The 119,645-nt window shown below is 39.1% G+C and overlaps 2 protein-coding genes across 5 annotated transcripts; both read left to right on the top strand.

The window, feature by feature from the left end:
* Window positions 1-6,552: 6,552 nt before the first annotated feature.
* On the top strand, window positions 6,553-27,908 carry ttk (ttk protein kinase). 2 transcript variants are annotated; one of them, XM_088326483.1, is made up of 25 exons: window positions 6,553-6,669; window positions 7,139-7,226; window positions 7,302-7,524; window positions 7,708-7,814; window positions 7,886-8,026; window positions 8,632-8,746; window positions 8,818-8,884; window positions 8,966-9,081; window positions 9,676-9,763; window positions 9,857-9,953; window positions 11,560-11,782; window positions 13,051-13,157; window positions 17,013-17,156; window positions 23,609-23,730; window positions 23,908-24,041; window positions 24,205-24,325; window positions 24,520-24,606; window positions 24,712-24,869; window positions 25,143-25,294; window positions 25,376-25,500; window positions 25,605-25,679; window positions 25,776-25,952; window positions 27,097-27,193; window positions 27,503-27,588; window positions 27,661-27,908. In XM_088326483.1, exons 2-25 carry the CDS (start codon window positions 7,139-7,141, stop codon window positions 27,724-27,726), a joined length of 2,916 nt encoding a protein of 971 aa, XP_088182609.1. In that variant the 5' UTR covers window positions 6,553-6,669; the 3' UTR covers window positions 27,727-27,908. The 2 variants fall into 2 exon arrangements, with proteins under 2 accessions (XP_088182609.1, XP_088182608.1); XM_088326482.1 differs by having other exon boundaries at window positions 24,517-24,606.
* A 2,906-nt stretch (window positions 27,909-30,814) lies between these two features.
* Window positions 30,815-115,682, top strand: bckdhb (branched chain keto acid dehydrogenase E1 subunit beta). Of its 3 annotated transcripts, none has more exons than XM_088326481.1 (11): window positions 30,815-31,202; window positions 36,531-36,608; window positions 37,684-37,752; window positions 44,316-44,449; window positions 51,371-51,526; window positions 56,457-56,565; window positions 58,930-59,027; window positions 62,397-62,507; window positions 75,761-75,847; window positions 80,642-80,793; window positions 115,243-115,682. In XM_088326481.1, exons 1-10 carry the CDS (start codon window positions 31,007-31,009, stop codon window positions 80,780-80,782), a joined length of 1,179 nt encoding a protein of 392 aa, XP_088182607.1. In that variant the 5' UTR covers window positions 30,815-31,006; the 3' UTR covers window positions 80,783-80,793; window positions 115,243-115,682. The 3 variants fall into 3 exon arrangements, with proteins under 3 accessions (XP_088182607.1, XP_088182606.1, XP_088182605.1); XM_088326480.1 differs by lacking the exon at window positions 115,243-115,682 and adding an exon at window positions 86,058-86,383; XM_088326479.1 differs by lacking the exon at window positions 115,243-115,682 and adding an exon at window positions 86,175-86,383 and having other exon boundaries at window positions 30,824-31,202.
* Window positions 115,683-119,645: the final 3,963 nt, after the last annotated feature.

Here is a 119,645-nt window from a genome sequence, read left to right as displayed (position 1 = left end):
AGTCCAGCTCATGGATGGATGCAAATTCGAGATTTTTTTTTCAAGAGATTCAAAGTGTATGTCATTTCCACAGTCAAGAACCAAGATCCCTGCACAATGAAAATCTTACTTTGCTGTCCAAACGGTTGCCAGCGTAATAAAACTAAGAAACTAATAAAACTAAGTAACTAATCAAACTGAGAAACTATATAAGTATATATACATATATATAAGTATAGCTTGTTTTCTGAATGTTTTCCATCCTGCCATTTCCAAACAAATACTTCACCAACAAAACTTTTTTAAAATATTTTGTTCATAAACACATACATCTATACCTTGGGTCGGCAACCTATGACACACATGCCATCAGTGGCAGGCGAGGGTTTAACCATTGGCACGCGAGTGCACGGCAAAATAATGATGTTTTTTTAAGTGCATTTACCTGAAATTTAGACATTTTCAGTTGTGCGCCGTGTTGTTTGGAGGCTTTACGGTCGCGCCCCTCCTCCTCTACTCGGTTTGTCAGCGTGTGTCCGCGCGGCACCGAGGAGAGGAGGAGAGCTCCGTGTTTTAACCCAGCCATCGAAACACACGTGCGTGATAAACGAATTAATCATGACGGTTCCTCCAGCGAAAAAACATTGTTCTTTTCAGCCAGCGTGGGCAAATGACTGGGGCTTTGTGCAAAAAAAAAAAATGACCGTGCTGTTTGTGCGTTATGCCTCGAGAGCATTGCACCTAGCATATCAAGGGTTAAACGTCAATACACAAAGAATCATGAACATGAATTCAAGGACGAGTCCGACAAGGCAGAGACAATAAAACGTGCTGTGTCCAGGTACGGCAAACAAACACAGACCCTGAAAACCATTGTCACTGCTAAAAACGCCATTGCTCACTGCAAAGCACGAAAAATCTTTTACTTAATGCGAATATATTTAAGAAGCGTTCTTTTCGAGCTCTGAGGTTTTCTTTGGTGGCTTGCCTAACAAATAGACAATCAAAAACAAGAATAAAACACATCCCCATGTCAGCCAGAAGTGTTGAACGTCAAGAAAAGGGGCTGGCAGAAAGTGTGTGTGTGTGCGTGTGTGTTTCAATTTGATATTTTCTGCAATAAGATTTCATTGGTGAATAGTATGGTAGCTGCCCATATCACTTGTTTTTTGATTGTAGTTCATTGTTGATGAAGAATGGTTGATTCTTGTGGTCAAAAGTTGAAGTCATGGATGTCTACAGACCTTTCCACGTGTTGCTCACATATATTTTTTAGGTTATTGATGAACAAGAATAGTGCTAGATAAATAGGTCAGTTATACGGTTTCAATTTCTATCCATGTTGTATATTTGGACTAGTGTAAATCGACAACTCAGTTGGATATAAAAAAAAATGCTGTGCGAGTCATTAATCTTGGTGTGGCACACTGATTTACAAAGAAATTTGAAAGTGGCACTCTTCACTGAAAAGGTTGCTGACCCTGTTCTATAATATATGAAGTTATTATTATTAATATTATTTTTTAATTATGGGCGGCATTGTGGGCGGCACAGTTCTAAGGTCATGGGTTCAAATCCAGCTACCAGCCTTCCTATGTGGAGTTTGCATGTTTTCCCTGTGCTTGCGTGGGTTTCCTCCGGGCACTCCGGTTTCCTCCCACATTCCAAAAACATGCATGTCAGGTGAATTGGCCGGTCCAAATTGTCCCTAGGTGTGAATGAGCGAGTGAGTTGTCTTTCTCTGTGATCCCTGCAACTGGCTGGCAACCGGTTCAGGGTGTCCCCTGCCCACTGCCCGAACAGAGCTGGGATAGGCTCCAGCACCCCCGCGACCCTACTGAGAATAACAGTGTAGATAATGGATGGATGTCTGGATATTATCATTATTTGGTCCCCACTACAACCAATTAGGTTCATAGCCCTAACGGGTGGAACATGTTTTTAAAGCTTATCTAGCTGTAGCTCTTCGGTTTATTAGCATTTAGCTAGCTAACTTTCAACATATTAACAAAACATTAATAACAAGATGTTTTTTTAAATGCACTAGATAAACATTTTCCATAATTTTCCATAAAGGGTGGAACCTAAAGAGTGACTCATACAAGTATAACACATTTAAAATAAAATAAAAAGTAAGTAGAATAAAAGTTGAAGCGTATTTGCAGCCTTTTCGGGGCCGAGGGGAAATTGAGCACATTGTAACAGGGTGGATAATTACTATTGGGGCATGTAGAATTTGAACACAACAGCAGCAATATCGATTCATAACATTTAGTTGCAAAATTATGTTAGGTTAGTGCAGATTATCAAATTATTAAGGAAAAAAAAGATTTTATCATTTTATGGCCTACACCACTTGAGATAGTTTATTACATTGCAATGCAGACACAATGGAATTAAAAATGTCTGTCACCAAAAAGTTATCTAAAATAAAAAATAATATTTGAAGTGCATTTTATTTAGGGTTAAATGATTGCAAGTAAATTCATTAAAGTACTTTTTATAAAAATTTTGCAGATTTTAGAGAAAAATCAGGGTAAGAATATGAAGACGTGAAATGTTGGTACAAATAGAGAATCACCCCTTTACCAAATGCAAAATCCTATATAACACTCTTTGACCGTTCAAAACAATATCTAATAAATGTAATCAATAGAACATCAACATTTTAAAATAAATCAAAACTTCCTGGGTACCATTTGATACAATTAAAAAAAATCCCTTTTCTATCGAGGTGCTAAATGAATTATTTCTGTTGTTTATTTGGTAAATAAATTACACTTGTTTTACACAAATGATCTTGGTTTTTAATCTACATAGTCCGTCTGGCTGTGAGTATATAGGTGCCACGTGGCGTAATACAGTTTATTATCACTTAATACGGGGACTTTTAAATGGAAATACAGGATGGTAGTCTTCCTGCTGGGCATTTCTGCCTGACGCGCCTCCTCCGGCGCCTTTGGAATGCTCGTGTGCCCTGAACACTCCTGACTGGGTCATCAGCTGGGGACCAGCGGTCATTGATGTTTCGCTCCTTTAACCCCAAGACATCTCCCGGTGGCGCAGCGATGGCTGGGAAATCTCCCTGCCAACCCCACTGATGCCCTAGGTGTTGCTTGAAGGCCTCCAGTTCCTGTCATTCCTCCGCAGCCACAGCCAGAAGCTGCCCTTTTCTGCCTCTTCTGACAGCTCTTTAGTTGCTCTCCGGTTGCCAGCTCCTGTACATCCAAGGTCTCTGAGCAGGCGGGAAGTTGAGGAGCCCTCAAAACCCCTGCACCACACCTCCACTGGGCATGCTGTTGTTTTCCAACCCGCGTCCCTGCACTTGGCTGCCAGGTCTTTGTACTTCGTCCGTTTCCTCTCGTATGCTGCCTCTATTCCCTCCTCCCAAGGGACAGGGAGCTCCACCAGGAGGACCGCCTTGCTGGCTACAGACCACAGCACAATGTCTGGCTGCAATGATATTTCGGCGATCTCCCTGGGGAACTGCAACTGCCTTTTGAGGTCTGCAACTGCCTTTTGAGGTCAACTTTCATTCTCCAGAATATAACGGGTGAGGAGCCTTGGTGGTGTTGCGAACGTTGTCGCCAGCCCTTGCAAACTGGATGAGGTGATTTGATGGAGGAGCTGCCTGACTGTTTGCCTTGCGTCTGCAACCTTTGACTACCTCTGCCAGCTTCTTTAGGACGGCATTGTGCCGCCACCTGTAGCGGCCTTGGGAAAGTGCCATCTTGCAGCTAGAGAGGATATGTTGAAGGCTCGCATTGATGGTATTACAGAGGGGGCAGATCTCATCAGTGCCGAACCACAGATGTAGATTTTGGGGCCAGGGTAGTGTGTTGTAGGTTGGCCAGATCAGAAAGCTGAGCCTGGCTTGAGGGATCTTCCACAGGTTGCGCCATGACAAAGGCCTGTCCATGACCTCTTCCCATGTTGTCAAGATGCCATGTCTGCTCTGGGAAACCGCTTTGATGGTATGGCGTTCCTGTTCAGTCCTTATCACTTCCGTCACCACCATCTCTTTCCTCTCCCGCCTGGAAGCCTTTGACCAGAAGAGGGGCACGTCGCTCCAACCAAGACCTGCTTGCCCTACTTGGACCCTGTCGACCATTTCGCGATGTTTTAACCTGCCGATTGCCTGGTCGACCTCTTTTTCTGCCTTCCACTTTCTTCCTGTTCGAACTTTAGTGCCCGCTGATCTAACAAGATGATCGGAGGACTTTCTCAAATCCATAACCACCCGGGCCTTCTCCTTCTTGTATCCTAGGCTGATGGAATGCAGCGGCAGTTGGAGTATGTTCCGACCAAAGTGCCCCACCTCTTCAGCAGTCTTGATGTTCATGCCGCTGTCCGGAAAATGGTGGTGACATCATCAATGAAGCCTCGCAACGGTGGTAGCCCTTGGCCAGATGGCAGTTTCACTCCGCCAACCATCTCCCTAGCCCCGATGTGGATGATTTCGAAGGCCTTGATGAACAGTATAGGAGAGATTGAACATCCCATTGCTATCCCCACTTCAAGCTGCTGCCATCCTGTAGTGAAGTCCTGATGAGCACAGCACATCTGCAAGTCTGCAAAGTACTTGACCACCATGCCTTTAATGCAGTCTGGCGTGTGGAAGAAGTCCAAGGCGAAACTGATCAGCTGGTGTGGGTCGGACCCGTACGCATTGGCAAGATCCAGCCACACAACATGGAGGTCGTACTTCTCTCTCATTGCCCTTTGTGTTTGCTCCTAAATTATGGCCGAGTGCTCCACACACCCTGAGAATCCTGGGACACCAGCCTTCTGGCAGCTGGTGTCTATATAGCTGTTACTTGTGAGGTAGCTGGTCAACCCCCCGGGCAGTGCTTGTACAGCTTGTATGACATGCCATTTGGGCCGGCAGCTAAGGCTGCTCTTGATTTCAGAACCACCTTCCGAACCGCGCTCAGTTTGGGGGGAGCAGTGTTGAAGGGGATGACTGGGGGAGCTGGCTGGGGAACATACCCCGGGGATCCCAGCAGGATGGCATTTTGCTGGGTCGCTGAATTGTTCTCTTATATGCTCCTCAAGCTTTGCCTTTGAGATCTCCAGCTTTCCACTCCTTTTGTCTGCCAGCAGTTGTTTTGCATGCTTAAAGGGGTTCTTGAAAAAGTTGATTCTCTCCTTCTCCTTCCTCTTTCTGCGGCAGCAAATCCGTTCTGCTCTTATCAAGTTGGTAAGGCTGCCCCTCACCTCCTCCCACAGTGACTTCAAGCCCTCTTTCTCTTCTTGTCTTGCCTTCCTCCATTGCTTTCGGAGTTGGCGCCGCCTCCCTTTCTGCTTGGGCGCTTCTTTTCCACCACCCCAAAATGACTACTGCATTCCTCGTACAGGATGATGTCTCCTAAGGTGTAAAGCTTTGTCTCTACCTGGCCATGGAGAGAATGCTTCAAAAGTACAGTTATGTCAGTGTCTCCCTGACTATAGACTCATTGGCTCTTGGCCACTTGGTGGCTTGCCTTTGTCTCGGTTCTTTTTTCTCCTTGCTTTTGACTGCTTGCTGGTTGTTGCTTGTTGATGTTCCGGGTGTGTTCCTGGTTCCAATCTGCCCGGGGCCACCCTCGACCACCTGCCCTTTCCCCTTCTGCCTTTCTTCATCAGCACTGGATCCTTTTGCTCTGTGGTTTGAGACCTGGCTTTTGGTTCCTAGTGTCTGACCTGCAGATGCAGTGCACTGTTTCTGCTGATTCCCTGATGGGCACCTCATCTTTCCTTGGTGGAATCGCAGACCCCTGAAATACGTTACCTTTTCCCACCCACACCTCCATTTCCTCAGTAAAAAAAACTGGAAATTGAGGTGTGGGTGGGAAAATGTAAATCTTTATTAAGGGGAGCAATTGGCTGAGGCTGACATGTATGATGTTTGTATATACATGAATTACATTTGAAAATTAGTCATCAACATTTTCCAAACTGTAGAAATTCGAACCCCAACACAATTCCACAGTTACCACTCTTCAACAGTACAAAAAAGTGAAGTTTACCACCAAATCTGACTTAAAATTGTATAGCATTAAAGAAAACAATTGTGTAAACTGTTTGCTCCACTTTTCAGGTTTTGAAGCATCAAAGGGACAGTGTGTAATATTTAGTGACTCCAAATGGTACAAAAAAAACTTTCATTCATTAAAAAAAACAATATTGTTTTAAATATTAGGCAAAACACACGAACCAACATATTGATGTTATTATTTTATGTAAAAATAAACATAAGTCGAGAATATTGCGTTTCGTTTACACTGTGAAATCCTCATTTCGGTCCCCGCCATGTTTGACCGTCAGACTACGCTGTGTGAACTAGTGGATTTAAGCCCCAAATTCGAAAAATTAAAAGTTGGGTTTTTTATTTTAATAATGATTAGCATTTTGTGTTAACACTTTCATTGGGTTTATTTTATTCCTACTGTAACTATTTATTTTACGGTTACAGCCAAATATATTTACCGATTCTATATCCCCCTGTATGAAATAATGACCACGTTCCATTGCCTACCAGTTAGTGGCGGTAGTGAGTTACAAAGTATTTTGGCAATTTGCGAAGGAAGACGAGGGAGCCAATCAAAACGCGACTCAATGAAGTACAATATTTGAAAACTGTCAGTTGAAGGGAAAATATATCGCTCGCTTTTTGTGAAAAGTAGGACTAACGCTACCTCCATCGGAACGGTGAGATATTCATTATACTTAATTTAAGTAATAATAAGAACTCATATAGTGTGTTTATTAAAACAAACTAGTGCAATCAGTAGCAGTTTAAAGTTTACCAAGCATGCAGCGCTAGCCCGCAACGGCTTCTGTTGAGACTGGTCACATTTGGAAGATAACTCTTTATCACTCTTTGCGGGTACTGTTTAATCTATCTGAAAACCCACCAAAGTGCATTTTGTATGAAAATGTTAGTGCATCGCAAAAGTGATCGTGTCCAATGAGTCATGAATCGTCAGTCTTCTCTTGTTTTGCCAGCGAAAATGGGCGGTTAGCATCTCTTTATAACAACAGTGAAGAGAAAAAGCTTAAATGAAAATAAAGAATCAACTGAAATCGATTTGCGGCAAAATCCCCACTTCAATGTCAATTTATTCATCCATTGAAAGTAGTGTATTGTCAAACAGACATGTTGTGTTTGTCAATTTAGATGGAAGAAGAAGAGCATACTGACAGAATGCAGAGACTTGCCATGGTCTGTCAAAAACTGAACAAGATTAAAAAACATCTCAATGAAGGTACTAGAGTTCCTTGTTGATATACTGTATCACTTGCCCGAAACAGGTTCTCAGTTGTTTTCCTTTTTTTTTCAGATGACACAGATACTATTATCCAGATCAGCTGTTCAAAGTCATGCGAAGCATGCCTCTCGTATGTGATGAACCTTGAGAACAAAGGGGACCCACACTCAGATTCTAACCATCTCACACGACTCATCAGCGTTTATACCAAAATGTTCTCAAACATGCCAATTACACAATACTTCCAAAATGAGAGCTATGCCAAGATGTTGATCAGATTTGCAGAGTTGAAAGCGTGAGTGAAATTCGGATATCTAATATACAACAAGTGTTTTCTCTTTTTTTACCATTACACAAACACTATTTTAGTAGGTTAGTTTTAAGATATCACTTACCAAATACGATCCTTTTTGTTTTCATGTGATTCAAAAGTTGCACTGTTATTGTCACATGACATGGTTTCATTTTCATTTAATAGAATTCAAGACGTTAGTGAAGCTGAGGCCAACTTCAATGTGGCAATATCTCATTGCCAGAGATTTGCTTTTGTCCACATTGCATACGCGGAGTTTGCAAAATCTCAAGGTACAAAAATTTCATATGTGTCTTAACATTGTATCCTCTGACACACCGAACTGTTTTTCTTTTTTCCCCAGGCAACACAAATAGATGTGTGTCCATACTTCATAATGCAATTGAACTCGGTGCTGGGCCAAGAGAGCTGCTTGAAGCTGCCTTGGAAAGATTGCAGGAGAAAAATAAAACGTTTTCTCCAGATGAGAAAGAAAATGACCCACGTAAGAGTTTCCTCCGTATTAACAATTGGTATAGCGGGCGCCTGCATCTGCCCAAATTAATTATGCATATTTTTTTAAAGTTAGAATTCATACGTAACATTTCATGTGACGTCATGGGCAGCACGGCGTAGCAGTGGTTAGCGCGTGTGCGACACAGTTCTGAGGTCATGAGATTGAACCTCCTGTGTGGAGTTTGCATGTTCTCCCCGTGCTTGCGTGGTTTTCTCCCGGTACCCAGGTTTCCTCCCACATTCCAAAAACATGCATGTCAGGTTATTGGCCGGTCCAAATCGTCCCTAGGTGTGAATGAGCAAGTGAGTTGTCTCTCTCTGTGTGCCCTGAGACCGGCTGGCAACCAGTTCAGGGTGTCCCCTGCCCACTGCCCATAGATAGCTGGGATGGGCTCCAGCACCCCCGCGACCCGACTGAGGATAAGCGGTGCAGATAATGGATGTGACTTCATTGACAGTGACACCAGGGCTGTTTGCATTTGTTCAGGTTATGGTGAGAGGCTATTGTATCCACATGAAGATGTGCTACTATTTCTTACAAACTCATCATTTCCGCAGATATTAATGTTTCTTATTGTTGTTCTTTTTTGACAGTATTTTTAAACAGCAATACACATACTCAAGGCAAAAAATTCTCTGAGGTCAAGAAACCTAACCGGATGTCTGATGGAACGGGTGAATTTCATCTGTCGAGCATTTTCAGCTCAGGGTAAGCCAAATTATTGCTTCCTATTTTAAAGCTGAAAAAATATCTAACATTTTTTCTCTTGTTTCTTTTAGTAGTGCTGTTAGCGTGTCTTCAGACCATCCTCAGAATGGGAGATCTACCTCTCAATGCAAGAGTTTGGTGAGGTGTTCATTTTGTTGTTGGTGTTATCTCATGTTCCTGTTGATATTTAGATTTGTTTTTCTTTTGGGTGGATTCTAGCCTGGCAAATTCCCCAAAATTCCTTTCTCCATCCCGGAAAAGGATAATGATAGCGACCACACCAATGGGAGCCTAACAAACTACAGCAATACGTTAGTCGTAAAGAATTTGTCCAGGTAATTTAAAAAAAATCTACATTTAAAGGCCCAGTGTGTATTCCATAGTAAAACAGATACTATCACATAAACATGCATTTTAGAAAATAATTTTGAATGTATAAAATTCTAATTATATTCCATGTCTTTTAACTTGTTGTGTATTTGGCATGTTTCACATCATGTTCCTGTTATGGATGCTGGAAATTGTGGCCTTAGCATGTGCAGGTGGGGGGTTTCGCTCTGGTTTCAACCATTATTTACATTCCATAGCTGGGTCCTGCGTGTGATTTTTAGCTAAGTCCTGTGACTCAGGCGTCCCTCGCCTGTTATCTTCTACTTTATTCTCACAAGATTTTACCATCCTTTTCTTAAACCCTTTTCTGTCAAGGACCAGTTTTATCCCCTGCACTATTGTGCGAACACAGGTTTTTTTTGCAGTGATATCCAATTAGTTTTTCTTATAAATAAAGTGTGTTCAGAGAAAGAACTTTTAAAACCCTAAAGGACTTTGTCTTTTGAAGACTGGAATTGTCAACCCAAAATACTTAAATCATGGTATCTTAAAGAAAAAAAACCCTGAAGTATTTAAACCACTCTGTCCTTCTATTTTAGGCAAACATCTGGTTTAAGTGTGGGACAAAAAACAGAGGTATTTTATTCAAAGAAAAACATCGTCGATTCCTACATTACCAGCTTTCCGGTCAGCCAATTGTATTCTTGTTTCAGCAATTTTTTTTGTTTGGGGAATAATGCCTTGGGAGTCTAAAAAGACCAAACATGTCCATCTTTGCAGACTCCGGAAAGTGATGGTTCAGAAGACCAGGACTCTGGGGAGGCTGTAATCACTCCTCTGTATACACATGATGCAAAAAACACAGTTAAATTGGAAGGTAATTATACCTTAAAACAATGACCGTATTTTCCGCACTATAAGGCGCACTTAAAAGCCTTTATTTTTTTCAAAAACTGACCATGCGCCTTATAATACAGTGCGCCTTATATATGGATCAATATTAAGTCGCAAGGTCTCGCAACAAAGGCAAGCAGCCGCCGACTAGATTTTTCCTCGTAGGCGATGTGGTCCGCGGTGTATGCTGGGATACATATGCTGGCGTTTCATTTCCCAGCCAATGTGTCAATCATCGTTTGAATCGATCACTATTGGCTAAAGTTATTCGGAGGTAAAGGGGGCGGATCCTTTTTATCATTTACAGGCTCGCATAGGCTAAAGGGGCAAAACAAAGCCTGCAATTGGCCGAAAAAGATGAATGCGAATAGCACGTTTGGTTGTCTACGGCATAGAGCAAACATGTTTTACCATTCTGTATTTGTAAATATTTTACTCTCCTGGATTTACTACACTCACGGATATAAGAGGACCATGGTTGCACATTATTATTGAACGCAACGACTTTGGTGAGCTACTCCAGCTATATATTTTCCCAGTATCTTGTTTCAGAGTGATCTCGATGTTTCTGTGATGGGTCTTTTTTGAAATTAAACTCAATTCCAAGTGTTAATTGTCATATGCACAGTAAAGTTGTGAGCGAAAAAGAAAATAGAAACTAAGGAATGGTTGGCATTTCTTGAATCCCAAGACTTTACCCTTCCGAATGATATTTGGAACAATGCATTTGAGTGACATCGTACGGACACCGCATCCGCACGTGTCTACGACACGTATTTGCTTCTTTGCAAGCTTTCGGAATGTTAAGGGGGTAATAAGTTTGACTGAACTATCTGACTGTTTTGTCGACGTTCCCATTGTAGCGCCTTATAATCCGGTGCGCCTTATGTATGGAAGTTATAGGACCAAAAACTATTTTTTGGGGGCGCGCCCTATAACCCGGTGCGCCCTATAGTGCAGAAAATACGGTAATTTCAAGTAAGTTAATTAAATAGAGGTTAAGTTAATTGAGCCTCAAACTGAAAATGAAAAAAATGTCTCCATCGAAAACACCAAAACTAATATAAAACGGGTATGGACATATTTGGGCTATTAATGTGAGTAATAATTGTGAAACTAATACTTTGTAAAAGCCCCCTTACCTTTTTTCTAACTAGCAAAAAAAGAAAATCTGCAACACATTACATAGATCATGTCTTTGTGTCTCATGATTCTGGGGCTAGATAGTAAATCAAAATGTTAACAAGATTTCTTTCGATCTGTAAAACAAAATGGAAAAATATCTGAAAATGTGTTGACCACCGTAGTGCGTTAGCAAATTCCATGCATTTCTAAAGTGCCCTGAATATACCAGCATGCTTAAAGGGAAATCAAAGAGATGCTGCCCAATTCCTTAGCGCACGCTTACCTGTTTAGTGACATACCTACAGTAGTTAACTATTTATTGAAGCACACAAGAAGAATTTTATCTACTGTGTATATATACAATATCTGTATATAAACAGTTTTAAAGCATGTAAAACACTGTCTTTGCCAAGACATTTTATGACTTGTGACCCACTTGTCTCATTTGAGCTTTATCTTTGCAGATGTAACTTACAATTTTGAACAGGTCCTCATTTCAAAATCCCCTGAGTCCTGTTGGACATACCTGTCCAACCTCGAAAAAAGAGGCAACCCTTTCACGGACGTCAACCTTCTTAATAAACTCAAGGATTGTTATTCTAAAGTATTTTCACGTCTGCCGATACGACATTACAGCAAGAACTGCAGCTTTGCAAAAATACTCATCAGATATGCTGAACTCAAGGGGTAAGTTTGTATTTTTCCTGTTCATGTATTAATCATAGTGTTTTCCAACATACATTTTGTCCATTTTCTTCCCAACACACTACCAAGCAGGTCACCAAAAATATTTTTAGCCTAAAAAATTTGTAACGTGCTTAAAATAGGTTTGGCATTGACTTTATGCTTTCCAAATTTAACACAAAGCTGATATAATACAGGGTTCATACGGGGTGCTCGAAATCCATAAACTCTTGAATTTTAACGTTGTGCTTTCAAGGTTGAAGGATGCTTTAATTTTGGATGAAATACTTGTAAATGCCTGAGATTGTTGCCATGTGTCTCGGCAGTCTGACTACATCAAATCTGCTCAAAAATGACACCAACACTGCTCTGTGGTAGCCGTTACATAACTGCGTTATTTTCTCTGTACCTGGGTAATTTAACTATCTACTTTTTCTGCTGCTACAATGCTGTTACTGTCACTGACGCTTAAAATTGGTGCGTCTCTTGGAAGTGGGAGCCGGCTTTCCACCAATTGTATATTTTGATCTTGTGATTGGTCAAAATGAGTTGTTTTCAGGGATTTCGTGCTGTTGACTTAAAAATGTTAAAATTGTTTTGTATTAAATTTTTGTAGATTTATAACTATTTTAATTTATATTTCCTTTGTTTTTCAGTGTTTACGTTTAAGTGTTAGTTTTGCTTTATTTTTTCAAATTTTTAAGTAATTTATGATAATAATAAAACATAATAAAGGGTGATATATGGGTCAATCAACAAAAACAACATAAAGAGCCATTTGGGAGCCGAAAGAGCCGACTTTTTCTAATGAGCCAAGCTAAAAAAACCTGTTCTCTAAAAAGAATCAGATTTCTCATCTCTTCAACGGACCATTCAAATTTGGTGTAATCTATTAAACTCACTTAATATGGTTTACGGGTGAGGGCTATTTTATTATATTTTTACTGTTTGTTTTTGTTGCAATTCAAGTGTAGAAGAAATCTGTTGCTAGTGACATGCAACGCATTACTGCAATTGCTTTACACCTTCACGTGGAAATATTTGTCTAAAACATATGAACAAGTATTGTTCAGCTCGAGAAATGTATTCGATATTTACTCAATACCTAATATCATATGCCTTGATAAATGCACACGCAAGATTAAAAATTGCATCTGTAAATTGCAGATATATTTGTCAATCTGCAAAATACATAATTCACAGCAGATTTCTTCTTTTAATGGTACATTATGTTATATTGAAAATGTTGACCATTTTGTATGCCTTTTAAGAATTGATGACCCTGATGACGCAGAAGACCATTTCATACTTGCAAGGTCCCACTGCAAAGCCTTCGCGTTTGTCCATGTAGCACATGCTCAGCATTTGGTATCTCAAGGTACTGTAAAATAATCTTTGTACTGTTATTAACTCTTATGTTACCCGGGGTATTTGTGAAATGCTTTTCTTATGTCTCAATGCCGACAGCCAGAGGAAGAGTACTTTTATATTTGTGGCGCAATGTTGATCTGTAGGCAGAGCGACACAAATAGTGTTTAATCGCAAATGTTCAGCTGATTCCCTCCAAGTTGGGCAGTTACACTAGATTGGCATTGAATGGAATGCCTCAAGTGTGGTTGCATTTCATCCTTTGGCCAAATACGAAAGTTATTAGATTTGTTTTCAGTAACCAGGGATCAGAATTTTCCGCGGATCCGCGGATTTCCGCTGTTTTTGAACCCCAAAGGCATTCCGACTTTTTCACTTTTTCTCTTGCGTAGCAAACAAATTCAAAATCCGACTGTCTCACTCTTTCCTTTATTGCTCTGGCGCACCCTGGCGGCCCTGCTTTATTCCTGGACCCTGGCTATTTCAGCTGAAAATGAAAATCTCCATTCTGATCCCTGAGTAACACATAATCAAGTAAAAAAGTGACTTTTGAACTCTGTTTGAGAACACAACTCCACCCAGATGGCCAGATAACTTTTATTGTGTTAAAGCATAAAACCATTAAGGCACTGAGCTTGGTCAGTTGAGACGTACATCCATAAATAAACCTTTGTTCATTTTTGGGGGGGACAGCCATATGAATAATAAATACAAGTAAACATTGTTTATCCGCTCCAGGCAGATGTTATTGCACAGTTGCAACTCTCAGAAGAGATCATATTCATGTAAAGATACCTCAGTCTGTGTGGAAAAGCGTGTCAAGAGATGATAGTCGAAAATGAAGTTTACGTTTGACTATTTCTATTATCAATTTTTGCCCTAATTCTAAGTGCAGGAGTAGCTCCTAGCAGCACTACCTAAGTTTTACCATCTTCAATATATAGATTTTTGCTGTCTTAAATGTTTTCGAGGCCTTTTCAGCTATATATGTACAACTGCTTAAAATTCTAGTTTCTCTGTTTTTTTTTTCTGTAGTCTCCATTTTGGGGAATAGGGAATGAAACCATCAAATGCATGCACAGCAGTTTAATTTCTGGTGACTAATTCGACCATTCAAACAACTTTCTCCAGGCATATGATAGCTTTTTTCGAGACAACAATAATAAAAAAAGAGTACTTCTGTACATAAAGTATTCTGGTGCAGATCTGTATTTTCTTGGTAAGGTGGAAATTGTATGTACTGTACTAGCGTATTAACAGTTTATGTGGTTATTGTGTATTTTGTTGCTGACAGCTGTTAAGTGCATGCAAATTTATAACACAGTGATCCTTTGATTTTCACGGGGTTCTGTAATGAACCCGTGATCGGCGAAATTCGTTCAGTAGAAAACTTTATTTTTGTACAATTATTATACAATTGAATACTGTATTATACACTGAAAACACAAAGCAAACCCATATTACTGCTTAATCAGTTGCGTAACAAGGTACTTTATTAAATTGTATTTTTTACAAACACAGAACATAGTGAAACGATGCAAGTTCCTGAAGTAGCGAAACGGTGGAAAGAAATCATGTTATAGATATGGATTACTGTACTCACAGGCTGCCTTGATGTTTTGCTTCATGATACTCTCTTAGCCACAGTGTGTTTGAGCAAATAATTATAGATAGATAGATAGATACTTTATTCATCCCCTAAGGGAAATTCACATTTCCAGCAGCATCCCTGAGCTGAGAACAGTACAATAATAAAGCCAAAAGAATACAATATACAAATACCCAGTGTGACGTGCAAATGCCCACTGTAGCGTGTTATATAGAGTAACTAAATAGTGCTACACAGAATACATATTGCAGTAAGATTCGGTAATATCCAATGTAGGTGGTGTGGTTTAATGTGGGCCTTTACTCTGCCGGGTGGAGTTAAAGAGCCTCATGGCATGAGGAAGAAAAGATCTCTTCAGTCTGTCCGTAGTACAAGACAGTGACAGCAGTCTGTCGCTGAAACTGCTCTTCTGTCTGGAGATAATGCTGTGTAGTGGATGCGATGGATTATCCATGATTGACCTCAGCTTTTTCAGTGCTCGTCTCTCAGCTACTGTTGTTAGGCTGTCCAGCTCTTTGCCCACAACAGAGCTCGCTTTCCTAGCCAGTTTATTGAGACGAGAGGCATCCTTCTTCTTGACGCTGCCTCCCCAACACGCTGCCGCATAGAAGAGGGCGCTTGCCACTACTGTCTCATAGAATATTTTCAGGAGCTTTTTGCAGATGTTGAAGGAGGCCAGCCTTCTGAGGAAGTAAAGTCGGCTTTGACCTTTCCTACATAGAGCTTCTGTGTTGGCAGTCCAGTCCAGTTTGTTGTCCAGCTGCACACCCAGGTATTTGTAGGTCTGGACAAATTCTACACATTCTCCCTTGATGGTTACAGGAACCGGGTGAGTTCTGGTTCTCCTGAAGTCCACCACCATCTCTCTGGTCTTGGTGGTGTTTAGGTGCAGGTGGTTTGCGTCGCTCCATCGGACAAAGTCCTGAATCAATGTCCTGTACTCCTCCTCCTGCCCGTTTCTGATACATCCCACGATCGCAGTGTCGTCGGCAAACTTTTGCACATGGCAGGACTCAGAGTTGTACTTAAAGTCCGAAGTATATAGAGTGAATAGGAACGGTGAGAGAACGGTCCCCTGCGGAGATCCTGTGCTGCTAACCACAGTGTCCGATGTACAGCCCCCCTGTTTCACATACTGGGGTCTGCCTGTCAGGTAGTCAGTAATCCATTCTACAAGGTGTGAGCTAACTCCCATCTCTGTCAGTTTCCTCCTCAGTAACAGAGGCTGTATGGTATTGAAGGCACTGGAGAAGTCCAAAAATGTAATCCTCACAGCCCCCTTCGCCCTATCCAGGTGAGAGAGGGATCGGTGTAACATGTATACTATAGCATCCTCCACTCCCACCTTCTCCTGGTAAGCAAATTGCAGTGGGTCGATGGCGTGACGGACCTGTAGCCTCAGGTGGTGCAGCAGCAGCCGCTCCATGGTCTTCATCACATGTGACGTCAGGGCGACCGGCCTGAAGTCGTCTAGTTCCTCAGGTCTTGATTTCTTTGGGACTGGGATGATGCAGGATGTTTTCCACAGCTGAGGGACCCTCCCCTGTTCAAGGCTCAGGTTGAAGATGCGCTGTAGAGGGTCTCCCAGCTCAGACGCACAGGCTTTCAGCAGTCTGGGGGATACTCCATCCGGACCAGCTGCCTTGCTGGTTCGTAGCCTTCTCAGCTCTCCACACACCTGGGCTGAAGTTATTTTTAGTGGGGGGATGTCTTCCATGCTAGTGTCCAGAGGGGGAGGGGGAAGGACAGCTGCATTACTCAGGGGTGAGGATGAGGCGGAGTGGTCAAACCTGTTGAAAAAGTTGTTCAACTGGTTGACTCGCCCCACATCTATATCCACATCCACACCCTGCTTGGTGCTGCAGCCAGTAATTGTTTTCATCCCTTCCTACACCTCTTTCATGTTGTTGTTCTGCAGCTTTTTCTCCAACTTCCTCCTGTACTGCTCCTTTCCTTTCCGGAGCTGGACTTTGAGCTCCTTCTGTACTCGTTTTAGCTCCTGATGATCACCATTTTCAAAGGCCCTCTTCTTTTGGTTCAGAAGGCACTTGATGTCACTCGTGATCATGTTGCTTTGCCTCTAATTTTTACAGTCTCTAATTGGCTATTTTAAGTTAATACAATGAGATGAGAGGCTATTAAAGAATATTTTAAAGATTTAGTCATTTAAATTAATTTAATGTTTATTTAAATAACTCAAGTTGTAACGAGTAGGGTAAATCAGATTTTGACTGCTATGTTGTTATTTTTATTAAGGAAATGTGAACAAGGCAACTTCAATACTGCTTAAAGCACAATCATCGAGTGCTAAGCCAGCTGAGCTTCTGGACATGGCGCTGCAGAACCTCAACGCTGGCAAAAAACGACTGCTTCCCACTGAGAAGGAACAACTCTCCACAGGTATTGCTTTGGCCACAGGAACCAAATATTATCCTTAATTTGACTGAACATAGGCAAGACTGGTTGTCATGACGTCACATCACAGTGAGGCAAGGCTTTCACCCAGGAGGGAATTTGTCAGTTGGACTTTTCTACCTGTCCTCTGAAAATGACATCAAAAGTACATATGGCTCAAGTAACTATTAATCCTGGTTCTTTTTAAAGGGACACTGAATAATATTTAACAACTATATGTCGCTGTATTGTGTAGTGCAACTATAAAGATTGCTACAAAGTACAAGAAAGAATGCAAAACGCAGACAGAGTGACTAACCCGCACCATTTTTTTCTCCTCAATGTTTTGCCAAGTCTTAAGGTTTTTGTATTTGGGGGTCACCACTAGTAGTAAGATGGCGGACAATCATGTCAGCTCCCTGTAGCCGAGTCTCTTGGAAAATAAATAAAAATTCCTTAACATTCGAGCATTTAAAAATAAGTTGCATGTTAGTATGAAAGTCCTTGAATGTTTTTCTGCTTTCAAAAAGCAGTGTGTGTGTGTGTGTGTGTGTGTGTGTGTGTGTGTGTGTGTGTGTGTGTGTGTGTGTGTGTGTGTGTGTGTGTGTGTGTGTGTGTGTGTGTGTGTGTGTGTGTGTGTGTGTGTGTGTGTGTGTGTGTGTGTGTGTGTGTGTGTGTGTGTGTGTGTGTGTGTGTGTGTGTGTGTGTGTTGCAGATTATTGAATTCACTTTTCTAAAAATAAGGCCTTAATTGGCATTAAAATTCCAGATCCAATTTTAGAAGTCTAAAATATTAGAACACATTTATAATATTTACGTTTGTTTGAACTAAAAAGATCTAGTTACATTTATCAATTGTCATTTTTAGTAATTCACAGATTTACTTTTGTGGCAACATGGCGAGTCTACAATAACGGAACTATCAAAACGGAGATGTGGATTCAGTCCGTTCTTTCCTACTCACAAAACATAGAGACATTTACCGTAGATTCCGGACTATAGCCCGCTACTTTTTTCCCAAATTTTCAACCCCGCGACAAGCGGCCGAGTATGAGAGGTAAGATTTAGACCAGGAAAATATATGTGATGAAGAAGATCATAACATACCGTCGTCGTGCAAATTGCACAATATGGGCTCATGACGTAGCCACTATGTCAAAGGCAAACGGGCATATTACTCGTATGCATCGACGTAAGGGAGCGTGGAAAGATGTCATCATGGTAAAATTGCTTTCCGATATTGAGAAAGACAACTTAAATGTCTTTATCAATAAGGAAGAATCGGGTGGTCTGCCGTGATTCTTTAGATTACGGCTTCTATTTCCTATACAGACAGATTAACAGGTATGCGAGCGTCTTTTTAGTAGCGTGAGGCTACCTCCCAAAGGCACGGTTTAGGATGAAAGTTATATTATTATTAAAGCTTTGAAAACTCTCGATGTACGTCTTTCTTTGTAAACATGTGTATACACGTGTACTAGAATGACAATAAAGTAGATCTGAATCTGAAATCTGAATATGTATTTGCAACTGTATATTTTTGTAATGTATTTATTTGTATTTATTTGAGACTCTTATTCTGCACGAGCAAATTAAAAAAGAGGGGCGGAGCAAACGCCAACGCTGATGGGAAAGTGGGGACCGGTAAAAGTGAGTTTTTGTGGACACGGCAGACAATAATGGATATATAGCTCGATCACCTCCAGGGGGAGAAATTTATTTTTTGGGGTGGAGAAAGTTGTGTCCCCAGTGCACGCGAAAATGCGGCGGGTCCGAAATGCCGTATTTTGAAGTCGAGTCGAAGTTTTTGTTTTGTTTTACTCAATAATTGAACTGAGTTTTTGATTTATTTGATATGGCGCCTAGAAAGGCAGTTTCTAAACCATGTTTTTGCGGTGCCGTGGACCATGTGCAGTCACAAACAAACACTATATTCACTATGAGTGCTCTGGACTGTCAGTTCAGGACCTAAGCCTCGCGATACAGGATAAGCAAGCTACTTACATCTGCAAGTCCTGCGTCCCCGGCTTATCCGCTGATGATAAGGATTCTTACGCCTCTCCGAGTAGCTCTGGAACGGTGTTCACCTACGTGGATAGCACTCCGGTGCCTCTATCCGGGTCGTCTGGGCCGTGCGGTGCCCTGAACTCTGCTGATTTGGTCTCCACTGTCCGTGAAACCGTGAAGGCCATGGTACCAACTTTGGTCCGAGAGATCATGACGCAGATGATGCCAGAAGTTGCCAGAATGTCGACTAGTCTAATGGAGGAAATGCTAGCAAAGGAGGCTCGGAAGCATAATCTCGTGGTGGTTGGAGCAAAGACACATCGAGAAAATGGGGAAGCTGTCCAGGATACCCAGCTCTTTCAGGAAGTCGCCGAAGCAGTCCCGGGAGTAGAGAAACAGGACATTCTGGAAGTTTTTCGTGTTTCTATATTTTTCCCACGCTTACCTTTGGAAATATACACTTTTTTTCCTTGGATTACTATCAACGGGCACCCAGAATCTGCAGGTCTGCAACAAATTTTAAGTACCTATATCATTTTACGTTCAATTTGGCGGCTGTGATTTTTGGACTGTGTGCTTCAAGGAAGGACATTTAGTTTCAATCGTGGGACTTGAAGTTTTGCTTGGACTAAATTCGTGTTTGTTTGATGTGGGTGCATGCGGGTTATATACAGGTGCGGCTTGTGTGTGGACAAAATCGGTTTTCCCCTTACAATGTGATGGGTGCGGCTTATAATCAGGTGCGCTCTGTAGTCCGGAATTTACGGTAAATATTTGGGTAGTTTTTTTTGTGCTATTTATTGTTTTAAAACGTAATTCATTAACAGTTCCCATTATGACCCATTTTGAACTACCTGTATGTTTTACAGTTCAAAGGGACAGTATGTATTCTTTAGCCCTTCCTAGCGGTAAAACATTCCATTTAATAAAAAAACAAAACATACATGAACTATCGTATAAACATGCATATTTTGAAATATCCATAGATTGAAAAATTACAATTTATTGTAGACAACATGAGCCTCACATAAAGAGAGCTGAGATAATTGTCCGCAATCCTGCTACTACAGGCACCCAAGAAACTAAAAAAAGCTCAGCATAAATTCAAAAAAGTTGCACTTTAAGTCTCTGTAGTTAGTTTTTGCCCTTGGGCTTTTGAGTAATCGTTTTCGATTGCACTACGACATCAAATGGTCAAACAATACACACTATCCCTTTACTGTTAGTGCCCAGCCTTGCAAATTATGTATTCATTTATAACTGATTGATAGATTTTCATATAGTTCTTGATGCGTTTATTTGGCGAAGCAATTCCGTCTTAAATATATTTTAGAGCGGTGGAAAATATCAGTTTTTCTTGTAAAAAAAACCTGATTTAGCCCAACTTTACCCAAACCCCAGCTTTGGCGCCCCCAAGTAATTTAAGTGTGAGACCCCTGGACTAGACGTACAGTAGTGTTATTTGAAAAAAAAAAAGATTTTAGCAATCAAAGACTGACTTATTAAAGAAAGTGTTAACTCTGTGAAGTTACGACTGACAAAAAGTCACAGTTTAACAAGGGCTGAGAATGTTTTTTCTCGCTACTGGAGAATAACTCCAGGTAATGTTTGCTTCTTTCATACTTGAAGAATGTCCACACTCTGACAAAATTTGACTACAAGCCGAGGGCCGGACTGATGGAATGTTGACAATTTTTCTAATGCCACATATTGTCTAGGAAAGCTAATTGAAGCTACTGAAAACCCTAGAAATCTATTGCAATTAATCAGAAAATTAAAGCAATTTTATGGATCTGTTAGTAATCTTGCATTTTCAACGTGCATAAAATGCCTAAGAACAAAATCACCATAACATAACATTAAACAACAGAAGCTGCCAATGCTAGTTGCCAATATTTTGCTAGAAGCAGCTAACAAACCCTAAAGCTAGTGAGAACGTCTGCTGCTAAAGCAATGCTAATTTCTAATTTTTAAAATATATCAAATCAAATGTATTAATAAAGCACTTTGCAGGCAATACGTTGAAAATCAAAGTGCTGCATAAAGAAATTCAGTGTAAAATAAGACAATGAGTTTCCCTCCTCAGACACACACAATTAAATTAAAAACAAAATAAATAGTAACTGAAATAAAGTATGATTATGGCAAAGCATAGACTAACCATGTGAGGAAAGGGACTGAGGTAGGCTTTTCCACACTGATAGGGATGGCAACAAAGGGGCTCAAATTTTTCAGCCGTTGAACAGCAACTTACTAGTGATCCCAAGAACCATGAAGAAATCCGCAGGTACAAGAGCGTTCTCCATTCAGACCCCAGTGCTGTGAAATGCTCTTCCCCCTGAGATTCGATTCGCAACCTCAGTGGAACTGTTTAGATCTAGACTTAAAACACACTTATTTTCTATAGCTTATGAATGACCTATGTTTCATGATAATGGTGTCCTTGTATTGTGTTGTATGCCCTTGCAACATCTATTGCAGCCTGGTTTTAAATCAAGGAGTGGTATAATAATAGCATGTAGTCTGTAAAGCACTTTGAGACCTCTTGTACTTACGGCTGTACAAAAAAAACAAAAAAAAACAACAACAACAAAAAAAACAACATGACTTGACTTGATTAGAAGTTAAACAAATCAAACTAAAAAAAATGATCAATTCAGAGCAAGTGCTAGTTGACCCCTAAAGCAATGCTAGAGGATACAAATACTTAAGCTAACAGTTAAACTTTAAAACTAAATACGTGCTCTCTTCTTAAAATATGAACAATAGAATTATTTCTGCGGTATATTATGTGCTCTCATTTTCAATATACACTTTTTTTCCTTGGATTACTATCAACAGGCACCCAGAATCTGCAGGTCTGCAACAAATTTTAAGTACCTATATAACTTTACGTTCATTTAGGCGGCTGTGATTTTTGGAATGTGTGCTTCAATGAAGGACATTTAGTTTCAATCGCGGGACTTGAGGTTTGGCTTAGATTAATCTCATGTTTGTTTGGTGTGGGTTCATGCGGCTTATATACAGGTGCGGCTTGTGTGTGGACAAACTCTGTTTTCCCCTTAAAATGTGATGGGTGCGGCTTATAATCAGGTGTGCTCTATAGTCCGGAATTTATGGTACTTTGGACCATGGAAAAGTGTACATTTGATAAGAAAATTCTGTCCGACAAAAATATTTCGCTATGGCTAAAAGCTGTGCCAGGTAATGTGTATGAAGCACCATGCGTTGTGTGCAAATAATGTGTGTGTTTATGTGTTTTGTTTGTTTCAATTGTGTGTTATTTTTTTTGTCGACTTGGTCTTAAATTTGATTTCGAAAGCCATTTAAAAATGTCTTTAAAAGTCTTGAATTTAACTTGCCTTAAGCTGTAGGAACCCTGTTTTTGGCTCTGGGGCCAGATCGAGACCTTCTTTTCTTAGGTTGGCTGGATCTGTAAATGAAAATGTTTAGCTTTGTTTTACAGTTCTATGCATTCAGCTTACATTTGTTGCCCGCCCTACGTATTGTTTTCTTTTAATTTTATTTTATAAGCACAACACATTTAATCACAAACAATGCGAAAGAATGATTTTGATGTGTGGCATTAAATGTGTTAACAGATCGTTTTTTAACAGTTGAATAAATGCAGCTTTCCATACTGAACCAATTCACCAAACTAAACAAACTTGAGCGGAAGCTATTCATAAAAATAAGCTTGACTCAATTGTCATACTGCTTTGAGATTAAAAATACAAAATAAGACTTATCAGTGAAAGGTAAATGACATCAGATAAAACTACAAGGCTGGGCCGCCGAAGCAGAAAAAATATTGCACTGTTTTGTCCTTAACATGAAACCAGATAAATACTATTTTTGATTGTCTGTGCAAACAAATCACTTTTCCCCACTCTTTGTCACTGCACTTGTGCGTGCTACTTGCTGGTGCTGGTTCCTGAAACTTGGCATATTTTTTCCTTTCCAAGTGCATCAATACCAGTCCCGAGTAGCAGCACATTTAATCGCCATTCAAATATTTGCTCTTTAAACTTGAGCGCTTATTTGTTTTATTTGTCATCATGGAGAACATCTGTTAACATAGATAAGTAGTTGCAATCATGGATATTACCTTTGCTGTTCAACAGCTCTTTTACACATTTACTGCCTTCTAATGGCGAGAAGGACCATTTCATTTGTATGTTTAACAACAACTTGATTGAAATTAGCTAGAGACATGCTTCCTTTTTGACATATTCTGATATTGCCGGCAAGCCAGATGAAATCATTCCACAGGCCGTATTCGAGCCCCCATGTCGTATGTATGACATGCCACGTCTAGAGCGTAGTTACCCATATACTTTCAACACCTTTATTTTCCAAACAAAATGGGGTGATAACATTGCCCATTCCATGTATGGTTCTTTTTTAGTTTTTTTTTTAATTAACATGTAACAATGTTTTCATACATAAAGAACCTCAGCTGCCTGAGCAGGTTGCACTCAGCCAAACAGTGGGACATGCAAGACCTGCAAACAAGGAAAGTGCATCATTTGGAGAGCGGAGGACTTCAACTCAGAAAGATGGATCCACTGAGGTGTGACAGTTAAAAAACTTTGCGAAAGTCTTATGACTAAGCTATGTTTGTTACTTTATATCTGTAAAAGTTGTTTTTTTAATACATATAAAATATTAATCCCTGCACACAAACACGGTAAGGTATTTAACCTTTTGCCGAATTTAACCTTTTTGTATGCACTTACCGACTTTTTAGGCAAAACGTATCTCGCCACCTGATTCCAAACCGCTTCCTGGTGCGTTTAACTCCATTGTGACTCCATCTTTACCTCAGCCATCAAGATTAGATCCACAAACGCCAAATAACTACAAAAGTGCAGGTCTTAATAGGTAAAACCACACACGGCAGTTAGATAGAATCTGTTTTACTCCTGCTTTCCAAGCAAAGAACCTTTAATTGTACTGCGCATATGAGAACATTAATACATCTTGTGTAAAGCCATCTCTAAATGAAAATTATCTTGTGGTAAAAATATTTTTTTCTTTGCCTTAGCTTGATTACTCCTATTGTCAAAAGAGAACCTGCAGTGTTGTATTCATCCAGAAAAGCCGCACAAGATGTTCAGCAACCATGCACTCCTCTGAATCATTCAGCAGGGTTCCACGTAACGAAGGTACAAACAACCCTTGACTTGAGGTGATACTGCAGACACTGTAAAGTATACTGTACTTTCAGTTTGTATCACATGGAAAGAAATTTGTCTATACAAAATACAAACGTTTTGTTGGTTTAACAAAAAGACTACTCTGAGCTGATTTTTTTTTTCTCTCTCTTTTGAAATTAACAAGATGCTTTTTCTAATAGCAGGCTTCCTTCACGTCACATGATTCCATTACCATTAAAGGCAAAGAGTTCTTTATACTTAAAATGATTGGACAAGGTGGATCAAGCAAGGTAAATGATAAATGACAGATTATAATGGAAGTCTGATGAGCTCAAAGAAATGGATGGCGATGATAGTTTGTGTTGATCATTGTTGTTTGTTTTTGTTTTATTTAGGTGTATCAGGTCCTGGATCCCCAAAACCAGTTATATGCTGTAAAATATGTAAACCTTGAGGAAGCGGATGATCACACAGTGGAAAGTTACAAGAATGAGATTGAACATTTGAACCACCTGCAGCAATACAGTGATAAAATCATAAAGCTCTATGACTAGTAAGTAAACGATGTTTTTTTTGTGATGTGTTGTGAAATAGTTTGCATGGGGTGGATCAGTGGTTCTCAAATGGGTCTGTACCAGTCTCTTCTGGGTGATTGAAAGGCACTTCAATTGGTACTTGAGGTTTACCATATCTTAAAAAAGTAGCAAGCACGTGCTTCCCTTTCCCAGCACTGCAAGAACAAAACAAATAAAACTCATGTCATCAGGTAGTAAAATGGAGTTTGGTCTTGAAGAAAGTCAAATTTAACTATTATCTTTGTTTTCAGTGAAATAACCAGTACCTACATTTACATGCTGATGGAGTGTGGTAACTTGGATCTAAACACTTGGTTACGCAACCGGAACACTGTCAATCCACTTGAGAGAAAGTTCTATTGGAAGAACATGCTAGAAGCTGTCTATACTATCCACAAACATGGTACTTTTGTCATCTAAAGGAAGTCTCTGACATATGTTCTTTTCAAACTAATGTTATTTGGACCTTGTCTTTTTTATGTAGGCATCGTCCACAGTGACTTGAAGCCAGCAAATTTTGTCATTGTGAACACCTCACTAAAGCTCATTGACTTTGGCATTGCAAACCGTATCCAACCTGATGTTACAAGCATTTTGAAAGATACCCACGTAAGGGCAAGACATTCTGAGTTGTTAAAACGGCAATGAATGTTTGACAGACCAGTGCAGATGGTCTAGGTTGGGTAGTTATGCATTTATTTTTTCAATCACAGGCTGGAACCCTGAACTATATGCCACCCGAGGCAATTAAAGACACTTCGTCCCAGCATGGACACGCACGCTCCAAGGTACTCTTCAAATGGTCTACTAAAAATTCAATGAATATGTTTCTGATTGCAAATGTTTGCATGCTAACATTTGTGTTTTCTTTGTGTGCCTCCAAGATCAGTCCCAAAGGTGATGTCTGGTCCCTTGGATGTATCCTGTACTGTATGACATACAGAAAGACTCCATTCCAAAGCATCACAAATCAAATCACCAAGCTGCACGCCATCATCGATCCATCCCATGAAATACACTTCCCTGACCTCCCAGAGAAGGATTTGCTGGATGTGTTAAAAGTAAGAGGCCAAAATCACACAGCTGTTTGTACTGGTGCTTGAAATTTAATAGGTTTTTTTTTCGAGGTTTGGAAAGCGGTTTAATTTTGGGTGACGTACTTTTAAATGCTTGAAACTTTTGCTATGTTTCTCGGCAGTCTGATTGTTAACCATGCATGAAATAAAGAAAAATAAAACAAGTTTTCTAAAAATAAATAACACCAATATGCCTGCTACAGTCCTTCGTGTTGCAATTGCATTTCTTCTTCCCTTGTGATGAACAGCAGCTGGCTTTAGTTTGTATGGCATTGTCATTTGACACAGCATCGCCACCTACGCGTCATGCCCAAGAGAATAGATGCAGCAGACCTGTGTTTTTCAATGGCTAGAAAATTAAAAACAATAACTAACATGGAACAAATCCATGCACAGCAATGCTGCAAAGTATGCGGAAAAAGAGATTCAACCCTTTGCAATGGGAAAGTCAGCTTTTTCCAGTTATATGAAAGATAATTCACAGAAAAACTGACTTGACTATGATTTATTTGGCTGTTTGCTTCATGATACACCTTAACATGGCACTATGTTATAATTAAATGTTTATTTGTGCAAGGATTACATTTACATATTAATTATGGCCATTTATTATGGGCAATGTAAAAAATTAAGATTTTCCAGTGGTAAATATATTTCACAGTACTGGAGACACTGGAAAATTGACATTGAAAATGTTTAGTGCTTGAATTTGCCCACGAAAAAGGTTTACCAACCCTCATAGTCATTAATACAGAAGGTATTTCATTTTACTACAGTTGTTTAGTGGTCGTTTTCTCAAAGACAAGACTCCTTTTCTTTTAAACAAAGTAACACCTTCCCAAGTTGGATTATTATGATTCCAAATTGTCATTACAATAAATTCAGAAATACTATGCACATATGGAAAGTACAGGTGCGATATTAATATGACTCCTAAACAATGAATCAGCACTTTCCAAGGCAATATGTTTTTGTTTAAATGGTTCAGGATGCAGTTAATTATCATTCTTATCAAAAACAGGAATGACAAAGAAATACTTGTTGCCATACTTAAGCAAAGCGCTCGCGTCTTGTGCCATGACACCATTGGTGAAAATTGTGACCGCTAAGATCATCTCTATTTCGACAGAGGTGCTTGGTCCGAAATCCCAAAGAGAGAATATCCATTGTAGAACTTCTGGATCATCCGTACCTGCAACTTAAGCCACAAGGGTCCATGGAACCAGGTACACACCTTTTACACCAAATGCTCAAATTATGCTCTCATAAGTCATGCAAAGTTTTATTATTACACCCCCCCAGCTAAAACCAGATGAATATATTGCCTTTTTCTATGTCATCTAGATCCCAACTGATCTAGTGATAACTCGGGGTATTTAGGCTCATTATCATTATATTTTTATCATTATTATTACTGATGTTATTATTGGGCCGTGAGAATATTGTCCAACATCAGACCGGTTCGTGGTACAGAAAAGATTGCGGACAACTCCCTAATGTGAGACATTTCTCTCTTTATTTTCTTATTTTCCAAGAACGTCACAGCAACAGTGATCTCAAGAAAATACTTACGGACCTTGCTGCTCTGCAGTCTCCCAACACCATCATCCGAGCTGCTAACGTAAGATTTTTTTCAGGAATTGACTGCTGTTACCCCCAGCTATTCCGTCTTCTTACTCTTTTTTCTTAACAGAATCTGGTCAGAATGTGCAACAGTGGCAGGAAACTGGATGTAGCAGAATGTGCGAAATCAACTTAACAAGGCATAGTGTTTGCTATGTTTCCCTTTTTATACTCTTGTACAGTAATGTTGTATAATGTGCAAAATTTTGAACTGGTACACACTTCCTTTTGTAGAAAATGTTTTCAACCCCAACTACCTGCGTGTCTTCCCCTTTTTGCTTAGCTCTTTTCTGTATGAATAAACTTGTTTCTGTCCCAGGAGGGTAATTTATCATTTTTACTTATGGAGCGTAGTCTTCTGGAATTGAGTTTGTTCCGCATCACATCATTGCCTTTATATTTATAATGTGTGTGCACTAATGCTTTCCAGTTTACCTCTTAATGCTGTAGAGCAGGAGTGGCTAACTCGGTCCTGAAGAGCTGCATGTCCTGCATGTTTTGGAGGTTTCTCTGCTCCAATACAGGTTATTCCAATCACCTGGATCGTTAATAAGATCTCACAAAGCCTGCTAGCAAGCTAAAAATTGGCATTACCTGTGTTGCCGCAGAGAAACCTCCAAAACATGCATGACGTGCAGCTCTCCAGGACCGGGTTAGCCACCTCTGCTGTAGAGCTATTGACATTGCTGTGTATTTTTCACTCCCAGAATATTAATGTAGTTATCAAAAGACCAGAAGAGTTGTAGCTGTTTAACACTCCAAGACATCCTTCCTGATGAGAGATGAGTGAGTTTAAATTTATTGCGGTGCACCAAATCTGCACAAAAATTAATGAAAGTGTTGCTGTTTACTGTATTAAAATTAGCCTAGCAGTGCTGACTGAATTAAATTGTCTTGATAACAACGTAGTGAAAATTATTTGCACAGAGATTAGGCATTGAACTCCGGGATAAACGCTTAAAAGGGAAGATAGGAAGTCAAATGTCAGGATAGTCTTGTCTATATTCTGATTCATATCAACATGGTGAACTATTGTGTGGAACAAGACTCGACATCAAAGGATGCATCTGGTAAATAATAAGTTTGATCACATTACCCTGATTTCAGTTGACCTGCTCTGGCTCCTGGTCAGTTTAAGATGTGATTTTAAGGTTATGTTCGTATAAGACAAACTGTTAGATGAACTTAACCTTTTATATCTCTAGAATTTAATTCCCCTCTATGTTCTTGCTTGGAAAAAACTCTAAAGTACTAGTTATTTACAAGAGTCAAAGAGAAATCCACAGATTCTAGAGCGTTCTCTATTTGGTCCCTGATCCTTTGAAATGATCTGCCCTCTGAGATTTGCTCTGCAACCCTAGTAGAAGTGTTTACATTTTGGCTGAAGACACACATATTTTTAATAGCTTATGAGTGATGTTGACCCTAAACTCTTGTATTCATGTCTTTGAGGGAGCATGATACGTCTGGTTGTTCTGTGCATCCATTTCATGCCCTCATCACTTGGACCGGATTAATCCCATCATCTAGAATTTTAGGTAATAGTCTAGATTTTGAGACAGGAAACTTTCAACTGGACATTCTGTTATTACTACATTTCATGTTGGTGATGTCAGTATTGTCTGTTGATGCCTTTTGTGACATCCATAGCAATCTGGTCATCCTGGAAAGGGGATTACCTCATGTATGGCCCTTTTTTTTTAATGGTTAGGGTTACATATACAAGCTCACCAAAATGGCTAATCTCATCTCATTTTAACCCTAACCCTGGCAACCATGTAGGTTTCAGATCAGGGAATGGTGTAATGCTGGTCTTTGCAGCCCTTTGAAACGTCTTATGATTAAGGACTTGAAACTGTACTCCAGGGTAAACATGTATAAATATAATAAATCTAATATTTCAGACCAAAACTCGACACTAAAGGGTAATTACAAAACCTGACTTCTAAACCATGGGTGTAACCATGGGGTTTTTGGTGGTGCACAAGCAACCAGAAATTCAACCTAAGCACCCTCAAAAATTATAGCATTTTAAGGACACGATGCGCTTAAACGTGGTTAAAAAAACACTAGATACTTTTTGAAAATAATTTTAAGACCAAAAAAAAAATGTGAACAACACAACTGCATTGAAACGGTTTAGTCCACTTGATTCCTAGCGCCGCGCTCTCCCATCACCACGCTCCTCTTTAGCTCGGCTTGTGTTCTGCGGAGGCTCTGGTGTATTACGATGAATGTATGTTATACAGTGGCTGTGTTTGAATAATTTACCACCCAGTAGGCTACCACACATTTGTTATGATCAACAGATATTTGTCCTCATTTTAGCTGCATTGAATCTAGTCCAAGAAGGATCAGCTTAATATAAATGTTGCGTATGTGTGAGCTATGTAGTGATCATCCTCCCAGGACCAACATGGACATTTGCAGTTTTTTTCTGTAAAAAACACCATGTTCAGGTGAGTCCCTTACCCACAGTGCCTGCCTGCCTGCCTGCCTGCCTGCGTCATATCCCTCTAGAAGGGTGACTGACGGCAAGTCAAACACATATCCAAAAAAAAAAAGGGAAAAAGTAGCAAAAAAACACAAAAATTGACCATGGCCAAACCAAATGCCCAAACACCCAAACAAGTTAAGCACCTCTGCACCCAAGTTGGTCATGCTTTCGTCCCTCCAGATGAAACGGGACACAAAAAGGGTGACACACTTCTGTTCAACAGCAGGGCCTGACAGCTTTCACTGATTTACCCCTGCCACATCATACAGATGTTCTGCCCATCCCTTAGAACACGTCCAAACAGCTCACTATCCTTTCACAACACCTCTCCACTCAGTCCTATTACCAACAAGAGGACACAAACACAACGCCAGGGGAACCCGTGTATTTTTACCTTCATGCATTGTAACTTTGACTTAAGTCGCTTCTTAAGTAGTAATTTTGAGCCCTCATTTTTGTGCGCTGGCTAGATTTTCTTGTGCGCTAAGAATGTGCGAGCAGCGCGCTATTGCGCACGTGCGCAGTTTAGAGGGAACACTGGTGACACTCCTGAACAGTGTTAAGTGAAAAAACAAAACAGCAGGACACCGGGCGGTCAGCGGCCTCAAAGCTCTGAATCCGCCCCTTCTCTAAACAGCTCAGACACGCCTCCCCCCTATCCAATCACGGCGTTTTATAAGACTGAGATGCGAGACCGGTGCTCGATGAGGGTTCACTCTGTTTGAATTTCAGAGTAAAAATTCATAAAATACTGTTAATCAGTCTAAAGTTAAAATTTTGCATCAAAGGTATACAATACGGATAATGAAGTGTATTGCATGGATGGCCAACCATCAAGCTTTTTGTTCATAATTCACGAGTGTATTCAATAGACGATCTTTAAAGCTTGGTTCTGTCCCCCCACTGGGTCGCAACAGTTATGGCGGCTGCAGCACGGATTCTCTTACGAGGTGCACACTCGAAACTTTGCATATCTGGTGTATCTACTGTACCACAGAGCCCATTTGGACCAACGTTACTAAAACTGTCATTCAACTGTGACTCATACGCCAAAGCACAGCGGAGACATGCGGCACATTTTACTTTCCAGCCCGACCTCGTCCCTACACAATATGGTAAGGAGCTAGCTTAGCCGTTCGGATAGATTCCATTTCCTGTCGAGCTGGTTGCACAAAAAGTCGCAGTCGTAAACATACAAGATTCCAGCACTATTTAACAATGTTCCAATATGATAAAATGGTTTAAAATAACCCCTTGTCTGGTGAATGTATCCTACCCGTCAACAGCGTACAACCCCCTTATTAATTTTCGCAATTCCTCTTATTAATCGATAACAAACAACGCGGCACCTATTTACTCACAACAAAACTTATAAAATTTTGTTTATTTCCTTTACCAAAAACATGATGAACAATTCTATCGTCATTTTTCTTATTTCATTCCCAACTTTCGGTAAATTTAGTGTTGTTTATTTTACACAGCAGTACAGTATTTCATGTTTTTTTTTTGGTTTGAACAAATTTATTGACACTAATATTAAAATAAAACAATCATGACAATCACAACAGTTTTGATTATTTTAAAAAAACGTATAAAATACGGGGAAAACTTATTAGTTGACTGGTATGACACACCCCCTTGCACGCACGCACATACACAAACAAAAACGCCTTTTTACGTTACTTTGATTGGTTTCAAATATACAAGTATGCTCCTTGAACCACTCTGTCCCATACTTCTGACTTACATTTTAGGGTGACGTAGAGGATTTTTGTCTAAATGTAATTCTTTATTACATTAAAGAGCCAGGAAAATCAGGGAAAATGATAAGTCTTGTATGTAATAATCAATTCAAAACTGTTTTTTAGCCTACTCTTAAGTATGCAATACGTCATGTAAGTAATTCTCTGCCACAACTGGTGTACTCACCTGCTAAACCTAGTGGTGTGCTAAACCTAAACTGCACTGAGTATTTTCTGCAGAATGCCATCTTCGATTACAAATCACAAAGGCCCTCAAGTTTTTTTTTTTCCTGTTGAGATTTGTAGACCTCGTGCGAGGTTTTTAGATTTCATTTAAAACTAAATGCCCTTAAAACTAAAAGTTTACAATCACAAATTAATGTATTTATCCTGATGAACTTTGAAGACACGTTTTTGAATCCAGTAATACTGGCCACAAGGGCGTAGTTTTTGCATGGACAGAGGGGACCAATATCAAGCAATCATATCCCCCCTCACTAATGTAATGGGATCACTGAAAAGAAACTCCTCTGAGGAAGCAGAGCCAGGGGAGTCTGAGGTGGAATCTCATATCTCTGGGGTTGAAGTCACTGAGATGGTCAAAAAGTTATTCGGTGGCAAGGCCCCAGGGGTCGATGTGATCCGCCCGGAGTTCATTAAGGCTCTGGATGTTGTGGGCATGTCATGATTGAAACGCCTCTTCACCATCGCGTGGACATCGGAGACAGTGCCTCTGGACTGGCAGAGTGGGGTGGTGGTTCCCCTCTTTAAGAAGGGGGACTGGAGAGTGTGTTCCAACTACAGGGGAATCACACTTCTCAGCCTCCCTGGTAAGGTCTATTTAGGGGTACTGGAGAGGAGCGTCTGCCAGGAGGTCGAATCTCTGATTCAAGAGGAGCAGTGTGGTTTTCGTCCCAGCCGTGGAAACCTGAACCAGTTCTACGGCCCTCCGCAAGGTCTTTGAGGGTGCATGAAAGTTTGCCTATCTGTTCTACATGTGTTTTGTGGACTTGGAGAAGGCATTTTGATCATGTTCCTTGGGAGACCATATGGGGGGTGCTTCGGGAGTATGGGGTACCGCAGAGTCTTATCCGGGCTGCGCGGTCCTTGTATGCCCGATGCCAGAGTCTAGTCCGCATTGCCTGTAGTGAGTCAGATTCGTTTCCGGTTAGAGTTGGACTCCGCTAGGGCTGCCCTTTGTCACCAATTCTGTTCATAACTATTATGGATAGAATTTCTAGGTGCAGCGTTTGTGAGGAAGGAGTCCGGTTTGGGGGCCCCAGCATTGCATCACTGCTTTTTGTAGATGATGTGGTGCTGTCGGATCTTTAGCTCTCACTGGAGCGATTCACAGCCAAGTGTAAAGCGGCCGGGATGAGGATCAGCACCTCTAATTCCGAGACAATGGTACTTAGCCGGAAAAGGGTGCCATGCTCCCTTTGGGTTGGGGATGAAATCTTGCTCCAAGTAGAGGAGTTCAAGTATCTTGGGGTCTTGTTCACGAGTGAGGGTAGGATGAAACGAGAGATCGACAGACGGGTCGGCGCAGTTTTTGCCGTCATTCGGAACTTTTATCGATCTGTCGTGGTGAAGAGGGAGCTGAGCCGAAAGGCAAAGCTCTCGATCTACCGGTCGATCTACGTCCAGGCATGTCCCACCAGCAGGAGGCCCCGGGGGCGACACAGGACACGCTGGAGAGACTGTCCCTATGCTGGCCTGGGAACGCCTCAGGATCCTGTCGGATGAGCTGAAGGAAGTAGTTGGGATAGGGACGTCTGGGCTTCCCTGTTAAGGCTGCTGCCCCCGCGACCCAACCCCGGATAAGCGGAAAACAATGGATGGAAAAGAAACGCGATATGTCAGCCCCCCATTTTGAACTGCTTATCCTTACTAGGGCCGCAGGGGTGCTGGTCCCCACTGCAGTTGATTTTAGGCAGTGGGCAGGGGACACCCTGGACTTGTTGCCGGGCAAATGCAGGGCACACAGAGACCGTCATCCACAGATTAATTCTTAAGGACAGTCAATGTTTGCTAATTGAGTGCCATGCATGTTTTTTGGTTGTGGGAGAAAACCGTAGTGCCTGGAAAAAAAATGCAGGCACAAGTAGAACATGCAATCTTCTCACGGGGAGGCTGTAATTGAACCTGGGATGCCTTCCACCATCCTGGCCAGAGTTTATATACTGAATGCAGAAATGAAATGGCTTTTCTCAAGTCCCAGGCCCCGAATGAAATGAAATGATCTGCATTTATAGCGCTTTTCAAGTCATGACTTCCCAAAGCGCTTTACAGTGTGCTTCACATTTCCCAATAGCGGCCGTGCAGCCATGTAAGGCGCTAACCTGCTTATTGGGGGAATTTGGGGTTCAGTGTCTTACCCAAGGACACTTCGACATGTAACACGGAGGAGCCGGGAATCGAACCTGCGATCTCTTGATCCCAAGACGAGCTGTCTACCTCCTGAGCCACTGCCGCCCCAGAATAAAGACCACCATTCTCTGAATCTGTGATTTGATTTTCCAATCGGGCACAAATCCTAGACCCACAATATATTGTTATTAAGGGGAGGCTGAAGTTAAGTCATATTGATATAAAACATTCAGAAGGTGGGCAGCACACATAAAAAGATTGACTTTGTTAAAAGCCATTGGATAAATACTCACTGCATAATCTATAGGAATTGTCAACATAATAATAATAATAATAATATTTAATTATTGATCAGCTCAGGAGGTAGAGCGCTCGACTTGGGATCAAGAGATCGCAGGTTCGATTCCCAGCTCCTCTGTGTTATACTGGACTGTCTCAGAAAATTAGAATATTGTGATAAAGTTCTTTATTTTCTGTACTGCAATTAAAAAAACAAAAATGTCATACATTCTGGATTCATTACACATCAACTGAACTATTTCAAGCCTTTTATTATTTGAATATTGCTGATTTTGGCTTACAGCTGAAAAAAACTCAAAAATCCTATCTCAAAATATTAGAATACTTCCTCAGACCAAGTAAAAAAATAATTTTATAACAGCAAAACTAAATCAAACATTTGAAAATGTCCATTGATGCACTCAGTACTTGGTTGAGAATCCTTTTGCACGGATTACTGCATCAATCCGGCGTGGCATGGAGGCAATCAGCCTGTGGCATTGCTGAGGTGTTATTGATGCCCAGGATGCTTCGATAGCGGCCTTCAGCTCATTTGCATTTGTAGGTCTGGTGTCTTTCATCTTCTTCTTAACTATACCCCACAAATTCTCGATGGGGTTCAGGTCAGGGGAATTAGCAGGCCAATCAAGGACAGTGATGCCATGGTCAGTGCACCAGTTACTGGTGGTTTTGGCACTGTGGGCAGGTGCCAGATCATGCTGGAAAATGAAATCCTCATCTCCATAGAGCTTTTTAGCAGATGGAAGCATGTAGTGCTCTAAAATCTCTTGGTACACAGTTGCATTTACTCTGGACTTGATGAAACACAGTGGACCAACACCAGCAGCTGACATGGCTCCCCAAACCATTGCTGACTGTGGGAACTTCACACTGGATTTCAAGCAACTTGGATTTTGCTCCTCTCCAGCCTTTCTCCAGACTCTGGCGCCTTGACTTCCAAATGAAATGCAAAACTTGCTTTCGTCTGAAAAGAGGACTTTGGACCACTCTGTAACTGTCCAGTGCTTCTTCTCCATAGCCCAAGTCAGACGCTTCTTCCGTTGTCTTGAGTTCAGAAGTGGCTTGACCATGGGAATACGGCTATTGTAGCCCATTTCCCGGACACGTCTGTGAACTGTGGCTTTTGATACCTGGACTCCAGCTTCAGCCCACTGTCTTTGAAGCTCCCCCAAATTCTGGAAGCGGCTCTTCTTCACAATTTTGTTAAGGCTGCGGTCATCTCTCTTGGTTGTGCAGCGTTTCCGGCCACATTTTTCCCTTCCAACAGACTTTTTGTGGATATGCTTTGAAACTGCACTCTGTGAACAGCCTGCTCTTTGAGAAATTTCTTTTTGTGTCTTACCCTCCTGATGTAGGGTATCAATGATGGTCCTCTGGACAGCAGACAGATCAGCAGTCTTCCCCATACTTGTGATTTAGTTTACTGAACCAAGCTGAGTGTTTTTAAGGCTCAGGAAACCCTCGCAAGGTGTTTCGAGTTAATTAGATGATTCAGGTGATTAGTTGAATAGCCTACTTGTATACTTTTTCATGATATTCTAATATTTTGAGATAGGATTTTTGAGTTTTCTTAAGCTGTAAGCCAAATTCAGCAATATTAAAATAATAAAAGGCTTGAAATAGTTCAGTTGATGTGTAATGAATCCAGAATGTATGACATTTTTGTTTTTTTAATTGTATTACAGAAAATAAAGAACTTTATCACAATATTCTAATTTTCTGAGACAGTCCAGTATGTCGAAGTGTACTTGGGCAAGACACTGAATCTGTAATTGCCCCAATAAGCAAGTAGGCGCCTTGCATGGCTGCATGGCCTGTGGGTGTGAAGCACATTGTAAAGCGCTTTGGGAGGTCTTCATTGAGTTGAAACGCACTACATAAATGCAGACCATTTACCATTACTGGTATTTGACATTTGCTATTCAAGTGTACATATTCCATAGTACTCAAGTTCGGACATTATTATTCATTTATTGTTTTTGAAAGTAATTGTTATCAAATTGTGTCTTTTCTTTATGTACCTCATTATAGGGCCAACCCAAAAGATGAATTTGTTCCAGTCAATTACAAGTGCCTTGGACAATACTCTTTCTAACGACCCCACAGCAGGTAAAAAGAAAAATGTTTGTTTTCCATCATTGTTTTTATTATGTAAAATATATGAAACCAATTGTGTACCATACAAATGTATATATATATATATATATATATATATATATATATATATATATATATATATATATATAATTTTTTTTATTTTTTTTATTCAAAGCTGTACCTATACAGACATTTGAATTACTCTGCTTTTGCTTCTGTGCACTTGTTATTATCACTTTTTTTATTTTCAAAGACACAACAGAGAGGCAAATATGTCACAACAGACATTTTTTATTGGGTGTTTACGATTAAATGGAGCCCATAGGCTTAACATTGAAGGCAGTCTCTAAGTACTTGGTGTTCGCATGCAAAGTTAGCATAGTTCGTCGAGGTAGGAGTGCCGAGAGCCTATGACATAGGCCCCATGTTCATTGAACTCAATAAGTGTAAATTAAATTTATTCTTACATAAATTAATTAATTAATTAATTAATTTCCTTTGTATTGTCATTCTTTGTAACAATGTACACAGAACGAAATGTCGATACACCTGACCCGTTGTAGCGAGCCGATGCAGCCGCAGCCAACAGAGGGCGCCGCCATTTTACCAATTTTATAAGTCTTAGGTATGACTCGGCCGAGGCGCGAACCAGCATAAGTGGCATCAGTCAATTATTACATTTTGTTTAACTATTATCGCAATTTTAAATCTAGCCATTTGGAAAAAAACATTTATTTTAAACTTGAAAAGAATAATTAAAGTTTTTCTTTCAAACTTTCAAACTCAACTCTCTCCACCCATCGCTGTAAAATTATCTAGCCTTTTTAGCATAGTAACAGTGGGGAGTTTTGACAATTAGTTAAGCACAAGCAAGTACAAGCTTTTATTTCTGTGTATTTCACAAACCTCTAGACATAAATTGATATTATTTGTTACATTGAAAAAAGCCAATGTAATGGGATACTAACTACTTACACATAAAATGCAGCCCCTTTTCCATTTGCTGCAATATTCAAATTTTGTTCCATTTTTGTATATTATTTTCACTGGTTTTCACTAATGTGTTAACTCTGTTGTTTATTTGCAGTCATATTTGGGGAAGATGTGGCCTTCGGTGGAGTCTTCCGATGCACAGTGGGTCTGAGGGACAAATATGGTACGTTCAAACCGGTAGTTTGCCCTTCACTTCTAAATGAGGTATTTTCTTCTACCACAAGATGGCAGCAGAGTATTTACTCCCCTAACAATCTTATTTTTTTTGGTGCGCCAGTAAGAGTTCACTGTTCACCTAAAGGACCAAAAGGACCCCTTTGCACACATTTCTTGCGTGTGTCTCACATATTAATACCGGCGCACATATTGGTAGAATGTATAGCCTATTGTAAATGCTGGATCTTGCATTCAAATATGTATGGTATTATTGCACAATCAATGTTTCTTCATTGCAAATATATTTAAACTCAATTTTATTTGCTGCGCTGCTTACAACTGCCATGTCAAAAAGTATTGCATTTATAAAAGTTGTGCGCATCTGTCTACTATTTGAAACTGCCAAACTCAAATTGAAGTCATTGTGACTCAGGGGCATGACAGGTGTGAAAAGATCTGATCCAGTTCTGGTCTGGTATAAACCATTTTTCTATTTGTGAATTTGAATGTGTTTAAGAGACATACTGCATAAGTAGGGAAAAGGAAGCAATTGCAAAGTCATGACTACAGTTGTCACAATACAATGCATTGCATACATCATCAACTGTGGAAAGTGACATGAGGGCTGGCTCTCATAATTTGCTCAACTGTCATGAACATGACAAGATTAATTAAAAACTTGTGTGTGTTTTGTTTTGCAAGGGTTTGGCTAAAGTTTAATTTTGGCGTTTGAATCCTGTGTCAACCTATAAAACAGATGCTTTGTAGTGAGCTTTCATTTCTTATCTACAGTCCCCATTATTTTCTTTTCTACGCACCGGTTTCATGTGGGACGACATTTTTACGGCCTGGCCAAATGTGGCTTTAAACGTGTGTCTTTGATATTAACAACAATGATAATAGCAATAACAATATAAATAATAATCAACTCAAAGCACCAATGTGTAATGCTTGACCACTAGATGACACTGAGTTGTCTGGTACGAGGGTGCTGGACAAACATGGTGCCACCTTAGTGGGGACTGATCCCACGGTGTAAAAAAAGTACAAATTTCTCTTTCATTTCTTTTTTTAAATAAAAATAACATTGGTATGATAGTTTTATATTTTAGTTTTTTGTATTTTTATTTTTTTATTTTTTTTTACTGGATGAAATTTCGTGTACCACTAGGAGGCACTAAATATTAAATATTATTAAATCCACTTTGTAATCATCTGCAACTTTATTTGGGGGGTGTCATAGCACAGCACCAAGTATACATGTTAGATAGATAGATAGATAGATAGATAGATAGATAGATACTTTATTCATCCCCGAAGGGAAATTCACTTTTCCAGCAGCATCCCTAAGCTGAGAACAATCGAAAATAACTGAGAACAATCGAAAATAACACGGGAGCTGCTGGAGTGGCTGCCATTCGTGACGGCGCCGGAGAAACGATTCAATTTGAATCATGTACAAACAAACAAACAATTGAATCATGTACAAGAAACGATTCAATCTGAATCATGTACAAACAAACAAACAATTGAATCATGTACAACAAACAAACAAAATATTTATGTTTCAATAAGTGGAGTGTTAATAAAATGGGGGGAAAATAATTTCTGATACTGATATAACCAGGTAAAACTAATTTTAAGTTACCTGTCCAAATGAATGTTGTGGGCAACAACCTTTTTGCACAAACACGGTCTTGTCTCTATGGTTATGTTAAACACTAGATGTCAGTTATCAAGTATACAGACTCACCAAACAAACTTATCTTCACCAAAATTGTGTGGCTGTTGTCTCTGTGGATTGTTGGTCGTGTTGTCAACTTAGGGTTTCTATGTAAAGCTGAGAGTCACGTTTTGTTACATTTTGGCACAAAGGGCTACCACTTTGATATTCACTGTCCAAAAAGGCAACTAATCAGTGGTGGACCATCAGGCCCTATAAGGCTTTTTCTGCTGGCCTTAAAAACATCTGAATCAAGTGATAATAATTCATATTTTCCCCATGAATACTTCTTAAACAATCCCTAATCGTCTCTCAGCTTCCTTTCATTGCCATTCCTCTAGTTATGCTGCTTCCAGTTGTTTGTTTTCATATTTAAGCATTTAACCAATCACATTTCAGAAATAACTTGTTGCTAGGCTCAGAAATCTACCCGGGGGCCTTCACAATCAATTCCTCAGGCACTGAGGCATAGCATAAGTGTGGATAGAGCTGTTTGTTTAGACAGATTTTGAGTTGGAGACACCATTGGCTTCTAGAAGGCGTAACAAAACGTCGCCGGTTTCACGAACCACCAATATATGCTAGAGGTTACCGTTAATAATTGAAGTATCAACACGAACAGGTGAATAAAAATATGGTTCAAAACTGTGGTTTAAGTTCAGTTTGAAATAGCCGTTTCCGTAAAAACAATAAATAGCATAAAAAAGTAACTTTATTTTTTCCTGCAGCTCGGTACCAAACGATCCGCAGCCCCGTCCCGGTCCACAGCCCGGTGTTTTGGTAAATCTGACTTAAAGTACACCTTTTGTTTGACTGACTCTTTCCTCCAAGTATCACCTGTCACAATAGATAATACCGTATTTTCCGCACTACAAGGCGCACCGGGTTATAGGGCGCACCCCCCAAAAAATAGTTTTTGGTCCTATATTTTCCATACATAAGGCGCACTGGATTATAAGGCGCTAAAATGGGAACGTCGACAAAACAGTCAGATAGTTCAGTCAAACTTATTACCCCCTTAACATTCTGAAAGCTTGCAAAGAAGCAAATACGTGTCTCAGACATGTACGGAAACAGTGTCTGTACAATGTCACCAATCACTCAAATGCATCGTTCCAAATATCATTCGGGAAGTTAAAGTCTTGGGATTCAAGAAAAGCCAAACATTTCTTAGTTTCCATTTTATTTTTTGCTGGCAACTGTGTGGACAGCAAAGTAAGAATTTTATTGTGCAGGGAAACGTTTTTTTTTTACTGTGCATATGACAATAAACACTTTGAATTGAAGTTAGTTTAAAAATAGACTCATCACAGAAACATCAAGATCGTTCTAAAAGAAGATACTGGGAAAATATAAAGCCGCGTAGCTCACCTAAGTTCTCTTGCAGCCATCACGTTCAATAATGATACGTAACCATGGTCTTCTTTCAACCGTGAGTGTAGTAAATCCAGGAGAGTAAAATATTTACAAATACAGAATAATAAAAAATGTTTTCTCTATGCCATAGTGCAACCCAACGTGTGATTCACATTCATCTTTTTCGGCCAATTGCAGGCTTTTTTTCGCCCCTTTAGCCTATGCGAGCCTGTAAATGATGAAAAGGATCCGCCCCCTTTACCTCCGAATAACTTAAGCCAATAGTGACTGATTCAAATGATGATTGACACATTGGTTAAGAAATGAAACGCCGGTATATAAATCCCAGCATACACCGCGGACTACTTCGCCTTCGGGGGAAAATCTAGTCGGCGGCTGCTTGCCTTAGTTGCAAGTCTTTGCGACTTAATATTGATCCATATATAAGGCGCACTGTATTATGAGGCGCATGGTCAGCTTTTGAAAAAAATAAAGGCTTTTAGGTGCGCCTTATAGTTATAGAAATTACGGTAATAATAATAATCACATATATATCTACATAAGTAATCATGTTTATTATATTCTGTTCTCATGAATGATTTATACAGTAATAAGAATTTTTTATAACATGCAGAACTCTGGCTTCTGAGGTTGTATACTGACTCATGAGCTCTATTCTGTGATATTTTGCATTAAAGAGTTGTTCAAAACCATACCATACTGTCACATCTTTTAGGTTGTTTTTGGTGTTCTGGCTTTTTATTCCCCTTGTTGTTGGAGAGTCTCAAATCAATCACACAGTAGCTAGCGTCGCTTTTGATTTCATTGACGTCAGAAATGTTGACCTTTTGTAGAGGGATCATTATTTTCCATCCCGTCCTTGTATGCAGTGATGAGCGGAAAGCTGTTTTTATCCCTCTCACTACTGAAAGGGAAGGCGTTCACCGCGACCACCTGCAGCAAGTATACAGAAAAGGTTAATGCAGGGCTAGCAATGAATGAATGGTTTTGTGATGTTATCTTGGCTCTCTTTGGACCCATAGGGGATTGTCCTCAACCCCCCTCAAACATTGTACAGTACTATGGTAATTTGTAAATTGTTAATATTCTACATTCCGATATTAGACATAGTCTGTTTCATCAATGCAGTGTTGAGCAAAGTGGTTTATCATATTTTGTCAAATCAATTAAACTATTTTCAATTATTTTGTTATTAATTGTCACTCAAAGTGCTCTCAACTATTGATTTGTTTCCGAACAAACTCCATTAGGTTTCAAGTATAATGACTACAGCTGAGCAAATTGATAAAGCTGTGTTAATGTTTTCTTTGTAAGAGGACACAAATGAAAAAAATATATTCATAATACCTATTTATGATTTCTCTCTAAATTTGAAGAGACTCTCAAACTGTTGCAAGTTTTTGTCAATTTTGGCCTAAAACTATTTAGATGTTTGCTAGAAATCTAAAAATACGGAACTTCACCTTTCAGCATGCCAATGACCCTTACCTTAAAGGTACATACAAATCTACACATTTCTTCATCAAAAAAATGTTAAACGTTGGCCAAAATCAACAAACGTGGAGAGACTGATAAGATTCTCTGTAAACTTATGACTGGTTTGGCACAAAGCTGGCACAAATTCACACAAAGTAGTTACAATTATCCAGGGATATTGTTTTTGGCCAGAGCACCTGGTGAGAACTTGGCTGACCACTGAGACGGCATGCTTTTACTTCACATTTGGCCTTGAACTAGTGATCCTGTTGCTTCCGGGCATCAGGGCTAAGCATGCATTCTCGCCCGAATTGAAAACACGTGTTGCACACTTTGGGACTTGTTAGCCTTAAAAAATAAGGCTTGTTAGACTTAGTTCACTTAAAAACTTTTAAGCGGCAGTTCCCCAGAAGTATTCCCTATCAATATGTACCGATAATACAGGCGCCTACTAGTCTAAATATGGAATTCTGATTGATGTTGTATTTCTAGACTATGAGTTAAGAAGCAACCGGTTTTATCTCAGGCCTTTTGCCACTTATTGTCCAGGGTTATCAAACAACAATTAACGATCTACCTACTCTAGTTGGGATTTATTTGAATCCATAGGAACTGTGATGTCCATATCAGTGGACAGCAGGTACATGGCCTAAATTGCCCCTGTATTACACTTTGGACACCCCTGATGTATTATTTTCCTCCGACATGCCATTTTCTCAGAAGGCAGGGTACAGATTCGTCTTTGAGTCATGTGAATGAGTGAGAGCCGAATGTCAACCAATAATTTGTTCATAACCCTATCACGGTAAAAAAGGTTTAGGCCAAAAAGCAAAAGCTCACGTTTTACCAGTCAATCTATATTCTTTTCCACACCTTGATTTCAGGCTGTGTGTGGTGAATGCAAAAGAATGACAATAGACCCTGGATACAGGTTCCTGAAAGCACTAAACCTACATGTTTTAAAGAATTTGCTGAGGTGTTTTGGGCATCTGGATATCCCCTAAAGGAAGACTGTCTCTCGGCTGGTCTGGGAAAGCATGGTATTCCCTTTGTGCTGTTGATGAAGTGGCTGAGTATAGGGAAACCTGCACTTCCCAGAAAAATCTGGCACTTGACCTGATTCAGCCCTGTATAATGAAATGGTTGACTGCAGAAATATTTTCTCATTTTTTCTTTATTTATAGATATTTTTGTTTGGTACATGATTAGAAGAGACAGAAAGATAGAAAGTAAAAAATATGCAATACTCACATTCTTTATTAAAATTCAGAGTGTATTTTTTATTCATTTTAGATTGCAAGATGGGAAAAGGAAAATGTTAATCTCTGGCTAAATTAAGATCATTTTTATTATTATTTACACTGGATAAGAGAATGTTTGCTACAACTAAAAATGCTTCATAGTATTTTGAAAGTCTATTACTGACATCAGAAAAGTGCATTGATTCAAATCTTTTGATTCAACATCCCCAATCGACTTTTTGAAAAGTTTATCCTATTCAAATTAAATCTAGGGCTGCACGGCGGAGCAGTGGTTAGCGTGTGTGCGGCACAGTTCTGAGGTCATGAGATCGAACCTCCTGTGTGGAGTTTGCATGTTCTCCCCGTGCTTGCGTGGGTTTCCTCTGGGCACTCCGGTTTCCTCCCACATTCCAAAAACATGCATGTCAGGTTAATTGGGCGGTCCAAATTGTCCCTAGGTGTGAATGAGCGATTGAATTGTCTTTCCCCTTTGACTGGCTGCCAACCAGTTCAGGGTGTTCCCTGCCCTCTGCCCGAAGAAAGCTGGGATGGGCTCCAGCACCCCCGCGACCTTACTGAGAATAAGCTGTGCAGATAATGGATGGAAATTAAATCTAATCTCAGGTTACGAATAGTTCACTTTCATTCATTTATTAATTACTTCCATGGCACAAATGTAAAAACGCTCCGGCAATTTTACGGACATTCCCTTTTTTCTAAATAACTAACATTTTTTTCTCTATGTCGTCCCAGGTAAGGATAGAGTCTTCAACACTCCACTCTGCGAGCAGGGCATTGTGGGATTTGGTATCGGTGTAGCTGTTGCAGGAGCCACCGCTATTGCCGAGATCCAGTTTGCAGACTACATCTATCCTGCGTTTGACCAGGTAATGATAATGTGAATAAATAAAGATTATAATTACTGTGGACGTTGCAGTGAAAAGGGTGTTGGGTTTATTTTAACAGTTGGTGACAGATGTGTGAGGTCAATCATTTGTCCAGTGTGACAGCTTACAATTTAGCTGATTTCAAAGGCTAAATAGAGAAAAATCACAAGTGAAGTTTTATGGAATGTGGAAAGATACAGAAAAGGCAGGACTCCCGCTGACGGTGTTAAAGACAGACCAGAAAATCCTAGGGATAAAATTCAATGCGGATGGAGGAGGCGAGACCAACTGGGATGACGTGACAAGGAAAGTTAAGCAAAGACTTGTTTTTTGGTCACTAAGAAAACTGACAATAGAGGGGAAGGTCCTAATCATCAAAGCGATCATCCTCCCAATGCTTTTGTCAATCAGTTTAGTTTTTATGCCCAAAAGAAACGTGCTGTTACAACTGGACCGAGCCATCTTTCGCTTTGTCTGGGGCTCAAAGTGGGAAAGGATAAAAAGAGATACAATGAAAAAGAAAATGGAAAAAGGGGGGAAAGGAGTGCCTGACCTCCAGCTTTTCCTGGGAAGCAAATATGTCTCTCTCCACTTCCAAAACGCTGTGGGCCCACCCAACAACCCGAAAAGTCAAGCGATGACCCGGTTTTGGATGGGCTCATATTTGCGGAAGTTAAAGCTTGTACCAAACAATCGTTTGATTCCAGTTTCATTTAACTTGCCACCAACACATCTCTTTATTCTGGATTTTTTAAAGAAGTTTGATTTGGAAACACAAGAATGTCACACTTAACAAAACCACAGGGCCCTTATTGCTATTGTGCAAGAGCGAGCAACAGTAAGCCCTGTGCGGGGGCTTGCGTTTGGCGAACCTACAACGGTTTGGAGCAACGTGAATCATCCTGCCCTCCCAAACAGACTACAAGACTTGTCATGGATGGTGGCTCATGAAGTTCTCCCAGTCAGAGCCGTAATGCACCACCGAGGAATGTCAGCGACTTCGAGGTGCCCTCGACCTGGCTGTGGCGCCCAGGAGTCGGTGAGGCACCTTTTTTGTGAGTGCAGCGCTGCCGAGGTCTTGTGGACAATGGCCGACCAACTAGGAAAGTTCCCGGACTTGCCAGCAGGGGAGGTCCCTGATGCACAGTACGTGCTTTACGGGGTGAGTCGGTCAAGGAGGTCTCGGAACGACTTTGCTAGGGACTGGCTCACTCTCGCCGCCATCAAGGACGCCATCTGGACCTCCAGAAACCTGCTGGTATGGAGGTGCAGGCAGATCCCCCCGTGGCTGTGCTCCAAATGGCTGCAGATACCATACAATCTGCGAGTGGCGGGCCTAGGATGCAGCCATAAAGAAGACTTGTCTGCACCCACCCGGAGGGGGGAACCGAAGCTACACTGTGGGAGTCCCGGCAGCAACGGCCTGGGTTGTGGAACCCAGAAGGGAGAGGACCCACACAGAAGGGAGAGGACCCACACAGAGGACTGGAAGAATGCTGCTTGGGAGGGTGGGATGTCAGAGCTATGCCCTTGCACAATAGTATTGCCTTTTACACGCTGGTTAACTACTGTTAAAAGAAAATAACTCTGAAATTGTTTAATTGATGTTGAAAATGTCAGGAAAAAATGTTAAAACGTCATATCGTCACGTCATATTGTCAGATATAAAAAAATTGTGAATATGCTTGATGGCTGTTGAGATTGTCGTGTTTGTTTTGCTGCTGTTGGTGTCGGTGGATTTGTTCAGACCGAGGACAATCGACTCTGGCCTGGACGGATCTATTGAAACTAACAAAGATGTTATATAATGAAATTGTGAATATGCTTGATTGCTAATAAGATTTTCGAGAAGGGTTGTTCAAACCTCACATTGTGTTTGCTGTTAAAAACGTCATATTGGAATATAATATTGTAAATGTGCTTAATTGCTGTTGAGATTGTCATGATTGTTTTCTGTTATTAGTGTCAATAAATTTGTTCAAACCAAAAAAATTTCAAAGCAATCCATAAACTGGCCTTTCATTGTCATGTCAATGATGCAGGGTATATTTTATTTTTCATGAACTTATTAGATCTGCAATTTAATCTAATTTGGAAGTCTGGCAGCGTTGTAACTATGTAACATGAGAAATGTCAAATATGGTTTTCCCTTTCTATAGCTCTGAGGTACCAATATATTTTAATTTCCTCTTCATCCTTCATTAAACCTCAGATTAATTTAACAATAATTACATATGGAAGTAAACGGATATTAACCAGAACCTTAGAATACAAACACTTGCTGCGCTGTTGCTCCATTCATATATCGTCCTTTTGTTAAATTTATTGGGCATAGTCGAGTCACATTTATTTATTTTTTAGCGCTCAATCACAGAGTCTCAGAAGGCTCCACAGGTCCACAGTTATGGAGGTAACAACATATCCTGATTACAAACCTACACGAGGGAAAGAACAATCTCAAACTCAGCATGAGTAAAAAGACGAAACCTTGAAAGGAACATTAACGTGGTAATCCCTCTTCCAGAATGGGCTGCTATAGATTTTGAGTGGGCACCAGTAGACAAAACACAGTCAAGTCAAATCATGTTTATTTGTATAGCCCTTCATCACAAGGAGTCTCAAAGTGCTGCACAGACCACAGATTATTGCAAACCACTGTTAACACTAAAGGGATACCCAAATTCTAAACAAAAAAACTGTGAGAAAATAGTGCATGCGTTTTGCATAATCTAGCTCTAGCTTTCTTTCTCTTGCTCTCTCTCTGTTTCTCGCTCTCATTTCATTGGTACATTCCTATTATTTTCTAAGCTAAATCACTTTAAAGAGTGTTTTTCTTGTCTTTGACTTACTAAGCTCTTATGTGAAAAACACCTGCATCCAATCAAGCCAGTCACCATATTAGTCTACATGTTAGTTAGTCTAAAAAGGTTTGAGTGTTTTGAGCAAAGTTTTGGGAGTGTTTGTGGAAAATGCCAAGGGGTTCTGTAGAAGGTGGGTGCAGCAATGGTACAACAAATGGCAAGCAGCCAAAATGGGTGAAACTTGCAAAAAATACAACACACAGAGCTAACAAAGGCTAAAAAGGCCGGGACACTGCAGCCTAGCCACTAAAATGGCTAACTGGGACCGATCGCAGAAAAACGGAAGGCTGGCCGACCAAAAACATGCAGTAAGCAACCACAATGAGCTAGAGCCAAACAAAAAAAAACAATTACGGCAACAAACACAAACCCACTAGGGGGGAAACCCTTAGCACGGCAGCCTTGCCGGCTAGTCGACCGCTTACAGGGCTAACCTTGGAAGCCTTTTGGAGCCTGCACGCTAACTTGTCATTCTCCTTTGCTCAGTCACCTGTCAGGCAGCAATAAAAGACAAGAAAACAATAGTAAGAGGTCAACATCAATCATAAGCTATAGAATATAAATATGTCCCAAGTGTAGATTTAACCACTTCCAGTGAAGTTGCAGATCTTATTCCCAATCAGGATTGTTCTGCTACATTTCTTTAATAATGAATTGGCGAAAATCCCCTAAAAGATACATAGCATTTCTTCAGAGGATTGTCAATGATGGGCTCCAGTACACTAGCAGTTCGGCAAATGGATTGCTACTAGGTATTCAGAAATGCCCCAAAATATTTATATGATGCATCATGCGACACAATAATAACTATAGTATCTCATACACAGTGTGTATGAAAACAAGTTTTAAGAAGATTGTTCTTCTCAATCACAATAAACGTAATTTTATACGTTTGCTATGTTAAAGGGATATATGAAATGAAATGTTTATTGAAGGAATTGTTGGATACATTAATCAAAACATGACACAAAAAAAAAACTAATTCTGAGAGTGAGCATGGCCAAATATGGTCACCTTACGCCCCCTCCCCTAAGAAAATTTGACAAATCTATTTCTGCCAACCTTGGCTTAAAGGTTTGCACCGTATTTGCACTAATAACCTGGTCAGGCAAAAAATTCCAAATTTTTGGTATCCTGAAAGAAATAAAGTTTCCATGCAAGTTGCTGGTAGGTCTAGGCACCCGTAACTTATATCTGTGACCACGTAAACCATCAACACGACAGAACTCAAAAAATTGATCAAAAGCACATCGATCATTCCATGCAGTACTTTGAACACAAAAATTAAATCAAATCGAATTCTGCGGAGCTCCAAAAAGTCCAAGTTCAGTCTTTGTAGTCTTTCCGGATATGACAAGTTGTGCATCCCAGGTATCCGCTTCGTATACCGACGTTGAACTCCTTCCAGTAGGTTAATGTCCTTGAGTAAGTAACGGTTCCACACAACGCTATTATATTCTAACCCGGGTCTAACATAAACGCAAAACATTCGAACTAAGAATGCTGGGTTCTTGTTGTAAAAGTGTCTGTAAATGTTTGATGCTATGTTATTGGCTTTGTTGGTAATTTTGGCGATATGAGTGATAAACTTTAGGTTTGAACTAAGAGTGACACCCAGATCCTTATGATCAGTAACAACATGCAAATCATGATCATTAGATAGATAGATAGATAGATAGATAGATACTTTATTCATCCCCTTGAAGCATCTCTCAGTAGCCTAGATGGTAGTGTGCCCGCTTTGAGACTGGGAGGTCGCTGGTTCGCGCCTCGACCCAGACATACCTAATTGGTATAATGGCGGCGCCCTCTGGCTGCGGCTGCATCGACTCGCTACAACGGGTCAGGTGTATCGACATTTCGTTCTGTGTACATTGTTACAAAGAATGACAATACAAAGGAAATTATTATTATTATTATTATTGATAACTTTCCATGTATGCCAACTGATCACATTTATAAAGCTTGTGAATAAACTGCTTTCGCCTATGCAATTCAGCTATATCCCGGTTGACGTGAGGTGTAACAGCAACTGAGGGTACGTATACAGATATCAAAGTGTAAACAACAGATTTAAATATTGCCCACATTTCTTCAATATTCCCACAATTATCAAATAAGAGATACCAGTTGACACTGGACAGAAAGTATCTCATGCCATGTAGATCACAGTCTTTAAAATTTATGTAATTCTGAGCAGTGGTGTCTTTTTTAAGAGCCAGGTTAAGTTGAAAAGTAACAGAATCGTGATCACTGGTAGAGAAACTCGGCTCAACGTCAATGTTTTTAATCAGATATCTGTCAGTAGAAAACACAAGGTCTAATACGTTGGACCCCCTGGTTGGTTTATCGACATGCTGAAGGAAACCTGCATTTGAAACCAAGTTTTTGAACATTGAAGTTAGATTAGTATCAGAATTTTGAAGAAAACTGTGGTGAAGGTCAGGAAAGTTAAAATCACCCATAAGTAGAATTTGCAATTTAGTATCAAAAATAGAATTCAGATGTTCGAACATAGCGACGTTGGCCTGAAAAGAGCTCAGACCAGAGCGATATACAAGCACTATTCTCAGCTTCACCCCAGAAATAAGAATATCACAACTCAATAACTCAATTCTATCAAATTGATAATTAGCAACAGAAAACACTGATATACCATGAGAAATCATGAGCAAAACTCCTGTTGAGCATTTTTTTCGATCAGTTCTAATGGTATGATATTTTGCTATAGTTGGCCCTGTGTCACCAGCGGAGTACCAAGTTTCTGTAATTGCCAAAATATCAGGGGTGTAGAAATTGATGTACGAGACCAAGTCATCTGCCTTAGAAGTCAAACATTGAGCATTAATGAGATGAATCAAGGGGCTGTTCAATAAAGGCAAAGGCGACCTTAGGCATTTCCCGGCTTGACAATAATTTTCCCGTCCGGTATAATAATGTTTACTTCACCTTCATCCCGACGGCGCTTAAGTTCGTCCTGTAGTTCCCTGTCGCGTTCCCTTTCTTTTGGTGTCATATCTGGACGAACAAATCTAGAAGACAACGTCGGAAAGGTACTTTTCACCCGATTGAATCCACGGAGAAACGCCAGCCTTGTCCTTGTATTCCGGAATCGGATCTTCATCAATCCTGGGTTTACCATCATTCCTCGGCCTTCCATCACGAAACACTTCGAGAATGTCTTGTTTCTCTACTCCTGGAACTGCTTCAGCGACTTCCTGAAAGAGCTGGGTATCCTGAACAGCTTCACCATTTTCTCGATGTGTCTTTGCTCCAACCACCACGAGATTATGCTTCCGAGCCTCCTTTGCTAGCATTTCCTCTATTAGGCTAGCCGACATTTTGGCAACTTCTGGCATCATCTGCGTCATAATCTCTCGGACCAGAGTTGGTACCATGGCCTTCACGGTTTCACGGACAGTGGAGACCAAATCAGCCGAGTTCAGGGCACCGCACGGCCCAGACGACCCGTATAAAGGTACTGGAGTGCTATCCACGTAGGTGAACACTGTTCCAGAGCTACTCAGAGAGGCGTAAGAATCCTTATCATCAGCGGATAAGCCGGGGACGCAGGACTTGCAGATGTAAGTAGCTTGTTTATCTTGAATCGCGAGGCTTAGGTCCTGAACTGACAACCCAGAGCACTCGTAATGAATGTAGTGCTTGCAGTGGCTACATTGAATCATCGCTCCATGGTCCACGGCACCGCAAAATCATGGCTTGGAGACTGCCTTTCGAGGCGCCATATCGAATAAATCAAAAACTCAGTTCAATTATTGAGCAAAACAAAACAAAAACTTCGACTCAACTTCAAAATACCGCATTAAGGACCCGCCGCATTTAGCGTGCGCTTGCGTGCCACTTCCGCGTCCCCCTGCATATACTATACTATATACCAGGGTGTATCTAGATATATAGAGCTCTTTGTAATGTTTTATTGTGACTTTATTTCAATATTACCTAACCTTTAAAGTCCAACATATGTTTGTCTTGCCATTCATTGAATCTAATTTGTCATCTTAAAAGTTTGGTGAAAATGAACTCATTTTTGTTTTTGTAGATTGTAAATGAAGCTGCCAAGTACCGCTACCGCTCTGGCAACTTATTCGACTGTGGCAATCTCACCATTCGGGCTCCTTGGGGATGTGTTGGCCATGGATCTCTCTACCATTCTCAAAGCCCAGAAGCTTTCTTTGCCCACTGCCCCGGCATTAAGGTTTGCCACACAACACACTACTGTTTTTTTATTTGGAACAATTTCACTATTGTTGTGTATTTAATGGGATTTGAGGAATTCCCACTCCATCAAGGAACCACATTCATATGAATTAAGCTCAAACATGCTGCTAATGGTATACAGTACACTCTTATTAACTATACAAGAAAAAAAAATGTGAGCTCATAGACAAAATCACTTTCTGTTCAATAAGACAAAGTGGTCTAAAAAAAATAAATAAATAGGTGTACCTATTTTTTTTATAGGAGTCAACATGAGAAACACAATCGTGAAGGGAAACCAAATTTACTAAACATATGATATCGTGCTAACAAATATAAAAAAAAAAAAAGTAGGCATTGCCAAAATATTGCCCCCCCCCCCCCTTGAGTTTATTCTTTGTACAACCTCGTTTTGCTGCTATCATAGCTGCAAGTCTTTTTGGGTAAGTATAAGTATTTGAACATCGTGAAACAGAACTGTTTGCGTATTTGTCCTTAAAAGTTCAAGTTCCCTAAGGTTTGATGGTGATCGTTTGTGCACAGCATTTTTCAGATCTTTCCACAAATGCGAGTATTGAGGTCCGGACTTTGGCTTGGCCATACTAACACCTTAGTATTGTTGGCTTTAAACCATCCGATTGTAGATTTTTCTCTGTTTAGGGTCAATGTCGTCTGGAAAGGTGAACCTGTTCTATGGTCTCCTTTAGATTCCAACCGGTTTTCTGCCATAATTGCCCTGTATTTGGCTTTCCTTATTTTCTCTTCCACTGAAACGATCCTCCTGGTCCCTGCTGAAGAAAAGCCACCTAGGAGCGTGATGCTGCCACCACCATGTTTGACAGTGGGTTTTTTTTCCTGGGTGATGTGCAGTGTTACCCTCACGCCAATTGTAACGGCTTGCATTCATCCCAAAAAGTTACATTTTGGTCTTATCTGACCAAAGCACCTCATTCCACATGTTTGGTGTTTGCAAGAAGACACAAAGGGTTATTTTTTATGTTATTCTTTTAGAGGGGGCTCTCTTCTTTCCACTCGTCCACATAGGTCAGATTTTTGCAGAGTACAACAGATAGTTGTTTATGCACATAGTCCCACCTCAACTGCGTATGCCTGCAGGTCATCTAATGTGATCATGGGTCTTTTGGTTGGTTCTTTGATCAGTTTTCTTCTATTTTGCCAAACGTTTAGAAGGACGGCCAGGTCTTGGTAGGTTTGAAGTGGTTTTTATGCTCTCTCTCCGTGTATTAATATTATGCTCGCACAGAGCTCCGAGAGATGTGTAAATGTTGCGAAATCTTCTTGTGTTCCATTTCTGCTTTGAAGTTTTCCACAACTTTATCCTGGACCTGCCTGGTATGATCTTTGGTCTTCATAGCGGCACATAATTATTCATGTTGCTGTCTGTTCAGGTGCATTTAAACTGAGACTTAGTGACACACAAGTTGCACTCTGTTTCTCATTGTTAGTCATTTAAGTCGACATAAAATCATTCAGAAGTCATTGGGGAACTTCTAGAATCAGTTGGCTTAGCTAAGAGAACAGGGGGCCAATATTTTCAACACCAACTTTTCAGGTTTTTTTTTTTTTTTGTAAATATAATAAAGAAAATCAAAATAATTTTGTTTCACTTCACTTTTGTGTCTCACGTACTGTGGATTTTTTTGAAAATATTTTCTGTTTTTTAGCTTTAAGTTTGAAACCCATAATGTGGCAATATGACAAAGTTCGTATGGAGCCAATACTTTTTCTAAGCACTGTGGTAAACGCTTTAGTTTTCTTTACAGTTGCACCTCTCCTTCCGAATTTAACTTGAAGCAGCATCGTAACTTGAGAACTTCTTAATTAGAAACCCATTTTTTATGTAAATGTGTCAATAGGCTTCAAGCTCCGCAAAAGCACATTTTATTATTTTAACAATTGATAAAAGAGAATCAGAACATGAAACAAATTTTAAAATTAAATGCTAAAATTAGACTACCGCACAATGAACATACGTCGAGTGGCACAACATGTAAAACAACAAATATTTAAGGAAATAACCAAAATATTAATTTGCCCTTTTGCCTTGCGTGTATTTAAAAACTCATCATGTCGTCCGCTTTTGCCGTCCTTTGACAATCTGTCAGAATTGCACAAGGCAGAAGTAAGCGATAGCTCGACTTGACACCACTTTTTCTGGGTGATTTCTTTCCACAAATTCCGAGACTTCATGGAATTTTGCTGAAATGCGTTTAACTTGGGCTGATAGAATTATGTCAGAAAGCTTCCTCCTTGTCTGTGAACTCTGAACTGTGACACGAAGAGCATGCATGGGAGTATGCGTGTGCACTCATTGCCACACAGATTTGAAGCGATGAGCAGTTTGTTAATGTAGGGCAGTTAGTGAATACCGTCATTAGAGGGTGCGCTTTCACCGTCTATTTTTCGGGAAACTCTGGGAGTGGCGAATAGTTCTACTGTATTTTGGATTTCGTAACTTCGTAGCAATTTACGTAACTTGAGGCAATACTTTTCTGTTTAGGTACTTTGTAACCTGAAACTATTGTATATACAGACATTCGTAAGTACAAGTACCACTGTATATAGTATTATCCATTACATATGTGGTTGAAGTTTTTTAAGCTTTTGCAACAAACTTATTGTATTGTCTGGTTATTTTGTTGCTGTTGTTTGTGTTCACGCATGGTCCCTTTTGGAGAAGACGTGGCGCAAGGGAGGGCGGAAGTTTTGTTTGGAATTTATATTTTCCCTTTCAATCTATTCTCAATGTTAATACCAGCACTGCAGAGTATGATGTTATGTCACCATGAGTAGTATGTTGAAATTATAAAGGCATGCAGTTTTATCTTTGTTTTGAATATGTTGAAGATGCTTGTCGAACTCATTGTGTTATGGATCATTGTGCTTTTTGACTGTTAGGCAGAAAATAAGACCAATTATCAGTTGAAAACGTGTATCTAATAAACAGTTTTTTATCACTTCAAAAGCCATTTTCAACTAACAGCCCCTGAGTAATGGTCAAGCTAAAAGTATTTTTTTTCTGATAACTCACATCTTAATCTCACTGCATACTATGAATACTACAAATATGTGCTTTTATTTGTCTTTATGGAAAAGTTAAACAAAGCAAATAGTAATATTCACCATACAGGTAAGATCCGACTTAAGTCCATCCAAACCTACAATCACGGCCAGCGAACTATCGTTTTTTGTACAACTCAATATCTGGGTCCGCAGCATGTAGCCGCCCGGCAATGGGCACAGCAATATTGGCCGCCAACCATCACAGCAATCTGCCGCTACACTCAATAACTAAATGGTGTCTCGGCATCATATTGCGCCAAGACTGGTTGGTTGGATCTGATCAGTCCTAAGTCAAATGTTACCTGTACATGAATGTCTTTTTTATTCTGATTGCATAGAAACATGAAATTGTGTTTAAGTTTTATAGTATAATAATCATCAAGTGACAAATACTACCCTGTATTAACCAAATACCAATGGCTCAGTCAGCAATGATAGGTTACTAAATTCTAAATCCTAAATTAAGATTTTGTCGATATAAAGAATGAAGAAACTGGAAACAAATACATGTCCACAAGGCTCTGTTTTTTTTCTTATATTAACTAGAATTGGTAGACTAATATTTTTTGGTTCAGAAGGAGAAAATGTTTTTGTTGATTTTTTTGGAAAACAATGATGACAATTTGCAACAGTCACAGTTTTAAATGTTTACATTTTTAATGTTGATATGCCGCCCTGGAATATGTAGCGTAGTCCCACAGCAAATATTTTAAAGGAAGGTTTTCGAGGTGCGAGATTATTTTTCTACTGCACCTGCAAAAAACCTGGAAATTATTGGTAGCCCAAAGCTTTTTACAGCCCAAACAATTGTGTTGCTGTCATGAGTACGACAACATGTGCTTTGAGTAAACATGATAAAATCATGTCACAAATAGGGTCTCTTCATCCTCTTACCATTCATGCGGTCATCAAGTACAGTATCATGTTTCACCACAGCTGACGAATAATTGTTTAGTTAACCCAGTTTGGGTAAAAAACAGTAAACATGTTGTCTCCTTATAAAGGTCAGTTGATAAATTTTAATATTTGCTGAGTCAGTCCTAACAGCTTCATCTGAGCTTACCAGTCAGGCTTGCAAATTTACTAAACAATCAACTAAAAAAGCGGGGGCAAAAACTAGCAAATACATCATTCTCTGAACCTGCTTTTTCAAATTAATTTTCAAATGAAGCAATGGTAATTTTATTCATATGTGGAATAAAAAAATATACATTTTTAAGATGGATTTTACCCAATGATCCCAGAGGGATAGACAGTTCTTGGTAGGTTTGCATTGGTTTTATGGTTGAACCATTATTTATTGCTGTGCACTTTGGCTCTTGCCTGGTGTCTAAACTAAAGCCCAGGGGCCAATCATGGCTATCTGACCATCTGCAGTAACCCATAGCATATGCTAAAAACCTTTTTTGTGCCTAAAATTTTGTTTTATCCTGTTTTTAACCTTTTAACAAAATATACAGGAATGCAAATTCAATATTAACAAAGTACATTTAAAAAATGTGATTAATCATATCAACCAACCAGTGTTAGTTTAACATATTGTTTGTGAAATCAGAAACAAAACTTATAGAGATTCTGATTTCTGTTTTAATACATTAAAAAAAACGAATTAAAATCTGTAGTTCTTACGTTCATCAATTGGTATGTGTGTTTCCCCTAAGTGGAAGAAGTTTGTACACATGTGCACTTGTCACCAAGGTCTTAATAAACTAAAGCTTTTTTTCTATGCAACAGAGCGTGAGAGCAGGTAGAATAGCACCTATGCATTTTAAATCTTCATCAATATTTTAGTGATTAAATTCGATTTTGACTCTAATTTAACCTAATTAAATGTTTGTGCACAGGTTGTAGTACCTCGAAGCCCTGTGCAGGCCAAGGGACTGCTTCTGTCTTGCATCGCTGATAACAATCCGTGCATTTTTTTTGAGCCCAAGATCCTTTACAGAGCAGCTGGTAAGTCATTTTATTGTAGCTCATTTGCCAAGTGCTACAATTAAATTTAAGTTGAGTCATTCATGCCTTATTCCAGTTGTGGTCCATGTATTTTGTTTAGTTGGTTTTAGATCCAGTGCTTTTATTGTGTCCCCCCCAAAAAAAACAGAAATTGGCGTTGACAATAAATATGCCAGCAAGTCCATTTATTTTCCTTATTCACCCATCACCTCGCCAAAATAGTTAATAAATCAAAACAACAGTGTATTTGCTTGTGCAGTTCCTCCTCAAGTTTAACCACTTGTGGCGTGATCACTTTGGTGCATTACAGCCACTTAGCCAATCGTAGTTTGTAGAAACACGGACATTTTCCTTGGCCATCTAGAAAGCCCTGGCTTTGCCAACTAGAAATCTGATTGGCTAAAGCAACAACTTCATCAACACTTATTTTATTGTAAAGGGCCTGCAGAACTTATTTTGAAGGCCTCCAGGTAGATCTCTGATGCTAGCAACATATAATAGCTGAAATATGATTAGTTAAATTCGTAAATATGAACGCACACATCTAGAAGCAGCAGAACCATGGAAAAAGCAATGAAAGGAAGCTGTCAGACAATTTGGGTTTATTTATTTAGTATTCATGAACAAAATATAGTTAACATCACATGATTCAGATATTTCTTATGCCAACAACGACGGCCCGCAACTTATTTGAACCTGGTTTAAAGCTGGGTAGGTAATTATGTTAAACTTAATACTTGCTGTAATACATTAAATCACAAGTCATTCCAGCAACCCTGTTTGTTGCAACATTGTTCAACATAAAGCAGGTGAATAGAATTCCTCACTATGTTATGCTGATAAAAATGACATGTTGTCTCATATAAGCAATGACTTTCTAGAATAAGGATGTTGGAGCCTTTGAAAACAGCGGGCAAAATGCACTGCCAGGGAATGTGTGTTTAAATGGCTTGTCACTCCATTTGTGGTTCTACTTTTCTAATAAAGTTAGTAGCTTTGAAATCCAAGTATCTTGTTAAGCACAGGGTACTAAATGTGGTATGTGACAAACTTTTCAAATGGTGAGTTTGGACGTTTTGTATGGCTGGACTATTAACCACTGCAATAGTTTCATCTTTATGATGTGGTACATGTGTATAAGAAAAGTAATAAGATTGTTATCAAAATATATTTGTATTCCCTTACCCTTCTCCCCACAGACTAAACTAAGTATATGCTACACGTGTTGGCTCAAAATTTGACTTCTGATAAATAATAATAATAATAATAATAATTTCCTTGTATTGTCATTCTGTGTAACAATGTACACAGAACGAAATGTCGATTGCACCTGACCCGTTGTAGCGAGCCGATGCAGCCGCAGCCAACAGAGGGCGCCGCCGACCACTTTTTAAGTCTTAGGAATGACTCGGCCGGGGCGCGAACCACCGACCTCCCAGTCTCAAAGCGGGCGCCTTACCATCTAGGCTACTGAGCTGGAAAGAGGAATACTCTGAAGTTTGCTGTTGTGAAAGCTTTCTGTCAGGCAATGCCAATTAACAACGTGGTAGTATAAAATATGTGGCCTTCACAAGAAAATGTTTGAACTGTTCTGTTTTGGACTAAATACATGAATAAATGGTGAAGAGATACAGTAATCCCTTGTTTTTTTTACAGGGGTTACGTTCCTGCAATAGTCTATTTATTTATTTATTAAATACTATTTTACAATTAAAAAGAACAAACCCAATTTACAGGCTCAAGCATTTGTTTAACACATTAAAGTACTGTATTTTATAAACCTTTTTTATACCAAAAACTTCTGTACTTTCAAATTATAATTGGAAAACTAATCTTGATTTTTAGGACATTACGTTTTTACTTCACATGAAACCTCGTCATCATCATGTGGACGTTATGAAAAGCTGCATTTATTTTCCTTATGCAGGGCATGCCAACCCAAAACAAAGTTTGTGTTCCTATAGAAACCATTTATTTTTCCATGATCAAACAGGGAGCCCCAAAGATCCGCATGCAGTTTATTGGGTCGGAAGGACAACTGGTGATCGAAAGCATCTTCCTCTGTCTTTTCGTGCTTTGGTCGGTCCGGAGCATTTTGTTGACATGATAGTGTGTAGAAAATCTTGAAATTTAAAAACATTTGCGCATTCTTAATGTAGGTTTGTCGAGCTGTTTTACTATGTGTACAACTCAGGCCGTAACGTCATTGATTGACGCACAGGCAGACACGGGCAGAAAAGGCGCGGGGCAACTTTAAATGCAATCAAAATGGAGAACATGAAAATTCGCGATATAGTGAAACTGCGATAGGTAAAATGATATAGGAAGGTATACTATAACCCATTTTTGGTTTTGTGTTTGCAGTGGAGCAAGTTCCCACAGAATCCTACACAATCCCACTCTCAGAGGCTGAGGTTGTAGAGGAAGGAAGTGACGTCACATTGATTGCCTGGGGAACACAGGTAGGGGACCCTGCACTCCCTAGACAACATCTTGGCTTGTGTCCTGGATACTTTAGTTATTTTCTGTCTTTGGAACCCTGCGGACACAGTGAAAAGGGGGTTCCATCTACAATGTATAATCTTTGAAGCGTGTGGATTAATTTAGAGTCCAATACTAGCCGCCTGTGGCACTGCAGGGTCTCTCAGCTGGCACATATTAGAACCGAGGCTCTGTCAGATTATTAACGACACGTGTCTGCAGCTCGCTATCTATTGTTGTTTGTCTTTTTATCAGTGAGCTTTGGTTTTTGCGGCTTGTTTGACAGGGCCTATTGCTCGCTGGCAGGTGGATTTACTTCATTCCCAGCCATTTTATCTGCCTTAGTGTACCTGAAGCCTGAGAAGGGATTGAGGGTGACACTGAAAAAATGCCAAGAAATCACTTGGTTAGCCAATTATGTTAAGTAGGGCTGCAACCAGCAATTATTTTAATATTCAACTCGTCACAGACTATTGAAACAATTGGTCAAACAATCGGATAATTGTTATGTTATTCTTAAATTTAGCATTTGGGGCGGCAGTAGCTCAGGAGGTAGAGCGATCATTTTAGGATTAAGGGATCCCAGTTCGTATCCCGGCTTGTCCGTGTTACATGTCGAAGTGTCCTTGGGTAAGACACTGAACCCCCAATACCCCCAATAAGCAGGTTAGCGTCTTACATGGCTACAATACACGGCCACTATTGGGAAATGTGAAGCACAATGTAAAGCGCTTTGGGAAGTCATTGACTTGAAAAGCGCTATATAAATGCAGATCATTTCATTCATTTCATTTCAGCATAAAGTTAATTTAATTATGTGGAAAATTATAAATAAACACAAGAAAATATATCTAATATTGAACATGTTGCAGATTCGTACAAAAATCTAAAACCAATTTGGCACAGTGCTTGGTCAGTTGAGATATAAATCCATAAATAAACCATGTCCATTTTTAGGGACAGGCAAATAAATAAACCAAAATCAGGTCAACAATTTGTATCCCTGTAAACCAACAACAGACTCTTTAGCAGTACTGTAACAGTAAATAAAAATAATGTTATGTGCATTCATGAATTACATTCAGTGGTCAAATGTAAAGTTTTAAAAATTATAAATCCAACCTAACGTTTGTTGTTCTTAATGTTTCAACAACTGAGGTTTGTTTGTTCTTCAGACTGCATGCGTTTGATTTCAAATACGATTGTTTGGCACATTCTGGCATAATGCTCATGCTTTTTTAATAGCGAAATATACGTGTATAAAATACGAAGAATGCACGTCATCAACACCATATTGGCTTGAACGTTACTTGAATCCTATTGAGGTGAGTCAGATCGTATCGGACAACTGTCCAACATACCGTATAATTCGGACTACAATGCGCATCTGATTATAAGCTGCACCCAGTACATTTTTAAAGGAAAACACATACAGAAGCCGCACCTAACTCTAACCCACATTTGCCCATATTGAAACACAAGATATTTAAAAAAACGATACACAGAAAGAGTTTAAATAATATACGGCACCTTAACCCCTTAACGTTCCGCCGGACTTTGATAAACAAATACCTGTCTGTATGATGTGACTAGTTACTGAAATATGTCATGCCACTTATCATTGGGAAGTTTAAACTCATGGGATTCAAGATATGATGACCACACCAAAATATACCCATCAGAGATAAATTACGATCAGTCTGAAACAAGAAACCCGAAAACAATGGAGCCAGCATTACTCACCATCACATCCTCTGGCCGTCTTTAACTTCTTGGAATGTCTGTGAAAATGGCTTTGTTACGTCAAGGGCAGTCCATAGAATCCAACTATGTAAAGTATTTACTCCAAAACACAGGATAATGCCTACAGATATGTAGGAATCCGCCTTAAACATTTCTGATTCGTTGCATGTTGCTTCTTGTAATCCGTTTGTTTTGCCACAATATTTTCCGTTTACACATAAACAAACTCGTAAAAGTATTCCCAATATGGTAGTTAGCCCTCCCCTTTTAATTGACACTTTTCCATGATGGCAGTCTGTTCATGCTCATTGGATTCATGCGCAAAGAGCGGAGTTACAATAAACTTCGTCTGCGTCTTCCTCGGCATATCTATTCCACGTGTCTCCCTTCCACCTTTACTGCTCGGGCACCCTTGGCGGTCATTTGAGAAAAAATGCATAAATTAGCCACATGATCGCAAAAGCTTATACAGTGGGACCTCGGTTATCGCGGTTAATGGGGACCAAAACCACCCGCGATAAGTGAAAATCCGCGAAGTAGCTGCGCACCTAAAAAAAAAATAACTTTTTTTTTTTTTTTTAATTATTTTATTCTATTTTTTTTTTTTAGACCTGCGAAGCTCTGAACCCGCAAACGGGGAAACACGAAGTAGCAACACCCCTTCAAAAATGCTTTAAAAAAAAAATATAGCCTAGATGGTAAGGCGCCCGCTTTGAGACTTGGAGGTCGCTGGTTCGCGCCTCGGCCGAGTCATACCTAAGACTTATAACATTGGTAAAATGGCGGCGCCCTCTGTTGGCTGCGGCTGCATCGGCTCGCTACAACGGGTCAGGTGTATCGACATTTCGTTCTTACAAAGAATGACAATACAAAGGAAATTATTATTATTATTATATATATATATATATATATATATATATATACATAATTATTTTATTTTATTATTATTATTTTGTAGGCCCGCGAAGCTCTGAATCCGCGAATGTCGAAGCGCGAAGTAGCGAGGTCCCACTGTAGTCTTAATTTTACGGTACTTTTTAAAATGTTTTTGTGTCACCAAACTACTGCCATGATACACAGGATCTGTTTTGCAAACTTAGCAAGTAATATTTTTATCCAACCTATCCAGGTTAAACTGCTCCCGATCTTTAGAAATTTTGGTATGCGTAATTTGTTTGCTCTGCCATTTCTGTATGTTTATGTTACCACTCAAGACAGAGGTGCATGTATGACACTTAGCAGAGATTATGTTCATGTAGAGATGCCTCATTCTGTAGGTAAAAAATGTAAAAAAAAAATTGCCAATGAATTTTATTGTCGACCACTTCTATTATCGATTTTTGTCGTCCGTCGACTAATCGTTGCAGCCTGACTGTAAAGTGCTAGAACAATAGCCTTGCATGTTTTGTTTCCTGACTTCACGACTCCTTGTTTCATTGGAAATCTGGGTTAAGAGAAAAATACAAAATTAAAGATGAAAAGAATACCCACTGTATGGGCTTATTTATTTGGAAAACAAAAAAGTCCATTCATACAATCATAGAAAATATTGATTTAAAGACCAAAACATAATGCTGTTCATTGTGTTTTTGTTGTTTTTTCTTTAGGTACATGTGATAAAAGAAGTCGCCCAATTGGCTCAGGAAAAACTAGGCGTATCCTGTGAGGTCATTGACCTCCGCACCATTCTGCCATGGGATGTTGAAACCATTTGCAAGGTACCTTTCAATTTTGAGGAATAAAATATTAAATGGTACTTTAAGTGGAAACAAAACCAAGAGAACACCTAAACGGTGTGTTTTATACTGAGATGAATTGGTATTTGAAATGTGAATTTAGACTGTCAGTCAATAGTATATGTAATTTCAATGTATTTCATAGCATATCTTGCACATGGGGCAGTCATTTGACATACCGCAATTTCTGCTAGCTCTTTCTCCTTTCTGAATTCAATGAGGGGAACGGCATCGTACGAAGTAATTCGGTAGTACTGAAAATTATAGATAAACGATTGGCCGCAGGTATTCCAAACATTTTTCACTTTTAATGCTTAGTTTGAGCTGAGAAAAGGAAAACAACAATCTCTCTACTCTAACACATGGTACCGTGACTAAAATAGTGTGATAATGAGATAAAACCTAATGCTTTTTCATTTAACATTTGTGTCCCTAGCGGTCTAGTTGTGAGAAATGGGTGCTTCTGCTGCTACAATTTGGGTTTTATTCTCATTGCATTCAATGCAATGCAATTGTGAACAACCATCCATGTCTGTAGCAGAATCAGTGCTTTTACTATTGCCCTCCAGGTTGAGCACAGTTGCTACCATTAATGTGCAATTGGGGTTAGCGAAGAAATGTATCAACTAATCAATGAGATTAGACTAATAATGTAACGCATTTCCAAATTTGTCTGTATATAAGGCGCACCAGATTATAAGGCACATGTTTGAATTTCTGACCAATTCGGCGTTTTCGGGTGTGCTTCATAATCCGTAGAATACGGTAATGTCACTTGTCCAGTGTTCTGCAGTCGAATTGCTTCGACACATTTGCGCGTGAATGAGAGGTTGTTTGGTTACATAAGACTGTGCAATAGTGTGTGTCGAGGCGCAAACAGAATCTTTCTTCATAATTCAACTATATATTTACCGACTGTTTTTATCATGTAACTTGACATATTTCAATAATCCTAATTTATAAAATCCTAGAATTCCAAAATTTTCCCCATCCTTATTGTAAACCCAGGCATAAATCTATGTTGTTTTCCTTTTAAAATTGTTCTACTTAAACCTTATATTTTCAAGGTTTTCGCACTAATATTCTGCGGCCCTTATCTGTCACAGAGCACATTATTCATTGGTGCTTTATCAGGGATGTATCAGGCAGGCTGTCCTGATTAGACCAGCTCTCGGCCATCATTCTTGCTTTTTCATTTCAATTGGGGGGTGTTAGCCAGTATCTGCTTTCTGGCTTACCACAATAATTGTTATTTGTTGTCCTGTTGTTTTTCACAATGGACACAAAGATGAAGAAATAATTGAGAATGGCAAAGGAACAAAACCACCGAATATTTCGGCCCCTTTTCCTCACTGTGTCCGTATTGTCATCTCTGTGAGCTCTGAGCAGTTTGTTTGGAATCAGTTCTACAGAGTTAAAATATGCATAATTTTGTGGCAAGACAGTGATTGATAAAAGCTGTGTAGACATGCATTTTTTTCATTAGAAAAATGCTTTTGTGTAGACTCGAACCACGCCAACAAAGTTTACATGGTGGTAATTGATCAATATTGAATTAGAAATGTTGTCTTGTTTAAATCAGAATAAACTCCTTGGAACAAATTCGCACCTACTAAAATGCTCATTTTTCAATTTAAGGTTACTTTAAAATCAGGGTTGAACCTTTCAGTAATAAAAAGAAAGAGTCTTAGACATTCTTATTTATCATTCTTTCACTCCTTGCAGACCACACACAAGATAACACTGCAATTGAAACATGTTCAAAGTTTTATTACTAGTCTTCATTTAAATTCTGCTTTGTATTGATGGGAATTCCATATGTATGGTATCAAATAAGTTGCCAAATTGCAAGTATGGAAATTATGTTAATTGGACACAGGTGGATTTGTTTTCTTCTAAAACGGACAAAACCTTGGCTTAGGCCTGTGTCGATTGAGGCCATTTGGGTCAGCAGTCTTTGAATCGCAAACGGCAACTGATGCTGTTGAGAATTTACAAAAGGAATTCTCCAGATCCTTTGTAATTTTGTGATTATTCAAATGCATACCTCAACTAATAAAAATGATTCGATTCCCCCTTAGTGAGCAAAACCAAGCAAAGTTCTTAGATTATGGTAAATTTACCTTTCTCTGGGTGAGAAACATGCTCATCTGGATGTGTTTTCTGAAGTAACATGTTATATTTTTGTACTTCATCTCATGTGCACTGCATCATAAATTAATTTTTGACTAAAGTAAATTAAGACATCACGCAAAAGTCTGATTCATAATGGTCAAAACCTTTGATAAACTAATTATTCTTGTTCACATTTTCATTTGCAAATGCCAGCTCTTAGTTTTGGAACCAAGTTTGATTTGCAGACATTTTTGCTCTTCCAACATTAATAACGAAATTCAAATTTTAAATACACTCTCTCGAGTGTCGGACTTATCATGCTTACATTCATGCTTTCAGCAATACCTTTGTCATTTATGTTGTATAGATCAAAATAGTTCTTGGAAGCTGTATTTGATATATTTATTATACGTGTATACTTTTTTGTGAAACGTCTGTTGGGCAAGACTTGATATATAAATTGTAGCAGACGCCATTCCATCCGAGCAATCAGTCGATTTATTAACTATTGTTGTGGTTGGTTCCCTCTGTCTTGGATGATCAATTTTCTCTTTCATTGTATTTCATTTTATCTGCCTCTTTAGACTGTGAAATGTCTTTGTATAATGACCTACTTCAAGTGTGTATCATAGTTTCTGTCTGCCTTCAAGAATTACGGTTGGTATATTTTCCAGAAGCTCTATCTAATGTAATTATAAATAACTGGTATTGAGAGGTTTGCCAATCCAAAAACATTACATGTTAAAATGTTAATCAATACTTTCAATTAGTCTATGCCTGAAGTGCTTTTAATTTGCAAAATTAGGGCGTTTATTTCTGTTGAGTTGCCTTCTGGAGTCCATGAGATACAGTGTTTTGGGAAAAACGTTTAATGAAGAGCAATAGTAAGTTGGTTTTGGATGTAGTCCGAAAGGGGGTAGTAAGACAGATGAGCAGTGTTTAAGTGTGTGTCTGGGTGTAATTGTCCTAAATTGGTTTTAATGTATTTTCATGGTATGTTAGCAGCTATTTGAGTCTGAGGTCTGCTGGCATTCAATTCCTCTGGAGGCTGCCCTGGCCCCTTGCCCAGTCGTGTAGCTGTGGCTCACTTTCTTTCCACACATTTTTTTTCTCTTGCTTTTCCCACTTCATTGTAGTTTTCTTGTTCACCCACTGTCTGTCATAAGAGCAAGTGTTGGGATCAACAGGGTGAAGACCTCTATGTTTCCTTACACTGTTGTTGCTTCAACATTGGACTATCCAATTCGCTCGTATGATTCTCTAGGCACCAATTTGAAGCATAAGATTTCAGAGAGATCACATGTAGGCACAGGGTTTGGAACCCTTCATTGGCAACTCACTTATAGAGTCGGCGGAAAGAAACAAAGCCAGAGTGGATAAGACTCTTTGAGGCGATACTGAGCTAAACTTGCGTTTCCTGTCACATACCGTGTGGGGATCTGTGTGCACGCTTTGTGTGTACTTGCGGCTGTCAAGACCACAGGTTTCAAAACTGCTGTTTCCATCTATATATAGAAAGTAGTTGTAAATTCCATTGAGGGATTGTGCGAAACGGGAGAAATTATTGCCACAGGTCTCTTTTTATTAGCTTAACCACATCTGAACGTTTTTACATTACGCATTTGTATCAGACTTTAGTAAATAAACAAAACTATTCTGTCTACTTTTATGACTAAAAGGAAGACGATAAGGTTGCATTTCCTCTTTATGGCAGTCAAAAGAGCGTCCGTAGCTATATATAACATTTCTGGTAAATAGCCATTAGTCTGTATTGCAGGGTATGTAATTCACGTTCAAGATTATGAGTGTGTTTTTGGTTGCCTGTTGGAGTAAGCGCCGGGAGGCCGGTCTATGTAATTCAATGCATTGTACGGGAAAGTAAGAGTTGTGACTTTAGCCTTAGATGACATGCCTGGTCTTCGACTGCCAACCATCGCAGGGAGTGCTGGAACTGACGACATGGACTTCATGAAAGCTATCTAAATTAATGGTTTGTAGAATCAATGAAAGGAGGAGCTAGGAAAAAACACGAGTATGAAACAAACCGCATCATCAAGCACCAAATGCTTTTGGAAGGCAGAAGCCGAAAGCATGCCAACGTCGACGAGACTGATCATAGAAGTGGAGAGAATGCAGTGGCATGATGGAACTCCATGCTGCTCATTATTTTGGGTGTGTATGGGAATGGCAGTCAGCATGACATTTTGCTTGAAACTTTTGTACAACTTCAGTATCTAATGATATTTGTACATCACAGTGAGTAGTGATGTGGAAGCCGCCAGACTTGCTTCCCTTTCCCAACACTCAGGACCCCCCTTTCCTGTCTAGGCTGCGGATAAGCCATTACTATACATTCAAGAATACTAACTCACCACAATTGAAATGTTACAGTGTAACAAGAGTGAAGAAAAGGTATCAAATTGGATTGTCAACAATTTGCAGCACAAAAGACAGGTTTCAATGTGGATTCTTGAAAAGTCTAAAAGGTATTGAATTCAATTTTCTAAAAATTAGACCTTAATTAGTATTTAAAAAAATTCTAAAATCCTTTTTTCGAAAGTCTTCAAAATGTGAACAGAATAATATTTTTTTTTTCAACTTAAAAGATTCAGTAGATTTTATTAGTTATGTTTAACGATTCACAGGTTCACTTTCTGGGCAACATTGCGTGGCCACAATAACGCAACTTTCAAAAACTGGATGTGGTTTCAGTTGGTCCTCTCAGAGCAGACGCAAGTCTTAGGTCTACCCACAATACTAATAGCAACTTTGGACAGAAACGTTTACTTTAGACCATGGGAAAGTGTAAATTTAACAACAAGGTTTTTGGCTGTAGTCCGAAACTGCCACTTCATTTTTTACGAGGCATGATGTATTTTGTGAAAGAAATATTGGTGGGTTTTTTTTGTTTTGTTTTTTTCAAATGTCGATTTTTTTTTTTTTGTCGACTTGGTCTTAAATTTGATTTCAAAAGGCATTTTTAAAAAAGTCTTACCAAGTTTTGAGTTGAATACAGCAGCTAGAGACGACTAAAGAAACCACCTATTAACTGACTGAATGGCTGAATGGAGAAATTATTTTTATTCCGTTTCAAATGTCTGTCTTAAGTTATTTTACCTTAAACTTTCTGAACATGAATACAACATTAAACCTGAACTGTTCTGAACAAAGCTTCTTTTTGCTGCTTGAGAACTGACAATACTGCTTCTCACATACCCGGGCCACATTTGGCTTGAGGGAAGATCCAGTGGAGTCTCTTAGTAGGACTTGAAGGTGCTCATCAGTAAGTCTGGACCTGTTTGGTTCAGCCAATCAGCCACGGTGATGTAGTGTGGTATGTGTGGCGACTTTCTGTATCGGTCCAGTTGAGTCCAGCATGTCCCGAGGAGCTGTCGTTCCAATTTTCAAACATGGAGAACAAGACATGAAAGTCGTCTTCGTTAATAATTTACTACACAGCTCAAGTATGTGCAAGTCAGATCCTTGAACAGAAAGGAGCATTTTCTGAGTAATTCACTTGTACAGTGCAAGCAGTAGCTTTTGCCGTGATCGGGAAAAAAATCACACAGTGTATACCCAGCTTTACTGTTAAGTTTGAATTTGACTCTCAACACAAGTAGGTCAGAGTTTCTGCGAAAAACAAACACAAAGCAGTGGAGGAATGAATGAATGAATGAGTGAGCGAGGCACCGGACAGCCCAGCTGACGTCCCGCCCACCAGAGCCATATACCTAACTGTGATTTGTTCATTTCATATACATAAATAATGTGTTCATTCATGTATAGTGTTTTACCCTCACACACTAAGTCAGTGTGGTCTGCCTCTGGTGTGGCGCCCTCGGTTCTGGTTGCTGTTGTGTAGAACGTCGTCCTGCTCTAGTATTCAATAGCGTATGAATGATGTTGACCCTAGGATTTCCCTCAAGCAGAGGTTTTTTAGTTTTTCCATGCCTCATTTAGGTTTTAGATCAGGGGATGGTGTAATAGTAGTCTTTATTCTGTACAGCCCTTTGAGACATCTTGTGATTAAATAAACAAGACTTGACTTGATTTAAACTCGTAACACTGTGCGTACATAATGAAAGTTTGCACTGTTAAGTTGATTCTGTGGTACACAATGTGTACCTGTAGGGGAGAATCTACAAAGGCTGGGGCACAGTAAACATGTCTGTGGATGTAGTCAGTATGGGGCTACTCCTTATCTTGGAAAGCCATAATGTTGCAGGGTCTCACGTGCGGATCACTTTTATGGATAAGCCATTACTATTTTTACGCCATCATCTCTCAACTCATCCATGCTCCTCCTTTTTACTGCCATCTGACAGTGAATTTACAGTTTCCTTTCTGTAGTAATTGAGGCGGTGGAAATACAATTTTTCCACATGTACCATAAGCACTAGGGCCCCCTAAGATTATGTCATGTCTCCAGTACTCCTTTCGCTCAACGTAAAGAAGTTAGATTATGTATCTATAAAGGATATCCATTAAAATAGGAAACTATCATTTGACAACCAGGTATTAAACTCCAACAATAGTGATCGGTTAACATATAAATTAGCAAAGTGATTAGTGGTGTAGTGTAATCAGCACAGTTCAGAACTGTGGAGCTTATTGTAGGCTTCAAGAAGCATTCTTTTCAACTGTTGCATCTTGGGCATTCCAATAGTGTATCATAGAGAACCTAGAACTTTGAAGTTACTAGGAACTGTAGTCTACCTGACAAAATGGGGGACCAACATCAACTCCATCTTCACATAAGCCCGGCAGAATAAGTACTCTCTGCTATTGTTGAAGAACCGAAGCCTCCTGCTCTCATATATTCATCCTTTGCAGCTAAGTTTGTAGTTCTAGGTTATTTGGACACAATCTACTTGCAATGCACAGTTTGGGCCACTATACCCTCTACCTTCCTGAGTTATTCAACATTGCAAAAAGCAAATCAAATGCTTGCATTTCATCATGATTTAGCCATAGTGTTTGATGTCTCCATCCTTCAACCAAGTTGCAACTCATTAGCGAACTCGATGAAAGCCTGATAATGTTCCGTTTATCAAATTAGCTGCGTGATGCTGGTTCTCGCCGTGCATTTCTCCTCATTCTTGATTACTTTGATATTGCTAGAAGTAAAACAAGAGCAGGGATTTCTCCATGAATGGTCACAGAGAAGGAACCTCCTGGTCCTCGAGAGCTATAGTTTTTTTGTCACAGTCTTCCAACACAGTTGTTACTCATCAACATGCTCTAGAGAACCCTGGTGATGATTCATCAACTTAGCTGTGTGATGCTGGGTCTCACTGGGAATTGTGTGCAAGACAATGTCACAAACACTTCAACATAAAAGCAATTCATCTTGATAAGCTCTTTAAAAGCATTTGGTGGCTTCTTCAAATGTATGCACTCTCTCAAAAATGGTAAAGCTAATTATTTCCCCTTTGTTTTCTATTTAGTTTTCTTTTTAAAATATTCATTTAAAATCTAATTTTAATGTATTTGTAAAGAAATTACTATGCCATCTACATTGTGTATAACAATGTAATAACTTTAGGCTAGTACAGAGGTGAGCAAACTATTACCCGTGGGCTGTATCTGGCCCGCCGAACATAAAGTTATAAAAGTACCACAAATAACTCCTGTCCCTATTGCCCCATTTGCGACACGCAACTCCAAAAGATTGTCCACCACTAGACTTTTATATTATATTCAAAGTATAATTATAACAAAACTAGTGATGTCACATTCCAGTTGTGCGATTTCATTCCTTCACCCAGAGAAGTGAAATATTTGATAAAGTATCAGTCGATCTTAGACAATCTGTGCAACCGTAATGAGAAAATGTGTATTATTTTCCATTTTCCCTGGAAATTTAACATACTGGTATGTCATGATTTTTGTACTTTTATGTATATGTCCATGGTGATTAACGCACTTGCCTGATAAATTATTTAGATGGAATATGATTTCTTTAAATCCCCAAAATGTTTTTATTCATTCAGCCAGCAAACTATCTGGCCTTGTTTTTTTTCGTAGTGAATGTTTTTGTTTGTTTGTTTTTTTGCATCTGCACAATACAAAAACAACCTTCCAGAGTCACACAAGACAGGATTCTTTTTTCTTTTTCTTTTTTTGCTGCTGCTGTTTTTGTTTTATCTTCCTCCCAAAAAAACCTAAATTTCAACTAAAAATAAAAGATATCCAAAGCCAGGAAAGCTGACGACAGGGATGTGATAAAAATCAGCAATGGGAAAATGGAGAAAATCACTAGATGAAACAAAAGAAACAAGGAGTGAAATAAAAGAAGGATTTCAAATGATGGACCTTAAAATATAGAAAATGCTGAACAAACTGATGGAAACACAAACAGGAGCTGGAAGATACGTGGAAATAAAGAATGGAGAAAGAATTTGAGAAAATAAAGAGGAAATTGAGCCATATTGACAAATCATCAAAGAAAATCAATAGCAACGCAGAGAAATAGAAGATTCATGTCCTGCAATATAAGGCAGCTGATTTTGAGCAATCTGCTCGTCTCAATGATTTAATCATTACAGGATTAAAAATTCAGCCTCTCGCAAGAAATACCAAGACATGGGAGTGACTCAACAGGTGATTTCTCAACTCAGAAATCAAAAAATAACAGTAATTAAAATCCTTGTCGCGTTCTGCTATAAACTCCCATTGGAAGATAAGAGACCACCATCTATTTTGCTATGGGTTTCTAATCCATTGAAGAAACTTGCTATTTTAACGCAACTACCAGAATTAAACGGTCAAAAAGTCTACATTAAAAAAATCTCACCAAAATAAGTGCTGAAAATGCCAAAAAGGCATGTTAAAGGAAGATAAAGGATTGATACACACAGCACCTGCTTTGGAAATTGTAAAGGTTTTGTTAAAACAAAAAATGGTTTTCTATATCAAATTAAAACACAACTGATAACGAGGATTGAAGACCTGGACTCACCCATAAACAACTGAACACGCTTAATGTTGGATTATCTCTTTTTGAATTTTTTTTCGAATCCTATTTTTATCTTCGAACATGGGACTTATATTATTCGTCTGAAATTTTAGCACAACAACACCAGATTAAAAGGAGAAGAAAGGAAGAAGAATAAAAACAAATATATAAAACGCACAGTTTAAGACCTTATTATTCCCATTGTGATTTTGTGATAATGAAATATAATTGATATAAATGTAGATAGATAGATAGATAGATAGATACTTTATTCATCCCCGTAGGGAAATTCACACTTCCAGCAGTATCCTTGTGTTGAAAATAAAACAATAGTAAAGTAAAAGGAATATAATACATAAATACCCAATGTAACGTGTTAATATAGAGTATTTGAATAGTGCTACATAAAATACACACTGTAATAAAAATAGGGTAATATGCAATGTGGGGGTGTGGTTTAATGTGGGCTTTTACTCCCCCGGGTGGAGTTAAAGAGCCTCATGGCATGAGGAAGTAATGATCTCCACAGTCTGTCCAAGGAACAAGACTGTGACAGCAGTCTGTCGCTGAAGCTGGTCTTCTGTAGGTGAAATTAATATTTTCAGCCTAGGAGTTTTCTACACAAAGCCTGCCCACTTAGCGATAGAGGAGGAATTTTAATAAATGGAACAGCAGCGAGTTCATAAGTTAACAGAAAAAACTTACCATTTTAGTTCAAAGAAAAGTTATATAAAGGTTCTGATATCAATGAAAAATTTACTGATGTACAGTTTCAGTAATTTGACATCAAGATTACATTTTCCTTCGCAACAGATTGCTAGGCTTTACACTAAACTCTCCTCATAACTCTTATGAAGTAGCTTCACTACACAAATTTTTAGTAGGCCATTTAAAGCATCAAAATTTGATTAAGCAAATCACTGGTCTCTGCATCTTTGTTAATAACAATGTCATTGTCTATAGACATGAGAATTTTCTTTTCAGTGTTCATCAGCATGAAGGCCTCCGAAAGTTCCTCAGACAGTGAGCTTCTTTGGCCAGTTTTCACACATTTTAAAGCGAAGAAGCTCCGTTTGCATGCAGCTTAAGTACAGGAAAGGCTCAACATAACTTGTATGCCAGCCCAATGACATGGTTGGGATCTGTGAGGTTATATTGTGAGAGGACCTACTGTTTTCTTTTTCATTCATTTTTCTTTTCTTTTTTTTCACAAGCTTTTTTTCTTCTTTTTGTGAATTTTTTTATTTCTCTGATTTTTTTTTCCTGTTTTTCCTTCCTGTACTCATTTCCCTTGTATTCTTTTGTTTCTTTTAGTCTTAAACTTGTTTTTTCTTCTTTTTGTATTTCTTCTTTTTCCCTTTTTTGCCCTTATTTTTTGTTCTTCTGTTGTTTCCTTTTTCTTTGTCTTTTTTCTTTTATTTTTAACTTGATTTGTCTCCCAAAAGTAATTGTATGTATAATGTTACACAATAATTTTTAAGATATGGATTAAAGCAAAAAAAAAAAAAAAAAATCTGAAGAGGCTTTTAGTGAGTTGAGCCGAAAGAGCTACGAATTACTACGAGCTCATTTAAGTAACTGCTAAATTCTGCAAACATGCAACACAACACACATATTTGAACGGATTAACGAATAATTGTTATAATAATGTAGGATATGATAATATGTTTGCATGATTGATAAAAGCGTCCCAAGTTATTTTGGGATAGGTCTCCTATAACCCTTTGGCCTTTGTCATCCCCTTTTTTTCAGGATATTTTTTCTCTATGTGATGGGATGTTTGTTGCTGCATGATTAAAAAGAAGAAATAAACAAAAACAAAATGAATGTCATAAATAAAATGTCCCAGGTTATGATGCTTTTATATTCTTGCATTTTTGGTATTCTCCTCAGTTTACACATTAAATTTCCCATTTTAAAGCCATCAATGGGTCAACAAGCATCCAGATATTTTCCATTGGCTTAATATTCATTCAAAATCATGTGGTACTCGAGTTTTTGTCGTTCCCTAAAGACAGATCAAATTTTGTGAGATGAGTTAAACCGCAAGAATGTATGCACCCAAAAATAATTCTGTTTCCAGAACATTCCTATGTCAGCACGACAGTCATTTTACAGATATCCTCTCCGCCGTAAAATTGATTTTGTTTCTGCAGTTTTCTTCATTGGAAATGGTGGCGATTGACCTTGAGATAACTGCCAAAAAAGTGGTCGAAATGGTGAATAATTAGGTTCATGGTCCAATATTTATGAGCGTCTAAGATATGTTGACTAAACAATATGTTTGATTTGGAAAATTTAATCACTGTTAGTCATTTAAATGAACTACTTCCCCCACAAGAACAGGCAACGCAAATATCTTAACTTTACGTAATTTTTTGACAAGTTTAAGCTTGCCATAAAGCAATTATAACTGGAGTCATTTGATAGTAGGGTTCTTGTCAGTTGCTGGGAGCAGACATAGCATCGGTCTGGATCAGTGGCAAGTGAATGCGATGATAGTATGGTATTGGTTTGATTCTGTATCTGATAACCAGTGGTGTAGAGGCATCCTTACGCGCTAATGGCAGGTTATAGAAAACCCAAATGCTTGAAATTGAAAGCCTGGGACCCAGAATATAATGTCCCTTTGACCTTGCCTGAATAAGTTCATAGTTTTGTCATCTCCATATTACAGTTTCACTAAAGGAAATACACGCGTGTGGTTTGACTTGTCATCAGTAGCATCCCACGAAGTTTTTAAATCATCATTTGTCCCATAATTCTCACGCGGACCACATGCGAAACAGTAAGGGCTTTCTTGAGTTATTCAGATAAACTTGTCGGTGTTTTGACAAACGCTTCCTCCCTACACCCACCCCCTCATGGTTTTGCTGTCATAAGGCGTTTTTTGAACACACCGTTGAGTGTTTGAGTGCATTAATTGTACTGTATGTTATTTTAGGTGGCTTTCGTGAACACAAAATGTTTTCCTTTTCTTTATTATGTTTTTCAGTTTGCCGTGTACAAAACTGTTCATCGGTTTGCTGATGCTAATGATCTGCGTTATTGTATGGGGTAGTTTAGCAATGAATGAAAAAATGGTTAAAAACACAATGCAAACACAATCACTCCCATGAGTATTAAGAAGTTTTTTTATCCTGCCTTTATTATTGGACACCTAAGAGATCGTATAAGATGCCAGTTCATCATTTTGAATATTATTGCGCACTGCGTTTTGTTGTTTTGACCAACATTAACTGTTTACATCAATTTTGTGATCAGCCAATAATCTTTCTGTACTTTGATTTCCATACTCTTTTGGGTGGATCTGCTTTTGAAACCTAGGCTATTTAGTAAAAAGAAAGGGGCTCATGGGTGGGCCTTAAGAACAGGTTCCGGGCTCCCCTTTCCTCCTAGGAAGTTTAAAATCAATTGATGTATTTTCTCCTTATTTTAAGTGTCATCTAAACTTTAAACTCATCATGTATCAGATGATTTTTAAAAAGTTTTAAATGTAATGCATTCAAACGAATTCCTATTATGTATTATCTTTCAAATGTATTTGTAATTGACCTTGCTTTGACTACTTGAAATATCTTACTTGTCCTGTTTGGCAAAGGTGTATTTAAGATTGTACTTATTTTTGTGGCAAATACATTTGTGTGGATTTCCCTTTAAACTGTCTTTACACGAAGCAGAGGAGTACTTTTTCTGTGACATGAGCTTTTAAATCGGTGGAAACTAAAAAGAACACAGAGACCTGCAAATCAGATCTTCTAAGCTAAAACAACAGGCGATCATTCCTTTTCAGTCTTTTTTTGGCAGTTTTTTTATGGCTTTTTCTGATTTACTTTATAACTGAATGTATCTGACTTTTGTATTTTTTGTTTTCCGTCCCTTTTTGTTATGGCTGTGAATGATTTGTGGCTCAAAGCACTTAAGGTTGTATCGCTTTAATGGCTCTATACAAATACAATTAAAAATATTTATTATTAGTCAAAAGATCTGGAATTTACAAGCAAACTACATATTTCAGGTGTGATTTGATGGGTGCGATGTGCTTTTATGTACACTGTACATTCGATTTTTTTTTTTTGTCTTAACATTGTTGTCTAAATTTTCTTAATGAATTTTTGCCATGCTGACAATCTACTTTAATAATGCTATTTTTGTGTTACAGTCGGTGGTGAAAACTGGACGTTTGCTTATTAGTCATGAGGCCCCAATAACTGGAGGGTTTGCTGCTGAAATTAGCTCCACTGTACAGGTAACTGTTCATCTTTTTTCTGAGAATTATTTATTGATTCAGCTTGTACTCAGTTTTGACTTGTACAGTAAAGGGCTTTCAAAATAAATCTCGGGTCACACAGATGTATTGTCTTCAAATAACAAGTAGGTTTGGAACTTCATTTTATTTTAAAATGCCTTCTTTAAAGCAGGGGCAAAATACAAAAAAATAAGCTGAGGGCCGGACTGATTGAATGTTAAGATTTAAAAATGACACTTATAGTCTAGTGACTCTTATATAACCTAGTGATAAGTGATAAAATCAGTGTCTGAAACTCGTGACAAAAAGTTACCGGACACCAGGGCAGACAACTCTGAAAAGTTGCCTGCCCAGCCATAAAGTTGCCCGCCCCGTTTTTCATAACTTGAAACACAATAAGACTAATCGCAAAAAAAAAAAATATTGTTGCAAAGTATTAAGGATTGATAATCAGAATACATATCAGAACAACACTTTGAAATTAAGTTTATTATACTTATAACATTCATTGCATGTATATGACATCGCTGTTTTCCCGCTGCCATTAGTATGTACCTGTATTTACTCATCTTCATTCATGCAATGTTTGCGTTGCGTCGTCTGCTACGACCCACGGGAACTCCTCTTTCCACAATGCTTTTAATGTACGTTTATGTTTCGTAGCGTCATAAATGTTGCTTTGAATCTTTCTTTTGGGGCTGGGGTTTTGGCTTGATTCCTAACCACTTATTCATTTTTCTTGTGTTCTCTGTGCGTTTCTGTGGATGAGTAGTTTCCATGCCATTCTTTAGCCACTAACTCACATGGTGTTAACCGAGGATGGTATTTAATGACCGCCTTAAATGCAATAAAATACAAACTGTATCAACATGTATCATTGCAAACTGGCTTCAGACATGCAGTGTCCTATTGCAAAATGTATTGGCTTTGTTTTTTAATAGTTACTTTCATTTCTAAACGTTCATTACCAAACACTTCATGGAATTAGCTTAACTTTTTACAACCTCAAGGAGTGCGCTGAGTTACTTCAAATTTGTTTGCCTGTGTAAACATTTCTTGTTAAATGTTATAAACAGATTATTCATTTTCTTTAATAGTGTAATGTTGATTTCCATATTGTTGCATCAAAAAAAAAATTGGATGTTGTACATGTTGGCAAAATTGTTGGTCCTGGAGTGATCATGACGGACCAGAAGCATTGGTCACTCTAACTGCAAAACTAACAACAGAAAAAAACGTAAAGCTGTTTGTTAATAATTATCTGAATACATTCTTCATTTTTTCAAAAATCCGTTCGACTTGATCGGAAAACAAATCTGGACAAAATGCTTGTACCTTGCACACTTGTCCTTTGCATTGCATCACAGATGCTTCCAAATTCAGATTAAGATTTTTTGTTTATTAACGAGTAATGTAAAATATGTCCTTGTGTACCAAGAAAAGCCCTACTCCGTATTTGAATGCTTTGTTTGACCAACGTCAAAGATGACCAATTAGGAAAAATCTTTGTATTGATTTAGTTTATGCTCTGTGGCAAACTGGGCAGTCAAAGGTAGGTTTTATACTTGGAAAACACACAACCAGTAGACGTTTTTTTTAGGATTCAACAAAGAAGGTTTATTAACCACTAAAATTGGTCTGGTGAGATGGGAGGTCCCAAAAAAAGTAAGATTCTTCTCCAGTCATAGGTAGGCTTTTTGTGGTCGGGGGAACCTTTGCTCAGGGTTTGCAAGGGTCCATTTGTCTCCTCCTCTTGGGGCAAAAACACCTTAGGCAGAGAGAAAATAACACAGTTGGTGATTCAAGGAAGTCTTCAAGCTCTCACAAAAGCCTTAACAAAAGGTGGTTCCTCTTCTTACTTCCAGAAAAAAAAACGATTCAGCCACTAATCAAAACCATTTATCAAAAATTATTTTTTGTCCAGACCCAACGCATTTAATGACGCACTTTCCGAAATGTAAATACAGATTTGACCGTAATTTGAGATTTGTGGCCTTTAGCCTGTCCAGCCGTGGTGGCTGGCGGTCAGAGTGCAGTACTTTACTCCCACGTGCAGAGATGTTTTTAGAGGAGATTACATACATAGCAAATTTGCTGTTGCAGTCTGACTCGTTGCATTTTGCCAGAAATCACTTTGGCTCTTTTTCATGTGAAAAGTCTGCCTGGCCCATCCAAAGGGATTTTTTTAATCAAGATTGATGTCCCATACCAAGTGCATGACAGCCATATCATTTTCTTTGGAATCGGGTTTATCTCTGTGTACCACGGCAGGGTTTTCCACTTGATGAAATGTCAAATTTTTAGTCTTTAGATTCTGTACTTTTAAATTACAATCCAAAAATATTTAATACTACTGGAGTAAGATTAACTGTTTGACAAAGCAGACAAATCTGAGATAGTATTCTTAGTATTTTATCTTGTAGAAATCTAAGATTTTTTTTGTATCGAAAAAAGATCATCAATTACATCTGGCATGTTTATGACTCATCTCAAAATTTGTTTTCAGTCAGAAAAATCCACTATATGAAGCAATTTTTAAAATTAAGACTACTAAATCAAAGTACGTCCACTTACACTTAAAGCCCCAATGTATTATATCTGACCACTAGATGGCACTATGTTGTCTGGTATAAACAAGGGCCATTGATACACAGCATAGCATGGCAACAGGATGCCAGACAAACTAAGTGCTGACGTAAGTGGGGAATCCATGGTGTAAAAGAAACACACATTTTTTGACCTGATTTTTTTTAAATATATGAAATTTTCGTTGGCATTATAGTTCATGTATTTTTGCCTCATATTCAAATCAATGTTTTGTTGTTGTTGTTGTTGTTTTTTACTGAATTAAAGTGTTTTTGTGCTATTCGGAGTCACTAAATATTATACTCTGTTGCAGGGGTGTTCAAACCTTTTGAGTCGTGGGCCGCACTCGGTTCAAAAATTGTGAAAATGGACCAGGAGAATCGGAAAAAAATATTACTGATTGCTACAGTTAAATTTTGGTATATGCCAATACAGAATCTTGAATCTGATACCTTGGCAATGTATGAGAAAAATAATTACGCAAGACTGTCCATTTTTTTTTTTTTTTTTTTTTTTTTACATTTACATTCCCATCTTATACTTATTTTTATATTTGTTTATAAAAAGGACCAGTTAATCCAATTGGTTTTGAAACACAATTACAGCAAAGTAATGTAATTTTTTCCTTTTGGTATCACTAAATTTGGATCATTTGCACTGAAAATGCAATGGGGCTGGTTTGGAGGTGTTTTTAATAAAAACACCAAACATTTTATTATTATTTGATAAATCTAATACATGAATGAAAAAAAAATGCACTTTGTGTGTGAGTGTCTGTGTTCGTTATATCTGAATTAGTTGACCAGTGTAGTATACGTATTTTGTTGTCTACAAAGTACTAATACACCATATGTAAATAGATTATGTGACAAAAAAGAATAAACATGATTGAAGCATGTGCACATGGTAGAAGCACATTATGCAAATTGCAATGTTTGACTGCAGCTGTTTGTTAATATCGTTCAAATTGATGGATTTTTGACAGGGTTTTCACGCGAATTTGTGGCTTTTCAGAGGGTTTCAAATTGTGTGTCATAACACTGTGGTAGTATTGGCAGCTAACAGGATGAAGCAAAGTGTGATGTAACCACGTGCGGCATAAAACACATTAGGCGCTTGAATAAGTGCACATGCGTTTTCTTTTACCAAATTGTCCAGATGATTATTAGCTATCAATTACCAGTTTAGCTCCAATTTGTATATCATGGCACTTGGTACTCATCTTTGTAGGCACACAAACCAAAAGTGGGCAAGATGTGGTTTACCAACATATCATCGGATTCCGAGCTATTTTACAATCCCTTATTGTTTACATACACGTTTTTAGCACGAAAGACAATATTCCTAAATGACTAAACCTGGAAAGAAGGGCTCCAATTTTAATTCTGTGTTTTGGTTACTGTCTAGATCAACCACTGTCTGTTGGAAAGAATCTGACAAGTTGTAATAGCTCGGCGTGAATGTGCCCAACTATGATAGGTTGGTGTATGCTGTCAGTCAAACAGCACACAAGTCAATGTGTTCACCAAAACAAACTGCAGAGCACGGCGACCACTAGTATTTTAGCAGCTCGCTACATTGAAAGGAAAAAGAAAATAAAATTAAAAAAGGCGCAAAGAAATGCTAATCACCGCAGGCTGCTTAATAGATTGTTATGAGGCGAGGCGACGTCAAGAGGAAAAGCAATAGTGGCCCACAGGTCCAGCTTACTGCTACGGCTACGTAACTACTCCGATAAGCCACCCTTACCAAGCTTGGATCTCACTCTCACCAGATCCATTAACAATGAAACTGATGACCTGGAGCCACAATTCGTGGGAAACCTCTATATCTATGATGGTGGAATTTTAATTATCACTGAGACTTGGCTCAACATGAGGATCCCTGATGCTAGCCGGCTGCTAGCTGGCTGATCTCCACATCCTTTTTCTTCAATGAAAGAAGCCCTCCAATTTCTTTTTACTATTGTTTAATGAGAATAAAGACCAATTATCCAACTGCGAAAATGTGCTGATGTGTGTTCTGTGTTTTTATTTGTAGATTTATAGTTATTTTTTTAGTTTTATGCATTGTATGTTACAGATATCTAATAAATAAATACATTTTTCTACTTCACGGGTTTTGACTATCGCAAGACTTTTTTGGAAAGCAACCGCCACCCAAGTGATTACTTTATACTGATCTCTTTTTTTTTAATTCTCTCTTTAGGAGGAGTGTTTTCTTAACTTGGAGGCTCCCATTAGCAGAGTGTGTGGTTATGATACTCCCTTCCCTCATATTTTCGAACCATTCTACATCCCAGACAAGTGGAAGTGCTTTGATGCAATCAAGAAGATGATCAACTACTGAACTGGAACATGGTAAGGAGGAAATCACCAATATGTTTAACATGAATAAAATAAAATGCAAAGAGAAGTTACGTGCAATGAAAGCAAATACACAATGATTCCAGGGGTGGGGGGTAGTCAGGACTTTTGTACGCCAACTGTAGATAGTTGGGATGCATGCTTTTTCACGTCATCCTCACATTTACCCTGCAGGATCAATCTCAGAATCACTGATCATCTTGTATGGCTGCTGAAGAACGACTCCTTATAAAAAGTTATGAAAATGTGAAAGAAATTATTAAAAAAAGGTTATACCGACACTTAAGGAAAGCCTGGCAGATAATTGTGCACCAGCTCATAAGATTCCATTCTGTTAGCGTCTCATTTTAAAGTGCGTTAAATGGTTCACTGTTACAATTTGTGCATGCCACACAGGAGGCATGGTTTGATTCCTGGCCAATTCAACAAAGACCCAAAAAAATACATTGCTATCAATGGCAATAAAGAGAATCTTAATTCAAATTCTTATCAATTTAATGATTTTTTTTTTTTTGTAGTCCATTTGATAAAGGAACAGATAAATGGAAGTTGGATTGTCTACATATGATCCTCCTGAAAGACTCAATTGATACCTTCTATGTAAATGTTTGTGTCACTTATTAGATACACAAAATCAGCAACCATATACATATTCATCAAAGCTTTGATGACAATTTGCCAAGCATTCTTAATTTGTATAGCAATAAACCACATAGCCTGACAGCAATAGAATTACTACATTAATGACTGTTGCAATTATACAGTTTAATGAAATGATAACAAAGACTCTATGTAAAAAAATGCCGGATGATCAAGATAAAACGAAATATAAAAAACCCATTGATTTTCACACAATTGGCAGTGGAAGTGCTAGTTGTATCTCTGGGGATAATCTTAACTAGGTTGCTAGCCTTGTCTGGAGCGGGATAGCTGAAGAGAATAAATCACAATAGTAACTGAACAGAGTTCAATTTAACCTGCTTTCATTCAACCGAATTGAGGCTAAATCAAGCCAAGATAATGAACATATCCCAGAATATTCCCTCATCTTACTTTGTGCAATCCCTGCCTGCTCTCTGATACAATAATGAATCAAGATACGCGTTCAGCGGAATTGTGCTTTTCTGGATTACCCTCTATTTCAAATTAAATAGCTACGGTTTAGTTTTATTTAATGCATGTTTACGTATTTATATATTTTCAATCGATATGTTGTGTTTTAAACATGGTTTTGATTTAGTTTGGACACAGTTAAAACACAAATGTTTTAACACATTGTTATAAAATTAGAAACAGTTCAACATCCATTTAGTCTTAAATATTTTATTATTGATTATCTTGATGCTTAAAATTGGTGAATACCATATTCTCTGCACACGTCTTTTGTCAAGTCAAGTCACATTTATTTATATAGCCCTTAATCACAAAAATCTCTCAAAGGACTGCACAGGATTACAATTACACAATTACCTGATCTTAAACCAACATGCGGGCAAGGAAAAACTCAAAACGTCAGCGTGAGGAAAAAATAAACCTTGAGAAGGGGCCTCACAAGTGGTAATCCCCCTTTTTTGTCATATATCTTTCATTTACATGGCACACAGGACTATCAGGCGCATTAAATTGAGACTACAGTAAGAGCTACCATGTGCATTTGTGTACACTTACTCTATATATTAATGCAAAAATTGGTCAGTCGATAAGAGTTGCTAACCTAAATTGCTAAATACTGTATGCACCGGAATGAGTTCAGGGCGTTCCCTGCCCACTGCCAGAAGATGGCTGGGATGGGCTCCAGCACCCCCCGTGACCCTACTGAGGATAAGCGGTGCAGATGATGAATAGATGGATGTATGCAACGGGAATTGAACTTGATTAGTGGCTGTGAGAGTGCTGGCATTTTACCACTAGACCACCAGTGGTCTGATGACATGGGAAAAAGTTCATCTCATTACACTTTTTTACTCAGGCTGCCAGAAACACTGATTTGCATAGTGCATTCTTAAACCTTCTTCTTCACCTGTGTGCCAATAACATTGCAAATTCATATTTATACGTACGTAAAAGAGATTCTGTAGTATTTTGTTGATTCACAACATTTGTTGGTGAAGAAGTGGAGAGACTGTTTAACCTATTGGAATGCACTATGCAAATCAGGCACTGTGAGTAAAAGCAGTGATCATGAAATAAGCATTAATGCCTTATCGTTTGTCACTTGCACCACGGGGAGAAAGTAAGTATGTGCCTGAGCTAAAACCGCCATTACTTAGGTTTGATTCTATTTTCATACAATGTTATACGGGTTTGGTCAGCAAATCGTAACGATTGATTCATCTTCGTACAGTAATTGCACAAATACCGTATACTGTAAACCCTTGTATGGTAGTATATACCGTATGCAATACCAATCTTGCCCACCATATTCTGTGGTAAATAAGGCGCACACTTTCAAATTTCTGGCCAAATTATGGTTTTTAAGTGTGCCTTTTTTCCGACAACTATGGTAATTATTTTGAAAAACACACATTTTGGGACATACTAATGTTAAGAAATATTTTATATCTGCTACCCCAGGAAGAAAACAGATACAAATTTCAAGCAAATCCTAAATAGATGGTGACAACCCTTCCCCCTAGGACTTAGCAATATTACTTGGGGAAAACCCAGTTATGCAATTATTTTCATTCTTGACAGTCTTCTGTATGGCATCACAATCATTTTAAGATCTCCTATTTGAGCTAAAATCAAACTGGTAACAAGCCGTCATTTTATTGAAGCTATTCTAATCTCATGACGGTAATAATTCTCTAAATTATGTCACCCTGCTTGAAAGATTTACAATCTTTTGTGTTTAATCAAAATAAAATATTTGCCAACATCTGCTCTTACTTAGCAAAACAATGACCGACGGTCCAACTGAAATCTGTTTGAAAAAGGGCAATGAGTTTAACTTGTGTCCCATTTGTGCGACATGACTTGCTTGTTGTTCAGTTTATTACATTTTTTTGTTTGTTTTGTACCATAAAGCATTATTTATTGGTTAGAATCACAATGAAGCAAAGATGGTTTTGTATTAAACTACAGCAAGTATTATCGTATTTATGAGTATCTAGTCTAATGACGACTTACCCATGAATCTTCTTTTATATAAAACATGATTCAAATACACTGGCAAAAGAAAAAGCACCCTCCTAACGGTGACAAAAAGATAATACAAGTTTAGGACTCTCTGGCAGCACCAATTAAACCCTCGGGGTTCATCAGAATCTTCTTATGTTTGGGAACACTGCAATTTAACAAAGTGGAGATTGGAGTGTGATGTTTTTTATGTAGTAATGTTTTTTGTGGGAAGTGAAAATGACTAATGGGAGAAATAAGCAGGTTTTCTGAGACATGTTTGAAGCCTTTGACCACTGCAGCAATTGGCAGTTATGTTATGTATTGGTGTGTCCAAGCATTAAGGCATCACTCTACAATACGATGCATGCTTTTTGGGTTGTATAGAAACCTGTTTTTTTTTTTTTTAACTACGACTTTTAAATGCCACAATTATTAACAAGAAAAACAAAACAAAATATGTGTTCAATAGAGCGTTTCGTCTGTCAAATAGTTCTTCACTGTTGCTGCAATGGTCTTTGTCCTTTTTGCAAATGGAGCGGCACAGTTGATGTCATGGGAACCTGTCGTGGGTTCAAATCCAGCTCCAGACTTCCTGTGCGGAGTTTGTATGTTCTCCCCGTGCTTGCGTGGGTTTCCTCCGGGCACTCCGGTTTCCTCCCACGTTCCAAAAACATGCATTTCAGGTGAATTGGCCGGTCCAAATTGTCCCTAGGTGTGACTGAGCGAATGAGTTGTCTGTCCCTGTGTGCCCTGCGATTGGCTGGCAACCAGTTCAGGGTGTCCCCTGCCCACTGCCCGGAGATGGCTGGGATAGGCTCCAGCCCCCCCGCGACCCTAATGAGGATAAGCGGTACGGCTAATGAGATGAGATGAGTTTAAGTATTTAGGCAATGTGTAACTCAATCTTTACATTCCTTGTTTTCACATTAGCAGCATTTAGAGCCACAAAAGTATTTATTGAGCACTATTATATTTGTTGGCTGGGCTTGAATGAGCATGAGGCAGGACTTGTGTTAAAATGTGTTCTGAAGAGCAGAGAACTACCGTAAATTCCGGGCTGATTAAAAGCGGGACGCTCAGTTTTCAGAACGAAACTCAATTTTGTCTTTGCACGCTCCTCACCAGATTTTAAGCCGCAGGCATAAACATGAACAAATTCACATCCATTTCTTACATTTTAAGCTCTGTGCCAACCGTTTCTCGAGTTTGGGATTGACGCCTTTGGCTGCATAACGCCAACTGCACTGAGCCCGCATACCCAACTGTTTCGTTTAATGTATGTTTTTTGTTACGTCACGTGTGCACAAAGACAGGCACATATTTGCTACTGAGCTGAAAGAAAGCATGAATTGAGGGCTGCGTTGTGTAAAATGTGAGCCTTATATTTTTAAACAACAGCGCCAAGGTTAACCCTATTGTGGAGAATAGTGCCAGATTGCATTGCCAGATGTGTGTTTATGTGTTGTTGTTGTTTCTGCGACAATTGACCAAATTGCATTTGCTTGTTTTCATTCCTGGAGGATAAAAGGAAAGTTCAGCAACCTTGATATTGACACTAGTGATGTGAAGTGTATTGACATCCTCCACTGTTGTTCAATTTGGATGTATCAATTAAGGAATCGTTTTGCGGGTGAAAAGGTTGAAATATCCTTAGTATGTTAAAAATATTGAGTAAAAATACTATCAATCCTTCAGTTTTGATTTTGTTATGTATTCATGAGTACATTTTGCAAAACAGACTATTTTTTCTCAAAGGGAGTCATAAATGTTAGGGTACGGGCGTTTCGTTGATAAAGTTTCAGCTCAGGATGATGAAGACAAGACATGCTGTCTTCAAAATGAATTATCTTGTAAAATAATTGGAATATACCAATGAAATTAATATAGATTTTATGCAAAAACATGTACAAATTCCTTACACTTTCCATGTTTAAGCTTTTGGGAATACCTTTAATTCCCCCGCTAACACTCAGCAGATGTGCATGTGTCCAGAGACTACACTATATCCTGATCGCTTCCATAAGCACTCAATAATCCAGTAAAATGTGTCGCTTTGAATGGATGATTAATTTATTTATTGTTCATTTTGAGTCAGTTACTCCAGAGCCATTAATAACATTCTCAATGTAATCCAACAGACGTCAGCGCTCATCTTCTTCCTACAGTATCTCACTCCAGAGTGACTTTTTCACCTCATCGATAGTGATTGCCAAGTGACTTTTTTTTTTAGCTTTTCCCAACCCCTCTCGTTCCAGCTCCAGTCCCCGGAAAAGCCCTCGAGAACGTGATCCCAGTTTCCCTCCTCACTTAGCCAATCAGTGGAGAGCAGCCCAGGAAGGACGCTTTGTTGGACATCCACGTATAAAATTTGTGTCCTGATGAGAGTATAACCCCGTGTGCCCTCACATATAACACTTTCACACCAAATTCAGTCTGAATCCAATAATAAATTGGCTTTCTATCATGTAATAAGCTCATTATTGTCAAAGCATCCAACAGTCCCTTTATACACAGTTTGAAATAGGGGAGAAATGCTGTGGGAAATTTTGATATAATCACCTTTTAATTTGCTATATGCACAATTTGGATCTGGCAGACACGGGGGTTTCCGAGTTTATTATATTTGTAAGACAATTTGAAACGCATTTTAACCATATTGATGACAGTATTTTGTATACTATAAAGCGCATCGGATTATAAGGCCTACCGCCTAAAAATTGTCTGTTGTCATCATTTTAAGCTGTTTAATGAAATTGAGACTACAGTAAGAGCCAGACATGGGACCAAGTCACACATGTGCAAGTCTCAAGTAAGTCTCAAGTCTTCACCTTCAAGTCCCAAGTAAGTCCCAAGTATTTTTTTCTTGGGCAAGTCAAGTCACAAGTCAAGTCCCGAGTCTTAGATTGCCAAGTCCAAGTCAAGTCACAAGTCATAAAAACAGCGACTCGAGTCGACTCGAGTCCAAGTCACTAAGTCTCAAGTCCCCATGTCTGGTAAGAGCTACTGTGTTTATTCAAGTATAACTGTTGGGCTCATGGTATACATTAACGCAAGGATTGAACAGTCGATAAGTGCCACCAACAATAATCCAAAAACATTGTTTGCAGTGGGAATCAAACCTGAGTAGTCCCAGCGAGAGCGTCGCCACTTTACCAGTTGATCACCAGTGGTACAGATGACATTCTGAATGGTATTAGACCTTATCACACTATTTTTACTCACGCTGGCAGCAACACTGATTTGGATAGTGCATTATAATAGGGTAAACAGTCTCTCCAGTTCTTCACCCGTCTGTCAATACTATCTGTTTAATATGTATGCGTACGCAAAAGAGATTGTACAGTATTTTGTTAAGCTACATTCTGTTTTCTCCATTCTCTAACATTCATTGGTGAAGAAGTGGAGAGACAGTTTAACCCATCGGAATGCATTATACAAATCCATATTCCTCGCACTGGATTAAAAAAGAGTGTGTCATTTGTGCCACTTGTAACGGATCGGCACTCGCACCGCTACTAATCTGGTTAGATTCCCGTTGCATTCAATGTTCATCGATTTGTTTAGTCAAAGCGCAAATAGGTTAATATCACGTCAAACCTTGTATGGTAAAGCATACATATAATTACAGTATGCATTTTCAATCATTTCCACCATATTCCGTGGGTATTTTAAGGCACACCGGGGATTATAAGGCGCACTTCTGGCTAAATCTCTATTTAGCTGCACCTGGAAAGTACGGTATATATATTAGACAATATCCGCAGTGTAATCAACAATGGTTTTGGTTACTGTTTTGCTTTGGATTGTTCTATCATGGATGGTATTGTGTGTCTCTTCTAAAATTAAAACTGTCAATGGATGTTTGTCGTCTTCGAGGTGCATAATTCTATACATCATACTTCTTTGCATTGCCTGTGCTCTATACACCTCCCATGTTTTGACCACAAAAGTTCCTGCGCTTCCATAAATAGACCATCCTGACAATAACTTTTCTCAGTCATTAAAGTTGAGTCATGTTCCATACTGTTGGACCCTCCTGAGGAATATTTAATAAATCATAACTACCTGTAAGTCTCATGCCTAATGGTCTTTTGTGACCTGAAGCAAAAAAAAGGGGGAAAAAACTGGTAGATCTATCAGAAAAGTGCTTTTCTATTCCTTAAGTCATTACAGCGGAGGTTTGTCTGAAAAACAATTCATAGATCCGATAGAGAGAGCTAAGCCTCACCTGACCATAGTTGGGGTTTCCATGGATCCAACGGGGATCAAATGCAGCAATCGACTCTTTAATCAATATTCTTGATCGCATAGCAGTATAATTTCCTTCTGATAGGTTTTGCACTATCTCAAAAGTCAGTAGAAAAGGCTCTCAATTATTATGTGCAGTTATTTTCATGGCATCAAGGTGTTCAAAGACGCTAACCCTGTAAGGGTGGATGCCATATGTTGGCTATCTATGCCTTGTACCAACTACACTTAGAAGTCAAGTCATGTTTATTTGTATAGCCCTAGTCAGCGGCACTGACCAGATTATTGCAAACCACAAACTATTATGACACCATCCCCTGATCTTAAAGCTACATGAAGGCAAATAATACACCGATATTGTCAACATAAAATATAGGTTATTCATATGCTATAGAATAGAAGTGTTTTTTAAGCTTGGATTTAAACATTTGAAGATCAAACCTCAGGGGGAAGAGCATTGCACAGCACCAGGGCTCGAATGAAGAACGCTCTCGAACCCGCGCATCTCTTCTTTGCTCTTGGGATCACTAGTAGACCAGCATTTTCAGAGCAAAGGCTCCGGACCGGAACATTGGGGGAAATGAAATCTGAAAGATCTGAGGGAGCGAATAATATCACCTAATGTAAGTATGTAAATGCTGAAAAGGAGGAAGTCAAGTATGAACCCTGCGGAACACCACAGGTAACACTAAAGGGCTCAGATGTAATTTCACAATATTTAACACAGTGCGTCCTATTTGAGAGGTAAGATCTGAACCATAAGACCAATCCATTTGTCCAACCATTCTAGTAAGATATGACCAAGGTCCAGCAGCTGCAAGAGTGATGAAGCGCGGGAGTCCATTGCCAGTACAAGATAGATTGATTGTGAGAGATAATGGTTTATAGAAGATATAAAATGAGTGATTCAGAATATCAAATTTGTGAAACGTGTGGTGTAATTTCCATTTGTTCCAAGTCTCTGGCGAGGAACCTATGGAAAATTACTTTAAGAGTTTTACTTTAATTACAAAACATTTGTATTTGTATTGTTTTTGTCATATGCTAACAAGGGTGCATTGATATACTATACAAAGATGGCCGACCTATAACGGCAGGTGTCGTCTGCCTCACGTTCTGATTGGCTCAAAACAAGCATCAGATCTATGAATTAAGGTGTGTGCATGGTTCACGGTTTCCTTACGACCTGGGTAGTAGGGGCACTACTTCCTGATTTGTGTTTTCCAGGCCGTGTTTTATGGGGGTGTCGGGGTTTGCTTCCTCACATAAAGCAGATATTACTGGTTTCCATGGACATCAGTAGCAGCTGTAGCCTTCTGATCTGACTCAGATCCAGCACCTTCATTATCTGTTCGCTGTCAGTGTAAAGCGTTCTCCTGCTCTTCAGATATTTTACCAGATGTCAAATTACTGGGGGAAAAAAAGTTGCTACAAAATTTTCCTCGTATTATAGTTTCACTGCTTGAAGCTTTTCATATTTATGTTGAAAACAAAGTTTGTGGCAATAAAGGTAAGGAATTCCGCTATTGTGATTTATATTGAAGGCTCTGTTTGTAAAGGACCTTGCGTTTAGTATATTTTTTTATATGTATTCAAATTATTCATGTAATTATATGAGTAAATAAGTAACAAAATTGGTTCCATCCAAAAATAAATACATAATTTAACAAAATAATTAAATGGTTAATTCAAAAATAAAAAAACATTTAAAGTTCTACAAATACCTACATAAATAAGTTAAAAAAAAAGCTTTCATTGAAAATCCATACCTAAATGTAAAAATGAATAGATAGATAGATACTTTATTCATCCCCGTAGTTAAATGATACTCATTAAAAAAAACATTAAAGACTCGCGGGTTTTTAAATGTTTACATTTATTACACATTTTGAGACGCCTTTTGAAAAATCTGATATGTTTGGCCGCTGTCTTCAATGGAAGACCTAATGACCATTTTGCAAAGATAGCTTTTACCGGTGGTTCTTTTAGAACTTAATCACCACTTCTACAGCTGAGCCCTGCATGTGACTGTTGCCAAGTCTTGTAATTCAGGCATCTTCCATTTTTTTTTCCATTGTTTCTTTCTTTAGCCACTTATTCTAACCACTTTGCTGCAGGTTATGGCTCACCGTTATTGTTAGCTGTTCCTGCTTTGTCCTTAAGTATCACTCATCTTCCATAGCTAGTGATTTTACCTGCCCTCAAATGTTTTTATGATTCCCAGAGCATTTGATTGGTTGGAAAATTCGGCTACTGCCTTTCAGTGTCTATGATGCACTTAGTGTAGAATTTTCATTGCCATCCTCCACGTTGTTAAAAGTCTTTGATGCTGCTCATGCACAACAAAGACCTATTTGAGTGGATATTGTCTGAAAAGGACAGGTGGATAAATACAGACTGCAGTTATGCATCCGTTGTGCCAATTTAGTGAGAAGCCAGTGTAGATGCTGTTAAGTCTCAGGGCTTCCCCAGCTGTGGAAAGTATTGATGCATTCTTAGCCCCTGCCGTAAACACAAATTCTAAGGCCCAGGACATAATAGGTGGAAAAAAAAAGAAAGAAGAATTCAGAGTTCTCCTTAGGACACTCCTTTGGCGTCTTGGCGGTGTGTTTGAGGACAGTCTTGGATGTTCTGGTTCAACTGAAATCACTGGCAAACCCCGCTGGTCCAGACTGCAATATACATCGTATAAAGCGATACTCCAGCCCGCCCGAACACTTTTTCCAAGCCTCAAATCTGTTTTGATTTCAAGTAAGTAAAGAGTGTCCTTAAGGGCCCGGTCACACAGCCTTTGCGGCTGAATCACGGCCAGAAATTTCTGCCTGTGAGGCGGACGCTATTGGACGCTTTGAGATGGCAATACAGACGAGATACAGCAGTACTTAACACGCGGTCGGAAATTCACGCGCAGTTGGCAGCGCGAAAACGTTTTTGCGCTGCTCAATACTTAAGAGCCCGGGTACACAGCCTTTCACAGGCGTATCGAGGCTGAATCACGGCCAGAACTTTCTGGCCGTGAAGCAGACGCCGTTGGACGCTTTGAGACCGCCATATAGACGAGATACGAGGGGGATTTTGCGTAGGAGTCGGATTTGGGCACAACACCGGCTCGGGAGCTTTTATACCCGTGGTCCACACGAGAAAATGACGCGGAAATGACGCGATGAGGAAGCGGAACAGTCGCCGGCGTCTGTTTTGCGGGCATACCACCGATGAACAGCGGGTTGGCCAATTTTGCGCATTTTCCATCGCGGGCAACCACGGGCAAAAAAAACCCGCAAAATTTTACCCGCGATACAGACTCAAACGGCTGTGTGACCGGGCCCTAACATAGGAATCTGGATAGTCTTTTTATTTTCTTCAACTTCAAGTAACTATTGTTAGATGTTTGGTAAACTACGTAACTCAAATGACCTTTGTCTTTCGTACTTTTAAAGTTTTGGCTTCTGTCGGACCACCAAGCCTTAATTTTGAATTGCTGCTGGGTTCTTGGTCAGTAGCTGCGTTTTCATAGTGTTTTTGCAGAAGAGAAGCAATGCGGAAGTCATTTCAGTAAAATAAAAATGTTGACTTTCAAGTGTTTTTCATTGAAGAGTGATTTACTTTCCGTCCCCCCAAAAACCCTAAAATGAGTGTGAGGTTTACAAACTGAAAAGAGGGTACGTTGAAGAAGATCACTGCTACTAAAGCAAAATAAGTACCAACTAGTGGCCACAGGTCTAACATGTTAAAAACAGAACCTGTTTCCTTGAACACAGTTACTTTTCTGCAGAACATGTACTGCAATGCGCTTTTGATAAAATATAGTGACAACTTTTGTTACTACATGGTGTGTTACTGCATAATTCCGCAAATTATCAGATGCAGCTTTTGAATTAGTGTTCTCTGCATCACTCCGGTCATTAGGTCTTCCATTGAAGACAGCGGCCAACCATATCAAATTTTTCAAAAGGCGTCTCAAAATGTGTAATAAATGTAAACTTTTAATATACAACCCTCGATCGACCAGCAACGTGTAATGAACGGTGGTCATTTACCTACAAAGCACACCCAATACAGTTATGATGGCGCCATCTCAAGCATTGAGAAGTTATCCTCATAGAGATATTCCTCCTTCTGTATGTACTCACATTAAACAGAATTTAGAACTATTAATTAAATTAAAATTAACAAATTAAGAACTCAAATATTTTTTTATGATACCAACAGAACCTTAAAATCATGTCCTGAACTGACAGAGAGCCAGTGCAGGTCAGTGAAACCTGGGGTAATGTGACTCAGGGATATTTGCAGCTAGTTTGATCATTGTTTACCAAAAAAAAGTAACCTTAGGGTTCTTCCCTGCTTCATCAGTTCCACCTTTTTTTCCTGTTGGTAAATCTCGGGATCAGAGCTGGGCTATTGTCTTGTCTCATTGGTAGAGGGTGACTAGCTTCAATTGTGTCCATGTTCCGTTTTATATTTTTAGATGTTAGGAACGCCACCACCTGTTGTTCCTCAGAGTTAGCTTCAACTCGCTGGGCTCAACCTTGTTCCTGGTGCCGGTAGCCGCTGCCCTTGCACACAAGCGGGGTTTGATCTTCAGCCTGGTACTGATGACATTATTTATTCTATAGTATTGCTCACGAGCTTCCACTTTTCATTCTAGTTCAGCAAATCTTTTGTACTGGTCCACAACACTCATCCTCAGCTCCTTCACCTCTGTCAACAGACCAAGTGTCATGTCTTGTTTGTTCTTATTGTCAATTACTTCGTTTGCAAGAAAGTCCAGTGATTTTTATTTTAAATCCTCCATCTGGTCCAATGCAGTATTTTTATCAGCCCCGTAATAAAGTCTACTTGAGTTCTTCACAAATTGTCACATAGCAATTTGGATAGCATGTCAGCTGTAATGCTAGTTAGCGTCTTGGTTGCTAAATGCAATTGAAATATCCAATGATGGCTAATGTTTTCAGGAAAAGGATGACAAAAAGTTAAAAAGAAATGAGGTTTGATCGACTGACTGCCCATACTTATTGACGTGTCGCACTTCGTGTGTTGGCTTCAACCCGAAGTCAAGTATTTTCATTCGGACATTATTCGTTAACCCAATGACATTTCAAAAACAAGGAGAATTCCGGGGAAAAATTCATTTACTTCCATTACACTTTTGCTTCTCCAAAGAAACCTCATGAGAACATTAAACTTATTGTTTTGAGTTGTTGTTTGAGTTTTTTCTCATTTGGTTTTGACAGGCTGTTGGAGGAGTCTCGATACCCCTGAACTATTTTCACTTATAAATTGTCAAGACCACAGTGTTCATTGGACTTGTCATAAGTTTTTTTTTGCTTGGCCTGAGCTAGAACACATACTATCAATCGTGGGACCTTAAATAGACTTGCACCGTTCCAGACTTAGCCAACCAACATAATTCTCCACATGTGGACTGCAATCAAGTTGTTGAAGCATCTTAAGGATGTGCAGTGGACCTGCACGGTCTAACTTTCAGCTATCTATGGTGGTGAGTTTCCTTTGGGCGCTCCGGTTTCCTCCCACATTCCAAAATCATGCATGGCAGGTTGAATAGTGACTCCAAATTGTTCTGAAGAGATGTCTTTCTCTATGTGCCCTTGCTGACAACCAGTTAAGGGTGTCCCCCGCCCACTGACCGAAGTCAGCTTGGATGGGCTCCAGCACCACCATGACCCTACGAGGATAAGCGGTTTTGGTGAAAATCTAAAAAGGTATGGCTACATAAGTGGTTTCCATAAATAATATTTAAAAATAATGTACTTTCTGTAATTTCTGGACTATTATGTGCACTTGACTTTAGCATCACCAATTTATTTATTCACAGGAAAAACATTTCATTTATGCATAAACTCTATGTACCCATGTTTCAAGAATTAGTTCCTGTTCTGGACACCTCGTTTTGTTAGCCCTGAAAGTATTTTGGACTTCTTACATTGCTCCAGTTCTTCCATCTGCCGTTTCTAGCGTCTCACTATCGATTCATCAATGTGAAGTTTATGTGCTGATGCACTGTACTATTCTTTACTGGCCAGCTTGATTTCTTTTAACTTGAAAGCTGCATCCTTTACTTTTCTTTTTGCATTTTCCACGATAGAAGTCCATTTATACTAGTTTAGTTGATGTAAAAAGCGCGTTACCTTACATTGAATTTCTCCTTTTCACCTGTCTTACTCATACGTTTTCAGTTCAAGGGCTCCATTGGAAAACATTGCACACATTAGCCACATATCTGCATAAACAGCAGGGTTGAAATTCTGTGAATAAAGTTGCAGCGTATTACAGTAGTTATAGTTTTTTAACTATTAAAATACAATTACATGACACTGGGTTGCACATTTTTTACGCTATCACTGTACAGTCACAACATATATGAAGGAACAAGCAATTTCCTAACATTTATTGTTGGATATTTGGGGTACTCATTTCTGATTTTGGCTGAATTGGCTAACTAGACAACAGAATGAAGTTGATGGAGGGAATGGTAAGACAAAGTGAGGGAAATAATCTTAAATTATGTTTTCCAAATGTGGTGATGAACGGAACATTAATTTTTTTGCATCATTTGGACATTCATTAAAGCAGAGTTCTTAAACTCAATTAACTTCGGGGCCCGATTAGGCTCTGAGTGAGGGTGGGCCAAATCGGGTTTTAAAATAATCAGTAGTAAATGAAACCATAATTTGCATAGGCTTCTCTTGAAGGGACATTGTGTATTTGTTGACCACTAAATCTCATTGTAATGTGTGGTAAGACCAAAAACGAGTGCTAAAAAGCACAATTAAAACATTACGGAGACTCATAGTGACCAAATTGTACCTTTTTCTTTGTATTTTTTGAGCCAGTCTTTTGCAAAATGTTGTGTTTTGGGGTACCCGTAGAAGGATAACATCGTGTAATTTTTATTAGCTCCCTCTAGGTAAGGCTAGTGTTACGTACAATGAATACAAATTTACGGGTCATTTGGTATCGATCCGATCTGTGTAAATACAGGTTAGTATTGATCAATTGCGATTTGATACTTTTTGCTTGGAAACATTCTTATCATTTATTAATAGAACCTTTCCCCTTTGGGTTAGTTTAAAATTACAATAAACATAGCACAATGAATTCAGGTGCAAAAATTACATTTTTTCAATTAAGAACTAGACCCGTTTCAGAAAAATAAGCTAGAAGAGTCAAACCTCAATCAGCAGCACGCAAAGAGAAATACAAATACTGTATAACATTGTCAACAAGACAACTAAAATGTCTTCCATTGTGCAATATTTTCAAAACAAAGTCAGTAAGAAGGTCTTTTGGTTCTGTTGCCATAGTGACAATGGATTTACAGGCTTTTCTCAAGGAACAGTAATTTGTTTGCATATTTTGTTGCAGCCCGTTACTCTCTGCAGAGTAAGGTTTTGCATGTGTTATGTAAATGTATGTGTTGCCACAGTAACAGATCAATTTACCACTCAAATTACACCTGGCACTGTCCTTTCTATAGCGCTGTCTGCATCTATCATTTAAGCCTGTGGTAGTATTGGGCACAAAAATTTGGCCCTCTCTTCTGTCTGGGAGCCAAGATACAGTGGCAGGCCAGGTAGGGAAAGTTGCTAAGTGTGCCTATCAGTCAGAACTCAGGCATTAAAGTTGCCGAGATCTCTTGGCACAAGAGAAGCCGTGCTTGGAGAAAATTGGTGGAGGAGTGAAGTATCAATCCTAGAATCATAGTGTCGATCCAATCCAAATACTAACTTAGTATTGATAATATCAATAGTTGGGGGGTTATTGACACATGTACACAATGCACTTGATTGTATTGTTGCAGCATTCACCATTCAAAGAATGAAATTAAAGCTTCAATAACATGTTCTTTGTGATCCCGGTCCTTCTTTGGTGTTTCAATCTCTGACAATAGAGCCATTATTTAGCAACTTTTTAAAATAAAAGTGTTTTAAATGTCTCCAGTGTTGATAAATTCAGAGGGAGATTCTTTAATCCAGTGCGGTCACCAATCGAAATACCAGGTCGTTTGTCATTTTGGTCAGACTAAACGCGGGTCCTTTGACCGTAATGGTGGCATCTCCTTTTGGGCGGGGTTGTTAAAATGACCTCTGCTTGGAAGGAAGGCCATCTGTACTCTGACAGTGTATCATTATACCCTATATTTACATAAAACACACAAACCAGGGGTGGTATGTCACCACGAGGCTCCAGGAGGTGAAGATGATGTGGTACATAATGCACAACCTCAGATTACGAACTTCTGAGCCTGTCATGTGGCCCAATGGTCACTTTAAAGGTTTAACTAGGTCATGTTTTATGGCTTCGTTACATATTTATTAAATAGCTCGGTTTGTGTTTTTTGACCTCCAGCGGATATCCTCATCCTTCATTATTGCTCATGCTTTGGACGATGTGTCCTGTAGTTTAAGTTAAATATGGAGTGTAAACTACATATGTTTACTAATTGCAGTGACGGGCCAGGCATTTTACTCCTAGGCTTCAAGCTCTAGTCTAAATTAGTGTTGTGTTAATCGCGAACGCAACTGCTCTATGGACCAGCTCTTCAAAATGATTTTTTTTAAAACGAATTGTGAGGACTCAGGTGAAAAAGGGATTGTTTGAGTGGACCCCCGCCACACACCTGTATCTCTGGTTGCGTAGACTCCGAATGCTGCTGAGCTCAGACCGCTTAGGGAGCTGGCAACACAGAATGCGCAATATAGGATAGGGGTGGCTCGTTAGCGCAACATGTAGAATAGAAGAATATATCTCCTTGCGCAGCTCGGTCTCCTAACATCTAAAGGCTGTAGACGCAATCGGTTTAGTGGATTTCCGCCCTGGCCAATCATAGTTTGTGAAAGGGATGACGTTTCCCAATGCCTGTTAGCAGGCACTTAGACGCAAACTTGGAATCTTATTGGCTAAACCAATGTTAGAGTACATGTCCTTCAGGATTTTTTCAATAAGAATCATTTTGCTTATTATATCTGGACTTTATTCGCTAAAATTGTTGCACTAGTGACAGAGGTCGTTCAAATGACAAAAACAGTGTATCATTCCTACTGGCTTTGATAGCTCACATTGAAAAGGAGCTCCAATTATACTGTACAAATGATCTGATTTGACAAATTTTCTCAGGTTTTTAAACATTCTGCAACTCAGTTGTACAACAGTACAATATAAATTACAATTGGGATCTATGCTACAAGAACCTTAAGCGTGTTTTGTGTATATTAAGGTTTTTTCTCAATCGCAAATTTTCCATAGAGCCATTTCAAAATAGCAACACTTTAGGACATTTCAGCTTCTAATCCCTATATTTTCGTTGTTTTAGGGAAAAAAATGAATAGTCTTTGTTGTAATTAATAACAACATATTGAACATTTGCAACCTTTGCAACTGTATTAGACTTGGCCATCCAGGATAAACACAATAAATGCGTAATTAAGACTGAAAAGAGGAAAATGAATAAAGAATGTGAGGATAAATATGCAAAAATATTTCAAAGGTAGTGCTTGGGGACCGGCCTAGGTTGTAAGTGCAATTTCCTTTCGTAACAATAATGCAATAAAAAGAAGTGCAATAACATTTAGCAGCAAACTAAATGTTCAATATAACTAGCAATACCTATTTTTTATCACAGTCTCGCGAGCATGTTTAGGGTGGTGATGGCCCTAGGGAAGAAGCTATCTCTGAGCCTATTAGTCCCTGTTTTATGGGACCTTTAGCAGCTTCTAGATGGCAACAGGTCAAAGAGGTAGTTGTATGATATTGTTTGCGCTATTGTGCTATTGCAATCCAACTTTGGTCTCCAGACTTGGCAGAGAGAAGCCAATGATTTTCTGGGCTCTGTTGATATCTCTGTATGGATTACCTGTGGGTGGCATGGCAGATGGGTGGTTAGCGCGCAGCCCCACAGTTCAGAAGTTCAGGGTTCAAGTCCAGCTATTGCAGCCTTCCCATGTGGAGTTTGCATGTTCTCCCCGTGACTGCGTGGGTTTCCTCCAGGCATTCCGGTTTCCTCCCAAATTCCAAAAACATCGATTTAATGCGCTCCAAATTCTCCCTAGGTGTGTATGAGCGAGTGAACTGTCTGTCTCCGTGTGCCCAGTGCAACCAGTTCAGGGTGTCCCACTGCCCGAATATAGCTGGGATGTCGACCCCTGCGACCCTACTGAGGATAAGCGGTGCAAATAATGGATGGATGGTTTACCTGTTTATTAATTTATACAATGTATGCTAGCCCTGTCCCCCTGTTGCTTTGATTTGACATACACTCAATTTAAAAATGAAGTGCATTTAAGTTATGGAAGTGTACGGTACTCATACAAGGCTTAATCAAATGCACATTCAGGTTGGACTCAAACCTATTTGAACACGATCACAAACCAATCATATTTCCTTGAATTGGTGATTTATTAAAACTGTTAAGCAAATACTGTCTCTGCCCAGATTTGTCTTTACCGCAACAGTTCCCTGGACTGGGTTACAAGAAAGTACAAAAAAGTGAAAAGTCAAACTGAATTTTTATTACATTTCTTTTCGATTGTGAGATTTAATGCCTTTGCTGGACGTTAATAAAAGACATTTGAGTCCGTCACCTGAGACTTTGTTTGATATTTTTGTTATTGAAACAAAAGTTACGATGTGTTACACATGCAAAAATTACCATGGTGACAGAAGACACACCAGTCCAAACCACAATGAGTGTATCTTGTTCAAAACAAAACGATGCATTTTATCACTTCCAGTAAATGGTGTGTGCATGGTCTTTCACTAGGGACCGATTAAAAAAACCTTTGTTTCATATATTTGAAGCTTGAACACTAAACTTGTGATGCCATTTTGAAATCAGCGCATCTTTAACTTCTTAAAGTGAACTAAGCTAAGGCGCAAAAAAATAAGTGACATCCATCCATTATCTGCACCGCCCATCCCAGCTATCATCAGGCAGTGGGCAGGGGACACCCTGAACTAGTAGGCATTCAGTCGCAGGGCACACAGAGACAGACAACTCACTCAATCATTCACACCTAGGGACAATTTGGACCAGACAATTAACCTGACATGCATGTTTTTCGAATATGGGAGGAAACCGGAGTTCCCAGAGGAAACCCACGTAAAAACTGGGAGAACATGCAAACTCCACGGAGGAAGGTTTGATCCCATGACCTAACAAATGTGCCGCATAAGTGCTAACTACTGCACTGCTTTGCTGCCCCAAGTGACCAGCCCAAACATAATGATTGACATTTTAGGCCTAACCCGGCTCATAATTCAGGTTGGGCTCAGGCTTAAAATCTTGCCTCCAGGCAGAAAATGGCAGACAAAACCTTTTCCCACATGTGAAAGGCTTGCTTGTTTTGGAGTTCTTTGACCTTTGCCAATTAAAACAACACAACAATATGTCTTCTTGTGCAGCTCGGTCTCTTCACATATAAAGGCTGTTGATGCATTCGGTTTAGTGGATTTCCGCCCCCAGCCAATCATAGTTTGTGAAATGGATGGCGTTTCCCAGTGCCTGCTAGCACAAAAATCTTGCCTCTTTTGTATTTTAGTAAGGTAGGCCTCTAAATGTCCACAACTTCAACACTGGGTATGTTTACATGGAGGGTATAATGGTATTGATTCCATTTTCAGTGCAGTTTTACATGGTTTTAGACAATACCAATACAAATCAGCAATATTCTGATCCTAACAGAAATATTCCTTTTATGTAAATGTGCGGACCAAATTTTAACCAAATCATGCAGTCTTGATAAGCAAACATGGACACAAAATCTTTTGAAAATAAATTATTTACGTTGAAATGATTTGGCAAAAGGTAATTAACATAAGTAGACAAAGTTTGCCAGATATCGCAGCTGTCCAAATAATCGATGACACTCAAAAGTTTTCTATTACTTCTTTTTGTGGCCTATGTAGCTTCCTCATTTTTCTTTTTTCCATTTTTACATGTTTTAATTTCCTGAGGTTTTTTTGACAATGATCAGAAAGCCTTGCACTGCTCGTGATGCATATTCAGAATGAATAAATGACAACAACAACAAAAACAACAACAAAGTAGGCATGACGATCCGCCCCTGCAAAAAATATACTAGTTCACACCAAACAAAACAAAAAAGCAAAGGGATGCTGAATACAATATAAACTTTCATGTAGAATAACCTATACCAAGAGCCCTTACTTTTTGTATTTCCACTTTCTAAAATGAATGACCCAGCTTAGAATCAAATGAAGTGATATTATCTTGGGATGCTTTTACCAACACCAGTTTTGGTATCTCTTCCGATACCAGCCGTGATTTAAGGAAAATTTTAAGTTTGTAGTTTGAAGGACAGTCAAAATTAGGAGAGAATACGTCAATGTTTTTTAAACTTGCAAGAAGAACAGGGGGAGCACAAATTATTTACACCGCCTATAATGACAAGAGGAAATAAAACCATAAAACAAAAACAAAAAAACAGGAGACCACATGAACGTAAGCAATCACAGCCTTTGCCATTGAGCTCAATATTGCGCTTGAGTTTGAAGCAATCTACCAATCAGGCCTTAGGTGGCCAGACAGAAGTTATTTTCCTGGTAAAAGTCACATGGCGTCGTTCGTGCAGTTTGCAAAAAGGTACCGGAAGAACTGCTCATCACCAGGTCAAAGCAATCTCTTCAGTAAAGCGTGTGGTGGCAGCATCATACTATGTACTATTCACAATCGACAACACCCAGCTCTACATTGCTGTGTTCCCTGATGACACAAGTCCTATAGATATCCTTTTAAAATGCATTTGAGATATAATGTCATGGATGGCGGAGAAATTCTTAGAGCTCAGGACTAAACAGAGGTCTTAGTCGTTAGTCCTGAAAGAGAGAGAGAGAGAGACTAACCAAACTACAACATTTTAGACCTACGTAGGAAATGTGCGTGTAACTTTCAACTCCGATCTCAATTTCATTCCACATCTCAAAAATATTCAATGGCTGGAAGTCCTGAGACCAACTGAGGTTATCAGTGTGGATAAGACATTTTTTTTATTTTTTTGCACTATTGTACATAAAATCCCTTTTCAATACTCCAACTCAATACTACATATTTATATCTGCATATTTAAGGAAACTGCGGGTCACATGTGTCGACATTTCGTTCTGTATACATGTGTACAAGAATGACAATAAAGTATATAAATAAAATAAGTACAAAGTGACAAACAAAATTAAGTTCACAAAACAATGAAATGTCCCAAAAAAACAAAGGCTGGCCAAGTTAAAAAAAAAACATAGCCCAAAACTGGAAGTTTAAAGATACAAGAAGCAAAGTAACAAAGAAACCAGACACAAACAATCTTGTGGTGGTGGAAATGAAAAACGACCAGACGACGTGTGATGTTCATAATGTTCTTGTGATTGGTTGAGGATAATTGGGCACAGATGTGTGGTGATTGGACACACCTGTGCCCAGTTCAAACCCCAGTTGGAGCCCTCTTGTTGTAGGACGCATATCAGACACCAACATAACCTCCCCCTCAAAGGCCGGATACCTCAAAGGCCCCAAATATTTTAAAGAGGCTGCAGCAACGGAAACAGGATGGCTTAAAGGTCCTTGCCTCTTGCCGCTGAGGCAGAAAACCAGGGTGCATCCGAGGTGCTTTCTCCCCACCACCGAGACAGAAAACCAGGGTGTGGCCGAAGGCAACTGTGGTTACCGCAACAGCTACCAAAATGTCTCATCATCTAGTTCACAAATGTGGAAGATGTGCAAAGGCAACAGAGAAAGTGTACTATTCTTGAATGTACCTAGAACACATTTTTGATTGGATGCAGCTCCTGAATCCCTTAAATGCGTGCGTCATCAGGGCACCACTGAGTGTGTGACTCTGGTCAGCGCTCCACACTGTTGACAGTTTCTGGCCTGGGTTTGGGTCGTGGCAAAATCAGCACCCAATTCTTGTTTGTCTTCCTCTCCTGCCCCTTTGGACTGTGCACTGGAGAAAGATCTTGGCCAGTCCTGGTGAACTTGTGACAACTGTTCTTAGTAGGGTCCAATGTGCCCTTTAATATTGTTGTGCATTGTTTTTTTGTCTCATAGGGTTTGTAGCTTATGCCTAGAAGTTTCCTCCATGGTCTGGATTTTCATTTCCAGCTTTTCTGTGAGAGTCCATGTCTTTAAAATGTAGAGGAAGATGGAAGTGACCAAAGCTTTTAAGATTTTCGTTCACACTGTAAAGTTACAAAAAGCACACAGACACTAATGCAATTTCAAATTTCTTAAAGGATTGATTTAATTTGTTTTCTGCTTTTTTTTTTCATTTTTATGAAAATGTTGTTCTGAATTTTTGAACTTCACTGTTTAGCTCCATTCTAGAATATAGAATCAAAGCTTATTCAAATCTCTGCAATGACACATAGGTGCTTTCTTAAAGTGTTGTTTTTTAATCAAATAATAATACTGTGGATCAAAAGCAAATACTGCGGTTGATACACATCCATGTACCACAATTAAATGCATATGTATTGCTTTTTTAATCCAATCTTCAAGGTTACAAAAAAGATCTGCCCTGAAGGGGTGTGAGAATCAAAGAACAGCAACAAAATTGACAGATAATGACAAATTTGTCCAAACAACAGAGAGCAACCATAGTCCAAACAAAGAATTGGCATCCAATAAAATCTCCTTTGGATATTTCCAATAATGAAAATAGGACTAACTTTATCACTTAAAGTTTAAACTTAATGGCAAAAAATGCATTTTTATGAACTATTGTTGTATTTGCATCAAATACTAATCAAGCTTTCACTTTTGTCCTGAATGACAAAGGTCTACTCTTGGATCAAATGTAAAATTGATTCCATGAATGTTGATAGAACACAAATTCTGGTTATCAGAAACTCAAGCGAAAAAGGATGTTTTATTAGCCCTAGTTCATGGTTAAGTTTTGGAGACTATGAAAAGTTCAAGTTTTGGAAACATAAAAGTTCGGATAAATTGGGTTGACATCGATGGCTTTGTTTATGCTTTTCAATTACAGTCACGTTTTTTCATGGGCGGATGTTTTTTCTTTTCTTTTTTGCAACTTTCTTTGATGAACTGCCAGAAAGCCACATGTTTTGTATCTCTTAGATTAAATATGAAAAGCTGCTGACTCCATTCATTTTCACAAACACAAATATATTTCAAATTTTGTATCCGTGTCAGATGAAATGGTGTTTTTCTTTAATTTGATTTCGATTGGCTTAGCGTGGTCAGTGAAATGTGCTTCACAATGCAAGTAAGCTACGTATTCTAAAGGTGTGCTGATTTAAACCTCCTGTGAGAGCAAAACTGTAAACGTACGAAATAAAGTCTCTACAAATCGCCCACCCAAAACACCAAATAACCTGAAACCACTACCAAAGTTAGCATAAAAGTCACTGCTTATGTCTATGGATGATAAAAAAACGACATTAAATGAATACATGTGGAAAAAAAATAAATTTAAAAAAATCATAATTTAAATGCACATGAATAATTACACAATATATAAACATCATAATCAAACTATGAATTCCTTAGAAAAAAATGAAGCCACTGGAGAGGGATTGGAGCCACCAGGCTGTACTTGCCCGAGACACACCACAGGAAAACCAACCAACCAACACACCAACCAACCAACTAACTAACCAGTGTTTTTGTTTTTTTAAACACTATAGATTCAATTAAACAGCAAAAATACGTTAACTATCTTATAAACACATATTTTTCTAAAATACTCCTAGGTCGAAAAACAAGCTCTCATCTTACATAACATGAGCCTAATAGGAGCTGACATATAATTCAGCCATTTTGCTACAATGGGCACCTTAAAACCTGAAAAAGCCATGGTTAAAAAATTAGACGTGGAGTGGTGTGTTTTGGTAATTTTGAGTTTCTGTAGTTTGTATTAATCCTTTTGCTTTCTAGCACTCGTTTTTTGATGCACTACACCAGGAGTCTCCAACCTGGTGCCCCTAAGAACACCTGACCTGCCCGCACACAGGTTCTAAATATAGTTCACAAATAATGAGCTTTTGTGATTTTCTGGCAAATTTTGTTTTTACCCGCATGATGTTTAGTGGTTGGCTAAGCCTATTTGAACCCTTCTTTTAATAATTACAACCTGGTAATAACATAGTAATAACTAGTTGTTATTTAGAAATTTGTATTTAAACTGTTAGCCTTTTGGGACACTCAGTAACAAAAGCTAGCTCTCAGCTTCAAAAAGGTTTGTGACACTCGCAAAACATAAAACAGCAATATCTAGTTGCCAAATAATACACACTGTCCCTTTAAAGAACTGCAGAAAAGGAATATGGAAATACTTAAATGCAAATAATTCTCAATCAAAAAATAAAAACGCTCATCTCTCACATGTATTTATTTTATGCTGCATATGCGTTGTCAGCATGACATATTCAAATGAGGGGTTGGTCTTAGGCAGTGGTCCCCAACCAACGAGCCGCATTCTGGTACCTGGGTCATTTGGTACCAGGACGCACAGAAAGAAAAAGAGTTTCATTATATTTTAGTAATTACTGTTTTTGTGATGATCCAACATTCTAGTGTCCGACAGAGGGTGCCACAGAACTAATTAACTGAACAAGTGCACCTCGTGTTCACGAACCACCTGAATATAATGACAGCATGGACAGATCCCTGGCATCAGATCATGGATGTTTTTGCCCCTCCTTGACGCACGCATGCTTTGTGCATAGTAAGACTTTTGTATTTATCCAGAGTTGATTTTTTTTTTCCCCTGTATCTCATTAACTCACCGCCTCCCATCGAACCAAATTTCTATGCTTAAAGCAAATCAGCTTGGAGAATGGTTAACTGCAGTCCACTATGTCATGATATATGATTATGCTAGATACCTCAATCCAAGGATGCATGGAATCCCTACGGCGAGAACAGGACAAGCAGAACATGGAGACCAAACAACACTTTTCGCGAGGGTTAATTTTGATTCGGTTTTATTTTTGATGACTTAATATGCAGCTCATGTCGTGATGTTGGTGCGATGTTACAAGGACACCCAAACATTCCACACGATTACACAGTGAACTCGTGTTTATCGTTATTATTAATATTACTATTACTGTTATGTTTGGGCCGGGCCATGATAATATTGTCTGATGTAAAACTGTTCTGAGGTGCAGAAAAGGTTGGGGACCACTGTTCCTGGTTAGGCTGCACTGTTCCCCTAACATGCAAGTGTTTGGATATACACAGTATATCTATAATACAACATGTAATTTGCAACAACATCATTTGGATGTGACGCATGACGACACGCTTTTCTTGCAGTAATTCACAGATATTTTTCCATTCCGCATGAATAAAGGCCTCCAGTTCATGAACATTTTTTGGCTTGCGTGCTTCAACTTCATTCTTCAAGTCCCACCAGAGATTTTCAATGGGATTTTTGTCTGGTGATCGCAATGGCCACTCCAGAACCTTCCAGCCATTTGATTTCAACCGAGCTGTAGTATATTTTAATGTATGCTTAGGATAGTTGTCCTCTTGGAAGCTTTGTCCCTGTCGAATGAATACTGTTATTTTGAACAGTACTGTAACTAGATCTTTACCAGGTCAACTTTGAAACCAAAGTCTTCTCTAGAGACTTTCAGACACGCAATCCTTTTCGGTATACAAAAAAAGTTCCTATTTTTAGAAGCTTCAATTTAAATTAAAGCTGAAGCAATAATCACATTAATATAAGTAATAACCAAATGCAGCTGTGCATATTTGAGTGAATTACTTCACCATCACTTCTTGTCTGTTCATTCACAAATTACTGTTCACATCTGTGTACACGAACTTGTAGAAATAAAAAGAAAACATTATTCAGTACTCCCATGTTATTACGCCATTCAACTTTTACTATCTCCCTGCTTCATGAATTTTCATCATGGATTGTGTTTGCATTCTTCGGAGTTCCTGAGAGAGCCAGTGTTGGTAAAAGAGAACAAGTGTTTACAGGTAAATGCTTGGACCTGTAAAAAGTGTTTGTTCTTTGATATCTAAATGCATGATAAAGTACTTAAATGTAAAATAGTAGTAGAAAAATGAATCAATAAACCTTTCTACTACACGTATCACCGGTTTTGTTTGGAATTTTACCCTAGCGGTAAAGAAGGGTTGTCTTCCTTTGATAAGCACTTCATGAACATGTGGTTCAGTCCATTCACTTAAAAAAGTATAAACATCCATCCATCCATTATCCTCAGTAGGGTCACGGGGTTGCTGGAGCCCATCCCTCAATCATCGGGCATTGGGCAAGGGACACCCTGAACTGGTTGCCAGCCAATCACAGGGCACACAGGGACAGACAACTCGCTCGCTCATTCACACAATTTGGACCGGCCAATCCACCTGAAATGCATGTCTTTGGAATGTGGGAGGAAACCGGAGTGCCCGGAGAAAACCCACGCAAGCACGGGGAGAACATACAAACTCCGCACAGGAAGTCCGGCAGCCCACACAGGAGGTTCCCAAGACCTTGGATCTGTGCCGCACATGCGCTAACCACTGCGCAGCCGTGCTGCCAAGTATAAACATATAATCCTTAATTGTGTCTAAATAGATACTGTATTTCAAACCCAAAGTGGGATTTTTCTTCCTTACCTGTAGACCAGTGTCAACTCGAGTTGTGGTACTCCAACTCCCCACCCAGCAAAACTAGTTGAAGGACGTTAAAAAGACGCCAAGATTATATCGTTCAAAAATAAAAGTTTAAAAGACGTCTGTCAGGACCTGGCACGCCACCTATTGCAAGGGTGCTAATGCCTTGTGGAGCAAGACATACCGTGCCTAATTTCTCCACACCTGGTTGCGATAATCCCAATCCTTTATAAGGACTGGTAGGACAGCATACAGCACATATGTCAGAGTCAAGGCCCGCGGGCCACATTAGGCCCGCGAGAGGGTTTTACCTGGCCCGCGTGACGATATCAATATATTATTAGATCCGGCCCGCAGGCCGCTGCAAGCCAGCAGCCCGCAGTACACATCAATACTACATTTCCCACAATGCAACGGGGACGCGCCGAGCGGGAGCAAAGCGGGAGGCGGTTTGATTTATTCAGCAGTGGATCAGCAGCAGTCATTAGCATAACAGCAAAAATTAGCCCACAGATACCCATCAACAATGGCTAAACGGAAGGTGGACACTGAAAACCGGGGCTTTCAAACAAGTAATGTAGAGTTGTAGTAATACAGTACTGTATATAAATGTATGTAAACACAGTAATAATACAGTAATGTTTCCTGTGCAATTACACATTTGAAGTTTTTACTCCGTTCAAGTTTAAAAGTTAAATATGCACATAAAGAAGGTCTTGTTTTTTGTTGTTCCCCTCGGGAATTTTAAAGCTTTATTGTCTATGTTGACTATGTTGTTTTTGTTTGCCGACTCTGTCCTGGGAGTGTTTCTTGTTTTTCGGCTTTTCATGGAAAATAGATCTTGATGTGGACAACAGTCTTTTGATAAAATTGTCTCCTATTTAGCAGAGAAAATGACTTTTGATTGTTATTATTTGTTAATCAGTAATTCCTTTTTTTCACACTAACCCAGAGAAAGCCCAGAAAGGAAAGTCAATGTACATTTGAGCAGGACAGATGAGGTCCAGTGTGTTGATTGCTATTGGTTTTAAGTAACAAGAGATTTTTGCACTTTATTTTATTGTATTTCGGGGCAATATTTCTTTTTAATAATTTCAGATGATTGAATGATAGAAAATGGTTATGAGTTGTTGTTATGAGATATGTTATGAGTTTTTTATATAAAGGACATTTGTATTTTGTGCCTGCTGAAATTAAAAATGACTGACAGAGTCATAAGAAAATATTGCTTTATTTATCCAATCATATTGTAATATATTTGTTGTGTTTTCAGTAGGTTAAATCTTGGTTTCAGTAAAGATTGGACAGTCCGGCCCTCGGCTTGTAGCCAAATGTTTTATTTGGCCCTCCATCCATTTGACTTTGACACCCCTGGCATACAGTGTCGGGTCATTATCACTTTCTCCCTGTTTTCCAGTTCCACCCTGGTTGCCACCACCAATTGAGGTTAGCTTTTTGTTTCTATTTCAGAAGGTTTTGTTGTCTTTTCGACTATTTGTTTATTTGTTTCTTTGTTTCCGTGTTTTGTTAAGTGTCATGATTGGTTCGAACACCATAGCCTCTGCTCATGCTTCCCTGTATTTTCATCCATCAAAAAATCATGACATCTTTTTCAAGACATTGAAAAGATGGCTTTTTGAGGGTTGAATTTGGACCATATTAGATGAGGCAAACCTATTTCAGATTAAATTCAGTCCGGATAGAATGGGTTACACACACCCCAATTTCAGATGTCCATTTTTGGACTAAATTATGTGGAAAACAGATAAGGCTACATTTAGCCCTAAACCCAAAGTCCAAAAGATGTCTGGTGCTGAGTTGTAGCAAGCTCCCTAAAATTGACAGGGTATCTGCCAAAGAAACATTCGACTAAGGATCTGCTCCTGGGAGTTGATCAAGGAACTTTACTTTGAAGATGTTTACCACATCAAGAATAGAAGAAGAATAGAAGATGGTCATGTTGACGGCAATGCAAAGGACGCCCTAGAATTACTTTCTAGAGTGTACGGCAGTGTGACAGATGAGGCTATGAAAGTGCCTTGCACAGCAGACTGATTGGAAACACTCTGGGCTGATAAAGAAATGGACAGACTAGACCAGATGTTGTTTCTTGTTATTCTAGAAAGACAAAAGTAAAATGAATTCCAGAAAGATTGATTATGTAGCTTCGAAACCTTATTAATCACACGTTGCTGAAGAAAGTTTGAAGGCTAATCCAATGACTTCCTGTTCATTTAAACCTCTGGCTTAGTCAATGCCCACTCAAGGGGTGACAGTTTTAAGACTGTAAACACATGCATTAGTACTAACCTCTGTCTTAACTGGTTTTAACTGGTCTAAACTTTTTTTCTTAAGACTGCCACGGGCTCAACTTTAAAAACAGAAGCGTATTTAAAAACAGTTTACTCTGTTTGGTTCACGGTTCATGATCCCTTAACCGCCTGGGTCAGTGGGCTATCACCTCCTGTGGAGTATCATGGGCAAGTACAGCCTGGTGGCACCCATTCCTCTCCAGGCTGTTTTTTGGGGTTGGGGTTTGCTCCCCCACATTAAAGATAGAAGTACGGTTTTCCATGGTCACTAATAGCAGGAGATGATCTGACTCAGACACAGCACTTTTATTGTATGTATCCCAAAAATAAAAATCGTGTTTGCAAGTACATGTGGACATGAACATTTTGAACAAGAGTTACTCAAGTTAATAAGATTTTATAACAAGTTAATATAGTTAATACAGGTAAAACGTATTTACTGAAAAAATTGAATGAATAATCTACAAAATTGCTTATAAAAGAATGCATTCGTACTTTAAACATGTTTTTTGAACATATTAAAACAATGCTTGAAAGAGCAATCCATTTTTAATATTTATACAATATTACATATTTATATAATTAAAATAGTTTTAACAGATCGCTTAACCTATTGTCAGGGCACCACTACCTCTGTAGGCCATGCAAAACCTGGATAACGATCTTGCTCTTAAGGTTCTGTTTCTCTGTAAATCCTCTCTATCTCCTTGGGAGATGGCAGGCATAGGTGGCGCCACGACCAGGTCCTACAGGTAGTAGCAGATGCATTCTGCACTGGCATCAACACCAGCAAGCAGCAACATCAAACCCAGAGAAAAATGTCCTTTGTTCGAGCAGGAGAGAAACCTCAACCCCCAAGGAAGACCCAGGAGGGCTGCTCACAACTGCGAGGGACTGGCAGCTTCTGGTGGACATAGGGAAGCAGTTGCGATTCCCAGACATCATCACAGCTACAACACTCCGGCCAGTCATGGTGCTGATGTCTGGAGCCAGAAAGCAGGTGGTGATCCTTGAGCTGACGGTCCCCTGGAAAGATTAGATTGATGAAGCGCAGGAGAGGAGGAGCGCAAAGTATGGCAATCTCGTGGCTGAATGCCGGACAAATGGGTGGAGGGCCAGCTGCAAGCCAATTGAGTTGGGCTGCAGGGGCTTTGCAGGTCGGTCCCTACACCGTGTCCTCTGTATTTTTGGATTGCATAGGCGAAAAGCCATCAACAACACCATGGGAGTAGCTGAAAAGACTCCACGCTGGCTCTGGTTGAGCAGGGGGGAGGCGTGGTGTCGTGTGCTACCTGGACACAAGCTGGGGGATTGATAACCCTTTGCTGAGTCGCCTGGGCGAGGGTGTCTGAGTAAGACCTGATACACCAGATGACCCTAGGAGAGTTACTGACGAGGTGTCCGTTAGGTGTTTTATCTAATAATAATATTTCTCTTGACCTATCCTTATTTGGTCGCTCACTTAACTGTTCAATTTTCCTCATCGGAGCAGCAGTCACTTGTATTGATTTACCTTCTATCACAACTCTCCCTTCACACGATTGAAAAACTCTGTCTCCTTGGCTCTGTGCTAGTTTGTTGTTTTCCATGTAATGTTTCAAGCTCCATTGTCTCAGCCTCCTGCCTTTTCAAGTATACCGAACCCTTACCTGCCATTTGGGATTACGAGTATTGCATGACGAACTCTTCGATAGTCACCTTCGCTCTTTGGGTATTCTAGAACACCGACCCCTTGCCGACATTTCGGACCAGGATTGTTGCCTCGCTACCTGACTTCCTGTGTACCAAACCCTGACCGGATAAAAGACCACAGTTTGCTGTACTAATCAGTGTCTCTGCACTTTGCTTCTGAACCACCATAGTGTATTTCTGACAAAGTTATCCAATAATGCGTATTTGGCATATCCTACAACTTTTGGACATTTTAGACTCGCTAAAACCAGGTCCAAGCAGTGGTTCAAATGTAAAGCTTCTTTCTGTTCCTTTAACTGTAAAAGCTCTTTGCAAAATAACAAATCTGCTTAATTTATGTCAGTTAATAAGAGGATCCTGTTTCGAGTCAGTTGCATCCCCTTAACAATGGCACCAACAAAGGCTCTTCAATGTAGAGTAGTCTTAAATCTCACTATCCACGTGCTGAAGAAGTCTATTTAAACAACATTCTACCATGTTAACTCAATAAAAAAGTAAAAAAGATATACAGTTCCTGGAACAAATCGGGATGGCTTAATTATTTCACGGTTTTCAATGTACAATATTGTGTCATGTTTACCAGATGTCTGAAGTCGACTATCACTCTAAACGGATTGATCTTCAGCCAGGAATGTTGTCCATATGCTTGTGCTCACACTCAAAGCACAATGAGATTACTTGCATGCACATCAACCACTTGGAGCTCTTATCACAGAGGTTTTGAATGTTTACTTTGTTCATGAAAGATGATTTAAATAAGATTGACAGCCCGTTCATTAAGACTGACAGTGTGCGGACTGCAGATTGCATGTTGTGTCTTAATTACTACACCATGTGTTACTTTTCTCTTGTAGACACCAACAAAGAGTAGTGTATATATTTTCTACTCCCTTAGCAAATTATTGCCGTCATAAATTCACTTTACATGAGGGGTCTCAAACACGCAGGTCAAGATGGTCAGGCCCTCGTCTTAATATGTACGTTTGATGTAAGAGTTTGATTTGGACTATCCTTCCGACATTATATTGTCACTGCTGTTAAACTGAAGCTTAAAGGCAAGCAGATGCACCTTTCATACAACCTTCAGTGAGTTTTTGCCTAAGGTCCGAGTGTGAACATGTTTTATCTGCTTGAGCATGGTCGTAGAGCACAACTAGGCTGCATTTTCCCTTGTCATCATATATCACAAGATTTAAATTTAACATTAAATTATTTTGCAAGAAGCAAATTTCAGAACAGGATATACATCATGATAATTGAAATGTTCTACTCATATGTGGCTTAAGTTTTTCTTATTTGCAATATTGATGTATTACTGATTGATTTTTTTGTTTTATTCACAATTCTCAATTTTGTTTTTATTTTAAGAGCTCATTTTGTGTAGAAATGCAGTCCAACCTTACCCTGACCCAGTCTCCGTGTGGCCCCAAGAAAATTTAATTTGAGACCCCTGCTTTACATGTGCATTTATGATAGAACTGTAAAGTTGTAATAGCCCAACTTTTACATTTGCTCTATTTTCTTTTATGCATCAGCATTTTTACATTTACCATAAAATTCGCAATTGTAGCTGCAGCTTGTTTCCCTGAAAATTATACAATCATGCATATAATCATGCATTTTTTTTCTCACGGCCGCCACTACAGGTAAGAGTGACACAGGTGGAATATATGTGTCGAGGAAGACGCAAGTTTGATGTAAATTTCGCACTTTGTGCATGAATAAAACTGCCATGAACAAACCTTCATCATGGAAAAGTGTCAATCGAAAGGGGAGCGATAACTCTCATATTGAGAATAATTTTACGATCTGTAAACACATACAATGAAATCAAATGCACTTTCTGCAATCCGTATATTTCAGTTTTATAGTACTATTAACAGGACCTTGTTATTGTATTTATTACTGACATACAAAGTGGGGATTGATTGATTAATACTGACAAGCTACAGTCTTTCCAAAACTACTTTTTGGAGATCTGTTTTCTGAAGTTTTATAATGTCATTATAACTGTAAACAAAAATAAAGACACAAATAAAACTCTTTAGGGTTTCTGGTGTGTGAATTCCTTTCTAAAATATACCATGCATGCAAAGAAAAAGGTATAGGTTATTGGACTCAGTCTCCAGAAGCAGGATTTCATCGATCATCAGAAGGAAAAAAAACAGTTATCGTGCATCCCTCATAATTTCTGATTTTTATTTTTACTTGGATATGTCCACTGAGGATAAGCGGTGCAGATGATGGATGTATTATGATATACTTTGTTAAAGTAGTTTATGTTAAAAAAGTACACACTAAGATTTCTGTTGTCTAAATTTTCCTGTTAAGAGAAACTGCTCTAACCTGTGCCCAATTTTTCTCTGTGTTCATAGATCTTTCACAGGACTGTTAGAATGAAAAACAGCAGCTCAATAGTGGTTACAGGTCAAAATTTCATTTGCATATGCCCTGCTTTATAACAGGGGTTTCAGAGTCGAACAGATGATAGGGCGAAATAAAAAATGCAGGTTAAAGCTGAGGGTTTAACTGATCGAATGCTAATACATGTTTAAATGGCATATATAGTCTATTGAAACTACTGAAAAGCTTCATATTCCAAAAATGAGCAGATAGATTAATCAATATTTTCTCATGGCTGAGTCAGTAATCTTTAAATTTCACCAGCTACAAAACGCAAATTTACTTGATATCAAAATTTACATCACATGCACCGGAATTTAAAGAACGAGGTATTATTCAGGAACCATCAGTAGCCTTTCTTTTATCTGTTCACAGTTCACGGATCCCTGAACTGCCTGGGTTGTCAGGGCACCTCTGAGGACGCCACTTTTATATTTTAGCCAAGCTTGGGTAAAATTACTTCAAATAAAAAAAATATGTAGCCATTTTCAACTATTCACTGAACTACAACAAAGTAAATTGTAGGGAGAAGTAATGTGCAGTGTAGACCAATACGATTACTGGTGTATAATACAATAATTAATCAAAATAATTTCATGCGCCAAAAAAAACTCTCTAGGGGGTCAGCAGTTGCCCAAAGGCCTTGACTTGGACATACGTGCCCATAGTAAGGTCTGAGTTTTTACTGAGGTTTAACTGAAAATAATTACGAAGAGCATTTTGTGAATGGTGGGCAGTACGGTGGGGCAGTGGTTAGCGCTTGTGCGGCACAGTTCTGAAGTCTTGAGATCAAACCTTACTCGGTGGAGTTTGCATGTTCTCCCAGTTTTTACGTGGGTTTCCTCCGGGCACTCAGGTTTCCGCTCACATTCCAAAAACATGAATGTCAGGTTAATTGGCTGGTTCAAATTGTCTCTATGTGTGAATGAGCGAGTGGTTCTCTATCCCTGTGTGCCCTGTGACTGGCTGCCAACTAATTCAGGGTGTTTCCTGCCCACTGCCTGAAGATAGCTGGGATGGGCTCCAGCACCCCCGTGACCCTACTGAGGATAAGCGGTATTGATAATGGACGGATGCAGATAATGGATGGATAGATTTGGTGAATGATGAATTTCATACGGATGTGAAATGATAGACTGTTAAAGCACAAGTAGTAATTTTAAGTTTTTTGGGGACATTTTATCAGTTATCAGTATTGGTAAGGAAAAACATATTTATTGTGAATCCCTAAAGTAATTATATACATTTTTTTTTCAGTTTTGTACTTGGGGAAATAAAACATCTGGGGAAAGTATTCAGGCATGAATAAAAGCTTACATTGTTTACAGACATTGCAGAATTTAGAAGGCTGAGACAGAGCAGAAGTTCAAAGGTCAGCTTAACTGTTTCTTTGCCCTGAAAACTTAGAAGAGATTTTGATTGTGCTTTGAAGTGGATCGAACCCTCAAGTTTTTGCTTAATCAATCAGTGTCTTACATTTGGCTAACGTGTCTCTATTAAACTTCTTTTTTGCTTATTTTAAACGAGCCACACTACAAATCCATCATGTTAAAACTTGAAGATAAAATGGAACTTGAATCTTTATTATTAGTATACAAAACAAGATAGCATCAACTCCCAATAAATTGTTTCTTTTACAGAGCAGACTCATCTTGTCACAAGACTTATGGGTCATCGAGTTGACTATGAAATACATTTATGAACGTGCTCTAATAGAATTATTGGATGACAGTCTTCATTTTGAACAATTTGAATACTTTATGGTAAGTATTTTGGGCGGCTGACGTAAGGTATGTACCTTGCCATCTGAGCCACCATCGGAAAATGCCGGTCTACTTGTGACTCCTAGAGCCAAGATGAAATCTACAGGCTCGAGAGCATTCTCCATTCCAGCCCTGGTGCCGTGGAAAGCTCTGCCCTCTGAGATTAGATATCCAACCCTAGTAGAAGTGTTTCAATCTAGACTTAAGACACACTTCTTTTCAATAGCTTATGATTGATACAAACCTCACACTTTTCTGTTTCCTGTACTCTCAGGCTGCCTGCTGGGTGGTGAAATTAGGGAGAAGGACGAATCGGGATGAGTCAACACACCAGCACCTGAACCTGGAACATGTCATCATCTGCATCGACCAGCCAACTGAGATGAGAAACTGGGTCATCACTGTCTTGGACTTCTTGAATAATTTCAGTTATCACCCAGGTTTATTGTTGATGTTGACTCTGCATTGTTACCCAATGCAACATCCATTACAGCCTACTCGACCTGGTTTTTCCTTGACTGCATACAAGTTTTGGATCAATTACTGTAATTGTGTCTTAAGCAGTCCTTTGGGATTAAAGACTATGCATATTAATGTGACTTGACATGACTTAAAGCGAAGACCCAATCCAAGGTCCAATATTCTCATACAAATTAAAAATGTAATGTGCCACCTGAAAATGATATCATTTATGGAATGGTTCAGATGGTCAACATAAAATAGTCCCTTAATTTATATTAATTTAAAAAAATACATACCATATGTATTTTTTAGAAATTTAATAAACAAGAATAATACATCAAGGGTTTCTTTGGGTATTATTATATAAGGTAATATTGTGTTTTATGAGTCAATTGTGGTATAATTGTAGGTTTGAAATATTATTTATTTGTTTTTTTAATTTGGGGTAACGTTCTCTTTTCTTTTTTTCATTTTGAATATATCTTCCCTGCAAAGAGGGGTAGGCATTTAAAAGCTTCGGCTTCAGGCTACTCCCTTTGGCACCTATTTATGTATTATATTGTTGTTTAGCACAGCTGCTCTTGTGCAAACATTTTTTTGTTTCCTTTTATTAATTAGTGGTTGATTTTGTTGCTGCGCCCAAATAAAAAGCCGCAAACAAACACAAAAGTAAAGAGCTGACATTTCAAATAGCTGTAAAATAGTTGATGAATTCACACACATTGTGTCACCGGTCTGAGGAGCTCCTTTGCCCGTTATGCTTATCATCCGAACATGTGGTGGTGGCTTACCTCTGAGTCCTAAACACACTTTGATGTTTTTGCATTTTTGCCGCATGCACAGTTCCAGCATTTGACCACTCCACTCTGGCCTTGCGTCACAGCTTCCACCCCGCAAGCCTTGACGTCTTCTCCATTTTCAAAAACACATTTAGACACAGAGCACTTAATCCCCTTTCGGTTCCCAGATGTGTCAGATGTGCTGCTGAGTGGCGGTGCGCAAGGATCTCAAGGAGCGCAATTTTTGCAGGGAGTTAAGAGAAGTGCTCTTTTGAGGTTAGCGAGAGGGAAATGTGTGAACAGTCAAACATTTTACCTTTTTACCGGCTGACTCAGTCCTCTTGCATCTGCTGTAAGGGAGGCAGGACGTGGGCCAATAGTCTGACATGTGACACTCTCTAAATCATGTTGCGCAGCAACTTATCTCCAAGATTAGTATCTTCATTTAAATTGTTTATAACATTTTTGCAGATGTTTAAATGATCTGACACTGGGTAATTGTGCAGAACCCTCACATTTTTCTCATTTACAATATGTAACTATTTCATACCCATCTTTATAGGGGGTGCTGGAGCCCATCTCAGCAGTACTCGAACAGTGGACACCCTGAACTGGTTGCCAATCGCTGGACACACAGACAACTCACTCGCTCATTCACACCTAGGAACAATCTGGACCGGCCAATTAACCTGAAAGGCATGTTTATGGAATGTGGGAAGAAACCGGAGTGCCCGGAGGAAACCCTGACAGGCACGGGGAGGACATGCAAACTCCACACAGGGAGGCTGCGGTAGCTGGACTTGAACCGTGAACCTTTGCACCTTGGAGCTGCGCACTTACCCCCAACTCCAAATTTCGGAACCAAAAAGTTTCACCAGTGATTTAGGACCTGCTCCGGTGCATCTCTGAAGAGTGGAAGGATGCTTTACACTGACAAAAATGGGGACCAGATGATGAGGGTGCTGTATCTAAGTCAGTTTAGAAGTCTTCTCCTGCTACTGGTAAACATTAAAACCGGTACTGTCTGTTTCATGTGGTGGAGCAAAATCCCTACCCCAAAAATGAAGTGAAAAAGTATGGACACTACCAGGCTATATGCATTTTTGACATGACTTGATAGCTCAGAACTGAAAAAAAAAAAGAACCGTGCAGATTTAAATGGAACTGTGTCCTTTACATTTGTGTCAAGTTACTAAAAAAACAAAAACAAAAAAAAAACACTCTTTTCGAGACTTATGAGCCCAGAGCTTGTTTTATCACATTGGTCACATTGGTACCCAATCACCTTTTTAAAGGCGACGAAGCAAACATCACTGCAATCAATGATCTGACTTCAGTAAACGCAACACACACACAAAAGTCATCTTTGCTGTTGAGTCTGGAATTATGTCTGAGTCCGAGACCTAATGTCCAATTGTTTATAATTTTCAGTTTGGGCGCTTTGTTTTTGTTTTGGTATATTTAGTCAAACCTCGTTCTGGGCTCAGTGCCTGCTCAACGGGCAGCCTCTAATTAGCTGTGCTGAAATACATATTTAGAAGCATGTGGCTTTTGAGAGCTGCTTTATTCAAGTCATCCGGGAGGACAATGCAGGAAACAATTGCGGGGTCGCAGAGAACCTCTTTGAACCGGATGGTCCTGAAAAACAAAGTTATTACTTAAAAACCAACTCACTGCAATCGGTTAAAAAATGTTTTTCTTTTCGATAAGTTTCTAGTTTAGTAGACACTCAAATAAGGAGAGAAGACATAAATAGATTTTGATCTTGCAAGGAGAACAGCAGAGGACTGTACAGAACTGTCAGTAAGAAATTCCAAGCTGTTCTCAAAAGTCCTCCCTAAGTCCTTTCTTTTTATTACATTTCATAGGTTACAAAAAGCAGATCGGCACTAACGTGTGTGGAAATAAAGAATCTGCAACATGATTGGCCGATAGTCAAAATAACAGTGTGCAATAACAGACAAAATAACAAACAAACCTGACATCCACAGAAAACTTTATTGGAGCTGTCCAATAGTAGAAACATAACAAATGACTTTGTTAACTTGCTTACATTTTTTGTGTTTATGTTTATGAATCTTGTTTATTTGCTTTGAGTAAAGCCATGTAAACGTGTACAATATTCCGGATATGCTCTAATTCGGGCAGCTAATAGTTTGACTAAAAAAGTTTGGTTAGTCAGTTTTTAGCAATGGTGGGCAAACATCGACCAACCTAACAGTTCACCTAACAGTGCAGAAAGGGTTACTACTAATTTTCATGGCACTATTGTTTTGATGCACTATTGTTTTTTGTTTTTATTAATTCTTACATTGCACTATTATTTTAACTTGGGGCAGTCACCAAGCATTACGTTGCAAATATTTATTGCCTGTTTGTTCCTACGGTCTTTTATCTTATTTTTCTCTTTAAAAGTCTTTATTACATGTTTACCATGAAGTGCCATGTCTAATCTTGTTACGTACAATGTTTCACCATGTTGGTATCCATGACAATAATGACAATTCTATTCTCATCTCATCTCATCTCATTAGCCATACCGCTTATCCTCATTAGGGTCGCGGGGGGGCTGGAGCCCATCGCAGCCATCTCCGGGCAGTGGGCAGGGGACACCCTGAACTGGTTGCCAGCCAATCGCAGGGCACACAGGGACAGACAACTCATTCGCCCATTCACACCTAGGGACAATTTGGACCGGCCAATTGACCTGAAATGCATGTTTTTGGAACGTGGGAGGAAATAATGTTCTCCGTTGAAGCTCTGATGCATATGCTTGTGCCTTTTTTGTATTTCACGTGAGACTTATGTTTGTTTTCTCAGTCGGCCTACATGCGCATATTTGGTTGTGTGACACCAGTAGAGAACTCTAGGTGCACTGTGGAAAGAGGGTGTTGCTCATAGAGGAACAACAAACCAACAGGAAACCAATAGGGCAACCGTGAGCATGCAGCTTCAGAATTTGCGCTAAAAGTGTGCTGAATTTTGATCATTTTTTGGTAAAATTATTTTTGCAATACACCATAACATGAGTAAAAAGTTTATAATTTGGTCCTCAATTTGGCAAGAGTAAACCTATGATATTGACGGTGGCGCTACTTTGCATGTTTTGCAAAATACGAAGGAAGGTTTGCTGTAAAAAAGAGAGCCAAGAGCATTACAAAGGACTCCCACCCCAGCCACCACCTCTTTGACCTGTTGCCTTCAAAGAGGCGCAACAGGTCCTTTAAAAAAAGGACTACCAAGTTCAGAGAGAGTTTGTTCCCCTGGTTCATCACCACCCTTAACAAAGGCGCATAACTGTAAAAATAAAAAAATTAAATAAATACAATATCTTGGCAGTTATATTGGAAAAATGGGTTTACACTACTTTTCATTGCAATATTGTTATGGTGCACTATTTTTATTGCACGCTGGAATGATAATCGGTCTTCTGCAA

The sequence above is a fragment of the Urocampus carinirostris genome, chromosome 2 (genome assembly GCF_059441175.1).
Source record: "Urocampus carinirostris isolate Australia breed hairy pipefish chromosome 2, RoL_Ucar_1.0, whole genome shotgun sequence".
NCBI lineage: Eukaryota > Metazoa > Chordata > Actinopteri > Syngnathiformes > Syngnathidae > Urocampus > Urocampus carinirostris.
Note: the sequence above shows the minus strand (reverse complement) of the source record. Positions and strands in the feature narration are given on the sequence as shown.

What these genes read in the sequence shown, in the direction of transcription:
- ttk (XM_088326482.1), top strand. Translation starts at nt 7,139, where the DNA reads ATGGAAGAAGAAGAGCATACTGACAGAATGCAGAGACTTGCCATGGTC. An exon ending in TGAGAAAGAAAATGACCCAC is followed by an intron (nt 8,027 to 8,631) that starts GTAAGAGTTTCC and finishes CTTTTTTGACAG; the next exon opens with TATTTTTAAACAGCAATACA. An exon ending in GCATTTTGAAAGATACCCAC is followed by an intron (nt 25,501 to 25,604) that starts GTAAGGGCAAGA and finishes TTTCAATCACAG; the next exon opens with GCTGGAACCCTGAACTATAT.
- bckdhb (XM_088326481.1), top strand. Translation starts at nt 31,007, where the DNA reads ATGGCGGCTGCAGCACGGATTCTCTTACGAGGTGCACACTCGAAACTT. An exon ending in TTCTAACGACCCCACAGCAG is followed by an intron (nt 36,609 to 37,683) that starts GTAAAAAGAAAA and finishes GTTTATTTGCAG; the next exon opens with TCATATTTGGGGAAGATGTG. An exon ending in AAATTAGCTCCACTGTACAG is followed by an intron (nt 75,848 to 80,641) that starts GTAACTGTTCAT and finishes TTCTCTCTTTAG; the next exon opens with GAGGAGTGTTTTCTTAACTT.